The sequence below is a fragment of the Petromyzon marinus genome, chromosome 41 (genome assembly GCF_048934315.1).
Source record: "Petromyzon marinus isolate PM22_M1 ecotype Great Lakes invasive population chromosome 41, UKy_Petmar_22M1.pri1.0, whole genome shotgun sequence".
In the NCBI taxonomy this organism is placed as follows: domain Eukaryota; kingdom Metazoa; phylum Chordata; class Hyperoartia; order Petromyzontiformes; family Petromyzontidae; genus Petromyzon; species Petromyzon marinus.
In genome coordinates this window covers 7244638-7384417 of record NC_133707.1, presented here as the reverse complement: position 1 = coordinate 7384417, position 139780 = coordinate 7244638, and the positions used below count along the sequence as shown (strand labels likewise).

Sequence of the window (139780 nt, the reverse complement as noted above, 5' to 3'; positions counted from 1 at the left end):
TCCACGACCACGAGGAGAGAAAGACACGCAAACTGCAAATATACAGCAGGTGCCAGGCTCGGGATCGTACCCACGACATCCTGCATACCGAGCGAGGTAGTTAACATGTTGCTCCCGGGCAAGTGGAGCGCGTCGTTGGAACATGCCGAACAACAGACGGTACAATGCTGAATTGACGACGGCTCGCTGTAGAATGGCAAGGGCAGAGACCACGTGTGTAGTGTTAACACACCTGGTCTCACGTGCCAGTTGTGCTGCCTCTCGAAGGTCGACTCGGCCTCAAATGAGTACCTGGTGCAGTCTGTAAACATTGCCACTCTGGATAAAAAATGCGCCTAGGGGTGGTGTTGCAGCCACCCTTGTGTGCCGTGCCGGCCTTCATAGGTGCTACTCGCGAACAGTATTTGCCCCGAACACTCTGTAATGGCTATACGGGGAACGGTTGCACACGTAAAGATCCCTCCTTATATCCTTAACAGACTACTGGGGCAAGTGCTGTTAGAGAGTAACACCTTTTGAAGGCCGGCGCGGAACACGAGGGGGTGGGTGGCCAGCATCACGCCTGGCCACAAACACATACTTGCCCACACACACCCACTTGCCCACACACATACACTTGCCCACACACACATATTTCCATACACAACAACTGCCATTCACCACTAAGTGGCGGTGACGTCACCACGACGCTTGTGCCAGGCCATGTGCACCTTGAGGCCACGTGAAGTGTCGAACGCCCGCTGGCAGGAGGTCACGGGGCAGACCCAGGTGCCACGGGTCGACTGACTGAGATGACTGGCTGATGCACCACCTGTGCCCCCTACTGTGCCAATCTGCTGAGCTTTAGCCACCCGGCGCTCCGCTCGTTGTTGTGAGCGTCGCTCCTCCGCCCTCCGTTGTTGTTGGAGGGCGACTGCCTCCAACTGCCCAATAGCGTTCCTTCACGAGCCTCCTCCACAGAGGCCGATCTTGACACCGCTGGTACCAGTCATCGGCAAGTCCACTCAGCTCCACGTCCTCCTGTACCACATACCAGTCATCGGCAAGTCCACTCAGCTCCACGTCCTCCTGTACCACATACCAGTCATCGGCAAGTCCACTCAGCTCCACGTCCTCCTGTACCACATCACTCCATCTCTTCTCTAGCCCGTGCCGCGCCCGTTTAGCCCCCTCGATCCGGCCGAACAAAAGCTGTTTCGGCATGCGGTGGCTGGGCATGCGGGCTACATGACGCAGCCAACGCAGCCTTGCCTGCCGGAGGAGCTCACCGATGGGACCTTGGCCAGATCTTTCAAGGATTTGTGAGCTTCTCACACAATCCAGCCTGGTTAAACCCAGGATGGATCGTAGGCAGGCTAGCCTAAATGTTTCTATCCGGCGAAGATGTTCCATTAGGGGGGTCCACGTTTCGCAAGCGTAGAGAAGGGAGGGAATGACCGTGGCCAAGAAGACCTGAAGCTTAGTGCGGAGCGACAGACCAGGTAGCTTCCACACAGCGTTACGCAACCGATGAAAAGATATTGCCGCTCGACTGATTCGGAGTGAGACCTCTGCTGTTAAACTGGAGCCGGTCATAAGCACACTGCCCAGGTATGGGAAACTCTCCACTCTCCACAACTGCACCATCACCGATTGGGAGTTGTGGGGGTGGAGTGTCCGATGGTACAAAATACCCACACACGCACTTGCCCACACACACACACTTGCCCACACACATACACTTGCCCACACACACACACCCATACACACACGCACTTGCCCACACACACACTTGCCCACACACACACTTGCCCACACACACACTTGCCCACACACACACTTGCCCACACACACACACACACTTGCCCACACACACACTTGCCCACACACACACTTGCCCACACACACACTTGCCCACACACACACACTTGCCCACACACACACACCACACTTGCCCACACACACACACTTGCCCACACACACACACTTGCCCACACACACACTTGCCCACACACACACTTGCCCACACACACACACTTGCCCACACACACACACTTGCCCACACACACACTTGCCCACACACACACTTGCCCACACACACACCCATACACACACGCACTTGCCCACACACACACTTGCCCACACACACACTTGCCCACACACATACACTTGCCCACACACACACACCCATACACACACGCACTTGCCCACACACACACTTGCCCACACACACACTTGCCCACACACACACACACTTGCCCACACACACACTTGCCCACACACACACACTTGCCCACACACACACACTTGCCCACACACACACACTTGCCCACACACACACTTGCCCACACACACACACCACACTTGCCCACACACACACACTTGCCCACACACACACACTTGCCCACACACACACTTGCCCACACACACACACTTGCCCACACACACACACTTGCCCACACACACACTTGCCCACACACACACTTGCCCACACACACACACTTGCCCACCCACACACACACACGCATGATTTCTCTGTAGTAATCGCGCCGCCGCCGTCACTGGAGCCTCGCTTTTTGTCTCGGCTCTCTGGAGCGAGTCTCGGCTGCAATGCGCGGCTTGCCTCGGCCAAACCCGCACAGTCATCTCCGCCACGACACCCAACACCGCGCCCCCTCCCCCAAGCTTCCCCGAGCCTCGGCAGCATCACAAGCCATGATCAATCCACTGCTGGATGAAGCCTCAGACCCTCACCCCACCCACACCACCCGACACGAGCCTCAAGACATCCCGTTGACTCTTGCCAAATACCCCTGCAAGCTTTAGCTCTGCCCCACCCCCCAGGTATGTCTGTCTTGTCTGCAGCGGGAAAGTCACCGGCACCGATTGGAGAAAGCCCGACGTGACTACTGATGAGCCCGTGAGCGCCGAGGCCGGGCCAGACGACTTGCTCGTGTTGAAGCAATGTTGCTGGAGTGAGCTACTCCCGGTCGTGGCTGCCCTTGCACGTGCGTGGCCTGCAGCCCAGCCCTGCGAAGGCAGCAGCACCAGCGGGGTGGTCGGTGGATGACGGCACAAAATGTCAAACTCCCCCCAACTCCCCGTGGGTATTGAAGAGGTTTTGCTGTGCGTAGCCCCGGCTCGCCACGGAGACGGCATTGCGGCAAAAGGCGCGGACTCCACCAGTTTCACCTGGATGGGTCAGAGTGCCGTCCCCTCGCACGCCTGGGGGTTCTCCAGGGTTTTCCGGCTTCCTCCCAAGCGCACACACTCGCCGATCGATCGAACAAGCAACGGCGGTCACCGCATCACGCTGCGCTTTCAGACGCGCTTCTGCGGCCGTCTGGAACGCTCTTCGTACCGATATTGGGCAGCCGCTGGAGCTCTGCACTTTTTCATCGAGATTCAAAACTCATTCCTTTAAAACTGATTTTTGTGTTTAGTTTGTTGTCCTTCCCCCGTACCTCGAATTAGCATGGTTGGCTATGTACGGTGCGAAACAGGTTCAACAAACGCAAAACAGCACGTTAATATATAGAGGATCGCAGAGCTCAGGCAATTCTGAGCGCCGGCTTATCGCGTGGCCGGTGCCGTCTCGATCGTCTGTGGGTTCTCCTCGCGCCTCTGAGTCGTTCTGTTTGTATGAGAGCGAACGACTACCGTGTACTATATAAGGTGAAATTATTATAAGTGATAACTACTTTTATATGTATTTAATGTGGTGAGACCGATACGTAAATAGCTGCTGGCCCTTTGACGTTATTTGCTCTTTAGCTACGCGTGAGACAAGGCCAGGAGGCTGCTTCTGTTGTAGGCCAATCACTTTCAAGAACAATTCATACATTATTAAAGCATGTTTGCTTGCACGCATGTGTAGTGACATAGAATAGTCGTGTAGCAGCATAGCGCTGTCTGCTGGCGGGGAAGGGGATCTGCGGCTTACAGCAGCCCTGACAGCAGCAGGCCACGTGATACACCAGAGGGGACTCTAGGGGAAAGGTCACAGAGGGGGCACACCAGGAACCCGTGGGTAGGTTCTAGAAAGGAGGCGTGGCCGGGGGCGGAGCCAGGCCACGCTAAGAGTATAAAAGGGGCCCCTGTAGGGGACCTCAGGGCTGTTGTTGGAGTGAGACCCCTGTCGTGCTGCTGAAGTCTTCGTCACCATCCTTCTCGTCGTCTTCATCATCATCCTCCTTGTCGTGGTCTCCGTCTTCATCATCTCGGGGCGCCACCAGTCAGGCAGCCTACCGACTGTCCCGACTGAGTAGCGTCGCTGATCACAGACGGAGTAATTATTAAGCGTGTTAACCCCGATAGTGCTGGTTAATAAAGAAGTGCCCGCAGGTTTTATCGTCTCCGAGTTAGTCACTACACGTGTATTACCACACGTCAGTGTGGTTAATGCAGACATAATGCCGTGTAATAGCTGTCTATTTGATGTTTGGACATCTTAAACACCTCCTGCGTTGTCACCGGAGAAGTGAACACCTTTTATTTTGTTACAATACTCAATTCCCGATTCACGAAGTGGGAGGGCATCATCACCATCATCATCATCATCACACCGATGCACCACTCTGCTACCCCTGGCGCAATCATCTGGCTCGGCGACTTCGACGTAAAATTGAGAGTCGCTGCTTTGCTTCAGCATCGGGAGAACCGGGTCATTTTTTTATCTTTCCTTAAAGCAGCGTGGCTCTCCCGACCACAACCGGGACGTTAGATAAACTAAACTATTTTTTAGTTTTACCAGGTTAAGGCTACACTGAGCTACGTGGCTCTTTTTCAAAAGCTACCTGGCCACAAACGTCAGCTCGCCGAAGCGGTGAATCACGTGGAAGGTTGTGATATCGTGTATATATCAGCCCCAAGTACTGTACTGAAGAAGCTTGATTCCATCTATCACTCGGCCTTAAGATTTACATTGAACTGCCCATATAGGACTCACCACTGTGATCTCTACATTAGATCAAACTTAACATCTCTTAATGTTCGACGGCTTGTGCACCAGATCTTATTTATTCACGATGTACTTACAAAAAAAATCCGCAGACTACCTGCTGGATCTCCTCTCTGTTTCAAGGAACAAATTTGACCTCAGGTCTTCGCTCATTTACCAGCTTCACATTCCCTATTGCCGTACAAAAACTGGAGGAAGGGCCTTTGCTATTGATGCCCCCAGGGTCTGGAATGCTATTGCCAATAAACTGCAACTTGAATCGCTACCAATGAGATCTTCTCTCAAAACTGCTCTAGAGGAGTTGTACACCCCTAGCTGCCACTGCTATTCATTGGCGTAAAATAAAATAAAATGTTTCGCTCCGGATGACGCTGCAAAGTATTATCTGTATTTTGATTTAGTGTGCTGATCTTAAAGGTGCATTGAAAAATTTGATACTCCGACCGATGCTTCTGTTCTTGTGGAGTAACTCATGCAGCCAGCTATGGCTCTAGGATTTGGTGTTACATGTTATTTATGTAGTTTATTGTAAAAATTCGGTCACAGTCCTTGTGATCACTGTTACGTTGCAATTATGGCTTTATTTTTTGGTGATTTGGAAAGCGTTTTTTGGTTTGGACATGTTTGTTTTGTTGTAGTACGGAGGTAGACTGATGGCCTTAATCTAAGTTTTTGTGGTTGTTGTTGTTTGACTAGCATCCCACTGGGATTTTTTGCACACAGCGTTGGTGTACGGTGCTTTTTTCAGGAATATTTTTTCTGTTTTTTTCATGGATTTTCTGTTTGCACAGTCACATAGTCACTTTAAGATGTTTTTCTTGTTCGTGTTTTTGTTTTTATTGTTTGTTGTGGTTGCACCCGATTCAAGAGCCGAATGGCTCACAGGGCTATACCAAAATAAATTGAACTGAACTTTTGCGGCTAAAGACTGAACGCGTGGTTCTCAATGTGGAGGGGAAAATCCGGAGGACCCGGAGAAAACTCCACCTGACCACGGGGAGAGAGAGAGAGAGACACCGCAAACTCCAAATGTGGAAGCAGCGGGCGTCAGGGTCGGGATCGAACCCACACCCTTCTATATAGCAGGCGAGGTAGTTAACATATCCTAGCCACCGTGATGATGATGAGAGAGAGACACCGCAAACTCCAAATGTGGAGCAGCGGGCGTCAGGGTCGGGATCGAACACACACCCTTCTGTATAGCAGGCGAGGTAGTTAGTTGACTTTCACTTCCTCCCCACCCACCATCGCCCCCCCCCACTACCCCCACTACCCCCACCACTACCCCCAACCTCGAGCCAGACTGCTCCGCCACCACCACCACCACACGGGTTGTTGGTAATTGCCGCGACACACGCCGCACTCATTAACACCAGGAGCGCTGGCCGCGACTCCCAAGATTACAGCTCTAATGATAATTAATTATGAACCTGGCGAGCGAGTGTAGCGGTAGGGGAGGGGATGGTAGAAGTGGGGGGTGGGGAGGAGGGTTGTGTGGCGAGTGAGGGTGGTGGTTTAGAAATGGGGAGCGGTGGCGCCGCGATTAGCGCGACGCTGCGCTACAAACCCGGTCGCCTCCCCCCTCCCCGAGTTAAATTCCCGCTCACGGCCACCGACACCGGTGACGATTATCTGATCGGCCCTGCAGCCCTAGGTCCACTCGGCCTCAAATGAGTACCTGGTGCGATGTTTGACGATCACCACTCTGGATACCGGGGCGGTGCTGGCCACCCATCCCCTCCATCGTGTGCCGGTTCCGGCCTTCATAGGTGCTACTCGTTAACAGCACTTGCCCCTACAGTCTGTTAAGGCTACATGGGGGATCTTTGTCTTTGTAGAAGTGAGAATGTAGTGGCGGTGGGCGGGGTAGTCGGGGTGGTGTCGAAGTAGGGGAGGGGGGTGGTGGAGGTTGAGTTGATGATGATGATGGGGGTGGAAGTTGCTGTGAAGGATTGGGTGGAGGGATGGGGGAGGGATGGGGGACGGGGGGAGGAATGGGGGACGGGGGGAGGAATGGGGGACGGGGGGAGGAATGGGGGACGGGGGGAGGAATGGGGGACGGGGGGAGGAATGGGGGACGGGGGGAGGAATGGGGGACGGGGGGAGGGGGGATTCCCATATGTTAACGATTCTAAATCACGATTCCTCACTTGTGTTGCCTCGTTAATTGTCTCGTTCGAGTTGTCTGTTCCGTCCGTCTCTCCTTCAGTCTCGTTTGTTCTGTCCCAAATGTTCCATCAACAATTCACCCAAAGGGATTTTTTTTGCACGAATCAAAATGACTCGATTACCACGTGTCACTGGATCGTCAGAGTAAGACTCCACGTTACGTTATCTGCGGACGTTACCTGCGGACGCGCGTGTTGTGTGTCCGCGTAGAGTGTTTGCGAGTGCACGTTCAGAGAGCACGCCCCCCTTCTCACCTCCCTGAGAAGTTCCGAAGAGGTAAGGGCAACGGTTACATTCCACGTTCATATGACGGGGCCACGTACATTATCCAGGAGTACCAACGCTGACCTGTTCCGAACTGATCTCCCTGGCTTGTTTTCGCTCACTTTGCTTTCTTATTCCTGGGGCCTCAACCCATCCCGGGCCTGCATGGGCCATCACCACCATCTCGACGGCCACTCCACAGTCACATTCTGAGCAATGGCCCTTCTTCATAGCAGGGCCATTCATATCTGCTACGAAGTAAGGCTATTGCCTGAAACTTCGCCTATTATATCCTTTCCTCCTTTTAAGGCCACAGTGTTATCGACGAATGTGGAGGGGTTTTCAAGATTATTTTTTTTTATCAATGAGTCAATTGAAGAATCTTATCTCGAGATCACAACTTTGTCTGATAGCAAGGTCATTACCGTGCTTTAGTTGGTTATGAGATGATGTCGTGAAACGAGCACATCCGTGCGATGTTTAATCGAGCACAGCTCTTAGGGAGGGGGTGGTGTGGAATATTTAACGTGATGTGAAACATCTACGGAATTCGAACACGAGATTAAACTATTTTATTTTATTTTACCAGATACAGCCCACTGAGCTACATAGCTCTTTTTTTTCAGAAGCGACCAGGCCACAAATGATAGCGCAACGAAGTGGCTTACGACGTGGAAGTTTGTTGCGGTCAAATCCTCTAAACGCATGTTTTATAAATGTGGAGGGAAAAACCGGAGGACTCGGAGAAATATCCACGCAACCACGGAGAGCGAGAGAGAGAGAGAGAGACACACACACGCAAACTCCAAATATGCAGGCGTCAGGGTCGGGACTCCTTGTATTCCTGGCGAGGTAGTAAACATCTCGCCACCGCAGCACCTCGACATGAAGTGTCGTGTATCCAGAACACAGTGTAGGACGATGGACGCTCATCCTGCGGCCAGTGGGTGGACAATTGCCGCGGGTGGACAATACCCAAGGATGGACAACAGCTGTGCGTGGACACTAGTAAGTGGCAGCATTTGCCTCCCCAGGTGGTACCCACAGACCGATCTTGGCTCATGGGCAAAAGAACCCCCGACCCGGTACGGCAGTTGTCCGGCAACGTCCTCGGGCTCCCACCAACGAAACAAAAATCAATTCCATCCCATTTCGTGCCGAAAGAACGAGTCGAGCGGTCGTCTCTCGTAGATTAATTGGAACGCTGCGATTGAACAAGAAGGGAGTGGGTGAGTTGACTGGGTTGGGGGTGGGTGGTGTCTATTCTTAATTCCCATATATATAAAAACAAGCCCCAGCACATTTTCTTATCTTCTGCCGTCGCCCTCGTCATCGCCTTCGTCGAGAGGGCAACGGGGCGCGCACGTGGGTGGCGGATGAACAATTAGAGGCGAACAATGAAGTCGAGTCTCGCGACACACTTTCCATTACTGCCACGTAATTAGGTATGAGTTACGAGCGGCGGCGCTGGTGGAGAGAGCGAGATACGAATTAGTGTTGTGGGGGAGGTAATTGTCCCATGCCCCCCCCCCCCAAGCGCCCCCCCCCCTCCACCTTCCAACAACTCTCTAACCCTAACCCAGACCCTGACACGCCACGGGCAGGAAAACTTAATTATTACAGCCCTCCCTCCTCCATCCCCGACGACAGAGAGATACATTCTGGCCAGTTATGAGCACAGCCCAGGGAGTTTAATTTCAGCCGGAGCATTCCGGGGCTGAGCTCCGGAAAAAAAAATCATCTCGGATGAAATATTCCACGAAAATTTACGCCCAGAGGATACAACAAAGACTCCCCCCCTCGTCTCCGCATGTAGCCGGCTATACTGTAGAGGCAGTGAGAGGTAATAGCTGTTAGCGAGCACCTATTAACACCCGCACGGTGCACGTGGTTCCGGCGCAGTAACGCGAACCGCTGCGCCACCACTCCCTGCCTCAAATACACCACGGAAACATTTAGCCAGAAACGCTTGGCTCACTCGTGAGTCTCGTTGACTCTTCTTCAGGAGGGTCCTGCCAAGTTTTCACAGCAGGGAGGGGAGCGGTACGGGGGGGGGCGATGTTGGTTCTGTACACAATCCCAATTGAGTAATTTTGCGGTTGTTATTTTTTTTCAAATTTGACAAAAGTTGGTAACATAACACCGCGACACACTGTGGTCCTAACTCTTGCGACTGACGTCACGAGATCTTTAACGTCCACTTTGAAGGAGACAGTGCGTAGTATTACGATTAGCATCACTACCACGGGCAATACGCACCGCAGTATTAATCGGGGCGGACCGCTGGAGTCAAACCGCGAACCCTCTGCGACGACGAGCGGCGAGCGCGCTGCCACCAGGCCGCGTCACCGCCGGCACAGAGAGGAGCGATGACAGCGAGCAGCACCACGCGCGGCGACACGAGTGGAGGTCGCTTCCATGATCGCGACTGATTTTCTCGGTCCGTTCACCCGTGAACACGTGCCGGCGACCCTTGACCTCAGAGGTGTGTCTGTACGTTGAACTTTTTCGTACCGTACGTAGCCAACCGCGCTAATCGTAGTTGCGGGGGGTAGGACAACAAACTAAATAAATAAAAAAGCAGCTCTAAAGAAATTAGTTTGTCGATCTAGATCATTTAAAAGTGCACAGCTCCAGTGGCTTCTTAACATCGGAAGGAAGAGCGTTCCAGACGGCCGTAGAAGCGCGTCTGAGAAGGTGCGACGCGGTTGCCACCGCCTTTGTTTGATGGCCCAGCCAAAAGCCGCTGCTGCAGCGAGAATGACCGGAAGAGTTCGCGTGATGATTTACACTCCTTGATGAGATGAGCGAGGTATTGTGGTTCGAGCTCTGTGGCGACGTCACTTTCGTGGTGGGGGCGATACGGAGGAATTGAACCGAGCTCATGGAAGTTGCTAGAAATTCAATTCGTGCCCTGGTGCGTACAAGGTGGCGAGGGGGCAGCCCTGCAATTCCGCGCCAACGCTACTGCTGGGAGCTCTAGCGCACGATCGAGACAGCAGTTGGCCTACTCTTCCATGTTGGCCACTTGTCACGATTAGATTTGGGAGTACCCGCATTTTACACCACCACACGAGATTTGCCGATTGACCCAATTGTGGTGAACCCATTTCAACTTGTCCCGCATGCCCCCCCCACCCACCCACCCACCGTCCGCCATTATTTCAACTGCCGCGCCGGTAGATCGGTTCGAATCGGCGACCTCTGGATTGCAAGTCGAGCGTGCTGACCATCGACTCCGCCAGGGTAGCGGGAAACAGGGGAAGTTGGCAGCGTCAAGGCGCCTCTAAAATCCCGCGTCCTGCATTCAAACCACTTCCTCCACGTGCTAACGGCTCCGCCACGGCAGGTGTTTGGCCACGTGGTCTGCAGTGCGCAACACAAACTGCTGAGCCAGGCGGGTTCTCAATTGGGCCGAGTGGGTTGATGGCGACATGGTGGCTATGAGATGTTAACTACCTCGCCTGGTATGCAGGAGGTCGTGGGTTCGATCCCGACCCTTACGCCTGCTGCTGTATATTTGGAGCTTGCGTGTCTCTCTCTCTCATCATCATCACGGTGGCTATGAGATGTTAACTACCTCGCCTGGTATGCAGGAGGTCGTGGGTTCGATCCCGACCCTTACGCCTGCTGCTATGTATTTGGAGTTTGCGGTGTCTCTCTCTCTCTCCGCGGTCGCGTGGATTTTTCTCCGGGTCCTCCGGTTTTCACCTCCACGTTTGGAAACTGTGCGTTTAGAGTATTTGGCTGCTATACATTTTGACGTGATGAGCCGCTTCGTTTAGCTCTTATTCGTGGCCAGTTTGCTTCTGAAAAGGAACTATATAGCTCAAGTGAGCCTTATCTGATAAAATTTAAATTGTTTAGTTTAGTTTTTTTATAGTCTCAGGCCTAGTCACCGATGACGTCTGCAGAAACCCGTAGAATCACACGTGCCTGCTCACCTAAATCTCTGTGTGTCAGTCCAATGCTGGATGAAGGCATTCTCTGACCATACTTCACCACGCTGGTCGGTGCGGGTATTGCTGAAGGATATTCACATCGAGGTCATATATGCAGAGAGACCAATAAACTCAGGTAGTGACCCATAGACTCTCATCGAGACCCATAGACTCACATAGAGACCCATAGACTCACATAGAGACACATAGACTCACATAGAGATCCATAGACTCACATAGAGACCCATAGACTCACGTAGAGACCCATAGACTCACATAGATACCCGTAGACTCACATAGTGACCCATAGGCTCACATAGTGACCCATAGACTCACATAGAGACACATAGACTCACATAGAGACCCATAGACTCACACAGAGACCCACAGACTCACATAGAGACCCATAGACTCACATAGAGACCCACATACTCACGTAGAGACCCATAGACTCACATAGAGACCCATAGACTCACACAGAGACCCATAGACTCACACAGAGACCCATAGACTCACATAGAGACCCACATATACTCAAATAGAGACCTATAGACTCACATAGAGACCCATATACTCACATAGAGACCCATAGACTCACATAGAGACACATAGACTCACATAGAGACCCACATACTCACATAGAGACCCATATACTCACATAGAGACCCACAGACTCACATAGAGACCACAGACTCACATAGAGACCCACAGACTCACGTAGAGACACATAGACTCACATAAAGACCCATAGACTCACATAGAGACCCGTAGACTCACATAGAGACACAGACTCACGTAGAGACCCATAGACTCACATAGAGACCCATACACTCACAAAGACTCACATAGAGACACATAGACTCACATAGAGACACATAGACTTACATAGAGACACATAGACTCACATAGAGACCCATACACTCACAAAGACTCACACAGAGATCCATAGACTCACATAGAGGCACATAGACTCACATAGAGACACATAGACTCACATAGAGAAACATAGACTCACGTAGAGACACATATACTTACATAGAGACACATAGACTTACATAGAGACACATAGACTTACATAGAGACACAAAGACTCACATAGAGACACATAGACTTACATAGAGACATATAGACTCACATAGAGACCCATACAATCACAAACTCACATGGAGACACAGACTCACATAGAGACACATAGTCTCACATAGAGACACATAGACTTACATAGAGACACGTAGGCTTACATAGAGACGCATAGACTTACATAGAGACACATAGACTCACATAGAGACCCATATACTCACAAACTCACATAGAGACACATAGACTCACATAGAGACACATAGACTCACATAGAGACACATAGACTCACATAGAGACACATAGACTCACATAGAGACACATAGACTCACATAGAGACACATAGACTTACATAGAGACACATAGACTCACATAGAGACACATAGACTTACATAGAGACACATAGACTCACATAGAGACACATAGACTCACAAACTCACATAGAGACACATAGACTCACATAGAGACACATAGACTCACATAGAGACACATAGACTCACATAGAGACACATAGACTTACATAGAGACACATAGACTTACATAGAGACACATAGACTTACATAGAGACACATAGACTTACATAGAGACACATAGACTTACATAGAGACACATAGACTTACATAGAGACACATAGACTCACATAGAGACACATAGACTCACATAGAGACCCATACACTCACAAACTCACATAGAGACACAGACTCACATAGAGACACATAGTCTCACATAGAAACACATAGACTTACATAGAGACACGTAGGCTTACATAGAGACACATAGACTTACATAGAGACACATAGACTCACATAGAGACCCATTGACTCACAAACTCACATAGAGACACATAGACTCACATAGAGACACATAGACTCACATAGAGACACATAGACTCACATAGAGACACATAGACTCACATAGAGACACATAGACTCACATAGAGACACATAGACTCACATAGAGACACATAGACTTACATAGAGACACATAGACTCACATAGAGACATATAGACTTACATAGAGACACATAGACTCACATAGAGACACATAGACTCACAAACTCACATAGAGACACATAGACTCACATAGAGACACATAGACTCACATAGAGACCCATACACTCACATAGAGACACATACACTCACATAGAGACACATAGACTCACATAGAGACACATAGACTCACATAGAGACACATAGACTCACATAGAGACACATAGACTTACATAGAGACACATAGACTCACATAGAGACATATAGACTCACATAGAGACACATAGACTCACATAGAGACACGTAGACTCACATAGAGACACATAGACTTACATAGAGACACATAGACTCACATAGAGACACATTTACTTACATAGAGACACATAGACTCACATAGAGACCCATACACTCACATAGAGACACATAGTCTCACATAGAAACACATAGACTTACATAGAGACACGTAGGCTTACATAGAGACACATAGACTTACATAGAGACACATAGACTCACATAGAGACCCATTGACTCACAAACTCACATAGAGACACATAGACTCACATAGAGACACATAGACTCACATAGAGACACATAGACTCACATAGAGACACATAGACTCACATAGAGACACATAGACTCACATAGAGACACATAGACTCACATAGAGACACATAGACTTACATAGAGACACATAGACTCACATAGAGACATATAGACTTACATAGAGACACATAGACTCACATAGAGACACATAGACTCACAAACTCACATAGAGACACATAGACTCACATAGAGACACATAGACTCACATAGAGACCCATACACTCACATAGAGACACATACACTCACATAGAGACACATAGACTCACATAGAGACACATAGACTCACATAGAGACACATAGACTCACATAGAGACACATAGACTTACATAGAGACACATAGACTCACATAGAGACATATAGACTCACATAGAGACACATAGACTCACAATGGGTTCCCTTGCAGTGCTCCCACCACTGCCACGACCTCGCCACCTCTCAGCTCGGCAAGGTGTTGGAAGTTTCACAAACCTCGCCGTGATCTACCAACCCTTGACTCCACAGCCGCTGCACGACAGCCCCACCCCCTCCAAACCACCACCGTCAAAACCACCGCACGGTTTGGGTCACCTCGCTACGCATTAAGCAACGCATGTCATACATTGCTCCTTTTTTTTCATAAGCACGTGGTCCACTTTTTGTGTTGTTGTTGTTGTTGTTTTAAAAAATGCTTTGGCCCTCATGGGCCTTCATCCCTGCTGGCCTCCCCCCCCCCCCTTAATTGGTCCCCTAATGAATCGTCGGCGACAGGACGATTCATGAGCACGCCTGGGAGTCGGGAGCCCGGTGGCGGAGGGGCGAGGGCCGGAGGGAGGATGCCCTGTCTCGATGCTGCCACGATATACCGATACCCCCGATGAGCACGGTTGGCTACGTACGGTGCGAAAGAAGTCCAACGTGCACACGTACGTGCTACATGATGACGTTGCGAGTGGCGTTTCCGATTAGCGAACGAGGATTCATTCCCCCAAGCCAATGCCCGTGCGATGTTGGTACGAACACACAAAAAAAAACAAATGACAGTTGTGAATAATGATGATGTAAAGGACACGACTTGAGCGTATTGGCACAAGACGGAGGACAGTGGAAACAAATGACAGTGGACACCTACGGGCTGTCTGGCCATGAACCGTGATGATGATGATGAAAGGACAGAGAGCACGGCTTATGCACTGAAGCGCGCGTAATACTCAATGCCCAGGTGTCGCTGCTTTACCAGCAGCCTGCTGCTGTCTGTGGACCTTCATAGGTGCTGCTACTCGCTAACAGCACTTGCCCCCCGTATAGCCTTAAACATGCGGTTAACAGCACTTGCCCTCAACCGCATGTTTAAGGCTATACGGGGGGTGCGTCGGTGGGGGTGGGGGGGGGGCGGATCTTTGTCTTTGCCCTCTGGGTGTATTCGCCGTCGAATAAACTGCGCGGCCTCTGCTTCGAGGGGACGTCCCAGAGTTCCTGTGACGTCGTCCGCGCGAGTCTAGGCCGTCACGTGCTGGCGGAGTCATTGGTCCACTTTGTCCAAATTCGAGGCGTAAAACAAAAATTTGACACCGCGAAGTGACCCCTCGATCCAGTTGAACGCATCGCAGTAGAGTCGGCTGTCCCGACCGATGTTATCCAGAAGAGAAGATGTTTTGTTCAGGGTTGGATCATCTCCGCTGGAGTTCTGTACAGAGGGATCAAATCACACCCCCCCCCACCACCACCTTCCAAACTGTGAGAACTTGGCAGGATCCTCTTGAATAAGAGTCATACGACTTAGTAAGGTAAATACGTGTTTTATAATTGTAATAATAATAATAATCCATTCACCAGAATCGCACCTCTTTACAACCACCGCTCCGCCATCACTATCATCATCATCAGTAACATCGTCACGAACAACGCTCGTCACAATCTCTTCACCGCCACCCACCCATGCCAGTCTACGTGCACCCGCGTTGGGCATCCGTGCAGCTCACGCTGCTGTGCGTCTGTGCACCCCTCCCAACACTCATGAAGACAAAGATCCCCGCTCAGCCTCGCAGGGCACGGGGCACGGGGAGTGGGGAACCTACAGCCCCACAGGGCACGGGGAGTGGGGAACCTACAGCCCCACAGGGCACGGGGAGTGAGGAACCTACAGCCCCACAGGGCACGGGGAGTGAGGAACCTACAGCCCCACAGGGCACGGGGCACGGAGAGTGGGGAACCTACAGCCCCACAGGGCACGGGGTAGCGGAGTGAGGAACCTACAGCCCCACAGGGAACGGGGAGTGAGGAACCTACACCCCCACAGGGCACGGGGCACGGGAAGTGAGGAACTTACAACCCCACAGGGCACGGGGAGTGAGGAACCTACAGCCCCACAGGGCACGGGGAGTGGGGAACCTACAGCCCCACAGGGCACGGGGGAGTGGGGAACCTACAGCCCCACAGGGCACGGGGGAGTGGGGAACCTACAGCCCCACAGGGCACGGGGTAGGGAGTGGGGAACCTACAGCCCCACAGGGCACGGGGGAGTGGGGAACCTACAGCCCCACAGGGCACGGGGTAGGGAGTGGGGAACCTACAGCCCCACAGGGCACGGGGAGTGAGGAACCTACAGCCCCACAGGGCACGGGGTAGGGAAATGAAGAACCTACAGCCCCACAGGGCACGGGGAGTGGGGAACCTACAGCCCCACAGGGCACGGGGAGTGGGGAACCTACAGCCCCACAGGGCACGGGGCACGGAGAGTGGGGAACCTACAGCCCCACAGGGCACGGGGTAGGGAGTGGGGAACCTACAGCCCCACAGGGCACGGGGCACGGAGAGTGGGGAACCTACAGCCCCACAGGGCACGGGGCACGGGAAGTGAGGAACCTACAGCCCCACAGGGCACGGGGTAGGGGAGTGAGGAACCTACAGCCCCACAGGGCACGGGGAGTGAGGAACCTACATCCCCACATTGGCACGGGGTAGGGGAGTGAGCGTTGCACCGAGTGCTGTTTGCGAGCACCTATTAAGGCCGGCACACACATGACTTCAGCACGGCGCTTGATTCATAACTCGATATTTTCCTGGCGTACTAATCGGCTGGCTGAGATCAGGTTTTTATCGGCGTAAGGCACTACCACTAGAGTACCAAGTAGGCTTATTAATCCAGCCTGGTGGCTCGCGATCAGAAGTTCTAAATTCTGCTTAGCGGTTGACTCCAGGGTCCATCAAATGAGTACAAGTTTGTGGGCAGACTCGCCCTGTCAAAGGAATGAGGAATTTCCACCACTGGCTAGAGCTTTAAACAGGGAATGAGGACAGCCTAAACGCGCATTAGTGCAGGAAATCACTTTGGGAAGTAGGGAGTATGGGTACGAGGTACTACCACCACCACAAGACTGCAAGTTACACCTGCATAAAATAATATAATCCAACATCAGCGTGCTGTAATTCATATTCCTGTTACACTCATCCGATCAGTTCTATAAAAAATGACAAAATCATGCGAGATGGGATGTTGTGCGGACTGTTCTGACTCCAAGTTCATCACCGGTTCTACATGATCACACCATGTCATAAAAAAAAAGTTTGGCTGGCTGGCCGGAAGGAGGGACGGGCGGATAGACGGCTGGTCAGGTCCCCAGAACGCGCAGGCTGCTTTAGTTCAATCTGTATACCGATATATTTCCGTGCAATGTTTTCCGAATGTTTTTTTTTGCGCCTGAATTTCGCAGCTGGGCAAACGAGCGATGAATGAATAACGAGACGTAGTCAATGCATGTTTAAGGCCACTTTCTACCCCCCCCCCCACTCTAAACTGCCCACAAGTACCGTCTGTATACACACACACACAGAGATACAGACAAAGATCCGCTCTGCGTAGCCTCTTCCAAGCACGCTGCTGGGCCAAGTGCTGTAAGCGGACCGACCTATGAAGACCGTCTCCCCAGTGCTGATGTTTATGCACTCATCCTATGGATAATTTTACAGGCGGAGTCGACCTAGGGGAGGCCTCGAAGCATGAAAGCCGGCCTCGATATCGCATCGACCACGGGCGTCGCTTGAGCATAGTTCACCACGCTGGTCAGTGCGGTCGCTAGGTTCGTAGCGGAGCACGCTAGCCGCTACACTACCGCTCCCCATCATACGCCTCGCCACATACAACACGTGCACACAGTACGCACACACACACACAGACGTTGACGAAGATGACCCAAAAATATCCCACAGCGCGACACCTCTTCATCTTTCCTCTCCTTTAGTACCCCCCCCACCCTCCATCAAGCTCCTGTACCCCCCCCTCCCCGCTTCCAACTCCCCTCCCCCACCACCCCCCACCACCACCCCCCACCATCACCCCCCACCACTACCCCCCACCACTACCCCTACCCCTCCTTTCACCCCCCACAGCTCCGCGTCCAGGCCTAATGAGCAGCAAAATTGGCTTCAGTGTTTTAAATTGTCTCTCACGCCACGGCCACGCAAACGAGAGGGGATGGTGACGGGGGCAAAGGGGGATAGGGGCAAAGGGGGAGGAGGGGGGAAAGGTGGGGGGGGGGGGGAAGGTGGGGGGGTAAAGGGGGAGGGGGCAAAGGGGGAGGGGGTGGTAGCGGAAAGAGGAGCAGCGCTTGGATGGGAAGATGTCGGCTCCGAGTGAACCACTCTTTCAGACGCGCTTCCGCGGCCGTCTGGAACGCTCTTCCCTTCCGACATTAGGAAGCCACTTGGGGGCGATGCACTTTGCAAAAAAATCATCTATATTGAAAACTCATTTCTTTAGAGCTGCTTTTTGTGTTAAGTTCGTTGTCCTTCCCCACTCCTCGCACCTCCGATTAGCGCGGTTGGCTACGTACGGTGCGAAAGAGGTTCAGCGTACAGACACACCTCTGAGGTCAAGGGTCGCTGGCACTCTGTGCCGGCACAGCCACGAAACCCAAACGATTGACCGTTGAGTTAAACCCACCGTAGTCTGCGCTTCTTCAACGGAGGAGGGATGGCAAAACCAGGCACGAACTCTCCTCTCGCTTTCTGAAACTCCTGAAGCCCTCTCGTTGTGGCCAACGGCAGCAGTGGACCTCGACGTTGGGCTTTAGCTCACGAACATCGAGCCCACCAGGTTCCTTCAGTGCAAGGCCCGCGGGCTATTGGCGGACCCTGGTGGCCTTCAGTGCGGCCCCCGACAATTCACAAATGTTGAGACCACCCCCCCCCCCATCATCCATAATAGAGGTTTTTTTGGGGTTAGATCGCGTAAATGTATAAATGTGTCGTTAAAACCTGCCAATCACCCGACACAGCCAACTAGTAAGGGTTGACATGTAAACAGAACGTGCCAATTCGTCACTAGTACAGCACACCGGTGTGTTGGAGAGCCAAGCCACAACATTCACATCATCATCGTGCTGCTGTCAAACCCAACAATGGTTTCAAATGTGTGGCGGCGCTCAAACTGATGAAAATAGCCGCCCCTCTGAAAACGAGTGAAGAACACTGGGCTAGCTGCCGCCATCATGCACAAGAAGAAGGGTCGAGTAAAAGTGCCCCACATTAGCAAGCGACGAGGTTCGAGTCCGAGCGGTGGTTGCAGTGTGTGGGATTGTTTACTTTTGGGGGTGCGTTGGCAGTGCCCTTGCCAATAGCATCGGGCAAACCCGGAAAGTAGCCTGTGATGTTCATTATTCTTTCGGGAGGAGAGAGTTGCAGAGATGATTTTACTGATTATTTACAAAATAAAATTAGCCCAGCGGTGGTGGCTACGCTGCTACGCGTGGCCTGGAAGACAAGCGCAGTGGGAGGCAGCAGGTGAGGGTTTGTGGATCACACGCAGATGCTGCGAACCTCCCTTCCCCGTGGGCGTCGAGGAGGTGCCGTACCCTGGCTCGCCAGAAGGCAGTACTGAACAATGTCAATTCATATCATCCATAAACTAAATTCATGTAAATTTTCGATTTAAAGCTTTCGTGACTGCAAGGATTCATCTTCTTTGGTTCTTTCGGTAAAGTCATAAAATAATAAAATAAAACAATAAAATTCTCACGACGTTTCGGCCACAACACAAGCGGCCTTCTTTAGGTGAAAGGAACACACCTGTCGGGACGAAACGTCGTGATAATTTTATTGTTCTATTTTATTATTTTATTCTCATTCTACGTGACTTTACCGAAAGAATCAAAGAAGATAAATTCATATAATCCATGAGCTAAATTCATATCAACCGTTTCATCTGTACGGGATCGAGTGATAGCCCCTCGCATGCACGCGTAGGTTTTCTCCAGGTACTCCGGGTTTCCTCCCGCATGGAGCAAAGACTCAGTTTGCCGATGACACCTTCATATGGAGAGGATCGCAGAGCTTGGAGGGGAAAAGGGGGGGGGGGGATATGGCGCCTTCTCACCGCATGGCTGCCGCTGCCTTTCCTGCTCATCTGTGATCCCTCCTCGTCCTCCTCCTGGCGCCTCTGAGTCGCCCTTTCTCTAACTCTGACAGCTGAAGATCTTTTCTCAGATTGGCTCGGATTGCGAGCGCGACAGCTCCACCATCGCTGCCTGGCAGGAGGAGCACAGTGTAATGCACGCGTGAGTAGAGTGCATAATACCTGCTGACGGTATTTTAATAAAAAATGTTTTTTTAATAATTACAAAATAATGTTTTCCATCTGTATTATTGTATTATGATGAGCGTTATTAACGATACACCAATGAACCCCTCATATTGCTGATACAAAGGAAATTACGCTGCTGTCGGGAACGCATCCCCATAAATATAACGGTATCATGACCCCCTTTAGCGCTGGTTCGATTAGCGCTGCTCACTTCTCCAGGAACGGATCTTGAGCGCTAAGCGAGGTCAGCCCGTATTATTGTTATGGGAACAGCAGCGAATGCTTTAAATTGAGAGCCATTTGAAAACGGCGACGCTCGTTGTACGTCTGTGAGAGAGTTTGTGAGAGAGTCTGTGAGAGAGTCTGTGAGAGAGTCTGTGAGAGAGTCTGTGAGAGAGTCTGTGAGAGAGAAAACATGTCGGCGCTGTTGGCTGTGTGGGAGTTTTTGCTCAGCAGGCACGACCCTGCTGATGACACTCACAAAGGTTTAAACTGGTCCGCCACATTTGCATTTTTTATTTTTTATGCCGCTGGATAACATTGGCCTCGTAAGTGAACAAGACCGATGGACTCGAGCAAGATGTTACATTCATTGAGAACCAGCACCAACACACCCGCCATTCGCCACGAAGTGACGGTGACGTCACCACGGCGCCCGTGCCAGGCCACGTGCACTTTGAGGCCGCGTGAAGTGTCGAAGGCTCGCTGACGGGAGGTCTCGGCACAGACCCAGCAGGTGTCCGTGGGTTGGCCGACTGAGATGACTGAGAACCAGGCAAGAGATCACACACAACGCTCCGCACCAGGTTCTATTGTTGTTATTGTTGTTGTTGTTATTGTTGTGTGGTTCAAGAGGGCCCTCGCGGTGTAGATGGGGGTGCTCTTGCTAGTGACGCCTGGAAACTCAGCGGCATTGTTGTGCTTAAGCACAATGCTGCTTCATGACATTGGGAAGAGAGGCCAATATCGGCTCATGGGTTGAATTTATTTATTGAGTACATAGGTGAGTTGGTGCACGAGTCATTTCCTTGCGTGTTTTAACTCTCTCTGTGTGTCACTCTGCCCCCTCTTTATCTGTCTGGGTCTGTCTGTCTATCGATTTAGTCCAGCCTCTCCCTGTCTGTCCGCCTGCCCGTCTCTCCGTCTGTCCATTCGTCGTTGTGTCTTATATATGTGTGTCTATCTAGTGCTCTCGTGTTCTGTTTGCCTGACACTGTCTGTGCCTCTCTGTCTGCCCATCCTTCCCTCACTCATCGGTGCGCTTGTCCTCTGTCCATCTGTACGGCTCCCTGTTCGTCCTTGTTTGTTTGTGGGGAGCGCTAGCGTAGCGGTCCATGAAGATTTGAACTGGTCATGGGCCTCCCCTTGGTCGACTCAGCCTCCGGGGAGACAAAGGCGGCCGGGCGTGGTGCTGGTCACCCACCCCTTCATGTGCGGTACCGGCTTTCATAGGTGCTCGCTAACAGCACTTGCCCCAACAGTCTGATACAGTCCCTCCGGGAGATCTTTGTCTCTGTGTGGCGAGTGTTTGTCTGGGTTTGCGAGAGATGCATGGGGTGTCCAGGTGCACGCGGTTTCCCTCCGAGACAGCAGGCAGGACGGAGCGATGACAGCTGACAGGCAGGGCGATTTGGGGGGGAAGGGGGAGGTGGAGGGAGGTCCCTACGGGTGGGGGAGAGGGCGGGGAGGGTGCGGGGAGGGAAACTTGTGCTCTCTTGTCCTGACAAGCAACCTGAACTACCCCCACCAACACGAGTAACTACTCACCCATGCACTCACTCACTCACCCACTCGCCAACCCACCCTCCCACTCACCCACTCACCCACCCACCCACTCAGCCACCCATCCACCCACTCGCCAATCCACCCACTCACTCACCCACCCATCCACTCACTCGACCACCCATCCACCCACTCATCCACCCATCCACTCACTCGACCACCCATCCACCCACTCATCCACCCATACACCGGCTCACCCACCCATCCACCCACTCATCCACCCATACACCGGCTCACCCACCCATCCACCGACTCACTCACTCACCCACCCATACACCGGCTCACCCACCCATCCACCCACTCACCCATCCACCCACTCATCCATCCATACACTGGCTCACCCACCCATCCACCCACTCACCCATCCACCCACTGATCCACCCATACACTGGCTCACCCACCCATCCACCCACTCACACATCCACACACTCACCGACCCACCCTACCGCCCTTCCACCCATCCACCCATCCTTTCGTAGCGCAGCGTGCTAACCGCTGCACCACCACTCCCCACACACAGACGTGCAAACAATCACGATTCCCAGCCCCAATACAGACCGCACGCACCTCGATACCCCCCTCCCTCCCTCCCTCCCCGCACCCTTAACCCCCCCTCGATTTCATTGCAATTTCTTTTCGAGCCTTAAAATAAGCAAATTGCACTTTGAGGCTAATTTGAAGTGAATCGAAATCGGATAATTAGTCTCAAGTTTGTCGCTAATAGAAATTGATTTCTCCTGGTGAGCCTGTCCAACACTCTTACCGGTGGCATGCGCAGCAGTAGTCTACTGGACGTGAAAAAGAGCTTCATAGCTCATCGGATTGCTCCGGTCGAAATAAAGATTCCGATTCGTCAGTACGCGAAGGCGAAGCGGCTTCCCGAGCACCCCAAAGTGTGACGGAGCCAAGGTTTCTGTTTTACAGCCGCAAAACCGATTCAATCGCTCCACTCGTCCCTTTGGTGGACGTATTATCTCCAGTGGCTGTAGCTCTGTCATTAGCCTCGACTGCTGACCATTGACCCCACGGTGGCTAGGAGATGTTAACTACCTCGCCTGATATGCAAGAGGTCGTGGGTTCGATCCCGATCCTGCCGCTTGTATATTTCGAGTTTGCGGTGTGTCTCTCTCCCCGTGTTCGCGTGGAGTTTTTTTCTGCGGGTCCTCCGGGTTTCCCCCCTCCACATTTATAAACAATATCACGCGTTCATGGAATTTGGCTGCTTGCAATGTCCACACGTTGAACTATCATTTCGTTGAGCTATCATTTGTGGCCAGGTCGCTTCTGAAAAAGGGCTACACAGCTCAGTGGGGCCTTACCCGGTAAAATAAAATAAAATAGTTGAGGTTTTTTTGTTGCCTTTTATTACGATGTGTCGCATGCACCCAAATCCCACTTTTTGTTTCTCATGGGCCACTGTGGTGCCTCTGACGTGCCTTCGTCCTCCAATCCACGTGTCGCTCGCCCTGTCTCTCGATGCGATGCCACGTGCTCGCCTCGGAGCGCGTCTCTGCGCACTGTTAAGCCTTTGTTCCATTTTCTCTGTCACATCCGGTACCCGTGATCCGTATGCCGAAACAGCATTCGATCAAAGTTTACATACCGATGTAGTATGAAATTAATCTTCAATTACTCGATCTTCTTATTCTTCTCATTCTCATTTCGTGCGGCTGATGTTAGTGATGTAGACTCAGAGCAGCAAACGCAATTTTACATCCAGGCGGTCAAGCCTCAGGTAACCGCGTCAGGGAGCAGTGGCATCGCTGTGGGGTCTCATTCGTGTTCGTGGTTCGGGCATTGCATCGTTATACGGTCCGTTCTGGATGACGACAGTCGCACACTCGAGTGGAGTGTCATTGGGGAAGCTGATTAATGAATGAAAAGCAACCTTTCGCGGTGACCAGAAATTTGGCACAGTCCGAACATTATCCACAAATTACTGAATTGGGATGGCTTGTATGCATGGCAGCAGTAACCGCCCCACCCCCCCATACTGTCAGACTCCCATGCCCCAGGTCACGCTTGCAAAATGAGACTCCTCTTGCCGCCTCTGGAGTCCTCACGAGGTTTAACAAGATCAACTTTCTCCTGCGGGATATGGTTCACGAACACGGTCGTCAACAAACTTGACGGGACAGAAACTGAGAGGCGCACCAAACAAAGTGCTTGGAATTGCGCTGAGAAACCGCGGTGGATCGTCACATCGGTCAAATATCCCGGGGAAAGAGTCTTTGACACTCGGCGAGACTTCCTTGACCGAAACAAAACGAGGGCGTTCCAACGCCGCCGCTCTGCGCGATTGCCCGACGTTCCGTGCGTACGCGCTGCGAGCTTCTTCAGAAACCGCGTCGGATTGCCTTTTTATTGTTGTTCAGGAACTCAAAGCAACCGCAACAACCGACGTAGTTCGGAAGTTCCAACATCATCCCTCCGGCTTTGTTCATGCGCCACGACCAGGGCCTCCCCACCAACCCCCTCCTTCTTACTCCCCCCCCCACTCCGTCAAACCTCACACCCTAATCTAAATGCACCCTCCCATCCACACGCTGTATCCGCGGAAGATTAATGTAATTCAGCTCGCGAAGCACCGGGTCGATGGACAGGCGCTAGGAAGAGTATATCGGGCCTCCCAATCGATCGCCGCCTGTTTTTTGGGGATGGCTTAGGGAGCGGGAGAGTGGGGGGGGGGGGGTGCAGGGGTCACGGCGCAGGGAGGAGGTAATGGTTGAAGAAATGAAGCCAATGACCAAATCACCCCGCACCGCGCCCCAATCTCGTCGCGCCTCGAGTGCTAAGCGGGGCCCTCGTTGAGGGTCGCCTTTGAATGCGAGAGGCTTCGTCGGGCGCTCGGTGCTGCGAGGTGCCCAGCAGCGGAATGGATTGGAGTTCTTTGAATATTTTCTTTCGCACGGCTGCTGATGTCGATGCAGAGCAGCTAAACGAAGATTTCACAATTCAGGTGGTCAAGCCAGATAACCGCGTCGGGGGTAGCGGAGTGGTGTATCACCATCGCCGTGATGTCTCCTTCGTGTTCGCGGCTCGGGGCATTGCGTCGTTAGACATTGTACGGTGTCCATTCTGGATGACCGCAGTCGCACACTACTACTACTCGAGGTTTTTGATTTTCCATTTGTGACATCAGGTATCCGCGTCTGCCATGGTTTGTGCAGTGGATGTGATTTCGGGTGGACCATGAGCTTCGTGGGAAATCAAACCCAGGGATCGTATGCGCTGGGTCTTTCTTGAATCTATCTGTGCGGAGCATTCCGTGACTCCCCATGCATGCATGGTGGGGTGTCTATGGGTACAGTACTCCAGTCTCCTGCCACACGGAGCCAACCTGCGCTCGTTGATGGAATTTGCACAAATATTACAATTCAGGACTCTCCAGAAACCCAATACATCTTCTTCAAGAGGGCCCCTGCTACATTGGGATTATTCGGCCAATTCCTTCGCAAAATATCTCGCGGTTTGCTTCCTGTAGGAGTATAAAGCGTAGAACCCGGAGATAACTCAGTACGCATTCGAGGGGGCAACAGCCAAAGCTCTGTACACCACACGCACCAATAACTGAGATGCCTCATTTCTAGAAGACGCTGCTGGAACCATCAACCGCATCAGAACATCAAGAGGCCGATGCTGCATCACGCACCCTTCATGAATAGAACATTATCGACACAAGCCACAGGAGTGGGACTGTGGCCATGCAACGCTGTGGACCGTAACCCCCGTGGTCTGCGCTCCTTCCACGGACGAGGAGGGGAGCAGAACAACGACACGAACTCTGTCTCTCTCCTGAAGCCCTCTCGTCTTGGCCAGGAGACCGCGACAGTGGCATTTAGCTCATGAATACATCGCCATCATTCGCAAGGATAGAATATAGAGCAGTGAGACGCGCGATGCATAGCCAAACAGCAACACTCGCAGACGAATGCCGACTCCCCCAATCACGGGGGCCTCTCCATCTCATTCTCGTCCCGAATGTTAAATCCCAACTCCACGTGGCCGCCGATCCATCGGCGTAATTCACGATTCGTAAAGCCGTCGTCCGTATAACGCACGGTGACCGCGATATTGATTTATTTATTCTTTCTCGTTCTCCTCCTCCTCCTCCTCCTCCCCCCCCCTCTCTCTCTCCGCGTCCGATCTGGTGTTGCGAGCGACGCGCTGTTGACCCTCCAGCACGCCGGACACGTGACCTCTGGGGCGAGTGCACGAAGGCGCGGGAGCCGACGGCGGCATTAGCGCCACGATGATGAATGGAATTCATTTGTGTCTCGGCGTCCGTGGATCAGCAAGTACTGCATCGCCAAAAAAAGTCGATATGCATGAATGGATGTGTTTAACAATGTGTGCGCGTGTCCGTGCGGATGCGTGCTTGTGTGTGTGTGTGCGCGCGCGCGTGTTGGATGTGTGTGGACGCATGCATTTGTGTGTATGTGTGATTGTATGCGTGATTGTATGTGTGAATGCGTGTACTGTGGGGAGCGGTTAGCGCACTACGCTACAAACCCGGCGACCCGAGTTCGATTGCCGCTCACGGTAAATGCCAGTGACGGTCATCTGAATCGGTCCTGGGCCTCCCCTAGGTCGACTCAGCCTCAATTGAGTGCCTGGTGCGATGTGTAAACATCGTCACTGGGGAGACAAAGGCAGTCGGGCGTGGTGCTTGCAACCCACTCCCTCGTATGCCGTGCCGGCCTCCATAAGTGCTGCTCGCTGACAGCACTTGACCGAAAAGTCTGTCAAAGCTATATGGGAGATCTTTGTCTTTTTCTTGTATGCATGCATTTATTTTCGATACGTGTTTGTGGATGTGTCTTATTATAAATGTATATATGTGTGCTCGTGTGCCACATGTATTGTATATGTTTGTATGCTTGCTATATGGCAGCATTTGCTCCAACATTCTGTATGTCTATAGGAGCGGTCTTTGTCTCTCTGTACCTGTGTGTGTGTCTATGGATGTGTAGTCGTGTGTGCTGCATACAGGTGATTAGGTGTTCGCAAAAAGCACTTACCCCAGCAGCCTTTGTAGGTCATTCGGGGGACATGTCTTCGTGTGTGTTTGTGTGTGTGTATCGACTCAGCTTCAAATGAGTACCTGGTGCGGTGTGTAGTAAACATCGCCATTGGGGAGACAAAGGCGGTCAGGCGTGGTGCTGGCCACCCACCCCGTCCCCTAGTGTGCCGTGTCGGCCTTCATAGGTCCCACTCGCTAACAGCACTTGCCCCAACAGCCTTGTTAAAGACGTTACGGGGGATCTTTGTGTGTGGAGATCTCACCGAGCCGGTGACCCACCTCTTGATTACAAGTCCAGCGTGCTGAACCATTTCCTCCACTGCACCCGGGATCCTCCAATCCACCTGGACCTGCGTTCCACTGCCACCAGTGCCGTGCAGCGCGTGCTTCGTGAGGTTCTGGTTGTGCACCGACAACTCGATAAACAACTCGTGAACGTTCGGAGTTGGTAGCAGACAAAGTTTGATTAAAGACTCGACTGCAACATCTGTGTGCCCAGCTCAGTCCGTCCCCGTAGCGCGACCGCACAATTTAAATACAAAAAAAATGAAACACACACAGAGAGCGGCTCGGCGATTGGAAACAACAGAGAGGGCATCGGAGAGGTGGGAACTTCTCCCCTCCACCACCGTGATTCGCGAAGTTCGCCCCAATTGAAATGTGTAAGAGTCTTTTTTATTATTATTATTTTAGTTTGCTTGCGTGATGGAGCCAAGATTGTCCTGAAATAAAATCCACGCGTACGAGGGAGAAACACAAACACACACACACAAAACCGTGGGTGCACAGAGGAAACCGTCAGCAGCCTACTTGCTGTACTGCGTACAATAGGGGCACACCGCTTCGGTGTCCTTCACGTAGCAGGAGGTGGTTGCCGCGTGGCAACACGTGGCTGTGTTTCTTTGCGCGAACCACCAACCCCCCCCCCCCCCCCACTCCCAAATGCGTTGTTAAGTCTCTGTAAGTTCAACTTGTATGAATACGGTAATGCGCAGCCCCCTTGACCTATCCACTGCTGGATGTAGGCCTCTCACACCCCCTCCCCTCCCCCCATGGGGAGCTGTTCGACCATACTTCACCACGCGCGTATGTAATCGGTAAAAGCGGGGAGGGGGGGGGGGCGTACATGAGCATCGGTTCAGATAAATCGCTCGCCACTGATGTGTCAAGCCGTGGCCGGGATTCGACCTCGGGTCGCCGGGTTCTGGAGGGCGCCTCTAGGAAGTCCCTCGCGAGGGAGTTTCGACCTCCTCGCGTGGCCGGGTTCCGTTGGGCAGCGCCGCTGACCGCCGCGGCGCCGCTACCGCTCAATAACTAGCGTCGAGGAGCCACGGATTCTCGTTCGAGGATCCGTGACGCGGTCGGATGACGAAAATAATGACACCGGTGTGATAGAAACGACAAACAAGCAAACCAACCGACAAAACAACGATGCAAATGAGAAAATGAAAACGATCACAGCAACACTTTCTGCGCCGGCGACCCGTCTTGAGAAATATCCACAGGCAAACGGAGAGACGGAGAGACAGAGAGAGAGAGAGAGCGAGCGACTTGAGGTGGGGTGGGTGGGTGTAATAAAATCTGTTTAAATTAGTCTCAAACATGGTCACATCGTCCCCTTTGCAGACTTCTCTCCTCGCGTGCCAAAGTCAAAGCCCTCTCCAGCGGAAGACCAAACCCCCGCGTGCGGAATGAGCCCTCTCATCGGCACGTGGCACGCCGCCACCTTGGCTCGTTGACGTCGTTGTCCGGACTCCTCCGATGACATTTCTCCGTCTCGCGGGCAAAAAAATAAATAAATAAAAAACGTGACAGCGGGCGAAACCGCTTTTGACAAACTTTTGCATCTCATTTTGATTGATCACGATCTGGCGGCCGCGGCTTGTGACTGTGACGACGACGACGAACGGAATTGCTTTGAGAGGGGGTTGAGAGGGGGGGCGAGAGGGGGGGGCGAGAGGGGGGGGGGCGAGAGGGGGGGCGAGAGGGGGGGGCGAGAGGGGGGGGGCGAGAGAGGGGGGCGAGAGGGGGGGGCGGCTCCCCGGTTCGTGGCTACGTTGTCGATCTGAAGTTTCGCCGCGAGCTTGATCGAGACTCGCGAGGCTCGCCGCCGTCGTGAAGTTTGGGACATCTCTCGGCGTCGTTGACAAATGGACGCACTTCGTCATGTTTGACAAGCACTACGGAACCCCCCCCCCCCGCCCCCCACTCTAAACCACTCTAGCCACCCCATCCCCCCACCGCCCCGATGAGCGTTTCCTCGCCGCGTCTGCGGGAGCTTCGGAGCGCGCTAAGGTCACGTCGACCCGGGCGAATTTACAAACGCGCGGCGCCGCGAATTGGATTTTTTTTCGGGAACACGGCGGAGTGGCTCGTTTGGGACGGATCAGTGGCCGCGGTCGCAGATAAGGTCACGGATTGCCGGCGCAGCGGCCGTGCTGGTGGTGCCGATCGTGGTGTTTGTATTCGTCGTTGTCGTCGTTGTTGTTTTTGGTACATTTTTGGCCGATTTTTTTGTTGTTTGGGGGCGGAGGGGGGTGAGGAAGTGGATGGCGATAATGGAGATGTTTGTGTTTGGAACACACGACGGTGTATTCCGACTGTGGCGATGGTGATCTGGTGTATGTGTTTTGTTATTGTTGTTGTTGGTAAAAAAATTTTGAGCGGTGGTGGGGGATGGCAGAGAGGTGAGCGGGGATGGTGATGCGATGGAGAGACGTTTGAATAGCGCGTCTGGTCGGATCTGACTGCAAGCGTTTCTAAAGGGCAACATGTGATGAAACCGTGCGGTGGCTTTCTCAAGCCCCGTCTGGAAGAGAGGCACCTCCCACTGGAAGAAGTTCTCGAGGGTGACTCTCAAGAGTCCCTCGAGCGGGTATTCCGGCCTCCTCTCCCACGTTGGCTGGACATCCTTTTGAAAGAGATGGACGTAACCCACTGCTTGACCCCACCACTACGATGAACCCACTTATACTGCTGGGTGGACAATAACCGTTACGCCACGGTGGGTGGCAGCGTCCGCCTGAGTTGAATTGGAGGAATTTAAGCCGCGAACCGGAACTCGTTTTGTGTTTTTTATTATTTGTGTCGTTTATCCCTGCACACGTTGACTTTTTGGGAAGCGGCCGAAATTAAAATTTCTCTCGCGAAGCAAATAATTAAAAAAAATGGTCAGAATAGGAATGATTATATTCTAATAATAGTTATTAACAATGTCCTTTATATACGCAAGAAAAGCCTAATCGAATTTCAATAGTTGTTTTAATGAGGGTCCCACTGCTCCATTGGGATATTGGCCAATGACATTTATGGGCGTGATGGGAGCGAGATGTCAACTATCTCGCCTGGTTTACAGGAGGTCGTGGGTTCGATCCCGACCCTGACGCCTGCTGCTGTATATTTGGAGTTTGCGTGTTCTCCCCGTGGTAATGTGGATTTTTATCCGGGTCCTGTAGCTGCTATAAATTTCCACACGATGAGCCACTGCTTAGCTTTTGCGATCTGACCAAGGTTGGGTGGTTGGGTGGATTCACGTTGATCTGGTCATTATTGAATGAAGTGACCAATCCTGGTATGGCGATCCATGATTTATGTCTTAACAATGTACGGAGCGGCAGCCTAGGAGTGGAACCCGTCCCAGAGGAGGTGGAGCGATGAAATCGACTCGCGTCTTCACCCAGCAATGCATTGATCATGGCTGATGATAATTGATGATGATGATGAAGTGACGTCACCTGCCTGCTCTCACCTGTAAAATAATCTCCGTTCTTCCTCGAAGAGGGGAGGCCGGAATGGTCCACTTATTCTCGATTCTGGTTGCATTGTATGGAGCAACTGCCCCCTATCACTCAGCCACTACATCTCCACGCACACGTCCAGCGTGCCCAGCCCTTCTCATCTCGCTGCGCGGGTTGACTCAGCCCAACGATGAAATGGCTTTTGGGGTGAATTCCACGCGAAGAACCGTTGTGCCGCATTGCAACGTCACCGGTAAAAGACAAAAAAATTGCAATTGAGCAAAATGAACAGAATTAACGAGACTGCGTAGGGTTTACTTTTTTTCCCGCGGCCGAGCTGCGGAGATGCGCGACGCGGGCTCCGTTTTGTGTGCCGCGACTTGTGTCCGACGGCTTCGACGACTCGTGTTGACGAAGAAGCTCCCAGGAGCTGGGTGGTGAAACGTCGGACACCGTGCCGTCTTCGAGAGCCCAGCAGAACCCCCAAAAAACAACTCCTCAGTTGGTTGTAAATAACTCGCCCGGGTGCTGTGGACAATCGTGGCTCCGGCTCCCGAGCTTGCGGATGATGCCTAATTGTAACGACGTTAAGTTATTTATTTGTGAAAAGTATTGTTTCATTTCTTCTCCCCTCCCCCCCACCCCCACCGTCCCCCTCCACCTTCCAGCAATTTTATTCCCACTGCGCCATCGGTCGCTTTGCCGTGTCTTCGAGACGAAGAATCCCTTTGCAACTCTCTCAGAGCGCAGAAGAAAGCCCACTGAAGCAGACACCACAGAACCACTTCGGAGACCTTGAGTTTGAGCGTGAGAGAAATGAAGCTACAGCCGCATTCCGCCACCCATTTCGCTTTTTTTTGTTGTTGTTAACGTTCCACTTTCGAAAGCTCCACCGCGGGGTCGGATCCTCACCGATTGATCCGTGCCAGGCTCCAGAAGCACCCCCTCCCCCGGCGGTTTTGTCCCCCGCGTGTTGTTCGGGGGCACAGGACAAACCCCCGCGGTGACGCCGTCGGAGAGAGCGCGATCGGAGAGATCGCGAGATGCCGGCGCTGAGATGATCCCGGCTCCCTTGACGACCTCGAACGTACGCTTCTCCCTCTCGCTGCAAGGTGGTCCCGATGTGGTCTCACCATCGCCCCGTTATGTTCCCGCTACTTGATCCCATTGTGGCCCCGTTATGGTCCACGTTTCCGATTGAACACACAGTGAAAGTTTGACAATTTTTCCGAGCCGTGCGAGCGGTGGACGCTTCTGGCGCGGCCGAACCGAGCTGCGAGGCGACCGTCAGGGCTGAACGTGCGCCCTGCGGGGTGACTGCACGGGGCACTCCCACGCCGCTTCCTGCAAGACGTCTGCCCAGCGTGGAAGAGTAGGCCAAGATAACATCTAGAGAAGGTCGGGGGGGGGGGGGGGGCTCTCTCTCTGGATAAGACGTCCGTCTCCCAGCAGCAGCGGCATGGGCAAAGCAATTGCACGGCTGCACCTTTGCACCGACGCGAGCTGTCCTGACCGTGCGATTGGTTGATTTTTCGGGATTGAGAGCCAGTGGCGGCCGGTGTCTCGTACAAAGTCACGCTCGGTATCAAAAGGACGTCGTTTCCGCTCTCTTGCGAGCTGAGTGGTGGCGGCCGAGTGAGTTGGGAGGGGGGGAGGGGTGATGGGGTGGGGGGGGGTGATGGTGGGGGGTTTCACCGACGTCCACCGCACTTCCCGCGTCGTCCGCGCTCGCGCAGGGGATCTCTGCGTCGTCCACGGTGTGGGCGTCGAACTTTGACCCGCCACTAGTGGCGGTCAAACGCGGCCGTGGCGGCCGGGGTGGCGGCCCCGCGCGTCGCCGTGCTGTAGTAGTAGGGGGAACCTGCGCACGCCCAGACACAGAGACAAAGATGCCCCCATGTAGCCTTTCGACAAAACTGCTGGGCCCAAGTGCTGTCGAGCGGGCGGCAACGCCTCGTGAAGGCCGCACGGGGGAATCTTTGTCTTTGTTGTGAGAACTCACCCAGAAGCCCCGAGTTGGTAAATCTCCACGTGTCGTTGTAGGTTGCGTACTGAGCGTGTGGGTACGGGTTCCCGGAGAACTCGGGCGCTTTAGAGGAGAAATCAAAACGCAAAAGCATTTATTTGGTCATTTTTTGTTAATTTTTGTAAATTTTTGTCATTTTTGGTAATTTTTTTGGGTAATTTATGATATTTAAAAAATAATAATTAATGGTATTTTTTTGTCATTTTGATATATATTTTTTTGGTGATTTATGGTCATTTTTTGGTAATTTTAAAGAAATTTTTTGGTAATTTCCCCTGGCACCCTACCGCCCCCCCCCTCGCCCCTCTACACCCACCCCCAACGTCATCGTGATCTCAACTATCTGCGGCGCGTCATCACGAGATCAATGTTTTTTTCGGATATCTCTCGGGGCGACGCGAACCTCTTCTCAAGGGGGGCGGGGGGGGGGGCGTGGAACGAGCCACGGAAGCAGACACCACAGAGCTACCTCTGAGATCGCTTCGAGTGACGCTCTGGTCCACACACAGCAGTAGAGGGGGGAGGGGGGGAGCACTTTCCCCACCCGCTCTGCTTATGACGGTTACAGTCACATTCGCACTCTCGTGTTAATTCAGAACCAAATTGAATGCGATGGGACTTTTAAAAATATTGTATTTTTTCCCCGCGGTAAACTTAGCCAAGCTTACGACCAAACCATCCGGATGTGTGCGATCTCATCGGATCTCAGAGGCTAAGCAGGCTTGAGCCTGGACAGTGCTTGGATGGGGGGGGGGGGGGGGGCAACGTGAGCAAAACAAAGACACGTGCAGCAGGCACTGCGGCCGTCTGGAACGCTCTTCCTTACGATATTCGGAAGCCACTGGAGCTGTACACTTCTAAATCTAGGATTGAACACTTATTTATTTATAACCGCTTTTTGTGTTTAGTTTGTTGTCCTTCCCCCGCATCTCCGATTAGCACGGTTGGCTACGTACGGTGCAAAAGAAGTTCAACGTACAGGAGAAAGCTTTGGAGCAATGTCCACTACTGCTGTTCTGCACACCACACACATTCACGAACAACTGACCGGCGCAGTGAAGTATGGACAAACATTCCACTGGTCGAGGCTGTCTCAGCACAAACTGCATCGCGAACAAAAATAGTGGCGATTTAAAGCTGGGAGATGCGCACAGACAGCGAGATGGCAATGTGCACACGCAAGGTAAAGAATAATACCGGATGTGGTGTGCCAGGTGCGGACGTATGTCTAGGATGCTGACCCAGGCACATTCGGCTGCAAATATGCTCCGTGTTCATCGATGGGTCTCTGTGAGAATATATGCGAGTCTCTGCAAGTCTATGAGTCTATGCGACTCTTACATGAGTCTTTGAGCTTACAGTGAGGGAAAAAAATATTTGATCCCCTGCTGATTTTGTACGTTTGCCCACTGACAAAGAAATGATCAGTCTATAATTTTAATGGTAGGTTTATTTGAACAGTGAGAGACAGAATAACAACAAAAAATCCAGAAAAACGCATGTCAAAAATGTTATAAATTGATTTGCATTTTAATGAGGGAAATAAGTATTTGACCCCCTCTCAATCAGAAAGATTTCTGGCTCCCAGGTGTCTTTTATACAGGTAACGAGCTGAGATTAGGAGCACACTCTGAAAGGGAGTGCTCCTAATCTCAGCTTGTTACCTGTATAAAAGACACCTGTCCACAGAAGCAATCAATCAATCAGATTCCAAACTCTCCACCATGGCCAAGACCAAAGAGCTCTCCAAGAATGTCAGGGACAAGATTGTCGACCTACACAAGGCAGGAATGGGCTACAAGACCATTGCCAAGCAGCTTGGTGAGAAGGTGACAACAGTTGGTGCGATTATTCGCAAATAGAAGAAACACAAAAGAACTGTCAATCTCCTTCGTCCTGGGGCTCCATGCAAGATCTCACCTCGTGGAGTTGCAATGATCATGAGAACGGTGAGGAATCAGCCCAGAACTACACGGGAGGATCTTCTCAATAATCTCAAGGCAGCTGGGACCATAGTCACCAAGTAAACAATTGGTAACATACTACGCCGTGAAGGACTGAAATCCTGCAGCACCCACAAGGTCCCCCTGCTCAAGAAAACACATATACATGCCCGTCTGAAGTTTGCCAATGAACATTTTAATGATTCAGAGGACAACTGGGTGAAAGTGTTGTGGTCAGATGAGACCAAAATGGAGCTCTTTGGCATCAACTCAACTCGCCGTGTTTGGAGGAGGAGGAATGCTGCCTATGACCCCAAGAACATCATCCCCACCGTCAAACATGGAGGTGGAAACATTACGCTTTGGGGGTGTTTTTCTGCTAAGGGGACAGGACAACTTCACCGCATCAAAGGACGATGGACGGGGCCATGAACCGTCAAATCTTGGGTGAGAACCTCCTTCCCTCAGCCAGAGCATTGAAAATGGGTCGTGTATAGGTATTCCAGCATGACAATGACCCAAAACACACGGCCAAGACAACAAAGGAGTGGCTCAAGAAGAAGCACCTTAAGGTCCTGGAGTGGCCTAGCCAGTCTCCAGACCTTAATCCCATAGCAAATCTGTGGACGGAGCTGAAGGTTCGAGTTGCCAAACGTCAGCCTCGAAACCTTAATGACTGGGAGAAGATCTGCAAAGAGGTGTGGGACAAAATCCCTCCTGAGATGTGTGCAAACCTGGTGGCCAACTACAAGAAACGTCTGACCTCTGTGATTGCCAACAAGGGTTTTGCCACCAAGTACTAAGTCATGTTTTGCAGAGGGGTCAAATACTTATTTCCCTCATTAAAATGCAAATCAATTTATAACATTTTTGACATGCGTTTTTCTGGATTTTGTTGTTGTTATTCTGTCTCTCACTGTTCAAATAAACCTACCATTAAAATTATAGACTGATCATTTCTTTGTCAGTGGGCAAACGTACAAAATCAGCAGGGGATCAAATACTTTTTTCCCTCACTGTATTTGCGAGTCTGTGTTGCTATGTGAGTATGCTAAAGTTGACGTAAGCTCTATCTAAGCCTTATGGGGTTCTGTGCGAGCCTTTTTTGCACCTATGTAAATCCTGCACTTTGATTTCTGACCGATTATATATCCAGGTCCCTGAGTAGGTGGCGTGTGACTATCAGTAGTACCCACGGCCACAGCGAGAAGTATACTGGGTGTGGTGTGCCGGGTGCGGAGACGTTTAACTGGACCATGACCCAGAGAAACCCGGCACTCTGCTGCCCCCCAGCCCTCTCTCAGAGAAGATCACAATCACTGATTGTGGGTGGGTAGAGATGATTACTCACTGTGTCACAATCACTGATGGTGGGTAGGTAGCGTTGTGTACTCACTGGGTCACAATCACTGATGGTGGGTGGGTAGCGTTGATTACTCACTGTGTCACAATCACTGATGGTGGGTGGGTAGCGTTGATTACTCACTGTGTCACAATCACTGATGGTGGGTGGGTAGTGTTGATTACTCACTGTGTCACAATCACTGATGGTGGGTGGGTAGTTTTGATTACTCACTGTGTCACAATCACTGATGGTGGGTGGGTAGCGTTGAGTACTCACTGGATCACAATCACTGATGGTGGGTGGGTAGCGTTGATTACTCACTGTGTCACAATCGCTGATGGTGGGTGGGTAGCGTTGATTACTCACTGTGTCACAATCACTGATGGTGGGTGGGTAGTGTTGAGTACTCACTGGATCACAATCACTGATGGTGGGTGGGTAGCGTTGATTACTCACTGGGTCACAATCACTGATGGTGGGTGGGTAGCGTTGATTACTCACTGGGTCACAATCACTGATGGTGGGTGGGTAGTGTTGATTACTCACTGTGTCACAATCACTGATGGTGGGTGGGTAGTGTTGATTACTCACTGTGTCACAATCACTGATGGTGAGTGTGTAGCGTTGATTACTCACTGGGTCACAATCACTGATGGTGAGTGGGTAGCGTTGATTTCTCACTGGGTCACAATCACTGATGGTGGGTGGGTAGCGTTGATTACTCACTGTGTCACAATCACTGATGGTGCGTGGGTAGCGTTGATTACTCACTGTGTCACAATTACTGATGGTGGGTGGGTAGCGTTGAGTACTCACTGGGTCACAATCACTGATGGTGAGTGGGTAGCGTTGATTACTCACAGGGTCACAATAACTGATGGCGGGTGAGTAGCGTTGAGTACTCACTGGGTCACAATCACTGATGGTGGGTGGGTAGCGTTGATTACTCACTGTGTCACAATCACTGATGGTGGGTGGGTAGCGTTGAGTACTCACTGGGTCACAATCACTGATGGTGAGTGGGTAGCGTTGATTACTCACTGGGTCACAATCACTGATGGCGGGTGGGTAGCGTTGAGTACTCACTGGATCACAATCACTGATGGTGGGTGGGTAGCGTTGATTACTCACTGGGCACCACTCACTTATGGTGGGTGGGTGAGTGGGTAGCGTTGAGAACTCACTGGGGATCACTCACTGATCGTGGGTGGGTGAGTGGGTAGCGTTGAGAACTCACTGGAGATCACTCACTGATCGTGGGTGGGTGAGTGGGTAGCGTTGAGTACTCACTGGGTACCAATCACTGATGGTGGGTGGGTGAGTGGGTAGCGTTGAGAACTCACTGGGCACCACTCACTGATGGTGGGTGGGTGAGTGGGTAGTGTTGATTACTCACTGGGGATCGCTCACTGATGGTGGGTGGGTGAGTGGGTAGTGTTGATTACTCACTGGGGATCGCTCACTGATGGTGGTTGGATGAGTGGGTAGCGTTGATTACTCACTGGGCACCACTCACTGATAGTGGGTGGGTGAGTGGATAGGGTTAAGAACTCACTGGGCATCACTCACTGATGGTGGGTGGGTGAGTGGGTAGGGTTGATAACTCACTGGGTACCACTCACTTATGGTGGGTGGGTGAGTGGGTAGCGTTGAGGACTCACTTATGGTGGGTGGGTGGGTGAGTGGATAGCGTTGTGTACTCACTGATGGTGGGTGGGTGAGTGGGTAGCGTTGTATACTCACTGATGGTGGGTGGGTGAGTGGGTAGCGTTGTGTACTCACTGATGGTGGGTGGGTGAGTGGGTAGGGTTGAGTACTCACTGGGTACCATGCCAGCCAGGGAGGAGGTCGGGTAGCCAGCTTGGCCGCCTGGGGGTACGTGTGGCGGGTACCCGGGCAGTGTTGTGTTGCCCATTTCTCTACCTGTTGAACACACAAAGACAAAGATCCCCCGTATAGCCTTCAACAGACCGTTGGGGCAACTGCTGCTAGCGAGTAGCACCGATGAAGGCTGAAACGCCACACGATATAGTGGGTGGCCAGCACCACGCCCGGCCGCCTTTGTCTCTCCAGTGGCGATGTTTTCCCACTGCACCAAGTACTCATTTGAGGCTGAGTCGACCTACAGGAGGCCCAGGACAGATTCAAATAATCGGCACTGGTGTAGATTATTTATCGCAGCGTGCTAACCATTGCACTACCGCTCCCCATGCACACACACACACACCGTCCATATATCCACACCATCCTGTGTATCCGATTCAGACTGTCCGGGCAAGTGTTGGTATACAGGGTTTAAGCATCAACTCTGTCCATCCATCCATAACTCTCATAAGGACGATCCGATATGAACGAAGCTTTCCCACAAAGTTGTGCTGTGAGACTTGCCCTATTCATAACCTGGACACAAACCAATGCAAAGAGGGTGACAGTATTTGTCGATATGGAAACGCATTTGCCATGATGCTTGCTACAAATGATACCTTTCAATACCTTTCTGATCTCGTCATAAGGGGCACAAGCCATCATCCTGCGAACTCCGGCCATTCAGCAAGGACTGTGGCCACTGCATCGCGCGCCGCGCTTTCAGATGCGCTTCCGCGGCCGTCTGGAACCCTCTGCCTTCAGATATTAGGAAGACACTGGAGCTGTGCACTTTTACATCTCGAATGAAAACTCATTTATTTTAGAACAGTTTTTTTTTCGTGCGTCAGTTTGTTGTTCTTCCCCTGCACCTCCAATTAGCACGGTTTGGCTACGTACAGTGCGAAAGAAGTTCAACATACGTACATACATACACACACGCGTTCCGTGTCTCAGCGCGACTCTGTTGACTCCTCGCACCGACACCTCGTCCTTCCCGTTAACCCTCGTCCCCATGCACCTTAACTGTGAATCAATACGCTATCAATATCAGCTCGATCGTTCATCAATACCCAGTCGATATGAATGACTTTGCTCGCGCGAGCCAGAACGTCAGACTCGTGGAGGCGGTCTCCTTCCCCTTGCCCGTTCAGGCCAGGGGGCAGCCGACCTCCACACCTGGGGGTCATCGTTCTCGCCGCAGCGCTGGACTCAGCTGCTGTCAGGTGAACCCAGGTGAACCCAGGTGAACTCAAACAAACTCACGTGGACTCAGGTGAACCCAGGTGAACCCAGGTGAACTCAAACAAACTCACGTGGACCCAGGTGAACCCAGGTGAACCCGGGTGGACTCAGGTGAGCCCAGGTGAACTCAAACAAAATCACGTGGACTCAGGTGAACCCAGGTGAACTCAAACAAACTCACGTGGACCCAGGTGAACCAAGGTGAACCCAGGTGGACTCAAACAAACTCACGTGGACTCAGGTGAACCCAGGTGAGCCCAGGTGGACTCAGGTGAGCCCAGGTGGACTCGACTCGGGTGGACTCAGGGCCTCCCACGCCGCTAATGAAGTGGCTATTGCTTGGCTCGGCAAAACGAGTGCGCGATAATAATAATTCCACAGAGTTTTGAACAAATGCGCTGCGTGTTGTTGTTGTGCTTGTACATGACTGCTAACGCAGCAGCAGCAGCAGCATCGGGCAATCACCAAATAATTCTTCCACTTAATCTCCTTGCCATCCGTGTCTCTCTCTCTCTCTCCTGTCCACTTCTCTCTGTTCGTGGCTACGTCCCTCAACCGAGAGGAGACTTCCATCCCCACTCGTTTCTGAGCCCCTCCATCACCTGCCACGAGCCTCTCACCTGCCACGAGCCTCTCACCTGCCACGAGGCTCTCACCTGCCACGAGCCTCTCACCTGCCACGAGCCTCTCACCTGCAACGAGTGGGTAGGCTTGGTGAGCCGTGTGAGCCCCACTCAGTCCTTTCCCGTCTTCCAGACTCCCCCCGCCTCCTCCTCCTCCTCCTCCTGCCAGCGACAGGGGTGAGAACTCCGCGGCCTGACCCGACACGCACGCACAGAGGGCACGGGTGAGCGGGGACACACGCGTGGAGGTCACGGGGTGTGTGCAAACCCATGCCGTTGCATCGGTGGCGGGGAGCGGTGGGGCAGCAGTTAGCGCGCTGCGCTACAAATCCGGCGGATCCCGAGTTCGATTGTCGCTCATGGCCACCAACATCGGTGAACCGGTCCTGGGCTTCCTCTAGGTTGACTCAACCTCAAATCAGTGTCTGATGCGGTGTGTAAATATCGCCACGAGGGAGACAAGGGCGACCGGGCGTGGTGCTGGTCAGCCACCCACTTGTGTGCCGTGCCGGCCTTCATAGGTGCTCGCTAACAGCACTTGCCCCCAACAGTCTGTTAAAGACTATACGGGGGATCTTTGTCTTTGTGTAGGTGCTCCCCAACAGCAATTGCCTTGAAAGTTTGTTGAGGCTATATGGGGGATCTTTAACGGACAATAGTATCCATAATAAAGTTTTTAGGTTTGATCGCGTAAATATAAATATGTCGTTAAACCCCCCACCACCCGACAGCTTAAACAGGGTGCTTATACAGGGTGCTTCAAAAAAATGTTAACACGGACATGGGACTATCGTTTTTAATGGAAAAAGAACGGTTAATACACTGCAACATGATAAAAAAAATGTATGTTGATCGCTTCAAAAAGTCAAAGAGTCTCCACTTGTTCGTCATCATTGTCAACTCGTGCCTGGAATCTTCTCCAGTTGGTCTCCAGAGCCAGGAGGAGGCACATTTATTGTGGTGTTGTTGCAAATTCTCCCAAGTGTTAACATTCTTTTGAAGCACCCTGCATAATTGAACCAGGTGAAATCCTAGGAGGCCAGGATAAAGCCCATCGGCAAGCGAGCCCTGGGGCGCTAGTCTGCGGATCGCGTCGTACAATCCTAATTTAGTAATTAACTTCACAAATGTGGACCCTGATGTCGGCACACAGTGGCCTGCTGTGGATTACCACGTGGTGGTGGTGACGATGATGGGTCGCTTCGTTGAGCTGCCGTTTGTGATGGCCAGGTCGCTCCTGAAAAAGAAGCTAATGGCTCAGTGGGCCTTACCTGGTAAGATAAAATGAGTAGATTTTTTATTTGTTTATTTATTTTTAAAGTGACTTGTTCACCTTTGTCCATACTTCGCACTCCTATTATGCGTTGTATTATTTGTTGCTGTAACGTTCTAAACCCCATTGCCCCATACTGGACATATGTGAAAAAGAGCTTCATAGCTCATCGGATTCCTCCTTCAGTATTAATATTCTGATTCTCTTCCGAATGACGTCAAAGGATCTTTAACGTCCGCTGTGAGCGAAGCAGATTGCGCGTTGCAGTAATTGTCATGGTCACTACACCCGCAGTATTAATCAGGGCGGCCCGCTGGATATGAACCATTAGGCCAAGTCATCATCATCATCAGCAACGACAGCAGCGGTGTTTAGTTTGTTGTCCTTCCCCCGCACCTCCGATCGGCACGGTTGGCTACGTACGGTGCGAAAGAAGTCCAACGTACAGTACATACAGCAGTGACAGCAGCAATACCTACATTCATTTCCAATTGAGTTGAATATTGACTCTGCTCAATTCACACCTTTGCCGTCTTCCAACCCTCCCTCGCTCCCCCTCTCTCCCCACTGCACACCCCCCACGAACCTCGACGCTAATTAGTGATGAGGCTTGGCACTCATTATCGGCGCGACAGGGCTGATGGATCGCCGCGCGCGTGAGCGCGGAAATTAAAATGAAGTCAATTAAAGGAGAGTGAGAGAGTGAGACGGAGTGAGAGAGTAAAGGAGGGAGTGTGAGAGTGGGAGTGTGAGATGGAGTGAGAGTGAGTGAGAGAGTAAAGGAGAGAGTAAAGGAGAGAGTGTGAGAGTGGGAAAGTGAGACGGAGTGAGAGAGTAAAGGAGGGAGTGAGAGAGATAGAGTGAGACTGAGTGAGAGAGTAAAGGAGAGTGAGAGAGAGTGAGCCAAGGAGGGAGAGAGTAAAGGAGATGGAGATAGACAGAGTGAGTGTGTAAAAGAGTGAGTGAGAGAGCGTGAGAGTGAGCGAGCCAAGGAGGGAATGAGAGAGTGAATGAGAGAGAGAGAGAGTGAGACTGAGTGACAGAGTAAAGGAGAGTGAGAGAGTGAGACTGAGTGAGAGAGTAAAGGAGGGAGTGAGAGAGCCTGAGAGTGAGAGAGTGAGGGAGCGTGAGAGTGAATGAGAGAGAGAGAGAGTCAGCGAGAGGGAGAGGGTGAGAAAATGAGAGTGGCAGAGAGAGTGCGTAGGAGAGAGCGAGCCTGCGAGTGAGGCTCTGGGTGGTTGAGTCGGTGTTTGTGGATCTGGGAGGGAGTGAGAGATTAACTGGTGGGGGGGGGGTGTTAGTGTTGTGGTCCCGTGGCGTGGGTGCGAGTAAGGGAGGGGTGGCAGGACGGGTTGTTGTTGTTGGTGGTGGTGGTGTGGTTGTTGTTGTTGGTGGTGGTATTGTTGGTGGTGTGCCGACTTGGGATGCGCTCGGGGTTGGGGGTTCTGTGGTCTGGCTGTTTTGGGGGCGGCGGGGGGGGGGGGGTGTGAGTGAGTGAGGGGTGCCGCTCGATGGTGTGTGGGGTGGTGTGGGCAGGAGGAGGGGGGGGGGTCTGGGGTGGTGTGGGCAGGAGGAGGGGGGGGTGGTCTGGGGTGGTGTGGGCAGGAGGAGGGGGGGTCTGGGGTGGTGTGGGCAGGAGGGGGGGTCTGGGGTGGTGTGGGCAGGAGGGGGGGGTCTGGGGTGGTGTGGGCAGGAGGGGGGGGGGGGTCTGGGGTGGTGTGGGCAGGAGGAGGGGGGGGTCTGGGGTGGTGTGGGCAGGAGGAGGGGGGGGTCTGGGTGGTGTGGGCAGGAGGAGGAGGGGGGGTCTGGGTGGTGTGGCGAGCTGCCATACCCACAAACGCCCCGCGGGAGTGCCCGTGCCGCTCGTTATTAATAGACTCTCGTTCCGCTAATGGGTTTATGAGGCCAAACGGTCGCTTATCCCCCTTTGAGGAACCCCCCTCTCCTCCAACCCCCCTTAACCCCCCCCCCCATCCCATGGAACCCCGGTCGGTCTCAGGTGGCGACCTCGACTCAATACAACGCCCCCAGCAGACATCTGCTGCGATTGCGTGAACAGCCATTAACCAGGAGCGATACCACGAAATGTGTGTGGGTGTGTGTGTGTTGAACTGCCTTCGCACCCGTAACGTAGCCAACCGCGCTAATCGGAGGTGCAGGGGAAGGACAAACGAACTAAACACGAAAAGAAGTTAGAAATGAATGAGTTTTCAATGTAGATGATTAGGAGTGCATCGCTCCGGTCGTTTCCTAGTAAGTGGAGGAAGAGCATTCCACGGTGTGCCTGGTCGTTGTACATCGTATCTCGCCAAACTTTACCGTTCCGTTCTTTTTGGGGAAATTGTTTTCGCATTAACGCGTCTTTAGTTTAACGCGGCACTTTTCAGGAACGCATCTACCTCGTTAAACGAGGGCCTGCTGGAGTATAGTATCGTGTAACATCGTATGGTAGGAGACCTGTTATTAAACGCACACGGTATGTGACCGTGGTGGCTAGGCACGTGGCCTGTAGTCCAGCACTGCCAGGAGAATGTGGTACAGCAAAGAAATAAACGTGGACTCCATCTGTTCCATCTGTACGGGATAGAGTTTCCCCCCCCCCCCCCCGGTTTCCTCCCACACAATTAATTGGCCGGATATGCCTTCATATATTCAGGAGTCCAGAGCTTGGGAAATTGTTGGTGACATTGGCTCAAGGCGAGACTCCCGCTGCTGATGCCTTCCCGCTGCCGGGGCAAGTGCTGTAAGCGAGTAGCACCTACGAAGGCCGGCACGCCACACGAGACTGTGTTGGCGGCCAGCATCACCATGCCCAGCCGCCTTTGTCTCCCTAGTGGCGATGTTTATACGTCGCACCAGGCGCTCATTTGAGGCTGGAGTACACCTAGAGGATAGGCCCATGAACGGTTCAAATAATCATCACCAGTGTTGGTTGCCGTGAGCGGGAATCGAACTCGGGTTCGCAGAAAATAGGATCGCGGATAATAGGATTGCGGATCGTAGATAGTAGGATCGCGGATAATAGCTTGCAGATAGTAGGATTGCAGATAGTAGGATCGCGGATGATAGGATTGCGGATAGTAGGATTGCAGATAGTAGGATCGCGGATAATAGGATTGTGGATAGTAGGATCCAGATAGTAGGATTGCAGATAGTAGGATTGCGGATAATAGGATTGCCGATAGTAGGATCGCAGATAGTAGGATTTCAGATAGTAGGATCGCGGATAATAGGATTTGCGGATAGTAGGATTGCGGATAGTAAAATTTGGGCAGGCTCGTACCTGCTCGGCCTTGACGGCCTCGCTGGAGGCTGCGGAGGAGGAGGCGAAGGGCTCCTGGTAGTGGTGCTGCCGCTCGAAGGCGCGCTCCAGGGCCTCCAGCTGCTGCTGTGCGAAGGCGTCGACCCGTAGCTGCTTGCGGCCTCCCGCGTGAGGGACCCCCCCACAACGACCCTCGCCGCCGTGCAGAGCCGCGTCCACTGCGGGGGGGGGGCGGGCAGGTGTGTGGGTGAGACACGGGTGTGTGTGGGTGAGGCACGGGTGTGTGTGGGTGAGACACGGGTGTGTGTGGGTGAGACACGGGTGTGTGTGGGTGAGACACGGGTGTGTGTGGGTGAGGCACGGGTGTGTGTGGGTGAGGCACGGGTGTGTGTGGGTGAGGCACGGGTGTGTGTGGGTGAGGCACGGGTGTGTGTGGGTGAGGCACGGGTGTGTGTGGGTGAGACACGGGTGTGTGTGGGTGAGACACGGGTGTGTGTGGGTGAGACACGGGTGTGTGTGGGTGAGACACGGGTGTGTGTGGGTGAGGCACGGGTGTGTGTGGGTGAGACACGGGTGTGTGTGGGTGAGACACGGGTGTGTGTGGGTGAGGCACGGGTGTGTGTGGGTGAGACACGGGTGTGTGTGGGTGAGACACGGGTGTGTGTGGGTGAGGCACGGGTGTGTGTGGGTGAGACACGGGTGTGTGTGGGGCAGGTGTGTGGGTGAGACACGGGTGTGTGTGGGTGAGACACGGGTGTGTGGGTGAGGCACGGGTGTGTGGGTGAGGCACGGGTGTGTGTGTGGGACAGGTGTGTGGGTGAGACAGGGGTATGTGTGTGGGACAGGTGTGTGGGTGAGACACGGGTGTGTGTGGGTGAGACACGGGTGTGTGTGGGTGAGACACGGGTGTGTGTGGGGCAGGTGTGTGGGTGAGACACGGGTGTGTGTGGGTGAGACACGGGTGTGTGGGTGAGGCACGGGTGTGTGGGTGAGGCACGGGTATGTGTGTGGGACAGGTGTGTGGGTGAGACAGGTGCGTGAGTGAGCTACAGGTGTGTGGGTGAGATACAGGTGTATGGGACAGGTGTGTGAGACAGGTGCGTGAGTGAGCTACAGGTGTGTGGGCGAGGCGTCGGGATGCATCGTCAGTTTTCTTTTATCGCTTCTTCAAGTCATCGTTTCGCTTTGCCTGCACCCTTGCTGTCGCGTAAGTCACTGGAGTTGCTTTCGACGAGTGAGGAACCGCGTGGGTTAAAGAGGCGCCGATTAATCGTGGGACACCGAACGTTGGTATAAAAAAAAATGCCCGCTTTTCCTTCTTGTCCACGAGCGCGATCCCCTCCCTCCCTCCCTCCCTCCCTCCCTCCCTCCCTCCCTCCCTCCCTCCCTCCCTCCCTCCCTCCCTCCCTCCCTCCCTCCCTCCCTCCCTCCCTCCCTCCCTCCCTCCCTCCCTCCCTCCCTCCCTCCCTCCCTCCCTCCCTCCCTCCCTCCCTCCCTCCCTCCCTCCCTCCCTCCCTCCCTCCCTCCCTCCCTCCCTCCCCTCCCCTCCCAGCAAGCCGGACCAAAAGGCGAGCGCTGAACTGCGATTCTCCAACCCGCTCGCCCCAATCGGCGAATTCCCCGGCTGATCGATGACGTCACCGCCTACTGTGACGCGTCGCGCGCCCCTAATTGTGACGCGTTTCGCCCGCGTGCTTCAGTGAGCCGCTGCGCTCTCGTAGCCACCGGCAAAGGACGGGCGGGCTTCAACATGCAGCGTCTCATCAGTAGTCAGGCTTCCTTGAAGCAACGCTCGCAAAAGCTGCCCGATGTTCACATGGGAGAGGATCTGCTGAGACGTGTAAAGCAATTACTTGGTTTATGCCGGTTGCGTTGAAAGTGGTGCGAATATCAAAATCTCCCCAACGCGTTCGCCAATACCGACACTGCGTGTGTGGCATTACAAGGGAAAAAAAAAACACGTGTAATATTTTAGGCGACGTTTCGGGCAATGCGCCTGTTTCTATAGCACACAAATTGAGAGTAACTATTCACACGGCAATTTAAAAACGGGTCATCAGAAAGCATTTTTGAAAAAAATCGAATTCTTATCAGGCCCCACGGAGCAACGTCCAATCTCCAACTCTTATTGTTCACCATTTATCTATGGCCTCTCTATTCATGTGCTATGAAGAAGGGCCATTGTCCGAAACGTCACCTATTATATATTTGATTCATTTTAAGGCCACACAGTGTTATTATTGACGGACGCATTGAGCGTTTTGCCCATGCTACCTTCCATGGGTATCGTAGAATGCACTTATGAGTGCAGTCGATAATGCTTCCTACGAAAATGTTTCATATTTGTATATATATGTTTTTATATGAAGTAATGTCTACCATCTGTATTATTATTAGCGCTATTACGGATGCCCAAATGAAGACCCTCGGTTGCTCACACGAAAGAAATAACGCTGCCGGGAACGCATCCCAGATAATGACTCCTTTTAGCGCTCATTCGGTAAGAAACGCGTCTCGAGCGCTAAGCGAGGTCTGCCTGTGTATATACTCTATACGCATTATTTTCCATGGCAATGCGTAATGGGTTTGTCTTGCGATACTACAATGACAAGTGGCGTGTCCACACTCCAACCATCCAGTTATCCACCCCCCCCCCCCCCCATCCTCTTCCCACCATCACAATTCAGAAATTCGAATCGATGCGAGAACCAATCGATGTGGTAGCATCGGTCATCGATACTTTATCGCGATTAATTCATTCTCCGCACCCAGCCACGCAGAGAGACAAAGAGAGAGTGAGAGAAGAAACATTGTAACTTCACCCACGGCCCCCCTTATCCACAACACCACCCCCCCCCCCCTACGCATCACCCAGAATCCGCGCCGCCCGTCTGTGCGATGGCGAGGCGCCTTGTGGGAGAGTTGCTGCCGCAGCTGCTCTGGCTCAAAGGGCCCACAGTGAATTCGCGTGCAGGGCACTTCGCAAATTGTGGTGGTGGCGGGGGGGGGGAGAAGTGCGCTCCGATCGTCTGTTCAGAGTCTTTGCGGTCAACCCCCCCTCCCCCATCTCCACTCCCTTCCTCTCTCCATATCTCTCTCTCCCTCTCTAATTCTCCTTGCCGTGCGTTATTACCTTACACAACTTCGCTTCGCAAAAACCTCCCTACAGATCGAGCGGCGGCTGCATTTAAGTCAGTTATGTACCATCATCATCATCATCTTGCGTCACTGTAATCGGGCATGATCAATCCGCTGCTGGATGAAGGCATCTGCAATACCACTCGTCATCCTTTCATGGCCCAGCGATTCCACAACGCGTCTCGATCTCATCACTCCATCTCCACGGGCGTCTCGACGCACCGCCTTCTGGGACGTCTTGTCGCGGTGTCTTTGGCTGCCACTGCGTCTCCGGTCTCGCCCATCGCGGGTGCACGTCAACGCGGCTCGGCAACCCGCGGCTCTTTCAGAGCTGCCTCGTGACGTTATCGATCAAGGACCACCGTCTCGTATTCACAAGTGGGCTGCCGCGGTGTCGAGATGTAGGAGGTTGTGGGTTCGAACCCGACCCTTGACGCCTGCTGCATGCTTTAAGTTTGCGCGTCTCTCTCTCTCCCCCCGTGGCCGCGTGGATTTTTCTCCGGGTCCTCCGGGTTTTCCCTCCACGTGTAGAGATGCGCGTTTAGAGTATTTGGCTGCTATACATTTCCACGTGATAAGCCACTTCGTTAGGCTATCATTCGTGGCTAGGTTGCTTCTGAAAAAGAGCTATATTGCTCAGTGGACCCTTACTTAGTAAAAATTAAATTAAAAGTAAATAGCAATCTGCATACTCGAGACTGCAGTCCACGAAACGCCACACTCGCTCATTCGTCGTGCGCCTTCCCCGTAAGTTGAAGCAAAGGACTCAGTGCCAGGCCGATGAATGTTTTTTTTTTTTATTCCCTTCTCTGTAATTGACACCCGGCTAGGAGGAGACGCGGGGCTGCGGGTGGCGATGCCGATTCATAGAGGGGCTGGCGTCACGAAGCGAAGGACTTGGGGGGGAGGGGGCGGTGGAGGGGGTTGGGGGTGGGAAAGGTATTTGGGCAGAGCGGACCCCATACGTTTTTTTGTTCATCGTTTTAATTTTAAAAGTTGACGTCCGTTGGAGTGGCTCAAAGTCCGCACCTGTGTGCCTCTCAGCCGGCCGACAATGAATCTCGGGGCTTGCTCACCTGGCCTCTACTCCCTCGCCCCACCCCCCTCTACCCCCAATCCCCCCCCCCCACCCCCACCTTGGCACCTCGAACTCAACTCGACTTGCCAAAGAAATTAAAAACGGGGGTTGCGAAGAATCCACGGCGCTCGCGTGCGCGCTTTCCACTCCGCTTCTGGACATTCGAGTGCAGGTGCATTGCGGAGGGTGGCAGGGATTTCACGGCAGGGCACAGGGGCAAACAGCGTGGAGGAGGTTCAGAAGAGGAGGTGGCTTTGGGAAACACGTCTTGGTGCATGCGATCAAGTAGGAGGGGGTTTGTGGATGGTTGAGACGCGTGTGCGGAATGGAAGCTTCTGGTAAACAATTTGGGAATTTCCATGGTAGGATGAGGGTTAAAAACATTGGAGGTTTGGGCTAGAACGTGGCTCATGGAATGTGGTGGAGACGTGATCAGGGCTAGACGCACTAATTGGGTACTAGAGGGAGGCATTTTTACTCACAGCGGATTTTGACTGGCCATCGCACAAAGACGGTCACCGCCTCGGGCGGTTTCAGATGAGCTTCCGCGGCCGTCTGGAAAGCTCTTCCTTTCAGATATTAGGAAGCCACTGGAGCTATGCACTTTTAAATCATCCAGATTGAAAGCTCATTTCTTTAGAACTGCGTTTCATGTTTAGTGTGTTGTCCTCCCCGCCGACCTCCGATTAGCGCAGTTGGCTACGAATGGTGTGAAAGAGGTTGAACATACAGACTTACATTTTCGACTTGGTAACACTGCCTTTCTCATTTTAGCACTGCGCTCAGGAATCTGTTGTCTTTCAGGTAATTCTGAGCACCGAGTTAATGTAGACAGTCCTCGTCTGATTCTAGTTTAGTCTCATCTCATGTGCGGTAATGGCAATTGGCTCTGAATAATACAGTACACACATACACCACTCGTATATATCACAAAGACAAAAAATCCCCATAGAGCCTTAACAAACTGTTCATGCAAGTGCTGTTAGCGAGCACCAATAAAGGCCGGCACAGCACACGAGGCAGTGGGTGACCAGCACCACGCCCGACCGCCTTTGTCTCCCCAGTGGCGATGTTTACACACCGCACCAGGTACTCATTTGAAGCTGAGTCGACCTAGGGGAGGCCCAGGACCAGTTTGGATAATCGTCACTGATGTTGGCCGTGAGCGGGAACTGAACTCGGATTGCCGGGTTCGTAGCGCATTGTAGCGCTAACCGTCGCACTACAACTCCCCACTCGTAGACACATACACACACCCACACGACACACACACGGCACACACACTAAGCACCACAGCGTCTCCCCGTACTTGCAAAGCAATAGTTGCCTCCACCTTGCGTCGCGTAGGGATGGTTGCCACTGATTGGGGGTCACCTTGGCTCGGCTACAACGGGGCATCAGGGTGGTTGCGATGAGACGCGTGATGTAAGGGGCTTCGAGTTGTTCACTTTTAGGCGAGCTCCACGCTAACCCATGTCCTCGCCATGGGATTGGCTCCTCGCCGGTGGCTCAGCGTGAGGAGGTGCAGCGGAGAGGGCCCAAACTTTCTGGGTCCATGGAACCAGTGAAAAAAGAGATTCACAGCTCGTCGGCTTGGTCCTGATCTAAATAAAAGATTGTGATTCTCATCGGATTCTGAGCTGTCGAACTCAAGAGGGTATTCTATTTTTTTTTACTTACAGAGAACCATCACAGAAAAGTTGGGACGTTAGGGGGCCTGGTTGTGACGTAAGAAACATTGCCAGGAGTGGCGATGTTGGAATTCCCCTACCGCGTAGGTTTGTCGCGATCACTCTGCAGCACGTGGCACGGAACATCGGACATTGTGACGAGCAACGATGTTGGAATGTTTTGTCGGGAGGGGGTTGGAGGGGGGGGGGGCGTCGGGCGTGAGCTCGTACCCTCGTCTCGCTTCCTCTTGGCGTCCCCGTTGGCCCGGGGGATGCCCAGGATCCCGCTGATGGAGTAGGAACTGGGGCCCAGGGAGCTCTCCACGGGCGTCATGGCCCCGCTGGACACTGCAATACACGGGGACCACATGGACACCACACGGGGACCATGTGGGGAACCACACGGGAACCACACGGAGACCACACGGAGACACCACAGGGACCACACAGAGACCACAAAGGGGAACCACACGGGGACCACACGGGAACCACACAGAGACCACAAAGGGGACTACAGGGACACAAACTCAAGACCACACGGAGACCACACAGGGGACACACGGAGACCACACGGGGACCACACGGAGACCACACGGGGACCACACGGGGCCCACGTGGAGACCACACGGAGACCACACGGAGACCACACGGGGACCACACGGAGACCACACGGAGACCACACGGGGGACACACGGAGACCACACGGAGACCACACGGGGACCACACGGGGCCCACGTGGAGACCACACGGAGACCACACGGGGACCACACGGAGACCACACGGAGACCACGTGGAGACCACACGGGGACCACACGGAGACCACACGGAGACCACACGGAGACCACACGGAGACCACGTGGAGACCACACGGGGACCACACGGAGACCACACGGGAACGGCGCTCGGCTCTCGCAAACCAAGCGCAGGTGTAGGGCCCCAGGGAGCTCGCTATCTTTTCACGACATCTCTTCTGCCATCTCGTCTGTGTGTGAGATTTCGTGATGATGAATGAAGGCCTCCCCATCGGCACAATAACCTCTCTGAGGATCCCACCGCGATGTATAACACTGCACCAGCACGCGAGGAGCTGATTATATCGCTCCATCTCCGCGTCGGATGTACTCTCGGATCCCTTGGCTACCACTCTGTCTCGACCATCGTCCCTTCTGAGTGACAGCTCCTGCCCAAGCCCCCTTGCTTTTCTTCTCAATATGGATGATGTCATTAATCATGCACGTGGCCTCTAATCCACGTGTCCGAATGTCTACAAATGCCCATGGTGGTGAGATATTAACTACGTCGCCTGGTATACAGGAGGTTGTGGGTTCGAGCTCGACGCTGATGCCCCTGGATATTTGGAGTGTGCGGTGTCTCTCTCTCTCCCCGTGGTCACGTGGAGTTTTCTCCAGCTCCTCCGATTTTCCCCTCCACAAAATGTAGAAACGCGCGTTTGGATTATTTGGCTGCTATACATTTCCACGTAATAAGCCACTTCGTTGAGCTATCATTTGTGGCCAGGTCGTTTATGAAAAAAAGAGCTATATAACTCAGTGAGCCTTACCTGGTAAATTAACAATAATTGAGTTTAGTTTTACCCCGATAGCGTCCTTCACGAACCTCCTCCACAGAGTCCAATCTTAACACCGCTGGTACCAGCCATCAGCAAGTCCACTCGGATCCAGAACATCCCTTACCGCATCACCTCCATGTCTTCTCTAGCCTGTACCGTGCCCATTTAGGCCCCTCTAACTGGCCAAACAGAAGCTGCTGGGAATGCGGGCTACGTGACCCAACCAAACACAGCGTCTCCTGCAGGAGGATCTCACTGATGAAACTGTGCTCAGATATTTCAATGATCTGTGAGCTCCTCACACTATAATCCAGTCTGGTTAAAGAAAGACAAAGATCCTCGTATAGCTTTAACATACTCTAGTAGCAAGTGCTGTTAGCGAGCAGCTATGGAGGCCGGAACCGTACACGAAGGGGTGAGTGGCCAGCACCACGCCCAGCCGCCTTTGTCTCCCTCGTAGCGGTGTTTACACCTTGCACCAGGTACTCGTTTGAGGCCGAGTCAACCTAGGGGAGGCCCAGGACGGGCTCAGATAATAATCGTCACTGGTGTTGGCTGTGAGCGGGAATCGAAACCGGGTCGCCACACACACACACACCCACACACCTATGGTGTGTCCACTGGGCAGTCCTTGTCCTGGGCTGTCTTGAGGGCTGGGATGAAACGGCTGCTGCACCTTGGTCCGGATTATCCTGGGAGTGGGGGGGGGGGGGGCGGTGAGGAGGGGGGGGGGGCCCAGAGGCCAGACACGGGGCACGGAGAAGGAAGAATGACGTGGTTGGGGGGGGGGGTACCACGCCGCCTGTCATTGCCGTGGTGATCGCAAACTCGTCACGCGTCCGTGTGTAACATCACGAGCGAAAGCAAACTCGGGTTGCCCTCGCTTTACGCGGCTTCGCTTTGCGTGATTGGACGCTCCTCGCGCGGATAACCTACACCTACCCAATGATTCGCTGCGTATGCGGTTTGATTTCACTCCTAATGTTGTCTTGTTTCATATTTATAGAGCGCCTTAGCAGCTCAAAGGCGCTCGATAACATAATAAAATAAAAAAACAGTCACACATGTCGCGATTTAGTTAGCAGGAGCAGTGCAAGGGCTGAGGAATGAGTGACCGTAACAGGGGGGGGGTGGGGGGGGGGTCACGAGAGGGCTACAGGGGAGGGACGGGATGGAGTGGAGGGGCTAGGGGAGGGAAGAGGAAGGGAATGGGTGATGGAGAAGAGGTGGCGAGGCTTTGAGGAAGGAACGGAAGGTTAAGAAGGCGGACTGCTTCATGTATAGAGGGGGAGTGTTGAGTTCTATGGGCAGTGTCAAAGTATGAAAACATGAGAATATGTTTGACCACATTCTGGCAATAAGACAGGAGGTGTAAAGATGTCCAACACCAAACAGAGACATTTTTCAAGGAATCAGGTCCTGCATTAACCACACACAGTATTTGTGGTGAACATGCAAACAAACATGCTCTGATGAATATCGATTTAAAGCTTTCGTGACTGCAGGGATTCATCTTCTTGGTTCATTCGGTAAAGTCACGTAGAAGGGATATAATAAAATAATAAAGATAAAACACAATAAAATAAAATTCTCACGACGTTTCGGCCACAACACAAGCAGCCGTCCTCAGGTGAAGAAACAGAGCTGGGGGACGGGACGGAGTTGAAACATGTTTCTTCACCTGATGACGGCTGCTTGTGTTGTGGCCGAAACGTCGTGAGAATTTTATTTTATTATGTTTTATTTGTATTGTTTTATTATTTCCCTTTACGTGACTTTACCGAAAGAACCAAGAAGATGCTCTGATAATTATAGAAGATATGTCTTGTCCTTGAAACTGAGGGCATTCACTACACAAGTACTGTGTGTGGTTGATGCGGCCTTGATTCCTAGCAAAAAGTTTATATTTGGTGTTTGAACATCTTCACCTGTTATATTGCCAGAAAGGGTAAAACCTATTCTCATGTTTTCATTCCATGGGCAGTGTTGAGTCTATGGGCAGTGTTGAGTCTATGGGCAGTGTTGAGTCTATGGGCAGTGTTGAGTCTATGGTGCAGTGTTGAGTCTATGGACAGTGTTGAGTATATGGTGCAGTGTTGAGTCTATGAGCAGTGTTAGTCTATGTACAGTGATGTGTCCATGAGCGGTGTTGAGTCTATGGGCAGTGTTGAGTTTTTTGGGCAGTGTTGAATCTTTGAGCAGTGTTGAATCTTTGAGCAGTGTTGAGTCTGTGGGCAGTGTTGAGTATATGGGCAGTGTTGAGTCTATGGGCAGTGTTGAGTCTGTGGGCAGTGTTGAGTATATGGGCAGTGTTGAGTCTATGGGCAGTGTTGAGTCTACGGACAGTGTTGAGTCTATGGACAGTTTTGAGTCTATGGGCAGTGTTGAGTCTATGAGCAGTGTTGAGTCTTTGGGCAGTGTTGAGTCTATGGGCAGTGTTGAGTCTATGGGCAGTGTTGAGTCTATGGGCAGTGTTGAGTCTATGGGCAGTGTTGAGTCTATGGACAGTTTTGAGTCTATGGGCAGTGTTGAGTCTATGAGCAGTGTTGAGTCTTTGGGCAGTGTTGAGTCTATGGGCAGTGTTGAGTCTATGGGCAGTGTTGAGTGGGCAGTGTTGAGTCTATGGGCAGTGTTGAGTCTTTGGGCAGTGTTGAGTCTATGGGCAGTGTTGAGTCTATGGGCAGTGTTGAGTCTATGGGCGGTGTTGAGTCTATAGGCAGTGTTGAGTCTGTGGGCAGTGTTGAGTTTTTTGGGCAGTGTTGAATCTTTGAGCAGTGTTGAGTCTGTGGGCAGTGTTGAGTCTATGGGCAGTGTTGAGTCTATGGGCAGTGTTGAGTCTATGGGCAGTGTTGAGTCCATGGGCAGTGTTGAGTCCATGGGCAGTGTTGAGTCTATGGGCAGTGTTGAGTCTTTGGACAGTGTTGAGTCTTTGGGCAGTGTTGAGTCTATGGACAGTGTTGAGTCCATGGGTAGTGTTAGTCTATGGGCAGTGTTGAGTCTATGGGCAGTGTTGAGTGGGCAGTGTTGAGTCTATGGGCAGTGTTGAGTCTATGGGCAGTGTTGAGTGGGCAGTGTTGAGTCTATGGGCAGTGTTGAGTCTATGAGCAGTGTTGAGTCTATGGGCAGTGTTGAGTCTTTGGGAAGTGTTGAGTTCATGAGCAGTGTTGAGTCTATGGGCAGTGTTGAGTCTAAGGGTAGTGTTGAGTCTTTGGGCAGTGTTGAGTCTATGGGCAGTGTTGAGTCTAAGGGTAGTGTTGAGTCTATGGGCAGTGTTGAGTCTTTGGGCAGTGTTGAGTCTATGGTGCAGTGTTGAGTCTATGGTGCAGTCTTGGGTCTATGGACAGTGTTGAGTCTATAGGCAGTGTTGAGTCTATGGACAGTGTTGAGTCTATGGGCAGTGTTGAGTCTATGGGCAGTGTTGAGTCTATGGGCAGTGTTGAGTGGGCAGTGTTGAGTCTATGGGCAGTGTTGAGTCTATGGGCAGTGTTGAGTGGGCAGTGTTGAGTCTATGGGCAGTGTTGAGTCTATGAGCAGTGTTGAGTCTATGGGCAGTGTTGAGTCTTTGGGAAGTATTGAGTTCATGAGCAGTGTTGAGTCTATGGGCAGTGTTGAGTATATGGACAGTGTTGAGTCTATGGGCAGTGTTGAGTCTTTGGGCAGTGTTGAGTCTATGGGCAGTGTTGAGTCCATGAGCAGTGATGAGTCTATGGGCAGTGTTGAGTCTATGGACAGTGTTGAGTCTATGGGCAGTGTTGAGTCTTTGTGCAGTGTTGAGTCTATGGGCAGTGTTGAGTCTATGAGCAGTGTTGAGTCCATGGGCAGTGTTGAGTCTATGGGCAGTGTTGAGTCTATGAGCAGTGTTGAGTCTATGGGGAGTGTTGAGTCCATGGGCAGTGTTGAGTCTATGGGCAGTGTTGAGTCTATGGAGCAGTGTTGAGTCTATGGTGCAGTGTTGAGTCTATGGTGCAGTCTTGGGTCTATGGACAGTGTTGAGTCTTTGGACAGTGTTGAGTCTATGGGCAGTGTTGAGTCTATGGGCAGTGTTGAGTCTATGGGCAGTGTTGAGTCTATGGGCAGTGTTGAGTCTATGGGCAGTGTTGAGTCTTTGTGCAGTGTTGAGTCTATGGGCAGTGTTGAGTCTATGGGCAGTGTTGAGTCTATGGGCAGTGTTGAGTGGGCAGTGTTGAGTCTATGGGCAGTGTTGAGTCTATGAGCAGTGTTGAGTCTATGGGCAGTGTTGAGTCTATGGGCAGTGTTGAGTCTATGAGCAGTGTTGAGTCTATGGGCAGTGTTGAGTCTATGGACAGTGTTGAGTCTATGGGCAGTGTTGAGTCTTTGTGCAGTGTTGAGTCTATGGGCAGTGTTGAGTCTATGGGCAGTGTTGAGTCTATGGGCAGTGTTGAGTGGGCAGTGTTGAGTCTATGGGCAGTGTTGAGTCTATGAGCAGTGTTGAGTCTATGGGCAGTGTTGAGTCTTTGGGAAGTGTTGAGTTCATGAGCAGTGTTGAGTCCATGGGCAATGTTGAGTCCATGGGCAGTGTTGAGTCTATGGGCAGTGTTGAGTCTATGGGCAGTGTTGAGTCTATGGAGCAGTGTTGAGTCTATGGAGCAGTGTTGAGTCTATGGGCAGTGTTGAGTCTATGGGCAGTGTTGAGTCTATGGGCAGTGTTGAGTCTATGGGCAGTGTTGAGTGGGCAGTGTTGAGTCTATGGGCAGTGTTGAGTCTATGAGCAGTGTTGAGTCTATGGGCAGTGTTGAGTCTATGGGCAGTGTTGAGTCTATGAGCAGTGTTGAGTCTATGGGCAGTGTTGAGTCTATGGACAGTGTTGAGTCTATGGGCAGTGTTGAGTCTTTGTGCAGTGTTGAGTCTATGGGCAGTGTTGAGTCTATGGGCAGTGTTGAGTCTATGGGCAGTGTTGAGTGGGCAGTGTTGAGTCTATGGGCAGTGTTGAGTCTATGAGCAGTGTTGAGTCTATGGGCAGTGTTGAGTCTTTGGGAAGTGTTGAGTTCATGAGCAGTGTTGAGTCCATGGGCAATGTTGAGTCCATGGGCAGTGTTGAGTCTATGGGCAGTGTTGAGTCTATGGGCAGTGTTGAGTCTATGGGCAGTGTTGAGTCTATGAGCAGTGTTGAGTCTATGGGCAGTTCAGACTTTTTACTTCTTCAACAGTTGTTGATGGATAACATCGGTCTGGAAAACCCATACGCCGAATAACTTAATAAAAATGTGTAAATATGCGTAGACATAGAGCAGAGTTCAACTTATACAAATATAAACTATGAATATAATCCCCATAGAGCAGGGGGAAGGGTACTTACGGACACTGGAGCCTCTGCAATGTCCGCGAACAATATTAATCCCCGTCACTGCGAGCATCTTAGCCGCACTAATCGGGTTATAGAGGGGACTATATCCACCCTGACAAATAAATAAAACCACACAGCGCCACGCTCAGTCTGTTTTTCGTCATTGCTCGGGCCTCTACAACTTGGTGGACACGCGCGATATGAACATTTTATTTTAATTTACCAGGTAAGGCCCACTGAGCTGCCGTATAGCTCTTTTTTCAGAAGTGAACTGCCGACAAATGATAGCCCAACGAAGTGGTTTATCTTGTGGGAATGTACAGCAGTCGAACACTCCAAACGCACGTTGACTCTCAATGTGGAGGGAAAGCCGGGAAGAGCCGGAGAAAAATCCACGCGACCACGGGGAGAGAGAGAGACACCGCAAACTCCAAACATACAGCAGGCATCAGGGGTCGGGGATCGAACCCACGATCTCCTGTATACCAGACGAGGTAGTGAACATCTCCTAGCCACTGTGATGATTATGATGATGAGAGAGAGAGACACCACAAACTCCAAATGAACAGCAGGCGTCAGAGGTCGGGATCGAACCCACGATCTCCTGTATACCAGACGAGGTAGTGAAGATCTCCTAGCCACTGTGATGATGATGATGAGAGAGAGAGACACCACAAACTCCAAATAAACAGCAGGCGTCAGGGGTCGGGATCGAACCCACGACCTTCTGTATACCAGACGAGGTAGTTAACATCTCCTAGCCACCGTGGCGGTGCCTCGTATATTTCGCGTTATTGTTGAAGAACGCGCCACAAAGTTGTAGGCTTTAATAGGCGCACGCAATCAGCATGTGTCACGTAGGCGTGCACTTGACCCCGGACAGTCTATGTTAGGCTATAGGGTGGAGAAGGGGGCTCTATGTCTTGTGTGTCTGTGAGTGCGTGAAGGCGCTGTTATTTGCATCCTCTCGCCACGAACCCCACCAGCCCTGTCACTCCCTCTCCCACACCCAGTGCCCCCCCCCCCCTCATGCCCCCCCCTCATGCCCCCACCCCCATCAGCCCCTCCCACACCACCCCCCCCCCCCAATCTTGCAAGCCATAAATGAAGCGTTGGCCGTGATCGATACGGCAAGGATATAAAGATTTATGTGCGCGCGCGTTTGCGGCAAGCCAGGAAATTACAAGCAAATTTGCTGGAGTTATGGTGGTGGTGGTGGGGGGTTGGTGAGAGTGCTAGGGAGAGAGTTGCCTGCGGAGAGAGAGAGAGGACACAGAGAGAGAGAGGCGAGAGACAGAGACGTAGAGAGGAGTTACATAGACACAATCACGAACAATACACGCATAAGAGAAACGAAGACAAGAAGAGCTGTTAGCGAGCACCTATGAATGCCAGAACGTTACACGAGGGGGTGGGTGGCCAGTACCACGCCCCGCCGCCTCTGTCTCCCCAGTGGTAATGTTGACACACCGCACCAGGTACTAATTTGAGGCTGAGTCGACCTAGGGGAAGCCCAGCACCGTTTCTGATATTCGTCAATGGTGGTGGCCGTGAGCGGGAATCGGAACTCAGGTCACCGGGTTTGCAGCGCAGCGCGCTAACCACTACACCAGCGCTCCCCCACAAAGACAAAGATCCCCCATATAGCATGAACAGACTGTTAGCGAGCACCTATGAAGGCCGGCACGGCATGCGAGGGGCTACGTGGCCAGCACCACGCCCGGCCGCAGACACACAGAGACACACACCGAGACAGAGACGCAGACACAGAGAGATGGAGGGAGACGTACAGAGAGCGAGAGACGGAGATAGAGATTTTAGTCCTAGTGCAGTTATGCCAAACGAAGTTTGGTGAATAATAAACTCACTTGAATCGCCCGAACACAGGATGCACATTGTAACTCAACGTCGCGTTTACAATGAAATTCAGTTCTGGTTTATATAGAAACACATAGACACTCACTCACACCCACACGCTCACTCACACACACAGACACTAACTCACACACACACTAACTCACACAGTCACTATCTCACACACACACAGGCAGTTACTCACACAGACTAACTCGCACACACCCACTAACTCACACAGTCACGAACTCACACACAGACAGTTACTCACACACACAGACTAACTCACACACACTAACTCAGACAGTCACGAACTCAACACACACGCACACAGACACGTACACACACACACAGACAATTACCCACTCAAACAGACAGACACTAACTCACACACAGACACTAACTCACACACACAAACACTCACACATACATAGACAATAACTCACACACACAGACACAAACTTACACATGAAAAGACACGAACTCACACACACAGACACACGCACAGACACTAACTCACACACAGACACTAATTCACACACACAGACACAAACTTACACAAACATAGACACGAACTCACACACACAGACACTCACACATACATAGACAATAACTCACACACACAGACACTCACACATACATAGACACGAACTCACACACACAGACACAAGCTTACACATACATAGACACGAACTCACACACACAGACACTTACACACACAGACACTTACACGCACAGACACTAACTCACACACACAGACACAAACTTACACAAACAGACACGAACTCACACACACACTCACACATACATAGACAATAACTCACACACACAGACACTCACACATACATAGACACGAACTCTCACACACAGACACAAACTTACACATACATAGACACGAACTCACACACACAGACACTTACACACACAGACACTTACACGCACAGCCACTAACTCACACACAGACACTAACTCACACACACAAACACAAACTTACACAAACATAGACACGAACTCACACACAGAGACACTCACACATACATAGACAATAACTCATACACACAGGCACAAGGTCACACACACAGACACTCACACATACATAGACAATAACTCACACACAGACACAAACTTACACATACATAGACACTAACTCACACACACAGACACTCACACATACATAGACAATAACTCACACACACAGACACAAACTTACACATACATAGACACTAACTCACACACAGACACTCACACATACATAGACAATAACTCACACACAGGCACAAGGTCACACACACAGACACTCACACATACATAGACAATAACTCACACACACAGACACTCACATATACATAGACAATAACTCACACACACAGGCACAAGGTCACACACACAGACACAAACTCGCAGAATACACAAACTCACAAAGACCACCCGTATAGCCTAAACAGATTATTGGGGCAAGTGCTGTTAGCGAGCACCTACTACATGACTACCGACAATGCACACCAGGGGGTGGGTGACCAGCACCACGCCCGGCCGTCTTTATCTCCCTAGTGGCGATGTTTACAGATCGAGACAAAGGCGGCCGGGCGTGGTGCTGACCACCCACCTCCTCGTATGCCGCGTGCCTGTAGCCTTCACAGGTGCTACTCGCTAACAGCACTTGCCCCAACAGTCGGTGAGGCTATACGAGATGATCTTTGTCTTTTGGTCGGTAGCGGCGGAGAGGGGGGGGGTCTTAAGCTACAGCCCAGACTCCTTCATCTCGCCTTACGGGTTCATCTTCCCCCCTCTCCCTGTATTTACCCTTTCACATGTAAATCGGTGCTACCGACACCACGGGGCTCATCTGCCGATTGGCAAACGCGACGAACAAGACGGGGCCTTGTGCGCGCGTCCCGGGTTAGCGAGCACGTGGAAATCCACTTTTATATCGCAGGGTCGGGTTTAGATAGCGGGCTGGCGCAGGTCTATTGTGTGCGGTCACCCGAGATCATGTTTAAATTCATAAAGATTCTGAGATGGCTGGGTATGTGTGTGTGTGTGGAGGCTCGTGAAGGACGCTGCTCCTGGGCAGGCAGTCGCCCTCCAACAACAACAACGGAGGGCAGAGGAGCGATGCTCACAACAAAGAGTGGAGCACCGGGCGACTAAAACACAGCATGGGCCCCGCTGGTGCATCTATCGGTTATCTGTCAGCCAACCCATGTCACCTGGGTTTGTCCCGTGACCTCCTATCAGCGAGCCTCCGACACTTCACTTGGCCTCAAAGTGCACCTAGACTGGCACAGGCGCCGTGGTCATTGTCACTTAGTGGCTAATGGCGGTAGTTGTATTCCACGTGTATGTGTACACACATACAACACGTGTACACGCACACGTACAACACTTGTTTGACTTGACAGCGTTAATTGCTTGGAGCGTCACGTGGGACGCACTCTGGTCTTATCCAACAGAGAACCCTCATCTTATCCAACAGAGAACCCTCGTTTCATCTGATAGAGAACCCGTGTCTCACCAAATACAGAAGCCACGTCTCATCCAATAGAGAACCTTAATCTTATCTAATACAGAACCTTAATCTCATCCAATAAAGAACCCGCGTCTCATCCAATAGAGAACCCTCATCTCATCCAATAGAGAAGCCTCGTATCATCCAATAGAGAACCTGCATCTCATCCAATAGAGAAGCCTCGTCTCATCCAATAGATAACCTGCATCTCATCCAATAGAGAAGCCTCGTCTTATCCAATAGAGAACACTTGTCTCATCCCATACAGAACCCTCGTCCCATTTAATACAGAACCCTCGTCTCATCCCATACAGAACCATCGTCTCATCCCATACAGAACCCACGTCTCATTCCAACCATGGCTTGCAAACAGTAGCACATCTCAGGCTATGCCTCTTCTGACTTATGGAGTCTCACTGTCAAAACTGTGTGGTTGGCTTCGACATGGGTGAAGACCTTCATCCAGCAGTGAATAGAACACGGTTAATTATTGTTGTATCATTGTTACTACGCTTGTTAACCCAGGAAAGCCTCAGTAAGTCTCACGACTCGTATTCTCAGGAAGGTATTGCCAAGTTTGTTTTTGCAGGACCTCTCAATGATTGTGTGTACGTATGTAAAACTTCTTTCGCACCATACGTAACCAACCGTGCTAATCGGAGGTGCAAATCACAATAGATTAATTTGGAAGGTCAACTTTCAGAATTTGAATGCTTGGCTGATTCCAGGTGGTACATTATATAGCAGGAGAACACACAACGCAGGGATGCAGCATACAAACTCCACGCAGAATGGCACCCGAGTCAGGATTGGACCCCCAGGCCCCTTCATGCTGGAAGACGCGAGGTTACACCACCACGCTCCCATGCCACCTAATTATAGCCATGAACCCAAGACAAAGAGCCACCGTTTAGACTTGACAGACTGTTGTGGCAAGTGCTGTTGGCGAGCACCTAATGAAGGCCGGCATGGAACACCACGCCCGGCCACCTTTGTCTCCCCCGGTGGCGATGTTTACGCACCGCACCAGCTACTCGTTGGAGGCTGAGTCAATCATGAACCCACGTGACTCACAGCCATCAACATGTGAACACGCGGGCTGGGTGGTGTGCATGCCCCCCGTGTGTGGGGATCGGTGCCGCAATGATTAGCGGCACTGCGCTACGAACCCGCCAGACACCCGAGTTCGATTCCCGCTCACAGTCAAAAACACCGGCAGTGACGATTATCTGACACGGTCCTCGGTCTCGCCTAGGTCGACTCAGCCTCAAGTGAGTACCGGATGTGGTGTGTAAACATCTGGCGCGGTGCCGGTCGCCCAGACCCACTCGTGTACCGTGCCACTCCCGCAAGTTCCATTAGCACACATACTCGCTAACAGTACTTGCTCGCAACGGCCTGTTAATGCTACACGGGGCTTGGAGTGGTGGGGTGTGATCTTTGTCTTTGTGGGGAGGCCATCATCCAGCAGTGGATAAACCCTGGGCGGGGCACCTGTTGATGGAGGAAACGCTGGGAACGCTGTCGGGGTCGCACACCGCCTCGGCGAGCAGACGGTCCCGGATCTCCCAGGCGAACATCGTGGGGTTGTGCCGCTTGTACTCGGCGATCTTCTCCACCACCTTGGGAGTCGCCACTTTGGGCTTGGAGCCGCCAATGACGCCCGGTTTGATGCTGCCCGTCTCGTAGTACCTGGCGGGTCACGGGCAGGCCGCGTCATCATCGGTAACGGCAGCGGCAGCAGTAGCTGAAGTGACAGCTGCTGTTGCTGCTGTTGGCTCCATCTCTTCCAGCTGTACGGGGGCACAGAGTGGTGGCGTGCACACCCTCAAACCCCACTACCCCCTGCCCCTCCTCTCGTACGCGTGGGGGTTTCCTACCACGGTGGAGAGATGTTGACTACTTCGCCTGGTTTACAGGAAGTCGGCTGTTTGATCCCGACCCTGACGCGGTGCTGTATATTTGGAGTTTGCGGTGTCTCTTTCTTCCCGTAGTCGCGTGGATTTTCTTCGGGTTTTCCCTCCACGTTTAGAATCAACATCACGGGTTTAATTTATTTGGCTGATAGGCATTTCGATAATAGAGACTGTTGGGTTAGATGGCGTACATATAAATGCGTCGTTAAAGTTACACGTGCTAAGCCACTTCGTTCAGCTATCATTAGTGGCCAGGTCGATTCTGAAAAAGAGCTATATAGCTCAGTGGGCCCGACCTGGTAAAATAAAAAATATAGTTTATAGTCGAACTTAGTTTATATTAAAAGCAGAGATGGGGTGTGTAAATCCAAATCAATCCCGGAACAGGGTTCCAGACTTTTCTTGTTGAAATAGGCACTGGTGATGCAGGAGGAGTAGCATGGGCAGTGGCAGAAGCTATAGCAGCAATATCTGTTATAGCAGCAGCACCTGTACCATTAGCAGCAGCCGTAGTTATAACAGTAACAGCAAGATAAGTTATACCAGCGGTAATAGCAGCAGCAGAATCAGTAACAGCGATAGTGGTTCTAGCTTAGATTGAAACTCATGTCTGGAGAACTGCTTTTTGTGTTTAGTTTGTTGTCCTTCCCCCACACCCCCGATTAGCACGGTTACCGATGTACGGTGCGAAAGAACTTCAACGGACACAAAGCAGCAGTAATAGCAGCAACAACATCAAGCAGTTGGAGTAACATCATCAGAATCAGCATCATCATCATCGTCGTCGTAATTTCCATCGAAACAGCCTCTGCTCAAAGGGAGGTCGCTCCTTCTCTGCTGCTGCTTCCGCGTCTGGAATGTCGTCTCTCTGCCCACTCCCCCCCCCCCCCACCACTAGTCCACGTCCAGACCTCCCTGCTTCATCTGCAAACTCGAGACCGATTTCGACTCGTGTGATCCTCATCAGCAAGCCCCGCGTCCAGCCCGCTCGTTCCCCATCGGTCACCCCGGCATCGGCCACGCCACCGCGCCCACCGAGAGCGCGGATCCGGCCACCGCCCTCGCTCAACCCCCGCCGCCCGTGTTGTCCGTCCGCCCATTCTCTCGTCGCCCATCCCAACATTCGTTTCTGCCCCCCCCCAACCCCTCTCCCCATCTCTCTCCGCCAGTCTGCCCGCCCGCCCGCCGGCCTGTTTACTCTTGTCCACCCACACGCATTCTCGTCGACCCCTCTCCTTCCACCCGTCCATCAGTTCGCATCGCGTTCCCCACGCGTCCGACCGTCCGTCTGTCCACTCGCACCGTCCAATTGTCCGCCAACCCGCACGTTCGTCTTCCTCTCCGCCCGCTCATCAGCCCGCCAAGTTTGTCCACCCGCCCATCTGTCCGTCCGCCCGCCCGGCTATTCCGCCAAACACCCACCCCCGACACCTCCGAGTAGCACGGTTGGCTACGTACGGTGCGAAAGAAGTCCAGTGTACATATATACACCGCTCTCATTCCCCCCTCCCCCCACTCACCGCACCGTTCATCTGCCCTCCCCACCTCACAACTACGCCCGTTCTTTCACCACTCCACCCACCACTCCGCCTACCTGTACGCCACTCCGCCAACAACTCTCCGCCCGCCTCTCCTGCACTCTTCCCACACCTCTGCCACTCTGCCCACCCACCCACCCACCCTCCACCCGCATCGTCCGTCCGTCCGTCCGCCGACCTGCCGAGGATCTTGGAGACGCACCCGTGCGACACGCGCAGCTGGCGCGAGATGTCGCACGGTCGCACCCCGCTGTGCGCCAACTCCACGATCCTTTGCCGGACCACGTCCGGCAGCGGTCTCCCGTTCACGAACACCCCGCCCAGCTGATTGACCCCGCCGTGCCCTGCGATACACCCAGTGGGGGTGGGGTGGGGGTGGGGGAGGTGCCGGGTAGGGGATGGGGTAGACACGAAGGCGACACAAAGATAATATAGCGGTTCATCTGCATTCGCGTGTACTCGACGCATCGGATAACACGAAGGTTGCTGTAGAAAAAGTCTCATCTCCCTCGCCTCCACCCCCCTCCCCCCCACGTGTGCCGCTGGACGGGAGGTGATAGTATGGTTCGGTCGCGTCATCGGCATCAGCCGCGTCGCGCTGGGTGTGTCTTGTTGGGGGTTTCCCACCTTCGGGAGGATGTGGGGCCTGACGCAGCGGTGGAAGCTGCCCGAGTAATAGACCAAAAATAAAGTAGTCGATGTCTTTTTCAGTCGATTGGTTCACTTAAGAGACCAATAATAGTCCCAGCTCGACACTACATGCCCCCCCCCCCATTAGTCAATTTGTGCTATGAAGAAGAGCCATTGTCCGAAACGTCGCCTATTGTATATATTTTAAGGTCTACACAAACGGCGTTATTGAGGAACGCGCTGATTTTTCCCTCTTAACCGGAGCCTGCATTTACGACATACAGTACAAAGACAAAGCTATTTAGAGGAACAAATGCTGCGCTAGCGAGCATCTATGAAGGCCGGCACGCACGGCACATAAGGGGGTGGGTGGCCACTGGCCAGCACCACGCCCGACCGCCTTTGTTTTCCCAATGGCGAGGGGTGGGTGGCCAATGTATAACACACGGCACCAGGTACTCATTTGAGGCTGAGTAGACCTAAGGGAGGCCCAGGTCCGGTTCAGATAATCATCACTGGTGGTGGCCGTGAACAGGGAATCGAACTCGGGTGGCCTGGTTTGTAACGCAGCGTAGCGCTAACCGCTGCAACGCCAGCTCTCCATCGAGTTACACGTACACACTACCGGTTACTCCAAATGCATATGTATGCTAATATAAGTTATAAACACGTTCAAATTATGATGTAAAAAACAGATCACATTTTCACGTAACTTATATGACAAATATTAAATATTCGTATTTCAATAATAATGAATTAACGGCTCTTTCGATTTAAAGCTTTCGTGACTGCAAGGATTCATCTTCTTTGGTTCTTTCGGTAAAGTCACGTTATTCTCATTCTACGTGACTTTACCGAAAGAACCAAAGAAGATAACTGCTCTTTGTCAATCCACTGCTGAATGAAAATCTCTCTAGGCCGTATCGGTCATGGGAAGTTCTTTGACCATACTTCACCACGCTGGTCACTCACTGATGTTAGCCGTGGTCGGGAATCCAACTTGTTGTGATCAAGTCGCCCGCGGTCGAAGCACGCTGCAGTGCGCTAACCGCTGCGCCACCGCTCCCCCCCTCCATCTCTCCCCACGAAACATGATTACATAGCAAATGCATTGTTACGTACGGACTTCTTGCAATAAGTTACTGAATAAAATAACAAAACGTTGCCCCCACCCGTATGGCCCTGCGCTGCAAGTGAGGGTGATGTTGGGGTGCGTCTTATAAACCGGTGTAGGTTTGCGTGCGTCTCAGCGCACCGTTTTTGTGTCACTCCATTAACACCCCGGGGCGCAAGTTTGCGATTCGGCGCGTCTTACTTTTCGGTGCGTCTTATAATACGGCGCATACGATAATTATTCGGGCTGAAGATAATTGCGCGTATAATTTGTTTTAACCCAAACACGTTATTACGGACTACAGAGACTCTTGTTATAAACATGTTAAGAATGTGTTGAAGTTCAAATTTAAGCAAAAAAAAATACATATACATAATAAGCCTGTTTAATGTGCAATACTAATAATTGGCCAGCTTCACTTTGCTTTGTATAGGCTTTAGCGTGTCACTCCGCGGGAGACGAATTGGCTGGTTCACTCACTGTGGTGGTGTTGGTCGCGTGTACAGCCGTTTTTTTAAGTGTTCAGCACGAACCCGACGGATATTTACTGCGTGCGATGTACAGGCGTGCAGAACATTAAATGCACATTAACGCGCACGTATAAACATCCCCCTTATAGCCTTGACAGACTGTTGGGGAATAAGCTGTTTGCGAGTAGCACATATGAGGGGGTGGGTGGCCAGCACCATGCCCGGCCGCCTTTGTCTCCCAAGTGGCGATGTTTACACATCGCACCAGGTACTCATTTGCGGCTGAGTCGGCCTAGGGGAGGCCCGGTACCGGTTCAGATAATCGTAATTGGTGCTGGCCGTGAGCGGGAATCGAACCCGTGTCGCCGGGTTCGTAGCGCTAACCGCTACACCACCGCTCCCCATACATCTTTGACATTAACACGCAAGCACAGGCACACACACACACACAGATACATAACGGAGAGGGTACGGCTATCATCTAACAGTGGATGAACACAAGGGCTTTACGCGTGTATATACAGCACGAGCCGTGGCCAGGCGTCGAGCTTTATGATGAACGTGCGCTCTGAGTGATGCCAATCGACCCCGACGCCTTAATTTCTCTGGGGCCCAAGTTCAAAATGACCCATAATCGATTTATTTGTGTGTGGAGGGGTGGGGGTGCGGCGGAGGTGTGGTCAGATCGCGTACGTAAAAATGTGTGTCGTAAATCCCTCCTCCACCCGAACACAGCCAATGAGCGAGTTTGCCGCGTGTCCCGCCGAGAACAGTATCGCGACATCCATCGGTCACTCGGCTTCCTAAAGCCCTTCTCGAACACTGGGTAGCGTCTCCATTTATCACTCGGTTCACGGGGAGTCCGTTCCGCTTGAGGTTCTTTCCTTGCGCAAGATGCGCAAAGTTGCGTGTGCTCGTGCAGACGGTGGCAGGGCGGAACGTCGGCGCAGTGGGGTAGCGCACTTGTGCTACAGGCCCTCGGTGATTTGCCGCGACAGAGCGAGCGAGCGCGTGCTCTCGTGAGTGAACGAATAAGTTGAGCGAATGAATGAAACTCGTGAGCGAGCGAGTAAACGAGAGCGAACGAGCGAGCGGACGAGTGAGCGACAGACGGGTCGAGCGAACGAGCGAGCGGATGAACGAAATACGAACCAAGTGAATGACGCAGCGGGCGAGCGAGTGGAAGAGTGAGTGAGAGCCCGAGCAAGCGAACGAGCGAGAGAGTGAATCGGCGACTGAGTGGACACGTCGGTGAATGAAGGAGTGTGCGAGTGAATGAGCAGGCGGAGGGATCGATCGAGCGACCGACAGTGAGTGACTAGGCGACTGTGGGAATGACCCACTGAATGGGGGGAGCGAGCGAGGGTCTGAGTGAGTGAATGAAACGGAGAGAGAGAGAGAGGAAATAAGCAAAATTAATAAATGGACGAGTGAGAAATTCCGCTATTGCTCGCATCTTCATCTCTTAACGCTCTTGCAGCCAGCTGTAGCTCGCAACACAACAGTCATCCATTAGCGTAAAACTCATGCTGTGTGTGTGTGGAGTTGTTGCGTTTGTGTGTGTGCGAAGCTAGCGCTGCGCTACGAACCCGGCCACCCGAGTTCGATTCCCGTTCATGGCCAAACATCAGTGGCGAATGTCTGAACCGTTACTGGGCCTCCCCTGGGTCGACTCATCCTTATACGAGTAGCTGGTGCGCTGTGTAAACATCGCCACTGGGGATACAAAGGCGGCTGGGCGTGGTTCTGGCCACCCCACCCCCTGACGTGCCGTGGCGGCCTTCAAAGGTTGTTCGCCAACATCATTTGCCCCAACAGTCTGTTTAGGCTATACGGGGGATCTTTGTCTTCGTTATTGAGTATGCGTGAGTTACTGTGTGTTGTTTAGTGTGTGTGTTGATTTATTGAATGTGTGTGTGTGTAGTTGTTGATGGTGTCCGCTTTATAAAATCCACATTGTTTGTGTCTGTATATGCGCACGTGTGTAAACATCAGCACTGGGGAGACAAAGGCGGCCGGGCTTGGTGCTGGTCGCACCAACCCCTCGGTGCGACTCACTAACAGCATTTGCCCCAAAACTTCTGTTCAAGGCTATATACGGGGATCTTTTTTCTTTGCCGAGAGTGGCGGAGTAGTGGTTAGCAGCGCACTGCAATTATGAAACCCGCTCACCTGAGTTCGATTCCCAGCCGTGGCAAACAGCAGATAAACGAAGCCGTTCTGGGACTCCGCTAGGTTGACTCAGCCTTGAATGTCTACCAAGCAGAGTGTCTGACAACATTACACACAACGGCGGGCTGGTGGGCATAAGTGCTGGCGAAACCAGCCTCGTCGTGAGCCTCGATAAGTATACAGCACTTGCCTCTGTAGTCTGTAAGAGTTGTGCATGGCTCAACACGAACCATTGTATGTGTGTGTGTATACATGTGAGCGCACTATATATATGCGGAGCGGTGGTGTAGTGGTTAGCGCACTGCGCTTGGAAACGGGCGAGCGATGTTCGATTCTCACCCACGGTCACCAACATCAGTGGCGACGATTTGAACTGTTCCTGGCCCTCCTCTAGGTTGACTCAGCCTTAAATGAGTATTCGGTGCTGCCGGTAAATATCAGCATCGGGGAAACAAAGGCGGCCGGGCGTGGTGCGTTTGCCACCCATCGCCTCGTGTGCATGTCTTGGCGTTAATAGGTGCTCGCTAACAGCACTTGTCCCAACAGTCTGTTAAGGCTATACGGGGGATCTTCGTCTTTGTGTTGTGTGTGTTGGTGTGCATATACGAGTACAGTATATATGTCGTCTAAAAACAGCCGGCTTGTAACGTTCCTCCGTATATCTTTCACACACTTAGGGGCCATCCGTTTAGTACGCATGGAGCGAGGAGGGGGGTTAACCCAAATGCGTACGCGTGCGTATGGGGGGGTGGGTCTATTGACAATGTACACATAGGAAACTGGGGGGGGGGGTGAAGCCTCGATAATAATTTGTCTACATTGGCCTTCAAATGAGTTAGATAGTCCGGCGGTGGGCTGTTTGCTTAAACACGTTCATATTATTAATCCTTGATCGTTTCTGCGTGGATTAAATATCGGCCGTTCTATAGGATTCGGGGGGGGGGGGTCAGGCGAACGTACGCAGATAGGGGGGGGGTGTAAAAAGTCCGCGTGCGTTAAGGGAGGGGTGGGAGGGGTCAAGTTTTGACAGATTTTTGCGTTCCTACTCAATGGATGGCCCCGAACGGAGCAAGTGTACATACGTACACATTAACACGAAAACACACAAAGACAAAGATCCCCCTTATAGCCTTAACAGACTGTTGGGACAAGTGCTGTTAGCGAGCGCCTATGCAAGCCGGAACGGTACACGAGGGGGTGGATGGCCAGCACCACGCCCGACCGCCTTTGTCTCTCCAGTGGCGATGTTTACTACACACCGCACCAGCTACTCATTTGAGGCTGAGTCGACCTAGGGGATGCCCAGGACCGGTTCAGATAATCGTCACTGGATGTTGGCCGTGAGCGGGAATCGAACCCGGGACGCCGGGTTCATAGCGCAGCGCACTAACCGCTACACTATATGTTATATACGCATATACGTGCACACACGCAACTGCACACGCATTCACACATATACACACTCGTAAACGCAGACCCACACCGCGCGTGCCGCCTGAATGTTGTATCACGCGCTTCAAGCTGTGCATTAAGAACGTGACAGTACAACAAGATTCGTTAACAGTCACTTACAGTATACCTAGATTGCACACAAAAAGGAAAACAATATACTGTGTATTAGTCGACGTTTCGGGGGAATGGGCCTTCTTCATGGCAGAGCCATGAAGAAGGGCAATTTCAAGAAACTTCGCCTAATTTATGTCATTATATGTTTGTCTTCCAGGCCGGTCTTAGTGAAGATTGCGTTAAGGAAGCAGCGTTTAAAGTCACGTCTTAAGTTGTAGCTGTTTGTGTAAAACTGCTAACGTGCTATCCCAAATATATGTGAAGGTATATATCTATATGGATAGGAGACGCACACATTCAATTGTTTCACCGAGTCGAATATTTGACACCGTAGATAACATGCGTTCTGTACAAATATAATCGTATTTGCTTGTTAGTGTCACTAATATTAAGAGATATAATATAAATGACAATATTTGTCTTTATCTGCCAAAGTACGAGAGATCATTCATGGTTCATAATTTACGGGAATTAAGCTCTCGTTCACTGAACCTATCCAACGTAATTACATAAATATCATCGTAGCAGAAAAAAAACATTTAGATTAAGATCAGGGAATAATTTCTCAAAGGATGTTTTCCGAAGCTCAGTCCCGGACAACTCCGGCTGGAATTAACCCGTGATTATGATGTATGTATGATGTATGTATGATGTATGTATGATGTATGTATGATGTATGTATGATATATGTATGTTGACCGTCTTTCACACCCTATGCATCCAGCCGTGCTATTCGAAGGTGCGAGGGAAGGACAACAAACGAAGCACAAAAATGAGTTCTAAATAAATTAGTTTTGAATCTAGATGATGATTTAAAAGTGATGATATATATTTTTTTAATAATTTGTCGCATTTACGACGGTCCTATATTGGGATGTTTGTCCAATTTCATTATTCGTCAAATTCCCATTGTGTTGTTGTTACTGTGTTCAACATGTGTCTTTAGTAAACCGGTTATTGTTTTGTCATCAGTGGTCTACATGTATACTTTGTCGTCACGCTTAATGATGCTACAAATCGTTTACGGCCATTTGTCAATCTACTTTCTGCACGGAAGCTCTCCCCTGCCGTCACAATAGGTGCTGATTGATTGGCCATACTTCACCATGCTGGTCAATGCGGGTTGGTTAACAGTGGGGGGTGCTGGGGGATCCGTGGGGGAGGGAGGGGGTATCACTCGCCACTGATTTTGGCTGTTGACGGGAATCAAACTCGTAATCGCCGAAGGTCGTAGCGCAGTGCGCTAACCATTGCGCCACCGCTCCACCCGTCACTCAAACCCGTTACGTTATACAGTTATGCGCATTTGTGTGTGTTTCATACACAAAGGTTAATGAATTATGTTGAGAGCCAAAGCCAGTACTTATAATAGAACACTAACATAATTGTATCCTCGGTCTTTAAACTGATATTTGTATGCAATAATGAATTGTAAAATATATATAGTTGAGCAGGATATGCGTGTGTTACAATGTTACGCAAATGTGTCATTGTGCGACACTTTTGCACAGTTGACATATCTAACATACAGTAATTACATAAAGTTATGGTGTTGGAGATCGCTGCTGCTGCGTTGGCAGTGATGCAGAAGCAGAAATAACTACACAAACCAGCACCACATTCGTCAATAAACATATATAATGGCTGACGTTTCTGGCAATGGCCCTTCTTCATAATAGATGCAATCATAAATAGTACATTAAAATCGTTGCTCAAATTAACACCTAAACTTAACCCTAAAGCAACAACACTCTGACCGACGTGGTGAAGTATGGTCAAACAACCTCCACGACCACCACGTCACAGAGAAGGCCTTCATCCAACAGTACATTGACAACGGGATTGTACATAATTATCACTTATTATTTAAGCTCTAGATAAACCTATGCTCAGCGAGGCTTTCCTCCTTAAACAAACAACATAATTCTTGCTGTCATATTATCCGGATTGTAAGACGCACTTTTATCGAGTGTTTTTTTTTTCCCAAAAACGTTCTGGGTGCGTCTTATAATTCGATAGCTGTGAGACAAGATTTGTGTAACTCTATTGACAGCCGGTATCTTTATTATAAGGGTATTATTGTATTATTGTATTACATATGCGAATGTGCGTGGGGAGCGGTAGTGTAGTGGTTAGTATGGCGACGCAAGTTCGATTCCCGCTCATGGCCAATAGCAGTGACAGCGAATATATGAATTGGTCCTGGGCCTCCCCTAGGTCGACTCGGCCTCAAATTAGTAGCTGTTGCGGTGTGTAAAACAAAATAAAAACATGTGCATCGTATTCAGTGCTCGCTTACAAGTGTCTGTTAAAGGCTATACATATGGCGGTGGTCTTCGTAGTTAATTATGATAACATGAGAGTTGGTGAAACGATTGTACAGACACGCCAAGAACACACCACATACACACCACATACACACCACATACACACCACATACACACCACATACACACACCACATACACACCTCAACACAAACGCACACGCAAACGCAAACCAACGTACATCTGAACGCATGCCACGTTACCCACAAAGAGAACACGATTTCACAAATAACACAGCAGTAACATACACACACTTACACCAGCAAACACACACGTTCATAACAAAGACAAAGACCCCCGTATAGCCTTTATATGGGAAAGTGCTGTTAGCGAGCACTTGTTAAGGCTGGAACGCACGGCACACGAGGTGGTGCGTGGCCGATGTGTACACACCGCACCAGGTACTCGTTTTAGGCTGAGTCGACCTAGGGGAGGCCCAGGACCGGTAAAGATCATCGTCACGAGCGTTGGTGGCCGTGAGCGGGAATCGAACGCGCTAACCACTACGCCACCGCTCCCGACATGTACACACATGTATACCAACACGCGCGTAGAACGATGGACATACGTGCACACACGCGTGTCACCCAGAATAGCACACATACACACACTCACTTACACCAGGCATCAACACGCACACCCAAACAAACGTATACGCCCCACGCCACTCACTCGCACTTTATTCCTAAAGACAAAGATCATCTGTATAGCCTTAACAGATAGTTGGGGAAAGTGCTATTAGCGAGCACATATGAAGGCCCAACCAGTACACGAGCGGATGGGTGGCCAGCACCACGCGCGACCCCACCAGGTACTCACTCAATTCAGGCTAAGTCGACCTAGGGGAGGCCCAGGACTAGTTCAGCTAATCGTCACTGGTATTGGCCGCTCGCTACATACGTACACACGTACACTCACATCATTACACACACACACGCGTGTGTAGGCAAACTTTACAATCACAGACCAAAGTGTGCACACACACGCGCAGAGTTGCACTCACGATCTGTCAGACGTACGTACAAAATTCACACGAACTTCACTTGCACACACACACACGCACTCAGACGCACACGTGCCTACAGAAACAAAGACAAAGATCCCCTCTATAGCCTGCAAGAGACTCGTTGGGACAAGTTCTGTTCGCGAGCTTCTATGTTTGCCGGCACGGTACACGAGCGGTAATGGAACGCGGGTTCGTAGCGCAGTGCGCTAACCACACCACTACTGCTCCACACTACCAACGCACATTCGATACAATAACAAAGATCCCCCGCATAGCCTTAACATACTATTCGGGCAAGTGCTGTTAGGGACTACGTATGAAGGTCGGAACGGGGCACGAGAGGGTGGGTGGCCAGCACCACGCCCGGTCGCCTTTGTCTCCCCAGTGGCGATGTTTACACACCGCACAAGGTACTCATTGAGACTGAGTCGAGCTAGGGGAGGCCCATCACCGGTTCAGATCATCGTCACTGGTGTTGGCAGTGAGCGGGAATCGAACTCGTGATAACCGCACTTCGTAGCGCAGCGCGCGAACAGCTCCCCCTCTACACACACACACACACACTCAGACCAACAAAGATCCCCCATATAGCCTTAACAGACTGTAGGGGCAAGTGCTGTTAGCGAGCACCTATGAAGGCCGGAACGGCACACGAGGGGGTGTCCGCGCGCGACCCCAGGGCGTACTCACTGTGCATGCTGACGAAGGGGTCCCCTTTACAGTGGAGGTCCATAATGGCGGGCTTGTAGTCGTTGTGGGGGGCGCGGGGTGGATAGATGGTGGTGGGGTAAATGGTGGGGGGGGGGGGGGGGGGAGCAGCGGTGGGGGGAGGTGCCGCGAACCGCTGAGGTACCAAGTTTGATTCCTCGCTCAGCTCCGCTCCAAACCCGCGTCTTGAGACTCGGGGATCGTCATCGGGTCCGTTACATCGGGAGCACCCTGGACGTGACTCGAGGCGGTTTGGTGGTGGGTGGTGGTGGTGGTGTTGGGTGGTGGTGGGTGGTGGTGGTGGTGTTGGGTGGTGGTGGTGGTGGTGGTGGGTGGTGGTGGTGGGTCTCTTAGCTGAGTTGCAGCGAAAACTGAACAGAAATCTTAAACCGCCACTTCTTCGAATCGACACGCCTCCTCCTTTATCTCGTTCCGGGGAACGTTTCCAGGCCGGGAGCTCGCCCGTTGCTTCCTCGCCACGCACGCCACTGCTTTCCCGATCCTGCGTCAACTCAGCCGTGGAACACCGCTTGGCAACCCGCGTCTTCGTGCTGGGGAGACTTCTCCCGCGTCTCTCCCCACGTCTCACCCCCACGTCTCCCACGTCTTTCCCGCTCTGCGCTTCTGTCTGCGACTCGTCGTGTGTCTGCGTGTCTCTAAATCTCTAGTTCTACATGTCTCTTTGTGTCTTTATACCTCTCGCTCCGTGTGTCTCTCTCCGTGGCTTTGCGCGTCTTTTCGTGCTCCCCGTCTTCCTATAATCTCTGCGTGTCTCTCTTTGTCTGTCTCTCCGTGTATCTCTATCTCTCCCTGTCGTCTCCACCGTGTCTCTCTCGATCTGTGCGTTCCCTCCGTGTCTCCGATGTCTTCCCCTCGGTTTGTGACTCTGCGTGTCTCTGTCTCTCCGCGCGCGCGCGCGTGTGTGTCTCTCCGTCTCCGTGTCTCTCCCCGTCCGTCTCACCGACGCACGTGTTCCCGTCTTCTGCTCATGGTCGCCACTCCGTCGCCCCGACGCGAACTCGGGCGGTCGAGCCGCGGCTGAATCGACGGAGACATCGCGAGAGGTCTGCAGCCCCCGGAGTTAACTTCTCCCTTCCTCTGAGTCCAAGCTGTTGTCACACCTCGAACAAGTCGCCTCTAAGTTCGATGATTGCTCGCTGATTGCGATGGTAGTTCCTTAAAGCTCGCCTATCGACTCGGCTACTTGACAGTTTGCATGACCGCGTTCCTGATCGTTACCATCACAACCACCCACCACTGCCATCGCAATCTTCATAATAATGGTAAAAAAACTGTGAAACTGCGTTAAGTTAAATTCGTGTTATTAATCTCGTCCATTATAAAACTGCGAAATATTTTACGAAATATTTTACAAAATCGCACCCCAAACCTTCACTAACAACATCAATAGCAACGGATATATCATCCAACGTTAGAATTCGAAAATAAAACAAATGGTCAAGTCTTCGAGTCGCGAGTCCCAAGGAGGAGGAGCGTGATGAAGATGGTGCTGACGATGAGGAGGCGTGAAGCCTCTTCCAAATTCCTTCGCGCGTCTTGCGTTTCACTCCCGAGTCTGAGATGAACAGTTATTTGCTTTTTACACCGCTGACTTCTCTTACGGTCACCCGACTGTGTCGTTTGCTCGCTCGTTCGTGTCGATCGGGAAGGGGCATGGGGACGCCCGTGCGGTCTCAGCTCGCGCGCGCGTCAATGGGGATGCGAGCGACGTGAGACGGATGGGCGGGATGAGCTGGAAGAGGGGCGAGGGGCGAGAGAGAGAGAGAGGCACGGGGAGGAGGGAGACGCACTGGGGGAAGGGATCTGTGCACAGAGAGAGAGAGAGGGAGAGCGATGAGGAGAGGGAGAGAGAGGAGGAGGAATGGGCCAAAGCGTCACGGGATCTCTGACCAATGGTAACCCGACTTCGGTATCTAACTGATACGCAATTAGCCTCCTAATGGGTCCGGTGACAGCCATTAGGCAGACGCTGGAGGGGATGCGATCGTTGTTTAAAATGAGCAGCGTCGGGGAGCTGTTCTATCCACTGCTCGATGAAGGCATCCCGCAAAGGCGCCAACCGTCTCGCGCCATCTCGCTTTTAGTAAACAATCCAGCGAGTGCCTGCAACGCGACGAGCCGATTCATCGCTCCGTCTCCTCCCTCCGCCCCCCGTGCACGTCCCATCGGACGCGTTCCGTTGCTGGTCTGCCCACTCGCTTCCGTTGTGGTCTCCGTCTCAACCACCCGCCAACGATCTCTCTCGAGGAAAGCCGTTATGGATCGAGGATGCGCCGATGATGGCCGAATCTGTCTCTCGGTCTCCTCGATTTTGCTTATCCGCTCGGTCGCGTTGTGTCACGCGTGGCTGTCGTTCCATCACCACCACCACCATCATCATCGTTGTGTCTTCCAAGTCGCGCGCTTTCTCGTGTGAACACGGGGAGAGCAAGACGCGCCTTAGAGGACAACCGCAAACGATGCGTAGGTTATGAAAGGTAAGCGAGCTTGCGAAAGACGCGCCGCGGGTTAGATGGGACGATGATGCACGTGGTCGAGACGAACGGCGGACTGTCAGGAGGCAAACGAGGGACACACGACCCGGGGTAGAGATGCAGTGACGCGGGGACTGGAAGAGGAGTTGCGTGGATTGTTACATCGTAATGCGTCACAAGGCCACTTGGGAGGGCCTTCATCTAGCAGTGGATTAATCATGGCTGCTGCTGATGATGATGATGATTGCAATTTACCCGCGAGACAAATGTAAATTATTATCCCAAATCAACAACCAGAAGCGCGACTGATTCGCTCTGAACGAAGCGGTGGTGGCTCTGGACGTGCCCTGCAGTTGAGCACCGCGGAGGCACCAGCGAGGATTGGTGGATGACGGCGCAGATGCCGAGAAACTCTCATTCCCCTGGGTGCGAGTCGAGTAGGTGGCATCACCCCGCGGCCAGAAGCGTCTCCAGGCCACGCTTTGGGGAGCCCCGCGCCGTCGACGTCACGGTGTCAGATGATGACGATGATGACGTCATACTGCCGGTTTAGCCCCGAGCCCGCACCCCCCCCCCCTCCTCATCCTATTATGGAGGGCCCTGTCCCTGGCATCCCATGGCTCGCCAAGAGAAGGCGGTACTATTAAACTATTAAACTATTTTACCAGGTAAGGCCCACTGAGCTGAATATGTCTTATTCAGAAGCGACCTGGCCACAAATTATAGCTCAACAAAGTGGATTATCACGTGGAAATGTATGGCAGCCAAACGCTCGAAGCGCATGTTTCTAGATGTGGAGGGAAAAACCGGAGGGCCCGGAGAAGAAAAATAATCCACGCGACCACGGAGAGAGAGACACCGCAAACTCCAAATAAACAGCAGCAGCGGGCGTCAGGGTCGTTCTCGAACCTACGAACTCCTGTATACCAGGCGAGGTAGTTAACATCTCATAGCCACCGTGATGATGATGATGAGAGAGAGACACGCAAACTCCAAATAAACAGCAGCAGCGGGCGTCAGGGTCGTTCTCGAACCTACGAACTCCTGTATACCAGGCGAGGTAGTTAACATCTCATAGCCACCGTGATGATGATGATGATGAGAGAGAGTCACGCAAACTCCAAATAAACAGCAGCAGCGGGCGTCAGGGTCGGCATCGAACCCACGACCTCCTGTATACCAGGCGAGGTAGTTAACATCTCATAGCCACCGTGATGATGATGATGATGAGAGAGAGTCACGCAAACTCCAAATAAACAGCAGCAGCGGGCGTCAGGGTCGGCATCGAACCCACGAACTCCTGTATACCAGGCGAGGTAGTTAACATCTCATAGCCACCGTGATGATGATGATGAGAGAGAGACACGCAAACTCCAAATATACAGCAGCAGCGGGCGTCAGGGTCGGCCTCGAACCCACGAACTCCTGTATACCAGGCGAGGTAGTTAACATCTCATAGCCACCGTGATGATGATGGTGAGAGAGAGACACGCAAACTCCAAATATACAGCAGCAGCGGGCGTCAGGGTCGGCCTCGAACCCACGACCTCCTGTATAACTGGCGAGGTAGTTAACATCTCATAGCCACCGTGGCTCATCCGTCCCTTTCATATGGGATAGAGTGTTACGCTCTCGCACGCGTGGTGGGGTTTTCTCCGGGTGCTCCGCTTTCCTCCCACGTGTATGATAATCACACATTGATTGGCTGAAAACAATTTCATGATACGGAGGATTGCAGAGCTTGGGCAATTGTTGGTAGCGCTGCCTGGCTGCTGCTGCTGCTGCCTTCCAGATTTGTCCGTGCGTCCTCGGCGACTGTGGGAGATCCTATTTGTATGAACGATGACGAGGAGACTCCTATGAATACAACTAAAATAAATATAATGATGCTGGCGTGCTGAAATGCATGTCTCAATGCATATATTTTCCAGATCGTTGGTAGATTGGGAGGGGTCACTGCAGGTGGGGGCGGGGGGTGGAGATAGGGGTAAAGGGTGGAGGTGACCCTTATCATCCAGCAATGGATTGTGGAGAGAAGCGGGGGGGGGGGGGGGGGCTGTGCAATGTAACCAATGTTCCACTCCGGTGAGGGTTAACGCGCTTTATGCGGCACGCAGTTCCAGAGGCGGTGGTTTAATGAATCCGTGCGCCACGGTGCAATGGAAGGGGCTGCTCCCACCTCGACACAGCTGTTAAACCAACAGCCTGTGCATGTCCGCCGGCTGTATTTCCACGTGTAAGTAGTACATCGATTGCCCGTCCGCCTTTGGATGTCAGAGGCGAGAGACCGGCCGCGTGTTTGAGTGTGTGTGTATTTACTTATCGTGTGTGGAAGCTACCTGGTCTGTCGCTCCGCACGAAGCTTCAAGTCTTCTCGGCCACGGTCATTCCATCCCTTCTCTACGCTTGCGAAACGTGGACCCCCCTAATGGGGCATCTTAGCAGATTGGAAACATTTAGGCTGGCCTGCCTACAATCCATCCTAGGTTTAACGAGGCTGAATTGTGTGAGCAGCTCACAAATCCTAGAAAGATCTGGGCAAAGTCCCATCGGTGAGCTCCTCCGGCAGGCAAGGCTGCGTTGGCTGGGTCATGTTGCCCGCATGCCCAGCCACCGCAGTGCCGAAACAGCTTTTGTTCGACCGGATAGAGGGGGCTAAACCGGCGCGGCACGGGCTAGAGAAGAGATGGAGTGATGTGGTACAGGAGGACGTGGAGCTGAGTGGACTTGCCGATAACTGGTACCAGCGGTGTCAAGATCGGCCTCTATGGAGGAGGCTCGTGAAGGGCTCTACTGGGCAGTTGGAGGCAGTCGCCCTCCAACAGCTGAAGGCAGAGGAGCGACGCTCACAACAACGAGCGGAGCGCCTGGCGGGCTAAAATACAGCAAGTTGGCACAGTAGGGGGTACAGCTGGTGGTGCATCTACCAGTCATCTCAGTCAGCCAACTCATGGCACCTACTGGGTCTGTCCCGAGACCAGCTCCTGCCAGCGAGCCTTCGACACTTCACGTGGTCTCAAAGTGCACCTGGCCTGGCAGAGGATACCCCGACAGGATACGGCTCGGCTCGCTTGTGACGGCCTTCGCCCGCGACATGCGAACACGCGCTGCCTTCTCTCGTCGCGGGCAGTGTTCCCGTAGACCAAACGATGCTTTTGCTGCGTTTGGCAGTCGTGCACAGGCACAATTAAGCACACAACTCAACACATCGGTTCCATAGTGAACCGTGGCCTTAAAAGTAAAGCGTATGATAGGCGACGTTTCGGGCAATGACCCTTATTCATAGCACAACTAGAGAGGCGGCAGATAGTCGGAGTTGATAAAAGTCGAGGGCGAGTGCATACTAGTCGTGACTGATCTGCCCATCACTGGTCTCGCGATGTGATATTAAGAAGGACCATATCCCGAAACGTCCCCTGTAATATGCAGTACGTATTGCTGTTGAGGCCACAATGGAAGTCTCATTCGGTAACGAAAACATTTTCTCCTCGGCATCTGCATGGAGGTGTCATTGGTGTATTTGTTTGAGTTTTAGTGATTCTGTCTGCTGTGGACTGCATTGTCCCGTGACAAACCACGATTCCACGACTACATTGTGTACGTATCTCGCACGTGCACAAAATAAAAGTTTATAACAGGTCAAATTGATTCTAAATCACGTGTAATTATGTTTTAATACATATGTAGCTGATAGCGCAGTGCGCTATCAGCTACATTTCCACCACCCACCACTATTACCATCATCAATACTATCACCATCACCATAAACACCTGCACCACACCCACAGTGCCAATGCTGCCTACGCCGAAGTATTTGGCCAGGGAACGCGAGATTTGATAAGATTGTTAATTGGACTCAACAAAGACCCAGCACACTAATGTTACACACCCACTGCCGCTTTCAAGTAACCGACTCATTCACAGTCCACTATCTATCCACTGCGAAGTGTTATACAGCCCACGCCGTGACGTTTGTTGGACCAATGGTCTACAATCGGTCATCCACATACCATTCGTCATGACTATGATGATGATGATCATCATGATCATCATCATAATCATGATGATGATTCTCACATCTGGGAAGCAGGGAAGGCTTATGGATGCCGCCTGTCCTGGTTTTCCTCGCGATCCTGCTCTTGCTGAATAGGCAGCATGTTCATCCCGGACAATTATCAGGATGCATATCTGTATGTACTTTGAACTTCTTTCGCACCGTACGTAGCCGACCGTGCTAATCGGAGGTGCGGGGTAAGAAAATTGGAGGGGCGGGGGAAGGAAATGGGAGATGCGGGGGAGGTGCGGGGTAAGGAATGGGCAAGAGAGAAGAGGCGAGCTTTAAGAGGAGGAATCCGGAGAAGCCGAAGAACAACGCCACCACCACCATCACCACCCACCGCGCGCACGAGGGGAGTAACGTGGCCTCTAGCCGGTAGTGCGCTCACTTCTTGTCGCAGAGATGTACGGTTCGAATCATGCGGCCGCCCTGATGAATGCTGCCAGTGTTTTAACCGTAAAAAAAAATACGTGCCATCTGTTTCACAGTAGACGTTCAAGATCCCCGTGACTTCAGTGGGTCACTACTTTCCGGCGTCATCCTCCAAAGTTGACAAATTTAAACGACCACGCCGCTAATTACTTAATCGGCATCCACAAAGCAACCATCGCCCCCTACTGCAAAACCTTGGCGAGACCCTCCCGAAAATGAGTGGCGAGACTCAGGGGGGATATGCCGCGTAAGTATTTTACGTTTATTATAATAAAAAAAGAACTACATTTTAATGTCAACTCAAAGTGTCTTCCTGGTCCAACGCGTCGCTGTGGTTCTCGTCGATGTCCCAGAACTATTGTTGGAAATTCCACATTCCTATGACAAGGGCGCATATGCTCTGCATTAACGTAGCTCACAATGTGAGTTCACCTCCGTATCGTTATGGTCATCATCAGCCATGGTCAATCCACCGCTGGATGAAGGTCTCCCCATTTAAGTCGTCTTCTCGCCATCCTGCGATGTCTTTAATAGGTGCTCGTGAACCGCACCTTCCCCCGACACTCTCTGAGTTGCATTCGTGTGTGTATATGTGTGCCTCTTTAGGTCGGCTCAGCCTGAATCGAGCGCACGAATGCAGACGTGACACAGCGAGCGGCGGCTATACCTTCATAGGAACTCCCCAACTTCGGTTTGGCATTCGGGGATTAATTTCTCACTCAAATGTGTTGTTGTGTATTTCTTCCGTGGCCGCTGTGCACGCTGGCGGAAGCACGGAAGGCGACTCGTGGCGGTAGCCGCAGCGAGAGCGAGGTGTGCTGCTGGATGCGGTGTGCCGGGTGTAGAAACTAAAATATGTTGAGGATGACACCACCTGGGGCAGACCCGGGATGAATGTAACGACGGATGTACCTGTCCCGTGCCTTGTGCGAGCTGTCAGGGATACTTGGTGCGTTCCTGGTCTCCGTGTGCTCATCGGGTCTGGGAAATTAACCCGTGTGGCTCCAATGTTTAACAAAATTAAATCAAATTGCTGTCATTGATTTTAATTACGCACGCAAACGCGCGCCCGCGCAAAGATCCCCCCGTGTAGCCTTTTACGGCCATTGGTACAAAGGAGAGCTCTTTGTTAAGGCCGGCACGGCACACAAAGTGGGAGGGGGGGGGGGGGTTAGTGGCCAGAACCACGCCCGGACCACCTTTGTCTCCCCACAGTTCAGATACGCCGCACCAGGTACTCATTTATGGCTGAGTCGATCTGGGAAAGGCCCTATACCCGGATCAGATAATCGTCACCCATGGTGGCCGTGAGCCGGGAATCAAACTAGGGTCGCCTGGTTCGTGGCGCAGTGCGCTAACCACTGCCCCACCGCTCCCCACGATACATACACAAAGATACAAAGACAAAGATCCCAACGGGTAGCCTTAACAGACTGTTAGGGCAAGTGCTGTTATCTAGCACCTATGAAGGCCGGCACGGCAAACGAGGGGGTGGGTGGCCAGTACCACGCCCGGCCGCCTTTGTCTCCCCAGTAGTAGATGTTTACAACCACCGTCCCTAGGGGAGGCCGGGCAACAGTTCAGAGAGTACTCGTCACTGGTGTTCATAGTCGTGGATGGAACAGAACTGTGATGGCCGGGTGTGGAGCACAGTGCGCCAACAAATTGAAGTTTGGAGAGGGGTGTGTGGGGGGGAAATTGGGAATTGTGATGCAGGTGGGTGGCACCTGGGCTGCTCTATCAGCAGCAGCGTGTGGGGAGCGGTGGTGTAGCAGGTAGCGCTACGCTGCGATATGAACCCGGTGGCCCGCTCACGGCCAACACCAGTGACGATAAAATTTCGACTTAAAACTTTCGTGACTGCAGGAATGCATATTCTTTGGCTCTTTCAGGTAAAGTCACGTAGATAGAAAAAAGAATAATAAAAATGAAGGTGAATACATTTTAAAAATATATATTGTATCATTTTAATATTTATTTTTATAAAAATGAAAAAAATGTAAATGATAAAAATAATTAGATTTTTTTCATCATTTTTATTTTTATTCACCTTTTTTTTAATCTACGTGACTTTACCGAAAGAACCAAAGAATACCGGTGACGTAATAATAGGGTTTGCCCCCTTTTTCTGGCAACAAAACTGAAACCTTTTTACAAGGATTCATGTCTGCATTAACCACAATACCTGCAGTCAAAATGCAAACAAAAAACATACTATGATAATATATGCATTGTCCTTGAAACTGATTGGTCCACACCAAGGGACGGCTTTCTTTTGAGCCTCGACCCAATTGGTGCTCGACCAGATGACGCCAGAAGGCGTGATGATGATGATGAAATACCGGTGACGATTATCTGAACCGGTCCTGCGCCTGTCCGAGGTCGACTCAGCCTCAGATGAGTACCTGGTGCGATGCGTGATAAACATGGCCACGAGGGAGACAAAGGCGGCCGGGCGTGGTGCTGACCACCCACCCCTTCGTGTGCTGTACTGACCTTCATAGGTGCTCGCTAACAGGGCTTTCCCCAACAGTCTGTTTAGGCTACACGAGGAATTTTTGTATGTTGAACTTCTTTCGCACAGCACGTAACCAACCGTGTTCATCGGAGGTGCTGGGGAAGGATAACAATCTAAGAACACAAAAAACTTAATAAACTAAACACGGCCACGACTTGTTGAGTAGCTAAATGCCGATGTGGAGGTCTGCTGCTGTTCGCCACGACCCATCGAGTCTGTAGCATATCTCCCGTCGGTAACTATTCGCGAACCATTCATAAACTATTCATAAACGAAAATGCTATTCGTATAATATAAATGTAACCAAATGCCATAAAGAGTTATTATTATACATTTTCAAAGTGTTTTAGCGGCAGGCCCCACTGCCTGAAGTGCTGCTCCGACTCTTATTATCCATTCTGTCCCTTTGGCCTCTGCATTTATGGGCTGTGAAGAAGGGACATCGCCCGAAACGTCACCTATTCAAGATGTATTTTCATTGTGAAGGCCACAGCACTGAGATATTCTGCAGAGGGCGCACTTTCTGCGGACGATCTAACGGACAAGGCTTCACGTCAGCCGGATCTGTCCGGGGCTGACCGTCGGGAAACTTGTCTGCACCCCGGCACACGACATCCAGTATCCCTCTCGCTATGACTATGGCTGCGACTACTACTGCTGCTAGTCACGTGTCACAAACTGCAGTCCTACCTGTGAGCCTGGAAAAAAAATGTAAAATATCTAATGATAAATTGAACCCCGATAATAACCATGAACACGAGGTTTTGGTATCGAGTTTTAACTTTTAATTTGTTTAACCAGGAGAGGCGGTGGCAAGAGAACATACCGAGCCTCGCCTGCGAAGTGGCCTTGGTTGTATATTGTGACGACATATTGTATGTACTTTGTTGCACAAATATGTTTGTATGTATGTTTGTATATATGTATTTTCGTATGTATGTGTGTATGTATGTATGTGTGTAGGCCCAGCCACCGCATGCCCAAGCAGCTTCTGTTTGGACGCATAGAGGGGGCTAAACGGGCACGACACGGGCTGAGAGAAGAGATGGAGCTGATGCGGTACGGGAGGACGTGGAGCTGAGTGGACTTGCTGACGACTGGTACCAGCGGTGTCAAGATCGGCCTCTGTGGAGGAGGCTCGTGAAGGACGCTACTGGGCAGTTGGAGGCAGTCGCCCTCCAACAACAACGGAGGGCGGAGGAGCGACGCTCACAACAACGAGCGGAGCGCCGGGCGGATAAAGTACAAGTTGGAACAGTAAGGGGGTACAGCTGGTGGTGCATCCACCAGCCAGCAGTCAGCCAACCAACCCATGGCACCTACTGGGTTTGTCGGGATACCTCCTCCTGTCAGCGAGCCTTCGACACTTCGCGTGGCCTCAAGGCGGCGAATGGCGGGTACCGGTTTGTTTGTTTGATGTTGAACTTCTTTCGCACCGTACGTAGCCAACCGTGCTAGTCGGACGTGCGATGATTGACGGGAGTGAGGTGAGGGTGACGCAGCAGTGAGGGTGACTCAGCAGTGAGGGTGACACAGCAGTGAGGGTGACACAGCACTGAGGGTGACACAGCAGTGAGGGTGACACAGCAGTGAGGGTGACACAGCAGTGAGGGTGACACAACAGTGAGGGTGACACAGCAGTGAGGGTGACTCAGCAGCGAGGTGGGTGACTCAGCAGTGAGGGTGACTCAGCAGTGAGGGTGACACAGCAGTGAGGGTGACACAGCAGTCAGGGTGACTCAGCACTGAGGGTGACTCAGCAGTGAGGGTGACTCAGCAGCGAGGTGGGTGACTCAGCAGTGAGGGTGACTCAGCAGAGAGGGTGACACAGCAGTGAGGTGGGTGACTCAGCAGTGAGGGTGACACAGCAGTGAGGGTGACACAGCAGTGAGGGTGACACAGCAGTCAGGGTGACTCAGCACTGAGGGTGACTCAGCAGTGAGGGTGACTCAGCAGCGAGGTGGGTGACTCAGCAGTGAGGGTGACTCAGCAGAGAGGGTGACACAGCAGTGAGGTGGGTGACTCAGCAGTGAGGGTGACACAACAGTGAGGGTGACTCAGAAGTGAGGGTGACACAACAGTGAGGGTGACTCAGCAGTGAGGGTGACACAGCAGTGAGGGTGACTCAGCAGTGAGGTGGGTGACTCAGCAGTGAGGGTGACTCAGCAGTGAGGGTGACACAGCAGTGAGGGTGACACAGCAGTGAGGTGGGTGACACAGCAGTGAGGGTGACACAGCAGTGAGGGTGACACAGCAGTAAGGGTGGACAGCAGTGAGGGTGACACAGCAGTGAGGGTGACACAGCAGTGAGGGTGACACAGCAGTGAGGGTGACACAGCAGTGAGGGTGACACAGCAGTGAGGGTGACTCAGCAGTGAGGGTGACACAGCAGTGAGGGTGACACAGCAGTAAGGGTGACACAGCAGTGAGGGTGACTCAGCAGTGAGGTGGGTGACTCAGCGGTGAGGTTGGTGACACAGCAGTGAGGTGGGTGACTCAGCAGTGAGGTGGGTGACTCAGCAGTGAGGTTGGTGACACAGCAGTGAGGTGGGTGACTCAGCAGTGAGGTGGGTGACTCAGCTCTATACCGGGAGTTTGCGTGTTGACGCTGATGGAGCGACTCTGTGGGGGGCCACTGACCCCCCCCCCCCCCGTGTCACAGGGACGCGTGCTGAGTAATGGAGCATTCCCTGACAAACACAAACAGCTGTGGACATGCAGAGATCACGCACCCGCCTGGCGCAGTGGGCCACGCGGGGGGGCATGCGGGGGTTAACTTGTGTGTGTGTGTGGTGTGTGGTGTGTGTGTGGTGTGTGTGGTGTGTGTGTGGTGTGTGTGGTGTGTGTGTGTGTGTGGTGTGTGTGTGGTGTGTGTGGTGTGTGTGTGGTGTGTGTGGTGTGTGTGTGGTGTGTGTGGTGTGTGTGTGGTGTGTATGGTATGTAGTGTGTGTGTGTGGTGTGTGTGTGTGGTGTGTATGGTGTGTGTGGTGTGTGTGTGGTGTGTGTGTGGTGTGTGTGTGGTGTGTGTGGTGTGTGTGTGGTGTGTGTGGTGTGTGTGTGGTGTGTGTGGTGTGTGTGTGTAGTGTGTGTGTGGTGTGTGTGGTGTGTGTGTGGTGTGTGTGGTGTGTGTGGTGTGTGTGTGGTGTGTGTGGTGTGTGTGTGGTGTGTGTGGTGTGTGTGGTGTGTGTGTGGTATGTGGTGTGTGTGTGGTGTGTAGTGTGGTGTGTGTGGTGTGTTTGTGGTGTGTATGGTGTGTGTGGTGTGTGTGTGGTGTGTGTGTGGTGTGTGTGGTGTGTGTGTGGTGTGTGTGTGGTGTGTGTGTGTAGTGTGTGTGTGGTGTGTGTGGTGTGCGTGTGGTGTGTGTGGTGTGTGTGTGGTGTGTGTGTGGTGTGTGTGGTGTGTGTGTGGTGTGTGTGGTGTGTGTGGTGTGTGTGTGGTATGTGGTGTGTGTGTGTGGTGTGTAGTGTGGTGTGTGTGGTGTGTTTGTGGTGTGTGTGTGGTGTGTGTGTGGTATGTGGTGTGTGTGTGGTGTGTGTGGTATGTGGTGTGTGTGTGGTGTGTGTGGTATGTGGTGTGTGTGTGTGGTGTGTGTGGTGTGTGTGTGTGTAGTGGTGGTAGCGCCGGCGTGTGCCGTGCCGGTATTCGCAAACAGCACTTGCACCAACAGTCTGGTGAGACTATACGGGGGATCTTTGTCTACCGTGTAGCGACGCCCGCGCTACGAACCCGACTCGCCCGAGTTCGAGTCCAGCTCACGGCCACCAACGCGCGTGACGATTATCTGAAACGGTCTTGGGCCTCCCCCAGGTCGACTCAGCCTCAAATGAGTACCTGGTGCGGTGTGTAAACATCGCCACAGGGGGAGACAAAGACGGTCGGGCGTGGTGCCGGCCACCCACCCCCTCGTGTGTCGTGCCGGCCTTCATAGGTTGCTGCTCGCTAACAGCACTTGCCCCAACAGTCTATCAAGGCTATATGGGAGTTCTTTGTCTTTGTGAGTGTGAGTGAGTGACACGGGCTCGAGAAGAGTTTAACTGATGCGGTACTGGAGGACGTGGAGCTGAGTGGACTTGCCGACATCGTCACAGGCACCAGCGGTGTCAAGATCGGCCTCTATGAAGGAGAAGGAGGCTCGTGAAGGACGCTGCTGCTGCTACTGGGCAGTTGGAGGTAGCGAATGGCAGAAGAACGACGCTCACAACAACAGGCGGAGCGGCGGGCCGCTAAAATACAGCCAATTGGCACAGCATGGGGCACAGGTGGTACATCTACCAGTAGTTATCACAGTCCGTCAAACCGTGGCACCTGGATCTTTCGCGAGCCTTCCACACTGCACGTAGCCTCAAAGTGCACCTAGCCTGGGACAAGCGCCATGCGACGTCACCGCCACTGCATCAGCCAGCCATCTCAGTCAGTCGACCCGTGGCACCTGGGTCTGCCGCGTGACCTCCTGCCAGCGGGCGTTCGACACTTCACGTGGCCTCAAGGTGCACATGGCCTGGCACAAGCGTCGTGGTGACGTCACCGCCACTTAGTGGCGAATGGCGGTTGTTGTTGTTATTGTGTATATATGTACGGGTGTGTGCGCTCGCGGGTGCATGTCTCTGTATATTTGTGAGTGTAACTTCGAGTGTGCGTGTGGGGAGCGGTGGCGCTACGAAATCGTGGACCCCCCTCGTGTGCCTTTGTAGGTGCTCGTTAACGGCACTTGCCCCAACGGTCCGTTAAGGCTACACGGGGGACCTTTGTCATTGTGCACGTATGCGTGTATGTATTTGTGTGAGTGTGCACGTATGTGGGTGAGTGGAGGTGCAGCGGTTAGCGCACCGCGCTACGACCTCGGCGACAAGAGTTCGATTCCCACTCACGGCCACCAACACCCAGTGACGATTATCTGAGTCGGGTCCTGGCTCTCCCCTAGGTCGACTCAGTCTCAAATGAGTACCTGGTGCGATGTGAAAACATCGCCACTGGCGGAGACAAAGGCGGCCGAGCGTGGTGTTGGCCACCCACCCCCTCGTGTGCCGTGCAAGTGCTCGGCTATACGGTGGATCATTGTTGTGCACGTGTATGTGTGTGTGTGTGTATTTGTAGTCCGGCAAAACAACCCCCTACCTCCTCGCGGTGCCGGACGGGCAACTCTGTCGTGAACAGTGATGTGGGGAGAGGGCCAATTCGGATCGGCCCTCTCCCCTCATGGCGTCTGTGACCACCACAGTGGCTAAACGGGGGCTCTGGACGGGTGCGAGGGGCTGGTAACCCCTCCACCTTCAAAAAATTATCACAAAGCCACAACTTAAATATATAACTAATAAGCTTGTGCCGGAGGCCCCGGGGGAACAGGCGTCTATGAGGTCTCCTGGCCAAACCCCAATTGGCGGAGCCAGGAGATTGAATCTCTACCCTTGGGGCTCCTCCAGAAACAACGAAAAGCCACTTCGTGTGGCCACGTGGAATGTTCGAACGCTCACTGCGGAGGAGAGGCTGCCACTCCTCTGTCGGGAGCTGGACCGGTACCGCCTGGATCTCTGTGGCATTCAGGAGGTCCGGTGGACCGGTTCTGGCTTCTGCCACCATGAGGGGTGGACAGGCCTTTACTTGGGGCAGCAGACTGCCAAACAACAGGGTGTGGCTCTTCTTTTGAACAAAAGAATGAAGGGTGCGTGGGAGCGTGGCGGTGAGGTGTGGGAAGCTGTAAGCCCCAGGTTACTTTGGGCTCGCCTTCCCATCAACCGGAGGCGAGGAGTGGTGGTCGTGGTTGCTTATGCCCCCACCGAAGACGAACATCCGTGGAGGGATGAAAGCAAAGCCGATGAGTCAGATGCCTTCTATGACCTCATGTCACAGATGCTGGCTAAAGTGGCCCCTCGGGATAAAGTCATCTTGTTGGGTGACTTCAATGCCCGAGTTGGTCATGACGCTGGCACCTGGTCTGGAGTGATTGGAGGGCATGGGCCAGATCAGCTCAATAACAACGGTAGGAGGCTGCTAGATTTTTGTGCAGCCCATGGGCTTGTAATTACCAACACGCTGTTCCGGCATCGGCGCATCCACACAACATCATGGATGCATGCCGGGTCCAAGCAAGAACATCTGCTGGACCACATAATGATGGACCAGCGGATGCGAGCCCATGTCCTTGACACCAGGACCTACCGTGGAGCTGATCTGCCCTCTGACCATCGACTAGTCATCTGTAAGATGCGCCTGCCATTCTTCCACTCCGGTGGTGGGTGTACACCCAGGACCCCATTCCAACCTAAAGTGGCCTGATCTCAGTTAGCTGATGAAAGTTGCAAGCGAGAATTTCATCATCGCTTACGGCTGGGGTTGGCATCTTCCCCCACTCCTCCTGATGTCGAGGGTAAATGGGCGAGGTTTAGGACTGTGACTCATGCAGCTGCAATGGCTGCTTTGGGTACGCGGTCCAGACCTCCCCAGAGACCCTGGCTGACATAGGGGGTGTTCAGGATAGTTGAGAAAAAGCGACAGGCCCACTGTCATCGGCTACAGAATCCCACGTCAGAGAATGAGGAGGCTTACCGCAGCCTTCGCTCAGAGGTTCGGAGAGCCGTGAGGCGCTGCAAGGATGGGTGGTGGTCGCGGATTGCTGAGGAGATGGAGTCTGCCTCAGTGGCCCGCGATTACAAATCTCTATTTAACTCCATCAAAAAAGTAACCTGCAGCACCACACCTATTACCATCATTAGGGGAAAAAACGGTGTTTCAATCTCCGACCCCCAGGAACAGGTTTGCAGATTTGCTGAGCATTTCTGTGAGATCCTGGGGGAGGGGAAACCCCTCAGCCAGGAAAATATCGTGGCACAAAGTGGGGATGACGCTGCTGAGGCTGCGGTGCCTCAAATATTGGAAGAAGTCACCCCCTGTGAGTGGCTGGCTGAGATGCCATCTGTTGAGGAAGTACTTAAGCCGATCCGGAGTCTGAGACCAGGAAAGGCATCGGGCAGTGATGATCTCTCAAGCTACATGCTGAGGGTGGGTGGCGTTTGTGCACAGACTGCCCTATATGACATCATAACAACAGTCTGGACCCCTGGATGGGTTCCACAGGATTGGAAGAATGCCCTGGTGGTCCCCCTCTTTAAGAAGGGGGACTACACAGACTGTAACAACCACAGGGGCATCTCACTCTTCAGTGTGCCGGGAAAGGTCCTGGCAAGGATTATTCAACATCGCCTTGCCAGGCATGCTGAGGAGAGGCTTGCGGAGCCCCAATGCGGTTTCAGGAAAGGGCGGTCCTGCACAGATGCCATATTTTCTCTCCGTCTGCTACAGCAGAGGTGTAGAGAATTCCAACAAGACGTACATCTCTGCTTTATTGACCTGGTCAAGGCCTATGATACCATCAGTAGGCCTGGGCTCTGGGTTGTTCTTCGTGCGTTTGGAGTCCCTGACCCCCTGCTCACGATCATTAAGGACCTTCATGATGGTGAGCGGGCCCGGGTAAAACTACTTGGCCGGGAGTCAGAGCCATTCCCTGTACACCTTGGGGTGCGACAGGGATGTCCTCTGGCTCCCACATTATTTAACATCCATTTTGACCACGTAGTTCGTGAAGCCTTCAATAGCTGTACCGGGGGAATCTCCATTTGGTACAGATATAATGGGAAGCTGATCGATTCCCGGGTGCGGTCAAGGGATGGCTCCCTATTGCTCAACCACGTTATGTATGCCGATGATTTGGTAATAGCTGCTCATTCAGAGGAGGAGTTGGAGATGCTGCTGCTGAGACTGGAGCGTGCCAATAAGAGATGGGGCCTTACCATCAGCCCCACCAAAACTAAGCACCTGCCTGGGTATTTTGTACCATCGGAGACTCCACCCCCACAACTCCCAATCGGTGATGGGGCAGTTGTGGAGAGAGTGGAGAGTTTCCCATACCTGGGCAGTGTGCTTATGACCGGCTCCAGTTTAACAGCAGAGGTCTCACTCCGAATCAGTCGAGCGGCAATATATTTTCATCGGTTGCGTAACGCTGTGTGGAAGCTACCTGGTCTGTCAATCCGTACTAAGCTTCAGGTCTTCTTGGCCACGGTCATTCGCTCCCTTCTCTACGCTTGCGAAACGTGGACCCCCTTAATGGAACACCTTCGCCGGTTAGAAACATTTAGGCTAGCCTGCTTACGATCCATCCTGGGTTTAACCAGGCTGGATTGTGTGAGGAGCTCACAAATCCTTGAAAGATCTGGGCAAAGTCCCATCGGTGAGCTCCTCCGGCAGGCAAGGCTGCGTTGGCTGGGTCATGTAGCCCGCATGCCCAGCCACCGCATGCTGAAACAGCTTTTGTTCGGCCGGATCGAGGGGGCTAAACGGGCGCGGCACGGGCTAGAGAAGAGATGGAGTGATGTAGTACAGGAGGACGTGGAGCTGAGTGGACTTGCCGATGACTGGTACCAGCGGTGTCAAGATCGGTCTCTGTGGAGGAGGCTCGTGAAGGACGCTACTGGGCAGTTGGAGGCAGTCGCCCTCCAACAACAACGGAGGGCGGAGGAGCGACGCTCAAAACAACGAGCGGAGCGCCGGGTGGCTAAAGCACAGCAGGTTGGCACAGTAGGGGGTACAGGTGGTGCATCAGCCAGTCATCTCAGTCAGTCGACCCGTGGCACCTGGGTCTGCACCGTGACCTCCTGCCAGCGGGCGTTCGACGTTTCACGTGGCCTCAAGGTGCACATGTCCTGGCACAAGCGTCGTGGTGACGTCACCGCCACTTAGTGTCGAATGGCGGTTGTTGTGTATTTATGTGTGTATTTGTGTGTGTGCGTGTGTGCGTGTATGTATTTGTGTGTGCGTGTATGTATTTGTGTGTGTATGTGTGTGCGTGTATGTGTGTATGTATGTATGTGCGTGTACGTGTGTGTATTTGTGTGTGTGTGCGTGTGTGCACATATGCGTATATGTATTTGTGTGTACGTGTATGTATTTGTGTGTATGTATTTGTGTGTGTGCGTGTATGTATTTATTTGTGTGCGTGTATGTATGTGTGCGTGTATGTATTTGTGTGTGTGTGTATTTGTGTATACGTGAATGTATTTGTGTGTGTGCGTGTATGTATTTGAGTGTGTATGTATTTGTGTGTGTATTTATTTGCGTGTGTATGTATTTGCGTGTGTACGTGAATGTATTTGTGTGTATGTATATGTATCTGTGTGTGCGTGCGTGCACTATGCGCGTGTGTGTGTATAGGTTGAGCGTTGTGGAGTGTAAGTTACAAAACGGGTAAGCTGAGTTGCAAGGATAACATCAGTGACGAGTGACAAGAGAATTGGTTCTGGGCCTCCTGCAAGTCGATTCAGCCTCAAGCGGGTAGCTGGTGCGGTGTGTACACCTTCGCCGGGGAGACAAAAGCGGTCGGGCGTGGAGGCCGGCCACACCATCTCTCGTTCCGACTTTAATAGGTGCTCGCTGACAGCTCTTGCCCCAAAGGTCTATCAAGGCTACACGGGGGATCTTTGTATGTTGTAGGCTGTGCGTGGATATGTTGTGCGTGTTTGTATATACACACAGTCGGTCTTCATTCTTGTATTTGTATATATTTATGTTAACGTGACCGTATGCCTGTGTGAATTGTACGTGGGTTGATGTATTTGTTATGTATACGTGTGTGTGTGTGTGCGCGATCGTGTGAATGTGTTGTGTACACGTGTGATCGAGTGTTCTGTGTGTGCCTGCCATCGCGTGAGTGTTTTGCGTGTGTGTCTATCTATCGAGAAAATAACTGCAAATTTGTGCAAGACGCACGCTCGCAATGACACTGAGAGACAGGCCGAGAGACGCGTGGATTGAAGGATACCTGGCTGGCTTTGAGACGCCCTCCATGCCGTTCAGAAACTCGAAGCGGGCATGGACAGGACGCGTCACGGCTCAACGGCTTCATGGCCAATGATCAAAACGAGGAAGAATGAATCATAATAATTATTTTTTAAATTATAATTATGGATTGGCAGCCATGGAATGGAACCCCGTTCAGCGAGGAGATGGAGCGTGTAAAATGCCGATGTGGATTCTTATTACATCGATGGAGCGTGTGCGATGGTGACGATTTATGGAGGCCTTCATCAAGCAGTGGATTGACCACGGTTCCTGCTGCTGATGATGATCATGACAACGCGTGAGTGTCCGTGTACCCTACGATGTGTGTGTGTGTGTGCATGTTCCTGTGTACAGGGAGCAGGAGTGTAGCGGTTAGCGCGCTGCGCTACGAACTTGGCGACCAGAGTTCGATTCCTGCTCACGGCCGACGCCAGTGACGATTATCTGAACCGGTCCTGAACCTCCCCGGTGTGTAAACATCGCCACTAGGGAGACAAAGGCGGCCCGGCGTGGTGCTGGCTACCCACCCCCTCGTGTGCCGTGCAGGCCTTCATAAGTGCTCGCTAACAACACTTGCCCCAACAGCCTGTTACAGGCTATACGGGGGCTCTTTGTCATATTTGTATTTGACAAGTTTGTCTTTGTACAGGGTCGACTCAGCCTTAAATGAGTACCAGTTGCGGTATATAACCATCAGCAGTGGGGAGACAAAGGCGTCCGGGCGTGGATCTGATGGAGCAGTCGGCACACATATCTCGAGTGTTATTCACATGTTATTCACATGTTTTGATTTAAAGCTTTCGTGACTGCAGGGATTCATATTATTGGTTCTTTCGGTAAAGTCACCACGTAGAAGGGAAACAATAAAATAATAAAAATATAAAACAATAAAATTCTCACGACGTTTCGACTGCAACACAAGCAATCATCATCAGGTGTGAAAACCACAACAAGAAAATTTGACTTTACCGAAAGAACCAAGAATATTCACATGTTATTCACATGTTATTCACATGTTATTCACGTGTTCTATTCCCGACCGCGGCAAGTGATATCTGCATCCCAGCACTGACCAGCGTGGTGTGAAGTATGGTCAGGCGGTCGCTATGACCGACACGGCATGCCGTCATACAACAGCGTGTATAGCCGTCAGCACTTGGGATACTAAGGCGGACGGGACAGATTGCTGGCCTTCGAGCTATTTCGCCAAACTTTCAATAGGTGCTCGCTAAACAGACGGAATAGCCCTCAGCAGCCCGTAGGGCTGTGTTTTTTGGCTCGTCTGTGTGCTGTGTCGTGCGTACCAAGCGAGGGGTTTGCTTGCCGAAACGGTAACCGGCGAACCGCTAACCGTTTCGAGTGGAGCGCCCTTCGTAACGAGAGGCACGTGGCGGATTTTTGCGAAACGATTTTTCCCGCCGTGGCAGGCGGAAGGAATTACCGTAAATATCGTCGACGGAGGGCGGATAGTACCGTATTCTTCGGATCGCACGCCGACTTTATCCCACATCTCCACCACCACCACTCCACGTGGAGGTGAGAGAAGAGAAGCCTCAACAATCGTCCGCCGCTACAATCTCGAGCGCTCGATTCGACTGTTGCTGTATATTTGGAGTTTGCGGTGTCTCTCTCCACATATAGAAGCCGACATCACGCGTTTAGGGTATTTGGCTGCTACACAAACCTCTTGTTGTGCGATGCGTTCGCAATTTCCTATCCGCCACTAGAGGCCGCTATATTCATCAATGTGCGAGTGGACGACAAACGGTCTCTCATATCGATTTATACGATTCGATAACTCGATTAACAAAAAAATGTTGTGAATTGTCAACCGCGCAAACACATGCTTGGGATAGATTTTCCCACCGCTATGTTGCGATTAATCACGAGCAGAGAACGCGCTGTTCGCCTGCAACGGGGAATACGAGACAGCTGCCACCGTTCCACGGTGGCTAGGAGATGTTAACTACCTCGCCTGGTATACAGGAGGGCGTGGGTTCGATCCCGACCCTGACGCCTGCTGCTTTATATTTGGAGTTTGCGTGTCTCTCTCTCAGCATTATCACAGTGGCTAGGAGATGTTAACTACCTCGCCGGGTATTCAGGAGGTCGTGGGTTCGATGGCGACCCTGACGCCTGCTGTTGTATATTTGGAGTTTGCGGTCTTTCTCTCTCTCTCAGCATTATCACAGTGGCTAAGAGATGTTAACTACCTCGCCCGGTATACAAGAGGTCGTGGGTTCGATCCCGACCCTGACGCCTGCTGCTGCTGTATATTTGGAGTTTCCGGTGTCTCTCTCCACATGTAGAATCAACATCACGCGTTTAGGGTATTTGGCTGCTACATATTTCTACGTGATGATGATGGCGATGAGCCACTTCGTGGGGAGGGACGGGGCGGGGTACAAACGGTAGTCAGAAAAGGACCTGGTTCAGATATCACTCGCCACTGATGTTAGCCGTGGGGTCCCGGATCGAACACCAGTTTTGTCGTGCAGTGCGCTGACCACTGCGCCACCGCTCCTCCTCCTCCTCCTTCACCACAATACGTAGGAATTATGAACAAACACGCACAATAATGTGTAACATAAAATAAACACGTTGTAATAGCTGGTATTGTTTGTTGTTTATGGTGCGTGTGATACGCCCAAGTAAAATCGTTATAAGCTAAATGTTAAACTTTTTAAACATATTGTTATAGTTATAGTGATATTGTGAAAGTGGTTGTTATTGTATCGTCTTTTGTCGAAACTAAACTTTTAATTTTACCAGGCAAGGCCCACTACGCTTAATAGCTCTTTTTCAAAAGCGATCTGGCCACAATTGAAAGCTCAACGAAGTGGCTTATCACGTGGAAATGTGTAGCAGCGAAACTCTCTAAACGCGTGATGTCAAATCTAAATGTGTCGATGAAAACCGGAGGACCCGGAGAAAAATCCACGCGACCACGGGGAGAGAGAGAGACACCGCGAACTCCAAATATACAGCAGCAGGCGTCAGGGTCGAGATCGAACCCACGATCTCCTGTATACCAGGCGAGGTAGTTATCATCTCCTAGCCACTGTGATGACTATGATGATGAGAGAGAGAGACACCGCAAACTCCAAATATACAGCATGTGTCAGGGTCGGGATCGAACTCAGGATCTCCTATATACCAGGCGAGGTAGTAAACATATCTTAGTCACCGTGACGATGAGAGAGAGAGACACCGCAAACTCCAAATATACAGCAGCAGGCGTCAGGGTCGGGATCAAACCCACGACCTCCTGTATACCAGGCGAGGTAGTTAACATCCCGCCACCGGGAGGTGCCCATGAGAGTTGTATGTATTTCTGTTTTAAACAAAGACCCCCCCCCCCCCCCCCGTATAGCCTTAACATTGTGTAGGATCGAGTGCTGTTAGCGAACACCGATTCAGGCCCGCGCGGCACACGAAGAGGGGTGCGTGACCATTGCTGATATGTCCAACACCGTTTCAGGCCGAGTTGACCTAGGGGTGGCCCAGGACCGGTGGTTCAGACATCCGCCCCGATCGATGTTGGAGGCGGCGCGAATCGGGTTTGGCCGGAGTTGGTAGCGCAGCGCGCTAGCCATCACGCTCCCCCGCATGATGTTATATTTCTTTATATTTGACACACAAACACACATACACGTTCAATACAAAGGTGTGTCGTCGTGCCCTATAGACTGTTGTGGCGAGTTGCCAATATCCGCACAGACATGTACATACATGATACACATGATTGTATAAACCTCTAAAATGCATAAATTACAAATACACCATGCTGTCATTGTCACACACACACACACAGGCACTCATATTCAGGCACGAGGAGACAAAGATCCCCCGTATAGTCTCCACGGACTGTTGGGGCAAGCGCTGTTGGCGAGTAGGGTGGGTGGCCAGCACCACGCCCGGACGCTTTTGTCTTTCCCGAGTGGCGATGTTTACACATCGCACCAGATACTAATTTAAGGCTGAATCGACCTGGGGGAAGGGGGGGGGGGGGTTCAAGTCATCTCCAGTCAGCCGTGAGCGGGAATCGAAACTCGTGACGACGGGTTCGTAACGCAGTGCGCTCACCACTGCGCCACCGTTCCCTATTAGCGCGCATATACACGTACACACGTACACACACACAAGACAAAGATAAAGACATAGATCCCCCATATAGCCTTAACAAGTGTTGTTAGCGAGCACCTATGAAGGCCGGAACGGTAAACGAGGGGGTGGGTGGCCAGCACCACGCCCGACCGCCTTTGTCTCCCTAGTCGCGACGTTTACACACCGCACCAGGTACTAATTTGAGGCTGAGTCGACCTAGGGGAGGCCCGGGACCCGTTCAGATAATCGAACCCGAGTCGCCAGGTTCATAGCGCAGCGCGCTAACCGCTACACTATCGCTCACACACACACGTATACATAACGTACACATACACACGTACAAATACACACGTTCATGCACACACGTACACACACGTACACACACGTACACACACGTACACACACGTACACACACACGTACACACACACGTACACACACACACGGACTGTGGACACAACGCATACTGTTCGAAAATTCCATAACAACGATACAGATCCCCCCCGATAGCCTTTGACAGGCTGTTAGGACGAGTGTTGCTAGCGAGCACCTATTAAGGCCGACACGACACACGAGCGGGGTGCGTGGGAAAGTCACAGGACGCCCAGCCGCCTTTGTCTCCCCAGTGGCGATGTTTTACTACGCACCGCACCAGCTACTCATTGACGGCTGAGAAAAGCGATGGAAGGGGGCGAGACTATCGGTACCGAATCAAATATTAGCCGATATTGTTGGTCACGAGCGGGAATCGAACTGCGGTGTGCGGGTTCCTAGCGCAGTGCGCCAACCACTATACTGCCGCTCCCCATAGACACACTCACACAAAGACAAAGTATAGCCTTCACAGACTGTTGGGGCAAGCGAGCACTCGAGGGGGATGGTGGCCAGCACCACGCCCGGCTGCCTTTGTCTCCCCAGTGGCGATGTTTACTACACACCGCACCAGGTACTCATTTGAGGCTGAGTAGACCTAGGGGAGGCCGAGGATCGGTTCAGATAATCGTCACCGGTGTTGGCCGTGAGCGGGAATTGAACTCGGGTCGCCAGCGTGCTACACTACCGCTTCCCGAAAACACACACACACGTACACACACACACGTACACACACACACGTACACACACACACGTACACACACACACGTACACACACACACGTACACACACACACGTACACACACACGTACACACACGTACACACGTACACACACACGTACACACGTACACACACACGTACACACACACACGTACACACACACACGCACACACACACGTACACATGTACACACACTTGTATATATGCACTCATACGCACAGACGTATATACTGCTCCGCATATAAACACACGCATGCACGCCTACCCATCCGCGTACACGTACACACACATACAAAGGACATGCAGTACGTATCACCCGTAAAGCCTCAACAGACTGTTGGGGCAGGTGCTGATAGCGAGTAGCACACCTATCAAGGCCGGTAAGGTGCACAAGTGGTGTGGTCACAGTCGCTCCGAGCGTCAGCCGTTGTCTCTCACCTCTTGCTGATATTTATATCATTGCATCGGGTACTAATTTAGGGCTAAGTCGACCTAGGGGAAGCTCAGTATCGATTCAGCTGTCACTCGCCACTGATATAAAAATTAAACTCGGGTCGGCTCTAAGTCAGTAACGCAAGGTAACAACAGACACCCACCAACTCAGCACACACTCAATAACAAAGACAAATATCCCCCATATAGCCTTTAACAGACTTGAAGCAAGTGTAGTTAGAGAACACCTATTACGTGTACATATAATGTACTCGTATGGAGACGTACACACAAGCGCAGCGCGTTAACCACTGCGCCACCGATCCCCATACACAAACACATACACACGCACAGATACATACACACACATACACATGTGTATATGCACATACACAATCGCATACGTAATTATATACGCACACAAGCACACACATGCATGCATATACACATTCACAGATACACACTCGCAGATAAACAAATACACAGAGGAATACTTGCGTCGACTGTCTCCATAGAGAACACAGCGCTACGGGATCTTCCCGCTCTCATTCTCATCCCAAGCCTCCCTCCCATCTCATCCCAAGTTTCCCTCCCCTCTCATCCCAAGTTTCCTTCCCATCTCATCCCAAGCTTCCCTCCCATCTCATCCCAAGCCTCCCTCCCATCTCATCCCAAGTTTCCCTCCCCTCTCATCCCAAGTTTCCCTCCCATCTCATCCCAAGTCTCCCTCCCATCTCATCCCAAGTTTACCTCCAATCTCATCCCAAGTTTCCCTCCCATCTCATCCCAAGTCTCCCTCCCATCTCGTCCCAAGTTTCCCTCCCATCTCGTCCCAAGTCTCCCTCCCATCTCGTCCCAAGTCTCCCTCCCATCTCGTCCCAAGTCTCCCTCCCATCTCGTCCCAAGTCTCCCTCCCATCTCGTCCCAAGTCTCCCTCCCATCTCGTCCCAAGTCTCCCTCCCATCTCGTCCCAAGTCTCCCTCCCATCTCGTCCCAAGTCTCCCTCCCATCTCGTCCCAAGTCTCCCTCCCATCTCGTCCCAAGTTTCCCTCCCATCTCATCCCAAGTTTCCCTCCCTTCTCATCCCAAGTTTCCCTCCCCTCTCATCCCAAGCCTCCCTCCCATCTCGTCCCAAGTCTCCCTCCCATCTCGTCCCAAGTCTCCCTCCCATCTCGTCCCAAGTCTCCCTCCCATCTCAAGTTAGGGCTAGCGAACGAGGGCATCCCATGGTCGGTAACGAAACACGCCCGCGCGTCGAACTTAGAGCCCAAGCGTGAATACCAAATGCGAGGCACAAGGTACAAGCAAGGTAAACGTGTGAGTCTCACCGTGGCGTCAACACACGGACATCGACGGAGGCTGCACGCATGGGGGAGGAATAGGCGAAAAGAAATATTTAGCTACGCGTGCAAGTAAAGCTCTGTGTTTTGGTTTAATGGGGGCAGCAAAGAAGGAGGAGCATCGCCCGAAACGTCGATTGTTCGTGGACTGTATGTTTTCTAGACTGTATAATTTATTTTAAGGCCACCGTGTTATTGACGAATGTGTTGAGTTATTTTTGAAGGCGGGAGAAAGGGGAGGGGTTGCGGGTCGGGGGGGGGGTCAGGGCCGGGGGGAGTGGTGGGGGATGGATTGGGGGGTGGATGGGGTGGGGTGGGGTGGGGGGTGGTGTCACTTTCACTCTTTAATCACAACGCGTGAAGCTGCGAATGAAAAGGTTCGATTAAAAGTCTCTGTGAAGTTTCACCGCCTCTGCCTCCCCGTATCTCCCGATCCTACCCCCCCTCCCATCCTTCCTCCTCCGCCCTCTTCCTACTCCTCTTCTCCACCCCACCACAGACTTTGATCCTCCTCTACCCCCCACCCCCACCCAGAACCTTTCATCTCCTCTTCCTCCTCCTCCAATGCCTCTCCGCATAATCTAAACCCGATAAAATAAACAAATCACGAATTAGCTTATCAAAAATGAAACACCAACGAGGAGACGGTGTGTATAGTGTTGTGTACACCATTCCTTCTCTTGCGCAATCCCCCCCCCCGCACCACACGACTCTCGCTCCTCCAACCCCCCACGCCTCTCCCATCAAGGACCCCCGCCTCTCCGCGCCGCAGGCAAAATCCCCCTAATTCCTCTTAATTGATTGTTTGAGGCTTGCGTTCTTCTCCCCCCCTCCTCCTCCTCTAACCTTCCCCTTCCCCCACTTCGCCCCCCCCCCCATCCACCCAGCCAGCACCACTTTAACCACCTGCACCACCACCACCCCCCTTCCGCGATCTGTGCTAACACGAGGAGAGAGTTGCCCAGTGGAAACGAGACAGAGACAGACAGAGAGAGAGAAAGACGCGAACTGGATTGTGTATTCTTGTTATTAGTTTTCCGCTTGTTTATCCACGAAAGTCTCGCCGAGTCTCATGCCTCTCTTTTCAGGGGGGGGGGGGGGGGGGGCTCCTCCTGCTTGCCTTTCGAGTAATTTGCGAGGGAGTTTTCACGGGCATGGCAACATTCTACAAATATGGATCGTGAAAGCCGGCACACGATGGATGACCGTGACTCTTGCGAACGGCGCCACGGGAATCGTTTTCACGTCCCCTGCGAAGGGTACGGCGCGGTATCGTACAGCTGCTTTGTCGATCCACTGCTGGATGAAGGCGTGGTGTCGGTCGGTCACAGGGGGATTGTTGTTTAAAAACGAAAACAAAAACAGGCTATTGTAAAATATTTTATTTTACCAGGTAAGGCCCACTGAGCCGTGTGTAGCTCTTTTTCAGAAGCGACCCGGCCACAAATGATAGCTCAGCGTGGACATTTATGGCAGGAGCCAAATGCTCTAAATGCGCGATGTTGATTCTAAATGTGGAGGGAAAAAGCAGAAGACCTGGAAAAAAATCCACGCGACCACGTGGAGAGAGACGCACTGCAAACTCCAAATTTTCAGCAGGCGTGAGGGTCGGGATCGAACCCACAATATCCTGCATGCCAGGCGAGTTGGTTAACATCTCTCTAACCTTGGTGTGATGACCATACTTTACCACGATGGTAATGTTTAAAAACGAGATACACAACCCGAAGCATGATTTCATATCTCTCGTTATCGTCAGTGGTGTTCCATCCACCGCTGGATGAATTCCTTCCAAAAGAATGTCCAAACAATATTGATAATTTATTGAACGCATTTTTGAATGTAAAACAAAAACACGCTTACAGATAATACTCTTCTGGTTATCATGATGACCATCATAAACTTTATTTCACCATCACAATACTGAACATAAGTGAACAATATATCGGAAAACAATCCACATTCCACACGATTACGATTACGTAATTAACAGCGATCTTGCAATAATTAACACGGACGCAACTCTATTCTGCGCGCGATATACTCCCACAGCATTCGTTGTAAATTTGATGAACAAATTAAAATACACATAGTCACTTTAAGATGTTTTCTTGTTCATGTTTTTGTTTTTTGTTTGTTGCGGTTGCACCCGATTCAAGAGCCGAATGGCTCACAGGGCTAGACCAAATAAATGGAACTGAACTGAACTGATAGTGGATAGTGAGCGTAGGTTTATGTTTTTGTTACAGTTTTTTTGTCCCACGTGGCTGCTGCCATCACGTAGGCACTGACTCGTTGACCTATCGACGATTGAGGAGCACGGGCACCACGAGAGGTCTTCCCTCGCTCTCTGCGGGTTCGGTTTGTGCGATTTCGCGCTGTATATGCGGATAACTTATTTCGATACCCAACATTTCCCTCTACTCTGTGATGCGGCTGTGCGGTCAGACGTGGGACAACATTGTGTGTGTACTGTGTGGTGTGTGTAATATGTGTACTGTGTGTAGTGTGTGTATTGTGTGTAGTGTGTGTACTGTGTGGTGTGTGTGTAATGTGTGTACTGTGTGTAGTGTGTGTGTATTGTGTGTAGTGTGTGCACTGTGTGGTGTGTGTGTAATGTGTAGTGTGTGTGTAGTGTGTGTGTGCTATGTAGTGTGTGGTGTGTGTGTAGTGTGTGTACTGTGTGGTGTGTGTAGTGTGTGTAGTGTGTGTAGTGTGTGTACTGTGTGGTGTGTGTGTAGTGTGTGTACTGTGTGTAGTGTGTGTGTACTCTGTGGTGTGTGTAGTGTGTGTGTACTGTGTGGTGTGTGTGTAGTGTGTGTGTAGTGTGTGTGTAGTGTGTGTAGTGTGTGTGTAGTGTGTACTGTGTGTAGTGTGTGTGTATTGTGTGTAGTGTGTGTACTGTGTGGTGTGTGTGTAATGTGTGTAATATGTGTAGTGTGTGTGTATTGTGTGTAGTGTGTGTAGTGTGTGTAGTGTGTGGTGTGTGTGTGTAGTGTGTGTACTGTGTGTAGTGTGTGTAGTGTGTGTGTACTCTGTGGTGTGTGTAGTGTGTGTGTGTACTGTGTGGTGTGTGTAGTGTGTGTCTAGTGTGCACTGTGTGTAGTGTGTGTGTAGTGTGTGTCTAGTGTGTACTGTGTGTAGTGTGTGTGTAGTGTGTGTACTGTGTGTAGTGTGTGTGTAGTGTGTGTAGTGTGTGTGTACTGTGTGTAGTGTGTGTACTCTATCCGCTACTTGTGCAGTTTCGCTTTGTAACGCATCAACTGCTATGCCTCCTACCGCTTAGAGCGGGGGAGAAACCTGTACTAATTAAACCCGCGCGCGTGTATACATTTTTCGTTTCTCGCATATCGCGGTTTAATTCAAAACCCGGATACATCTGATCGCGGATGATCGAGAGTCGAGTGATTGCGTGGTCGTGATTTGTCGTCAAGTACAATACCGAGACTATTAAAAATTTTATTTCAGCCACAAATGATAGCTCGGCGAATTGGCTTATCACGTGCAAATGTATAACAGCCCAATACTCTAAACGCGTGATGTTGATTTTAAATGTGGAGGGGAAAAACCGAAGGACCCGGAGAAAAATCCACGCGACCACGGGGAGAGAGACACCGCAAACTCCAAATATACAGCAGGCGTCAAGGTCGGGATCGAACCTTACAACCTTCTGCATACCAGGCGAGGTAGTTAACATCTAGCTACCGTGGTACCTGCGTCGCAGCGCTCGAATTCCAGTTATAGAACTCGCAAATACTGCCGAGATAGATGATGTCCATAATCATCATAATCATCATCATCAGCCATGGTCAATCCACTGCTGGATGACGCACGCACTACCCGCAATGCAGCGATGTGAGATACACCGGCCAGCATCTTGCAGGCGAGCTGAGTTCATCGCTCCGTCTCCACAGCGAATGTGACCTCTAGGACCGAGCGCGTTTCGTAAATGATAATAATTTTTACAACTGGTGCTATGATCCTGTTGAAACGTACAACGTTTTTTTTTTCAAGAGAGAGATCTGATTTATGAAATATACGGCATAAATTATATACGTGTGTAAAACAAACAAAAAATTATAATCGCTATTTGTTGAAGCTTCGGATGAAATTCCGCTCAAATATAACATGCAATAGATGCAACTGCCCACCATATCGCTTAACGATTTGAAATGAATCTCATGCGAGTTTCGCCTGATTAAATATAAGGACGATCACTTGAGGTTGCGCATCGCATTTTGTAAGTCATTGGAGCGGCGTGCAGCGCTGCAACAATCTACACGACGCTTATCGCAGTGCGCGCATCACTGCCGCCGCTCCGCAGACGGCAAGGTTCAGTTGGCTACCGCGAAGTATACATACATAAATATAATGCGTTTCAATTAAACACACCAAATATTTCTACTGTATAACACACACGCGTATGATTATAGCGTATATATATTGTATACCCTTTGGTAGCGGTTGTTGTATTTGTGCTGTCTTTTACTGTACCGTCCTTTGTAAAATATACGGCTGGATGAATGTCTCCCCTACATCGACTCGGTCACTACGACCACACTTCACCACGCTGGTCAGTGGGGTTTGGTGGGCGGCGGCGGGGCGTCTCGGAAGAGGCGGGAGTAGTCACAACTTTACTCCACCACATGGCACCTGACCAGGATTCCTTTAAGTGCAGTGCGTGTGTAGGTGTGCTCGAGTCGAGCGGTAGTGTCACCGTTAGCACGCCGCGCTACGAACCCTGGCAGTCAGAGTTACATTCCCCCAACAGCAGTGACGATTTTCTAAACCGGTCCTGGGACTCTCCTAGGTCGACTCAGCCTCAAACGAGTACCTGGTGCGGTGTGTAAACATCGCCACTTAAGGAGACAAAGGCGGCTGGGTGTGGTGCTGGCCACCCACCCCCTCGTGTGCCGTGCCGGTCTGAATTAGTGTTTGCTAACAGCGCTTGCCCGCACAGTCTGTTAACGACTATACGGGGCATCGTTGCTTTTGTATCATCCCACACGAGTTATTATGCTGGAATATTATATTGCATTAAAGGGCACAGTTACAGAGAATAATGCGAAGCATGACCCCACACTCACGGACTACGAGACGCATCCTCTCCAACCTGCGTCTTATAATACGGAGAATACGACATTGGCAAATGTATAAATATATACGTAACACTGGCACATTTGTAAAAAAAAATGCTTCAGGAAAACGAAATACATTTATAGTATAAAATATTGTAGGAATATATATGTAAATGATCATTATAACCAATGTGTGCAATTATACCATTTCAATTATTACTGAAATTTATTGAACGAATAATATGTTTAAATCGTCTGAGTATAATTTAACGAAACGCTATGTAGTACAACGCAGCATATTTGTTGTAAATATAACATCGATCATTTGTCTTCGATCGCCTTGTTCCTACACTCGCAATTAGTCTCTCTTGGGTTAGATAATCGTTTAAGTAATAATATTAATTTGTTTTTAATATAACCCTCTACCATCGACAGAGACGATCAAATCACATCGTCACGTGACGGGCAAGAGGGTGCGAATTGATGTTGTCCAAATTTGAAATTCGGTTTTTGAACCCTCATCATCATCATCCTCTCCCGATTTCGCCGATAAACCCAAAATGAGTTGGCTCACAATTGCAATCCACCACGTGACACGTTCATTTAATCGGCTCTGTCGGGTGGTGCAGGGCTATAGTGAAACAACAACAAATATAATTTAGCTTCGCGACGATCTAACTCCAAATGGACGAATTACGAATCGCAATCTTGGGAGCGAAACAAAAAAAAAACCTGCGTCTAAAATGATCCTTGTTTCTCTTCGAGGAGATAATGTTAACATCGCAAACTACGCAACAGCGATTATAACAAATAAACAACAATAAATAATGTTAATACAATTATTATATGAATCAAACAAGACGTGCGTTGAACTTCGTTCACACCGTACGTGAGCCAACCGTGCTAATCGGAGGGTGCGGGATGATGGGGAATGGTTGATGATGGTCGTGGACAGCCAAGGCAAGAGACGGGGTCCGAGTGATTGTTGTTTAAATTCGCACCTCCGATTAGCACGGTTGGCCACGTACGGTGCGAAAGAAGTTCAACATACATACACAATTGATCACGAAGGCTTTCGCGACCAATATAATGCGTAACATAGGGGTTTTTTTCTTGGGTTAGATCGCGTAAATTTAAATGTGTCGTTAAATCCGCCACCACCCGACACAGCCAATTATTAAGGTTTGCAAGACAAACGTTAAAATAATCTTCAATTAGAATGCATAATTGTGATTGTGTACCATTGCAAACGCAGCAGCATTACCAGCAATCACCAAATAACTAGTTTAATAGCTGATTGATATTTATAATATGATCAATAACAATGTTATAATATCGTTGTCTCAGATGAACACAAGGCGTTTGTTGCAATGTCTCATCATTGTGGCCCTCGTATTTCCTGCTCTTTCTCTCCACCGCTAAAGGATTATTCTTATTGATAATGTTTAATCTTGTGCTGTCCTCATATATGTATTCATCGTGAGATATATATATATGTGTATGTCTGTGTATATACGTCTCTCAATTTCTAGCCCAGCATCACGAGACATTAGCGCCACAGGGCTTAGGTATAGTGCGTCCAAAGTATTTGGCTGCTATACATTTACACATTTTAAGCCACTTCGTTGAGCTATCATTTGCAGCAAGTTTGCGTCTAAAAAGTATAAAATATATATATAGCTCAGTGGACAATACCTGGTAACATACAAATACATCGTAAACTAGTCATCGTTAGGTAGAGGACGGCACGGTGCTGTCAGGGATAAGCCGCAGGGTCGAGACTCACAATGGAGTGGTTGACAAGACAGCCAAAGGAGGAAGATTTGTCCGAGAGGACGTCCTTGGAGAATCTGGAGTTCGGTGGATTGCGACTCATCGCAGGACGGAGAGAGAATGGTGATGGCCTGGAGAAGGCCGTACATCTAGCCGGGCGGTATAGTGCTGGTTGGTGGCTGCCTGTAGTCCATCATCTTTAACTTCACCGGGAATCTTTGTTTAGACTGTGGATTAATCCGATGAGCCGTGAAGCTCTTTTCCAACCGATGTTCAGTAAGTCCAGTTGTGGACTTGTGTCCAGTGCTGGACATTAGTCCAGATGTTGTTCAGCTTCATTCGTCCCGTGGGTAGGCGTCGAGGATCGCCGTATCCCCTGGCTCGCCAGGTGAAGGCGGTACAGCAGAGTGTGGACTGACACCCATCTGCCCCTTCTGTGTGGGATACAGTGTTTCCCCCTCGCATGCGTGGGGTTTCCTCCGGGTGCTCCGGTTTCCTCCCACGTGCGTAATAAACACGACGTACCAAGTGGCCGAAAACACCTTAATATGTAGAGAACTGCAGAGCTTTGGGCAATTGCTGATAGTGGCGTATCACCGCCTGGCAGCGTTCAGCGACGATTGTGAGACCCAATTTGCATTCACGACTACACTCTATATATATAAAACTGATCAATAGATTAAACATTTGTTTAGTAACATGGCAGCATGATAATGTGTTTTTGTCGGTCAGATCGCGTAAATGTAATTGTGCAATACACCCATCTCCACTCGATACAGCCAATTAGTAATGTGTATCAGGGCATTGTAGATGTTTTGGATTCGCTCTCTTACACCCGTTTTGCTCCGGTGACAAACCTTACTTATTGGCTGTGTCGAGTGGCGGTGGGTGTACGACACATTTACATTTACACCAAATAAACGTTATCATTAATAATATTGGTAGCGACAGTCTACATGTCAAATGAACATAACAGCAGTGGATTGTTAATGGCTGTTACTGCTGCTGATAATAATGTTGATTATGATCAAGATGATAATACTGATGATACTAATATTGAAGATAATTATACTGATTGTGATTATTATAATAATGCTGATCATGATGATAATACAAATGCTGATTATGACAATGATAGTAATGCTGATTTTGACGATTATATCAATGCTGATTATGATGATAATAACAATGCTGCTGATGATGGACATAAAAATACTGATTATGATATTAAAAATTACAGTGATGTATGTTCGCATTGTTTGCACGCTTCGAGCATCGGGGATTGACCAACACCGCATGGTGGTGTACAAAAAAAACCCCTTCAGCGCTAAAATGTAAAGCGCACGTGGCCGCAGAGTCACGGCGACACGTCACAATGGGGGGCGACGACACGTCACAATGGGGGACGGCGACACGTCACAATGGGGGACGGCGACACGTCACAATGGTTGGGAGAGTTCGTCACGCGCGGGCGGCTGCTCGACGCCACAAAGGCGACTCGAGAGGAACGTGCGGCGATGGCTTCGTGCGCTCGGCCGCCAACAAGAGGAGTGGTGGTCTCATCGATCGAGACCATTGATTGATCGACGTTGGCAAAGCGCCTAGCCTGCGCAGGCTGTTGGGACAAGTGCTGTCACCTAGCACCTGTGAAGGTCGCTACGATGGGCGACGTGGGTGCTGTGGCCCGGCCGCCTTTGTCTCCCCGGCGCTAATGATGTTTACACACCACGCCAGGATATTATTGTATTGTTGTTATTTTAATTTCACGATAAGTCGACCTCGCGGAACCCCAGAAACTTTTCAGATATTCGCCCCCCCCCCGATGTTGGCCTTGCGCGGGAATGGAACTCAGGGCGCCGGGTTCGTCGAGTGATCCTCTAACCACACTCCGCTACCTCGCCACACACACACACGTACACACACACACACGTACACACACACACACGCACGTACACGCACACACACACACGTACACACACACACGTACACACACACGTACACACACACGCACGTACACACACACACGTACACACACACACACGTACACACACACACGTACACGTACACACACACACACGTACACACACACACGCACGTGCACGTACACACACACACGCACGTACACGCACACACACACGCAGACACGAGTACAGTCTCATTCTTTTACTCTCAGTCTCTCACCAACATCACCACCATCATCATCATCCACACCAACTACACCTCCCCCACTTCACCCACACATCATCTCTGCTGACTCCAACCGACGGCAATCATCTCCCATTCCCCTCCCCCCTACTCCCCCCCTAAATCAACCCCCCCACCCCCTCCCCCATCCTCCTCCTGCTCCGCATGGGACCTTACCTGGCAGGTACAGCACGCGATGTGTCTGCATGCCACTCTGAACTTCTGACTTCGGCTGCCGCTCGCCTCGCCTCCGTCGTCCTCTTCCACTCGTGCGCTTCTCTTCGTGCGGGGGGGGGATCGAAGGAGGGTATCGGGGGGGGGGGGGTGGGGGGCTCACGTGGTCCGCGCGCCTACCCGCGCGCACGCACGCGCGTGCGCGCGCGCGCTCACTCGACGTTCACGCGCACGGGAGGAGAGAGAGGAAGAGATGGAGGGGATGCATGCGCCGCTCGCGATGTCTCTGCGACGTCGGCTCGTGGTTGTTACGCGTGCCCCGAGCTTCGCTTACGTGCTCGCTCGCTTCCTTCAAAGCCCCTCAGCACCCCCAACCACCCCGCCCAGCCGCCTCCAAAGAGAAGGAAATGAAAATAACAAAAAATGTTACGACAAAAAAAATTCTGCTCCTGGAGCTACGAAATGGTGTACCGCTGAGATCCATTGGGGCCACTTGGATGGGACCCACGGCACGATTCAGCACTTGCATAGGGGGCTTGTACGCGCTCTACCCGTGCACTCGCCTACCCACTCACCTGCATGCCCGTGCACTCGCCTACCCACGCACTTCTCTTCCCATGCAACCCCCGACCCATATACTCCCAACCCATGCACTCGCCATCTCTCAACACCGCCACAACCGCACCGCCCCTGCCCCCACCACCTCCATCATTCATCCTCCCCACCGCCACCACCATCCCCAACTTTGTGTGTGTGTGTGGGGTCTTTTCTGGGTGAGTTGTTACAGAATGGTTATGAGCGCTGCCGGGGGCAGCCATGCGTCTCGCGCTAAACGAGAAGCGATATGGCTACCCTCACCCCCCCCCCCACCTCCCCCACTGCTCCCCCCTCCGCTCTCCCCACCCCCAATGTCTTTCCTCTATACCTCTCCAACACCACAACTACTCGCTCGGTGCCCCCCACCACCACCACCACACGAACCCCACTTCCCTCTGCCTGCCCCTCCACCCCCTGCCACACTCCCCTTCCCACCACCACCTCCCCCCACAACCACATTCACCCCCCCCCCCCACTCTGTCTCCGCGCCACCTCTGTGTCTGAGCAAGTCACGGCTTTGTGAGCATATCTGCCCCCAGCGCGTGTGGTACACACACGCGCACACACACACACGAGCAAGCACACAGCACATACACGATACACTATATACACATAGCACACACGAGCAAGCACACCGCACACACACACACGATACACTGTGTGAAGTTTGTATGTTCCATGTGAAGTTTGTATGTTCCGTGTGAAGTTTGTATGTTCCGTGTGACGTTTGTATGTTCTGTGTGAAGTTTGTATGTTCTGTGTGAAGTTTGTATGTTCCATGTGAAGTTTGTATGTTCTGTGTGAAGTTTGTATGTTCCGTGTGACGTTTGTATGTTCCGTGTGAAGTTTATATGTTCCGTGTGACGTTTGTATGTTCCGTGTGACGTTTGTATGTTCCGTGTGAAGTTTATATGTTCCGTGTGAAGTTTGTATGTTCCGTGTGAAGTTTGTATGTTCTGTGTGAAGTTTGTATGTTCCGTGTGACGTTTGTATGTTCCGTGTGAAGTTTGTATGTTCCGTGTGAAGTTTGTATGTTCCGTGTGAAGTTTGTATGTTCTGTGTGAAGTTTGCATGTTCCGTGTGACGTTTGCATGTTCCGTGTGAAGTTTGTATGTTCCGTGTGAAGTTTGTATGATCGTGTGAAGTTTGTATGTTCTGTGTGAAGTTTGTATGTTCCGTGTGAAGTTTGTATGATCGTGTGAAGTTTGTATGTTCCGTGTGAAATTTGTATGTTCCGTGTGAAGTTTGTATGATCGTGTGAAGTTTGCATGTTCCGTGTGACGTTTGTATGTTCTGTGTGAAGTTTGTATGTTCCGTGTGAAGTTTGTATGTTCTGTGTGAAGTTTGTATGTTCTGTGTGACGTTTGTATGTTCCGTGTGAAGTTTGTATGATCGTGTGAAGTTTGTATGTTCTGTGTGAAGTTTGTATGTTCCGTGTGAAGTTTGTATGATCGTGTGAAGTTTGTATGTTCCGTGTGAAGTTTGTATGTTCCGTGTGAAGTTTATATGTTCCATGTGAAGTTTGTATGATCGTGTGAAGTGTGCATGTTCCATGTGAAGTTTGTATTTTCTCCTCCCTGGTTCTGAGTGGGTCTCCTCCGGGTCCCCCGGTATCTCCCCGTAGCTAAACAAAAAAGCAACGTACTCGTTAAGTGTAACTGGTATTGGCCAAAACATCAAAATGCTGTAGAATTGTCTACAAATGACTCAATTTGGATCAAATGACAGACAATACAAACGATACAGACAATAGAAATGAGACAGACAATACAAACGAGACGGACAATACAAACGAGACAGACAATAGAAACGAGTCAGACAATAGAAACGAGTCAGACAATAGAAACGAGACAGACAATAGAAACGAGACAGACAATAGAAACGAGTCATACAATAGAAACGAGTCAGACAATACAAACGAGGCAGACAATAGAAACTAGGCACAATACAAACGAGACATACAATACAAACGAGACAGAGAATAGAAACGAGACAGACAATACAAACGAGACAGACAATAGAAACGAGACATACAATACAAACGAGACAGAGAATAGAAACGAGACAGACAATACAAACGAGACAGACAATAGAAACGAGACAGACAATACAAACGAGACAGACAATACAGACGAGACAGACAATAGAAACGAGTCAGACAATGCAAACGAGACACAATACAAACGAGACACAATACAAACGAGTCAGACAATACAAACGAGACAGACAATAGAAACGAGACAGACAATAGAAACGAGACAGACAATACAAACGAGTCAGACAATACAAACGAGACAGACAATACAAACGAGTCAGACAATACAAACGAGACAGACAATAGAAACGAGACAGACAATAGAAACGAGACAGAACAATACAAACGAGACAGACAATAGAAACGAGAACGACAATACAAACGAGACAGACAATACAAACGAGACAGACAATAGAAACGAGACAGACAATAGAAACGAGTCAGACAATACAAACGAGACAAACAATAGAAACGAGTCAGACAATACAAACGAGACGAGACAATAGAAACGAGACAGACAATAGAAACGAGTCAGACAATACAAACGAGACAGACAATACAAACGAGACAGACAATACAAACTAGACAGACAATAGAAACGAGACAATACAATACAAACGAGACAGACAATAGAAACGAGACAGACAATAGAAACTTGACAGACAATACAAACGAGTCAGACAATACAGACGAGACAGACAATACAAACGAGACGGACAATACAGACGAGACAGACAATAGAAACGAGACAGACAATAGAAATGAGACAGACAATAGAAACGAGTCAGACAATGCAAATCAGACAGACAATATAAACGAGATAGACAATAGAAACGAGACGGACAATATAAACTAGACAGACAATAGAAACGAGACAGTCAATAGAAACGAGTCAGACAATACAAACGAGTCAGACAATACAAACGAGACAGACAATACAGACGAGACAGACAATAGAAACGAGTCAGACAATACAAACGAGACACAATACAAACGAGACACAATACAAACGAGTCACACAATACAAACGAGACAAACAATAGAAACGAGACAGACAATAGCAACGAGACAGACAATACAAACGAGTCAGACAATACAAACGAGACAGACAATAGAAACGAGTCAGACAATACAAACGAGACAGACAATAGAAACGAGACAGACAATAGAAACGAGACAGAACAATACAAACGAGACAGACAATAGAAACGAGAACGACAATACAAACGAGACAGACAATAGAAACGAGACAGACAATAGAAACGAGTCAGACAATACAAACGAGACAAACAATAGAAACGAGTCAGACAATACAAACGAGACGAGACAATAGAAACGAGACAGACAATAGAAACGAGTCAGACAATACAAACGAGACAGACAATAGAAACGAGACAGACAATACAAACGAGACAGACAATACAAATGAGACAGACAATAGAAACGAGTCAGAAAATGCAAACGAGACAGACAATACAAACGAGTCAGACAATACAAACGAGACAGACAATAGAAACTAGACAGACAATAGAAACGAGACAGACAATACAAACGAGTCAGACAATAGAAACGAGACAGACAATACAAACTAGAAAGACAATAGAAACGAGACAATACAATACAAACGAGACAGACAATAGAAACGAGACAGACAATAGAAACTTGACAGACAATACAAACGAGTCAGACAATACAGACGAGACAGACAATACAACGAGACAGACAATACAGACGAGACAGACAATAGAAACGAGACAGACAATAGAAATGAGACAGACAATAGAAACGAGTCAGACAATGCAAATAAGACAGACAATATAAACGAGATAGACAATAGAAACGAGACGGACAATATAAACTAGACAGACAATAGAAACGAGACAGACAATAGAAACGAGACAGACAATAGAAACTAGACAGACAATAGAAACGAGACAGACAATCGAAACGAGACGGACAATACAAACGAGACGAACAATACAAACGAGACAGTCAATAGAAACGAGACAATACAAACGAGACAGACAATGGAAACGTGATAGATAATAGAAACGAGACAGACAATAGAAACGAGACAGACAATAGAAACGAGACTAACAATTGAAACGAGATAGACAATAGAAACGAGACAGACACTCGAAAAGAGACAGACAATACAAACGAGTCAGACAATAGAAAAGAGACAGAGAATAGAAAAGATACGGACAATACAAACGAGACGAACAATAGAAACGAGACGGACAATACAAACGAGACGAACAATAGAAAAGAGACAGACAATACAAACGAGTCAGACAATAGAAAAGAGACAGACAATAGAAACGAGACAGACAATAGAAACGAGACAGACAATAGAAACGAGACGAACAATAGAAACGAGACAGACAATAGAAACGAGACAGACAATAGAAACGAGTCAGAGGTGCGAGACAACAGAATGAGAATGAGCGAGAGAGATCAAAGGAGACACATGGCAGAACGAGACGAAACTAATATTTGATCTTGTAAATTCGACAAAATCGACTCGGACAGACAGGCGGTGTAAAATCGATACGGGTTGAAGGGGGTGAGTTTTGAGGGATGAATCGTTCCGTGCTTTGTACTAAGCAAGTGATGTACACTACACATTGCTTTGACGGGAGCCAGAGTAATAGTATAGTATTGTTGTTGAATGTAGTGGCTGCTGTACCCTCTATATATTTCATATAAAATAATATATTTAATGTAACTACTTGATACTTTAGGCGAACGAAAGCAGCAACGTGATCCATCACACCCACCCATCAAAGCGGTACTAATGTTTGTCGACCCCTGGATGTGAGCGTCTTACAACGAGCAACATCGCCGTTTCGTAGCGCACGCAAAAAATACCATTCCTCGTTGTGGGAATTGCACCCGGGCTGACTTGGGTTAGAAGCAGTAAGGCCAAAGCCGCTCGACGTTACGGAAGGGAGTTGTGGAGGTTCGACAACAACGTCCCCGTAACGTTGTTACAGAGCCGTTCACGCCTCCTTGCAGTGCCCATTCGCTCGCAGATTATTTTACAAAATTCTTGACGCCCCAACATCGCCGGGGTTTTTTGAAACATTCACTCCATCTCCTCCCACCCACCCCTCCCTCCCTCACCCTCCCTCTCGATCTCCCACCCCTCCTCGCTTCCCCTACATCTCTGCGGCATGGCCCGCGTCAGCCAAACGCAGACCATTAATATTTCCATAATCTCGGCGGCTGGTAAGTGCCATCATAAATCACAGTCTACACACGGCGTCAGGCGAGACACGGGAATATCTGTGCCCCCCCCCTCTCTCGCTCTCTATCGGTGTCTCTTTCGCCCTCTCTCTCACTCTGTCTCTCTGTCTCTCTCTGTCTCTCACCCTCTCTCGCTCTCTATCTGTGTCTCTTTCACCCTCCCTCCCACTCTGTCTCTCTGTCTCTCTCTGTCTCTCACCCTCTCTCGCTCTCTATCTGTGTCTCTTTCACCCTCCCTCCCCACTCTGTGTCTCTGTCTCTCTCTCTCTGTCTCTCACCCTCTCTCGCTCTATCTGTGTCTCTTTCACGCTCTCTCTCACTCTGTGTCTCTGTCTCTCTCTCTGTCTCTCACCCTCTCTCGCTCTCTATCTGTCTCTCTTTCGCCCTCTCTCTCACTCTGTCTCTCTGTCTCTCTCTGTCTCTCACCCTCTCTCCCCACTCTGTGTCTCTGTCTCTCTCTCTCTCTCTGTCTCTCACCCTCTCTCGCTCTATCGGTGTCTCTTTCATCCTCTCTCTCACTCTGTGTCTCTGTCTCTCTCTCTGTCTCTCACCCTCTCTCGCTCTCTATCTGTGTCTCTTTCGCCCTCTCTCTCACTCTGTCTCTCTGTCTCTCTCTGTCTCTCACCCTCTCTCCCCACTCTGTGTCTCTGTCTCTCTCTCTGTCTCTCACCCGCTCTCGCTCTCTATCAGTGTCTCTTTCATCCTCTCTCCCCACTCTGTGTCTCTGTCTCTCTCTCTCTGTCTCTCACCCTCTCTCGCTCTCTATCTGTGTCTCTTTCGCCCTCTCTCTCACTCTGTCTCTCTCTGTCTCTCACCCTCTCTCGCTCTCTATCTGTGTCTCTTTCACCCTCTCTCCCCACTCTGTCTCTCTCTGTCTCTCACCCTCTCTCGCTCTTTATCGGTGTCTCTTTCACCCTCCCTCCCCACTCTGTCTCTGTCTCTCTCTGTCTCTCACCCGCTCTTGCTCTCTATCTGTCTCTTTCATCCTCTCTCCACACTCTGTCTCTAATAATCTCTCTCTGTTTCCCTCTGTGTGTGTGTGTCTCTCTGTCTCTCTCTCTCTGTCTCGCTGTCTCTCACTTTTTATCATTACACTGTCACCTTCTCCTCAGTGTCTCTGCCTCTGTTCTCGTTCGCTGCATATCTCTCTCTCTTTTAGTGTCTCTGTGTGTGTCTATTTTTGTCTCAAGACGTCGCACAAACAAACGGTGGTCAGATTCAATTTAAGGAGGAGGTGGCGGCGGCGGAGGAGGGGGGGGGCAGTCGGTGATAGTAAGATGAAGATCGCAAGTCCTTGAGTCTGGACGTGAAGACACGTTGGCAGCCGACATCGCGTAGGGCTGATGCAAGCTTTAGTTCTAAACTATGTGCGGAAAGGCTCGAGAGTAAGCAATATGTTTGTGGCTACATAATGCCGGTATTATTATGAGTATTATTATAACCATCACGCCTGTTTATCGCCTGTTTGCCGCGAACGAAACTGCAATGCCTTTCCGATCTCGTCAATGAGCATAAGCCATCACGTGAACTCCGCTCATCCTCGTCGAAGCAGCGTCATTGCGCTAGCGTCGCGCGCTTTAAGATGCGCTTCTGCGGCCGTCTGGAACGCTCTTCCTTCCGATATTATGAAGCCACTGGAGCCACGTACTTTTAAATCGTCTAGGATTAAAAATAAATTTCTTTCGAACTGATTTTTTTGTGTTTAGCTTGTTGCCCTCCCCCCACACGTCCGATTAGCGCGGTTGGTTATGTACGGTGCGAAAGAAGTTCAATATCATGCATACGTGCCGGCCTTCATAGGTGCTACTCGCTAGCAGCACTTTATCTTTGTTTGGGGGTCCGTCTAGCTCTGTCATATATTTACTGTCTATCGGATTGTATGTGTGGTGTGTGGTGATACATTATCCCTGTCTCTTTGCATATCTCTTTGTCTACCTACTACATGTGTGCCTGTCTGAATCTGTTTGTCTACGTGTCTGTCTGCCAGCGTGTTCTTATCGCCTGCATGCCGGATTGCCTGTCCGCATATCTGTCCGTCTATCCGCCCGACTTTCTGCACCCGGCCATCCAAATCATCCGCCAGTTGCCATTTCTCGTGCAGTGATTTTTTTTGGCTGCCGACGCCACCCGCTGACCCGGTGCAGCATCAATCTTCGCGACCCTTCCGTAATCACAATAATTGCACGAGTGGCAATGGGTATATACTGTGCAGGGATTGCACAGCAGCCCATGATCAATCCACTGCTGGATGAAGGCCTCCTCCACTGCCCCCCCCCCCCCCCCCACACGCTATGTTGTGTTAGCCGTGGCCGGGAATCGAACTCAAGTGACCGGGTTCATATGCGCAGTGCCCTAATCACTGCGCCACCGCTCCGCCCCGAATGATGATGACGGTGATACTAATGATATGGTAATGGTCACGTGCCTTGGGGCCAATTAAACTGGTCACGCGTGCGGATCCTATAACTTGGTGAAAAGCTGCACTTGGATGTATGGGATGCACGCGACGATACATAACGAGTGTCATTTAGTTATCCAGGGAAGTCTCAAGGCGCGATTGTTTTTATTTCATTTGAAAGAGGATCCATGCCGTCTGCGATCGCGTGGGCTGTTTGGCAGCCACGAATTTACAATGCGAGCAAAGTTCAGGGGGGAAACCACACATCGCGCCGGGTAATTCATCGCAAGGGCTGAGTCGACCTAGGGGAGGCTCAGAACCGTGCTTCAGATAATCGTCACTGGTGTTGGTGGACATGAGCGGGAATCTAATTCGAGTGGCCCGGTTCATAGCGCGCGCGCACACACACACACACGTGTCGGGGAACGAAAGTATAGCGGTTAACGCGCTGCGCTACGAACTCGGCGAACCGAGCTCGATTACGAACTCACGGCCACCAACACCCAGTGACGATTATATCTGAGCCGGTCCTGGGACTCCCCGAGGTCGAGTCAGCCTCAAATGCGTACCCGGTGCTGCGTGCAGTAAGCATCGCCACGAGGGAGACAAAGGCGGCCGGGCGTGATACTGGCCACCCACCCGCTCGTGTGCCGTGCCGGAATTTATTTGTTTGCTTGTGTGTGCGACCCGTAGCGAGCTGCGCTGCGAATCCGTCGACCCGAGTTCGATTCCCGTTCGCGGCCAACACCAGCGACGATTATCTGAACCGGTCGTTGGCCTCCCCTGGGTCGACTCAGCCTCAAAATGAGTACCTGGTGCGATGTGTAAACTCCGCCACTAGGGAGACAAAGGCGGCCGGGCGTGGTGTTGGCCACCGACCCCCTGCTCGGCTATACGGTGGATCATTGTTGTGCACGTGTATGTGTGTGTGTGTGAGTATTTGTAGTCCGTGCTGACCACACACCGCCTCGTGTGCCGTGCCGGCCTGCATAGGTGCGACTCGCGAACAGCACTTGCCCCAACAGTGTGTTAAGGCTCTAGGGGAGTGAGTGTGTGTGAGTGTGCGTGTGTGTGTTTGGGGTGGGTGTTCTTTGTCTGTGTTGTATAACACCGGGGCAGTGACAGATTTTGTTGTTGTTGTAATTTTCGGGACGGAACCAAAGTCCCCGGCTGTTGCCACCCTCGCCCCTGACCACCTCTCTGCCCGCCGCACTAATTGCGACGAACGCCGTGGCTGCAGGAACGACTCCTCCTCGTTTCCGGAGATAATGGACGAGAAATGTTTCAGATTAATGGCGCTATTTATCTTTTTTAAATTTCTATCTTTCTCTTTGATAGCCGCTCTCCCCAAGGAAAATATTCATAAAACGAAATTGAAACCGTAACTTAATAGGTTATTAAAAAAATGTGTTGGGGGGGGGGGGAGAGGAAGACGTGGGGGGCGTGGGGGAATAGTGGTGGGGGGGTAGTGGTGGGGAGGGATAGTAGTGGGGGGATAGTGGTGGGGGAGGGTAGTGGTGGGGGGATAGTGGTGGGGGGGTAGTGGTGGGGAGGGGATAGTGGTGGGGGGAGATAGTGGTGGGGGGGATAGTGGGGGGGGAGATAATGGTGGGGGGTAGTGGTGGGGGGGTAGTGGTGGGGGGGGTAGTGGTGGGGGGATAGTGGTGGGGGGGATAGTGGTGGGAGGGATAGTGGGGGGGGCGATAGTGGGGGGGATAGTGGGGGGGGATAGTGGGGGGGGGATAGTGGTGGGGGGGATAGTGGTGGGGGGGGGGGTAGTGGGGGGGTTAGGAGAGGGGAGGGGGTAAGTCTCCGCGTCACGGTCGCGTCACGGTTGTTGCCGCATGCCAGGCGTGCCCCCCCCCCCACCTTCAGTCAGCAACGGTGGTGGGGGTGGTGGTGGTGGCGGTGGTGGTGGTGGTGGTGGGGGTGGTGGCGGTGGTGGTGGTGGTGGTGGGGGTGGTGGCGGTGGTGGTGGTGGTGGTGGGGGTGGTGGTGGTGGTGGTGGTGGGGGTGGTGGCGGTGGTGGTGGTGGTGGTGGGGGTGGTGGCGGTGGTGGTGGTGGTGGTGGGGGTGGTGGTGGTGGTGGTGGCGGTGGTGGTGGTGGTGGTGGGGGTTGGGGTGGTGGTGGGGGTGGTGGTGGTGGTGGGGGTGGTGGTGGTGGTGGTGGGGGTGGGGGTGGTGGTGGTGGGGGTGGTGGTGGTGGTGGTGGGGGTTGGGGTGGTGGTGGGGGTGGTGGTGGTGGGGGTTGGGGTGGTGGTGGGGGTGGTGGTGGTGGTGGTGGCGGTGGTGGTGGTGGTGGTGGGGGTTGGGGTGGTGGTGGGGGTGGTGGTGGTGGTGGGGGTGGTGGTGGTGGTGGTGGGGGTGGGGGTGGTGGTGGTGGGGGTGGTGGTGGTGGTGGTGGTGGGGGTGGTGGGTGGTGGTGGTGGTGGGGGTGGTGGTGGGGGTGGGGGTGGGGGTGGTGGTGGGGGTGGTGGTGGTGGGTGGTGGTGGTGGGGGTGGTGGTGGTGGTGGGGTAGCCGCGCAGCCTACCACCGCGAAACGGGCCTCCCCTTAGGTCGACTCAGACTTAAATGAGTGCTCCATCGTGCCCGCGTCGGCCTTCAGAGTGCCCGGCCCCACCACGAGGTTAAGGGGGGTGACACTTCACCAGCAGCGTGAAGTGTATTGGTGCTTTGTGTGGCCTGTCTCGTTCCTTCCATCTCGGTTGTACCGTCTCGTGTCTCGTGTGTGTCTCGTGTCTCTTGTGTGTCTCGTGTCTCTTGTGTGTCTCGTGTCTCTTGTGTGTCTCGTGTCTCTTGTGTGTCTCTTGTGTGTCTCTTGTGTGTCTCGTGTCTCTTGTGTGTCTCGTGTCTCTTGTGTGTCTCGTGTCTCTTGTGTGTCTCGTGTCTCTTGTGTGTCTCGTGTCTCTTGTGTGTCTCGTGTCTATTGTGTGTCTCGTGTCTCTCTCTTGTGTGTCTCGTGTCTCTTGTGTGTCTCGTGTCTCTTGTGTGTCTCGTGTCTCTCTCTTGTGTGTCTCGTGTCTCTTGTGTGTCTCGTGTCTCTTGTGTGTCTCGTGTCTCTTGTGTCTCGTGTCTCTTGTGTCTCTCGTGTCTCTTGTGTGTCTCGTGTCTCTTGTGTCTCTTGTGTGTCTCGTGTCTCTTGTGTGTCTCGTGTCTCTTGTGTGTCTCTTGTGTCTCGTGTCTCTTGTGTCTCTCGTGTCTCTTGTGTGTCTCGTGTCTCTTGTGTCTCTTGTGTGTCTCGTGTCTCTTGTGTGTCTCGTGTCTCGTGTGTGTCTCTTGTCTCTTGTGTGTCTCGTTTCTCTTGTGTGTCTCGTGTCTCTTGTGTGTCTCATGTCTCTTGTGTGTCTCGTGTCTCTTGTGTGTCTCGTGTCTCTTGTGTTTCTCTTGTGTGTCTCGTGTCTCTTGTGTGTCTCGTGTCTCTTGTGTGTCTCGTGTCTCTTGTGTGTCTCTTGTGTGTCTCGTTTCTCTTGTGTGTCTCGTGTCTCTTGTGTGTCTCGTGTCTCTTGTGTGTCTCGTGTCTCTTGTGTGTCTCGTGTCTCTTGTGTGTCTCGTGTCTCTTGTGTGCCTCGTCTGTCTCTCGTGTGTCTCTTGTGTGTCTCGTGTCTCTTGTGTGTCTCGTGTCTCTTGTGTGTCTCGTGTCTCTTTTGTGTCTCGTATCTCTTGTGTGTCTCGTGTCTCTTGTGTGTCTCGTGTCTCTTGTGTGTCTGTGTCTATTGTGTGTCTCGTGTCTCTTGTGTGTCTCGTGTCTCTTGTGTGTCTCGTGTCTCTCTCTTGTGCGTCTCGTGTCTCTTGTGTGGCTCGTGTTTCTTGTGTGTCTCTTGTGTGTCTCGTGTCTCTTGTGTGTCTCGTGTCTCTTGTGTGTCTCGTGTCTCTCTCTTGTGTGTCTTGTGTCTCTTGTGTGTCTCGTGTCTCTTGTGTGTCTCGTGTCTCTTGTGTGTCTCGTGTCTCTTGTGTGTCTCTTGTGTGTCTCATGTCTCTTGTGTGTCTCGTGTCTCTTGCGTGTCTCGTGTCTCTTGTGTGTCTCGTGTCTCTTGTGAGTCTCGTGTCTCTTGTGTGTCTCGTGTCTCTTGTGTGTCTCGTGTCTCTTGTGTGTCTCGTGTCTCTTGTGTCTCTCGTGTCTCTTGTGTGTCTCGTGTCTCTTGTGTGTCTCGTGTCTCTTGTGTGTCTCTTGTGTGTCTCGTGTCTCTTGTGTCTCTTGTGTGTCTCGTGTCTCTTTTGTGTCTCGTGTCTCTTGTGTGTCTCTTGTGTGTCTCGTGTCTCTTGTGTGTCTCGTGTCTCTTGTGTGTCTCGTGTCTCTTGTGTGTCTCGTGTCTCTTGTGTGACTCGTGTCTCTTGTGTGTCTCGTGTCTCTTGTGTGTCTCGTGTCTCTTGTGTGTCTCTTGTGTGTCTCGTGTCACTTGTGTCTCTTGTGTGTCTCGTGTCTCTTGTGTGTCTCGTGTCTCTTGTGTGTCTCTTGTGTGTCTCGTGTCTCTTGTGTGTCTCGTGTCTCTTGTGATTCTCGTGTCTCTCGTCTGCACGAGGCGTGGCAAGCCCAGGAAGGACCACCCACCACTCCGTCTACTGCGTGAGCTTTGGGAAACTAAACTAACAAACATGGCACGTGCACCTGCACAGGTAAAGGGGATATGAGGGGGGGGAGGGGTCTGCCTTGCTACAGCGGGGACCCCAAACCTAACCCCCTCCCCCACCACCCCCCAGCACCCCCCCTTCCAAAACCCATCGACACCCCACCCACCCACCCACCCCTCCCGGGACGATTGTAAACATTGCCCCACATTAGCGGCACAGCGCGCAATGTTCACTCATTGGTTTCGGTGGAGCTGGGGGGGGGGGTGTTGCATATGCTTCGAGTGGGACTCTGGGGTGCTGCTTACCCCGAGGCGAGGGGGTTGGGTCGTGGTTGGTAGAAGGGATGAAGACGAGGGTGGAGGGGGTGATGGCGACGGAGGCATGGGTAACGGGATGTGACTTTCGTGGAGTTAAATAATAATCTCACCTCCACCTGACTCGATTGACTTTCATTCTCTGTTCCATACGTGAAGAGAAAAAAAGATCCCCCGTGTAGCCTTTTAACGGACCGTTAGGGCAAGTGCTGTTGGCGGCACGTGGCACACATTGGCGCAGGTAAAATACAACCCGACCGCACCCTCCGCTCACCTGTCCATCTCTGATGTCTGTCACCGTCTCGCTCCCCCCCACCTCCCCACTCTCTCTTTGTCTTTCTTCAAATTCTCTGTCAACCTCAGTGGCGGAGCGCAGTTGACATAAACCCTGGTGCAAGGAATGACATAGAAATTAAATATGAATGCGATAGGTGTGAAATAGAGCCCCCTGTGCAATTGTTAGATATTTTACCCCCCCCCCCCCTTCCACCTCATCTTGTTAGCCCGGTGTCCGCCCCCCACCCCTTCAGCCCACAGGGATCCCTCGCAACACCACCGCCTGCACACTCTATTGCTTCGCCATTCGTTCATTTGTCTCTGCCCCATTGCCGAATCTCTGTCTATATCTGTCTCTCTCTTACTCCCCAGCGTCTCTCTCGCTGTCTCTCTCTCTCTCTCACTGTCACCTCTCTCTATCTTTACCATTTATCTCACGGTGTCTCTCCTCACCATCTCTTTCTCCCCCCATTGTCTCTCTCTGTCTCTCTGACCGTGTCTCTCTCGCAGTGCATTTGTCTCTCCCCACACCAGCCCTCTATTATCTGTGTCTCTCTCTTTCTTCCCACCATGTCTCCACGGTGTATGCGTCTCTCTGTATTTGTCTCCCCCCACCCACCATCTCTCCCCCACCATCTCTCCCCACCATCTCTCCCCACCATCTCTCCTCCACCATCTCTCCCCCACCATCTCTCCCCACCATCTCTCCCCACCATCTCTCCTCCACCATCTCTCCCCCACCATCTCTCCCCCACCATCTCTCCCCCACCATCTCTCCCCCACCATCTCTCACCCACCATCTCTCCCCACCATCTCTCCCCACCATCTCTCCACCACCATCTCTCACCCACCATCTCTCACCCACCATCTCTCCCCCACCATCTCTCCCCCACCATCTCTCCCCCACCATCTCTCCCCCAACATCTCTCCCCACCATCTCTCCCCCACCATCTCTCCCCCACCATCTCTCCCCCACCATCTCTCCCTCCCCCACCCACCATCTCTCCCCCACAATCTCTCCCCCACCATCTCTCCCCCACCATCTCTACCCCACCATCTTTCCCCCACCATCTCTCCCCACCATCTCTCCCCACCATCTCTCCCCCACCATCTCTCCCCACCATCTCTCCCCACCATCTCTCCCCCACCATCTCTCCCCCACCATCTCTCCCCCACCATCTCTCCCCCACTACGCCTCTCCCTGGGAACGTCTCCCCGCACCGAGGGGAGCGGTGGTGCAGCGGTCAGCGCGTCGCGCGACGAACCCGGCGACCCGAGTTCGATTCCAGCTCTGGCGCTCAACATCGTTGACTGAATATCGGAGCCGGTCCTGGGCCATCCCTGAGGTCGACTCAGCTTCAAATTTGTACCTGGTGCGGTATGCGGTAAACATCGTTACTCGTGTGCCCGTGCTGTCCTTCACAGGTGCTACTCGCTAAGAGCACTTGCCCCAACAGTCTGTTGAGGCTATACGGGGGATATTTGTCTTGTCACTTCTTTTGCCCCGCAAACTCTCTCCCCATGAATTCCCCCCACACCACCTCTGTGTCTCCCCCCCCCCCTCTCTCCCCGTGTGTCTCTCTCTCTCTGCGAACAATTATTATAAACGCCGCCCCAGGGCAGGAGATGCAGAATTAATCTGTTGGTTTATACCGAGAGTGAGGCCTCCAATCCCTCGCCCCTGTACACGCGCACAGGGCAGCTCAATTAATTACCCGGTAATGCTTATTAATACACATTGTCAAAATGCATATGCCCTCCAGGTGGAGGGGGTGGAGGGGAAATGGTTGGGGGGGGGGATAAAGGCAAAGATCTCCCGCGTAGCCTCCGTAGACTGGTAGAGGGCAAGTGATGTTGTTTCCACACGTGCTGATGGTTTATGCACCGCACGCGCGTACCCGTTTGAGGCTGAGTCGACCTAGGGGGAGCACGGACACCGGTTTAGATATCACTCACCACCGACGTTTAGGGGTGGTCGGGAATCGAACTCAGTGTGCCGGGGTTCGTTTAGTGCAGTGTGTGCGAACTGATGTCCCACCGCTCCTCACCGGGGATGCGTGTCTAGCCCTATTGTCAATCCACTGCTGGATGTCGAACTCCCCGTGCCGCGCTGCTGCTGGTGGTGGTGGAGGAGGGGTTAATTGACCATACTTGTCGCCGCGGTGGCTATGAGATGTTAACTACCTCGCCTGGTATTCAGGAGATCGTGGGTTCGAGCCCGACCCTGACGTCTGCTGCTGTATATTTGGAGTCTGCGCGTGCCTCCTGCCGTGGTCGCGTGGGATCCTCCAGGGTTCTCCTCCACGTTTAGAATCAACATCGCGCGCTTAGCATATTTGACTGCGGCAAATGTACACATGATAAGCCACTCGTTTGAGCTGTTATAGCTCAGTGTGCTTTAACTGGACGACCCGGGTGCGGCATCGGACCTCTTTCCGACACGTGGCGCTGCTCAGCTTGGTGTGGGTGTCCAGCGCCGTGTGAGAACCTCGTTTTTGAAATCACGTGATTTTGATTTTTTAAATCACGTGATCTATTCGGCGAAACCTTTTCCCCTCGTCTATGTTGACCCTTCGATTGCCCCCCTTGGGTTTTTGTTGTTTGTTTATAGTTTGTATATTTTTTTCTTCACTGAAAAACATCGGAAAATGTCACGCAAAGGGCCTAATAATCAATAATAATTAATAGTTTATCAGACCGTATTAATTCCACACACGCTCCGGAAAGTAAGACGCAGCTTAAACGTGTGCCCGGTGTCAGTAGAGTTGTACAAACCTGGTGGCATACAACAAAGACAAAGACCCCCACTGAAAACCTTAGCAGACTGTTGGTGCAAGTGCTGTTAGGCCAGCACGGCACACGAGGCGGTGGGTGGCCAGCACCACGCCCGGCCGCCTTTGTCTCCCTAGTGGCGGAGTTTACACATCGCACCAGGTACTCATTTTGAGGCTGAGTCGACCCAGGGGAGGCCAACAACCGGTTCAGATAATCGTCACTGGTGTTGGCCGTGAACGGGAATCGAACTTGGGTCGCCGGATTCGTAGCGCAGCGCGCTAACCGCTACACTACCGCTCCCCACGGGTCGCACACACAAGCAAAGACAATGACCCCCCCGTATAGCCATAACAGACTGTTGGGGCAAGTGCCACACCCACTGCTGACACACGCGAATATCAGCCTATAATAACACGCAACCCCAAATTTTGCTCCGAAATACAACCACAAAAAGTTCATCTTAAAATCCGGACAGTGCGCAAGTCGTCGTAATACTAATAATGATGCTGATAGCGATAGCCTTTTAGTAACCACGCGGTGACCACCAGGGTCTCCCTCGCTAAAGAGCAAATGAATCTCAGCTCGGATGTGAATAAAGGACATCTAATAAATATCAATCACAGCTCCACGTGTAATTGGTTATTGATGTGGTCACCACTGTCACGACCATTTTCACTGCTACCCCCCCCACTCCTCGCCCACTACCCTCACCCCCCACGACCCACGCCACGCGTTCTATCTCGCAGCCCCTCCCTCCACATCGGCTGCAAAAGTAATTGACTCGAGGCCAAGTTTGGCTCATTAATATTGATGAGCTGATGCCCATCCCCCCCCACCACTACCGACCTCCAGCCCCGACCACCACCACCAACAACAATCGGGCGCGTGGCACTAAAGGTGAACTCTGACCTCCGACGTGCCAACAACTCCGCCACATCCCCCCCCCCAACCCCTCGCCCCCTTCCCCCCACCCATCGCTCCCTCCCCCGGCCCGGCTCCAAGTCAGCCACCTCACATCACCCGCACGGAGGCACCCTTTGCACCACGCAATGAGCCGCCGCCACCACCACCGCCACCCGCCCTGCCCCCCACCCCACTACGAGCCGCGTGTACACGCGTGGTGTTGTAGTCGTAGTGGTAGCCAGTGCGCCCACTCACTCCTCACGCTGTCAGATGGCACCGTTCCACTCACGCCAATGGAATGGCCATCACGCGCTGTGTACGCGCGCTGCGTCGAACCTCGGCGACCCGAGTTCGATTCCCGCTCACGGCCAACACCGGTGGGTCCTGGCCCTCTCCTAGGTCGACTCAGCATCAAATGGGTACCTTGTGCGATGTGGAAAAATCGCACACTGGGAAGACAAAGGCGGCCGGGCGTGGTGATGGCCACCTACCCGTGTGCCGTGCCGGCATCCATAGGCGCTCGCTAACAGCACTTGCCCCAACAGTGTGTTAAGGCTATCAAGATGATGATGATGATGATCATCATCTTGATGGTCATGGCGAATTATATTTGGATGACCGACCCTAGACCTCCTCTCCGCTCATCGTGAGGTCAAATTATTGGTCAAACAAACGTCACGGCGTGGGAAGTACAACATCCAGCAGTGGATTTATAATGGGCTGTAAATGAGTCAATTACTTGAAGGAGGCAGGGGGCGTGTAACATTTGTGTGTTGGATTATTCTGTGAGTCCAATTATAAATCTTATAATAAAAATCTCGCTTTCCCTGGCCAAACACTTAGGCGTAAGCGGCATTGGCAATGGTGAGTGTGGTGGGTGTGGTGAGTGTGGTGGGTGTAGTGAGTATGGTGTGTGTGGTGGGGGTGGTGGGTGTGGTGAGTGTGGTGTGTGTGGTGGGGGTGGTGTGTGTGGTGAGTGTGGTGTGTGTGGTGTGTGTGGTGGGTGTTGTGGGGGTGGTGGGTGTGGTGTGTGTGGTGGGGGTGGTGGGTGTGGTGTGTGTGGTGTGGTGTGTGTGGTGGGGGTGGTGGGTGTGGTGTGTGTGGTGGGTGTGGTGTGTGTGGTGAGTGTGGTGGGTGTGGTGTGTGTGGTGTGTGTGGCGGGGGTGGTGGGTGTGGTGTGTGTGGTGAGTGTGGTGTGTGTGGTGGGGGTGGTGGGTGTGGTGTGTGTGGTGGGTGTGGTGAGTGTGGTGGGTGTGGTGTGTGTGGTGAGTGTGGTGTGTGTGGTGGGGGTGGTGTGTGTGGTGGGGGTGGTGAGTGTGGTGTGTGTGGTGGGGGTGGTGGGTGTGGTGTGTGTGGTGGGTGTGGTGTGGTGTGTGTGGTGGGGGTGGTGGGTGTGGTGTGTGTGGTGGGTGTGGTGAGTGTGGTGGGTGTGGTGTGTGTGGTGTGTGTGGTGTGGTGTGTGTGGTGGGGGTGGTGGGTGTGGTGTGTGTGGTGGGGGTGGTGGGTGTGGTGTGTGTGGTGTGTGTGGTGTGGTGTGTGTGGTGGGGGTGGTGGGTGTGGTGTGTGTGGTGTGTGTGGTGTGTGTGGTGGGGGTGGTGGGTGTGGTGTGTGTGGTGGGTGTGGTGTGTGTGGTGAGTGTGGTGGGTGTGGTGTGTGTGGTGTGTGTGGTGTGGTGTGTGTGGTGGGGGTGGTGGGTGTGGTGTGTGTGGTGGGTGTGGTGTGTGTGGTGAGTGTGGTGGGTGTGGTGTGTGTGGTGAGTGTGGTGGGTGTGGTGTGTGTGGTGAGTGTGGTGGGTGTGGTGTGTGTGGTGTGTGTGGTGTGGTGTGTGTGGTGGGGGTGGTGGGTGTGGTGTGTGTGGTGGGGGTGGTGGGTGTGGTGTGTGTGGTGGGTGTGGTGTGTGTGGTGAGTGTGGTGGTTGTGGTGTGTGTGGTGAGTGTGGTAGGTGTGGTGTGTGTGGTGAGTGTGGTGGGTGTGGTGTGTGTGGTGTGTGTGGTGTGGTGTGTGTGGTGGGGGTGGTGGGTGTGGTGTGTGTGGTGGGGGTGGTGGGTGTGGTGTGTGTGGTGGGTGTGGTGAGTGTGGTGGGTGTGGTGTGTGTGGTGAGTGTGGTGTGTGTGGTGGGGGTGGTGTGTGTGGTGGGGGTGGTGGGTGTGGTGTGTGTGGTGGGTGTGGTGTGGTGTGTGTGGTGGGGGTGGTGGGTGTGGTGTGTGTGGTGGGTGTGGTGTGTGTGGTGAGTGTGGTGGGTGTGGTGTGTGTGGTGTGTGTGGTGTGGTGTGTGTGGTGGGGGTGGTGGGTGTGGTGTGTGTGGTGGGGGTGGTGGGTGTGGTGTGTGTGGTGTGTGTGGTGTGTGTGGTGGGGGTGGTGGGTGTGGTGTGTGTGGTGGGTGTGGTGTGTGTGGTGAGTGTGGTGGGTGTGGTGTGTGTGGTGTGTGTGGTGTGGTGTGTGTGGTGGGGGTGGTGGGTGTGGTGTGTGTGGTGGGTGTGGTGTGTGTGGTGAGTGTGGTGGGTGTGGTGTGTGTGGTGAGTGTGGTGGGTGTGGTGTGTGTGGTGAGTGTGGTGGGTGTGGTGTGTGTGGTGTGTGTGGTGTGGTGTGTGTGGTGGGGGTGGTGGGTGTGGTGTGTCTGGTGGGTGTGGTGTGGTGTGTGTGGTGGGGGTGGTGGGTGTGGTGTGTGTGGTGGGTGTGGTGTGTGTGGTGGGTGTGGTGTGTGTGGTGAGTGTGGTGGGTGTGGTGTGTTTGGTGTGTGTGGTGTGGTGTGTGTGGTGGGGGTGGTGGGTGTGGTGTGTGTGGTGTGTGTGGTGAGTGTGGTGGGTGTGGTGTGTGTGGTGTGTGTGGTGTGTGTGGTGGGGGTGGTGGGTGTGGTGTGTGTGGTGGGGGTGGTGGGTGTGGTGAGTGTGGTGGGTGTGGTGTGGTGTGTGTGGTGGGGGTGGTGGGTGTGGTGTGTGTGGTGGGTGTGGTGTGTGTGGTGAGTGTGGTGGGTGTGGTGTGTGTGGTGAGTGTGGTGGGTGTGGTGTGTGTGGTGAGTGTGGTGGGTGTGGTGTGTGTGGTGTGTGTGGTGTGGTGTGTGTGGTGGGGGTGGTGGGTGTGGTGTGTGTGGTGTGTGTGGCGGGGGTGGTGGGTGTGGTGTGTGTGGTGAGTGTGGTGTGTGTGGTGGGGGTGGTGGGTGTGGTGTGTGTGGTGGGTGTGGTGAGTGTGGTGGGTGTGGTGTGTGTGGTGAGTGTGGTGTGTGTGGTGGGGGTGGTGTGTGTGGTGGGTGTGGTGGGTGTGGTGAGTGTGGTGTGTGTGGTGGGGGTGGTGGGGGTGGTGAGGGTGGTGGGTGTGGTGTGTGTGGTGTGTGTGGTGGGGGTGGTGAAGGTGGTGGGGTGGAGGGGGTGGTGAGTGTGGTGGGTGTGGTGGGTGTGGTGGGGGTAGTGCGTGTGGTGGGGATGATGGGGGTGGTGAGTGTGGTGGGAATGGTGGTGTGGTGGGTGTGGTGGGGATGGTGGTGTGGTGGATGTGGTGGGGGTGGTGGGGGTGGTGGGGGTGGTGAGTGTGGTGGGGATGGTGGTGTGGTGGATGTGGTGGGTGTGGTGTGTGTGGTGGATGTGGTGGGGGTGGTGGGGGTGGTGGGGATGGTGGGGGTGGTGAGTGTGGTGGGGATGGTGGGTGTGGTGGGTGTGGTGTGTGTGGTGGATGTGGTGGGGGTGCTTATGGTGGTGTCTGTGTGGAGCGGTAGTGTAGCGGTTAGAGCTACGTTGCGCTACGAACCTGGCGACACGAGTTAAGATTCCCGCTCACGGCCAACACCAGTGACGATTATTTGAACCGGTCCTGGGCCTCTCCTAGGTCGACTCAGCCTCAAATGAGTACCTGGTGCGGTGTGTATACATCGCCACTGGGGAGACAAAGGCGGCCGGGCATAGTGCTGGCCATCCAACAGTCTGTTAAGGCTGTACGGGGGGGATGTTTGTCGTTGTTTTTGTAATGGTGGTGGTAGAGGTGATGATGGTGTAGGTGATGGTAGTAGTGGCGTTGTAAGTGGTGTGGTTGGTGATGGTGGTGGTTGTGTTGATGGTGCTGGAGGTGATGATGGTGTCGGTGGTGTGAGTAGTCGTGGTGTGGTTGGAGTGGTTGGTGATGGTGGTGGTTGTGTTGATGGTGCTGGAGGTGATGATGGTGTCGGTGGTGTGAGTAGTCGTGGTGTGGTTGGAGTGGTTGGTGATGGTGGTGGTTGTGTTGATGGTGCTGGAGGTGATGATGGTGTAGGCGGTCTTGGTAGTGTTGGTGTAGGATTCTTTGGCACCAGCTGTGATGTGCTAGGGTAGCGTGGGCACAGAGGTTAGCATCCACTGCACTACGAACTCTACAACCCGAATCCAATTCCCCTGCTACGGCCAACGTCAGTTGCGATTATCTGAACACGGCTTGGGCCTCCACTAGGTCGACTCAGCCTCAACCGAGCACTTGGGGCGGTGTGTAAACATCAGCATTGGATGGGCCAAAGGCGTCCGTGCATGGCTCTGTGTGGACACACCACGCACTCGTGTGCCGTTGCCGGCCTTAATAGGCGCTCGCTGACTGCACTTGCCCCAACATTCTGTTAGGGGCTATACGGGAGATCTTTGTTGTTGTTGTTGTTGGTGTGTTGGCTCGGTGGTTTGTCGTGTGGGAGGAGAGGAGGCGTGGGATGAGTGGTGGGACAATGGGTTGGCAGTTGCGGGGGTGGGGAGTAATCTTCGTCGTTGTTGTTGTTGTTGTGGTGTGTGGGGGTGGAGGAGGAGGAGGAGGGGTATTTGGGGCAATAAGGGGGTGGGGGTAATATTTGTTGTTGTTGTTGTTGTGTTGGGGATGTGGTGTGTGGGGGGGAAGAGGGGGGGGTAATATTGGGGGTCCCGTTAGGACTCGGCTGATGCTAACATAAGGTCATCATCGCAATTTTGATGGATTCCACTTTAATGAGCGCGCAGGGACCCGAGCGGGTTGCCGCTAAATGAGTCGCGCCCTGCGCAGGCGAAGAGCGAACGGGCGAGGAGGCGCCTGGGAGCGAGCCGCGTGCGTGAGACGAGCAGATTGGCGTGTCTGGAAAGCTGTATTTAAGCAAAGCTGTTTTAAACGATCGGCAATTTTCAATTAAGGGGCGGAGGGAAGAGGCGAGGTGGTGGTGTCGGCTATAGGGTGGGGTGGCGGGGGGGGGTATAGAGGGGTGGGATGCCCGGTTAGAGCGGATTTTGTCTATAGCAGCATCCTTCACTCATTTTCAGAGGGGGGGGTGGGGCACTCTCGCCGATAAGACATCGTCAGTGCGAGGGCCGCCACAACATGTGAAACCATTGTTGGGTTTGACAGCAGCACGATGATGATGGGGGGGGGGGGGGTCTCAACATTTGTGAATTGTCGGTGGCCGAACGCCACGGGCCGCACTAAAGGCCACCTGGGGGCCGCCAGTGGCTTGCGGGCCTTGTGATGAAGGTCCGCCGCGTCTACAGAGTAAACATCTGAACAAATCATCATCGATGTTCCTTACATTAAGGTTTCTCAAATTCCAGTCCTCGCGGCCCCTCCACCACCGCCACCACCGCTACGCTACGTCTCTCCGCCTTTATTCACTCACTCCATGCAAATTAACTCGTTCCACGCTGCACGTGTTGTCTGCGCCACGTGGAACACGTGGTACACGCGCACACGTGGGAGCTCAATCTCAACCTCAATCGGCTCTCCATTGACGGAGACAGCGTCAATGAATCGGATGGCCGTCACTGGTGTTGGTGGTGGCCCCGAGCGGGAATCGAACTCGGCTCGCCGGGTTCGTATTGTCGGGAGCGCCCTAACCCGGTGCACCAGCACAGCTGACTTGAAACTGCGCGCGAGCTTCTTGCATCGCTCCCATCTCCGTGTTGGACGTCCACTCCGAGCGTGTCCCTGCTAACGGGCGTTACGGTGGCTAAGAGATGTTAACTACCTCGCCTGGCATACAGGAGGTCGTGGGTTCGATCCCGACCCTGACGCCTGAGAGCTGTGTATTTGGAGTCTGCTTGTTCTCCCTCTCTCTCCTCGTGGTCGCGTGGATTTTTCTCCGCGTCCTCCGGGTTTTCCCTCCACGCTGGGAATCAACATCACGCGTTTGGAATATTTGGCTGCTATAATTTTCCACGTGGTAAAGCCACTTAGTTTAACTTTCATTTGTGGCCAGGCCGCTTCCCGAAAAGAGAGCTTATGCAGCTCAGTGAGTTTTGCCTGGTAAAATAAAATAAAATAGTTTAAAATAGTTTAAATGAATGCCGCTCCGTCGTTAGTCTCTGTCACACGGTTATCGTCCCGTCCTCGTGTGTAGTTTGTTGTCCTTCCCCCGCACCTCTGATTAGTACGGTTGGCTACGTACGGTGCGAAAGAAGTTCAACATACATACAGGTGCTCTGCCCAATCCACCCACTGACTCTCTCCTTCTTCGTCACGGACTCTGCTAACTTTCTGGCCTCTCTAAGTGACGTGCAGAAGGGTTATGGGCCGAAACATCGCCTCTTATAGATTTCTCCTCTTAAGGCCACATTGTTATTTACGAACGCGTTGCGTGTGTTTTTTGTCCGTTGTTGTTGTTAATTGTGCCTGTGCACCGTAGCCAACGTAGCACCAGCATCGGCCGTCTGGAACGCTCTTCCTTCCGATATGAGGAAGCCACTGGAGCTATGCACTTTTAAGTCATCTCGATGGAAAACTCATTTCTTGAGAACTACTTTTTTGTGTTTAGTTTGTTGTCCTTCCTCCGTACCTCCGACTGGCACGGTTGGCTACGTATGGTGCGAAAGAAATTCAACATATATCATCATAATAATAATGTATTTGCCGGTATAAAAAAGAGAATAGGCCTTTCCAGAATCTTACCACCTCTATTATTGCCGGAAAAGATAAAGTTAATCCTTTTTCACCAAATAATTATCTGACTTCTCTGAAAAGTCAGTGTTGTATGTACGTGGAACTTCTTTCGCACCGTGCGTAGCCATCCGTGCTAATCGTAGATATCATATGCTGATATGATATCATACGCTAATTACATATACTAATATAATATCTCTGTGACCTGCGCGTGTTCTTCAATCCATGCGTTCTCCTCTCGTTCCTCAACGTAATTCCAAGCGCCCATATCTCTCTCTAGTTATTCTTCCCTTTGTGACCAATTCTTGTTTTAATAAACTGTTTGGCATTTCACGTGAGTAGTGATGGGACGACAAAAGTGTTGGGAACGATACCGCAGCAACAACAACAACAAAAACACCCACGATAAACACTGAAAACGCGACAACAATCTTCGAGTGACGTTCACTCGAAGAGAAATGTTCATGGAGTCGTCCAAAACAATGCTTAGGGGTAGAGGTCGGTACGGTGGAGAGTCGTCGTGCCGTGGTGAATCGAGACCAAGCTGCGTCCTCCACCTCTTCCTCCACCTCCTCCACCTTCCTCTTCACTCCTCATTTTTAACCTCCTCCGCATTCACCTTGTCTCCTCCTGATTTACCACCACAACTCGCACTCTTTCCCCCGTCCGCCTTCTTTTCCTCCACCTCTTCCTCTCCTCTCTACCCAGCTGCAACCACCACCACCACCACCTCCTCCTCCTCATCACCCCCCCCCCCCCCCCATCATATTCTCTTTCCCTCCTCGTCCCTGCACCTTCTCTTCCTCTCCTCCCTACCAGATGCATCCACCACCTCCTCACCCCCTCCTCCCCCCCCACCTCCTCCTATCCCCCCCCTCCTCCTCCCCGTATACCTGCCGTATATATCCCCCATGAGATGGGCCAGGCAAGCGCGGCGAGGTTTAATCTTATGCACCATTACCCGCCCAGCGGCGAGCGGGCCCCGCCCATTCATCATCCACGCCTAATAAACATAGCCAGGGTGGCCACGGGGGGCCACGGGGGACGGGGGAGGGGGGAGCGGGGGGTGATGGAGAGAGTATGATGGAGGGGGGGGGGGGTGGTCGTGGCAGCACAGAGAGATGGCAAGAGCACGGGTAGTGGATGAGAGTGGGATGGTGGGTATGAGTAATGCTTGGGTAGGGGAGTGCTGCATGGAGCAGGTGAGTGCATGGGTAGAGGAGTGCATGGGTAGAGGAGTGCATGGGTAGAGGAGTGCATGGGTAGATGCGTGCATGGGTAGAGGAGTGCATGGGTAGAAGAGTGCATGGTAAAGTGTGTGTATGGGTAGGGAGTTTATGGGTAGCGGATTGCATGGGTAGAGGAATACATGGGTAGGCGAGTGCATGGGTAGGAGGAGGGTGCGTGGGTAGAGGAGTGCATATGCGTAGGTGAGTGCTTGGATAAGGGAGCGCATTGGTAGAGAGCGTTGGTGCTGTAGGGTTGGAGGGAGATGGGATGCCGGGAGGAGAGAGAATGGCTTGGCAATAGAAAAAAAAACATCTGCATCGTTGATCCAAAGTTGCACGTGGGCTCGAGTGAATGTATCGTGTGTCTTCGTCTTCTCCTCTCGTGTGGTGCGGAGTCGATGGGCCACGTGGAACTGACCACGTGGAGGGCTGCAGGAGCATTCCTCGTGGTGATCGTCTGAGTCGCCACTTCCGGCGAACGATCGAAGCCGGAAGTGACGCGCATGAGGAACGCTTTGTGACGTATGTGTAGCGAGTAGCACCTCTGGCGGACCACACAGCACACAACGCGGTGGGAAAATGTGAAACACTGTGTGCATTGTGTGTATTTGTAAAACATTGTGTATTCCAACTCCAGTCTGAGTAAGTGAGTGGATGAGTAAGTGGGTAAGTGGGTGGGTGAGCAGGTGGTTAAGTGAGCAGGTAGATTAGTGAGTAGTTAAGGGGATGGGTGAGTGAGCGAGTGGGTGAGTAAACGCGCAAGTGGGTGGGTGGGTGAGTGAGTGGGTAAGTGGATGTTTGAGTGAGTGAGTGAGTGGATGAGTGAGTGAGTGAGTGGTTGAGGAGTGGACGAATGAGTGAGTGGATGAGTGAGTGAGTGAGTGGTTGAGGAGTGGGTGAGTGAGCGAGTGGGTGAGTAAACGCGCAAGTGGGTGGGTGAGTGAGTGGGTAAGTGGATGTTTGAGTGAGTGAGTGAGTGGATGAGTGAATGAGTGAGTGGTTGAGGAGTAGGTGAATGAGTGAGTGGATGAGTGAGTGAGTGGTTGAGGAGTGGGTGAGTGAGCGAGTGGGTGAGTTAACGTGCAAGTGGGTGGGTGAGTGAGTGGGTAAGTGGATGTTTGAGTGAGTGAGGGAGTGGATGAGTGAGTGAGTGGTTGAGGAGTAGGTGAATGAGTGAGTGGATGAGTGAGTGGTTGAGGAGTGGGTGAGTGAGCGAGTGGGTGAGTAAACGCGCAAGCGGGTGGGTGAGTGAGCGGTAAGTGGATGCTTGAGTGAGTGAGTGAGTGGACGAGTGAGTGGTTGAGGAGTAGGTGAATGAGTGAGTGGATGAGTGAGTGAGTGAGTGGTTGAGGAGTGGGTGAGTGAGCGAGTGGGTGAGTAAACGCGCAAGTAGGTGGGTGAGTGAGTGGGTAAGTGGATGTTTGAGTGAGTGGATGAGTGAGTGAGTGGTTGAGGAGTGGGTGAATGAGTGAGTGGATGGTTGATGTGCTGGCCACACTCCCTCGTGTACCGTGACCGGTCTTGAGAGATGCTCGCTCACGGAACTTGCTCGGAAAAGTATTTGAAGGCGATGCGTGGGATATTTGTCTTTGGGTGGTTGAGTGAGTGTGTTGTTGTGTGTTGGTTGAACACTGCATGGATGAGACGAACAAGCAAGTCTCCTGAACAGTTGGTGGACGAATCAACGAGTGAAGTTCACGGGAACAGTCACCATGGCGGCAGAAGTAGCAATAGAAGAGCGAGAGTGACGCGACCGACCGCCGGCGAGGGAGCGAGTGACTGGAGGAGCGAATCTGCGAGTGCTGGATCATCCATCATCATACCGACTGCTGCTTCAGTCTGAATTCTATCAGAAGCAGTGAGGTAGGGAACTGAGCACGTTACTCCAGATGTGATGGCAGCAGCAGCAGCAGAATTCCAGCTTGGGCCGAGTTCGTGCTTTTGTATCGGAGCAGTAATAATAATTGCTGGAAGTTAAAGAAAGGATGTGGTACCGAAAAGTAAAAAGCTGTTAAAAAAAAAACAATAAAACGTGGACAAATCTGACAACCAACACAAAAAGGATTCGGCCTCCCACTTTAACGCCTTAGCAGATTCCGTCAAGGGTTCCGGTTCTGGTTTTGCACGGAGCAGGCGCGGGGGGGGGGCAGGGGGAGGAGGGGGAGGGATTTTGGAGGAGTTGTGATGGCTGTGAGTATGGGCGGAGGCGAAGAGTGGGAGGGGGGGTAGTGGTAGGAGGGGGTGAATGATGGAGATGGATATCAATCTCGTACCACCTCCCCTCTCACAACGCATGACCGCCCAGGCTGGGATGCAATAATAAAGGAGGGAGGGGGGGGTGTGTGGAGGGGGGTTTTGGAGGGGGGTGTGTGGGGGGGGAGAGATGTTTTGGGGTCGAAAATAAATAAATAAACAGCCGCGGCTAAACAAAACCTAACTAAATAAATAACGCCGCATCTTGAGAAATGTTACTTTTTTGTGTGTGTGTGTGAATCAACGAGTGTGGGAGGATTTACGTGGAAGCAAAATTGCACCGGATAGCAGAGTGGGGGTTTGGGCTCGCGGTCCGATTAAAAGATCGATGTTGATTGAGCGAATCTGAGCATCAAAGAGCGCGCGTTCGTTGTCTGTTACACGTGGTAGAAGTTCCCCACGTGGTCGAGGAGGAATAGGAGCGGTGGCACAGTGGTTGGTTGGCACACTTGTTTATTTGATCGTATTGTGTTACCAGGTAAGTGGCCCCCAATTGAGCTATATGGCTCTTTTTTCAGAAGCGACCAGGCCACACATGATAGCTCAACGAAAGTGGCTTATCGCGTGGCAATGTACAGCAGCCAAATTGTTCTAATCGCATGTTTGTAAATGTGGAGGGGAAAAAAAAAACGGAGGACCCCGGAGAGAAATCTTCGTGACCACGGAGAGAGAGAGAGAGACGCAAACTCCAAATTTACAGCAGCAGGCGTCAGGTTCGGGATCAAACCCACGACCTCCTGTATACCGAGCGAGGTAGTTAACATCTCCTAGCCACCGTGGCGTCCTGCGCTCTGGAATCCAGCCCGCCCGCGTTTGATGCACAGCCAGCGGCCCAGGTCAGTGGCGCTGTGCGACCTGAAATGGTCTTGGCCACCTCCGGGCTGCGTAGCCCCAATGCGCTAACCACTACGCCACTGTTCGCCACATCTACGGTACGCACACACAGGCAAAGATCCTCCCTCAACCAAATATACCACTGTACGTTTGTACGTTGAACTTCTTTCACAGCCTACGTGGCCGACCGTGCTAATCGGAGGTGCGGGGGAAGGACAACAAATTAAACACAACCTTAAAATAAATGTGGCTTTTCTCCGGGTTATCCGCTGTGCTCTCACGTGCAAACACTCCTTCATTGGATGAACACAATTTCCCAAGCTCTGCGATCCTGCATTTGCTCTCACATGTAAACACTCATTCATTGGATGAACACAATTTCCCAAGCTCTGCGATTCTGCATTCTATGGATTGTTGGCGCCTCTGAGTTGTTCTCTCTCTCTCTTTGCGTGAGTGAACGAATATCGTGCGCTGGCGGTGCGTTACAAGTAATTTTATTTTTTTATTTTTATGCAAACGCTTTCCAACCCGAGTTGAAAAGCGTTAGGCATGTGGCTCTGTCCGTCTGTCGTCACTATACCTCTCGTAACGAGAATCAAATGTGAACGAAACTCGAGTGTAAAGATTTGAAAACTCGGCCAAATTCTTCGCAGCCATTGATCATATTTACAAACGCGTCTCTCCCCCCCCCCCCCCCCCCCCCCCCCCCCCCGCTGGTAAATACCCGTCGGCTTCTGCGCCGCTAATTGAATGCATCCGAAG

The 139780-nt window shown here is 52.0% G+C and overlaps 1 protein-coding gene across 3 annotated transcripts; it reads right to left on the bottom strand.

Annotated features, from left to right (window-relative positions):
- Positions 1–30000: 30000 nt before the first annotated feature.
- Positions 30001–111381, bottom strand: LOC116951072 (paired box protein Pax-2a-like). 3 transcript variants are annotated; one of them, XM_076073176.1, is made up of 10 exons: positions 110745–111381; positions 65417–65582; positions 63279–63476; positions 52723–52808; positions 50778–50894; positions 44682–44878; positions 40195–40318; positions 38216–38317; positions 33083–33169; positions 30001–32941 (listed from the first exon to the last, which is right to left on the bottom strand). In XM_076073176.1, exons 1-10 carry the CDS (start codon positions 110773–110775, stop codon positions 32865–32867), a joined length of 1185 nt encoding a protein of 394 aa, XP_075929291.1. In that variant the 5' UTR covers positions 110776–111381; the 3' UTR covers positions 30001–32864. The 3 variants fall into 3 exon arrangements, with proteins under 3 accessions (XP_075929291.1, XP_075929289.1, XP_075929290.1); XM_076073174.1 differs by lacking the exon at positions 110745–111381 and adding an exon at positions 75212–75892; XM_076073175.1 differs by lacking the exon at positions 110745–111381 and adding an exon at positions 75212–75892 and having other exon boundaries at positions 65441–65582.
- Positions 111382–139780: the final 28399 nt, after the last annotated feature.

Coding starts and splice junctions, on each gene's coding strand:
- LOC116951072 (XM_076073174.1), bottom strand. CDS start 75,254: ATGGACCTCCACTGTAAAGGGGACCCCTTCGTCAGCATGCACA. Junction 65,583..75,211: donor CCCCTTCGTCAGCATGCACA/GTGAGTACGCCC, acceptor GGTGTATCGCAG/GGCACGGCGGGGTCAATCAG. Junction 40,319..44,681: donor AGGCCGTCAAGGCCGAGCAG/GTACGAGCCTGC, acceptor GTGTCGGGTCAG/GCCGCGGAGTTCTCACCCCT.